The sequence below is a fragment of the Bos indicus x Bos taurus genome, chromosome 2, assembly GCF_003369695.1.
Source record: "Bos indicus x Bos taurus breed Angus x Brahman F1 hybrid chromosome 2, Bos_hybrid_MaternalHap_v2.0, whole genome shotgun sequence".
Taxonomy (NCBI): domain Eukaryota; kingdom Metazoa; phylum Chordata; class Mammalia; order Artiodactyla; family Bovidae; genus Bos; species Bos indicus x Bos taurus.
The window spans coordinates 130,357,591-130,499,952 of record NC_040077.1 but is presented as its reverse complement, the minus strand read 5'-3'; the positions used below and the strand labels follow the sequence as shown (position 1 = coordinate 130,499,952).

At 44.9% G+C, this 142,362-nt stretch overlaps 4 protein-coding genes, 2 long non-coding RNA genes and 1 other non-coding gene across 8 annotated transcripts; 4 read left to right on the top strand and 3 right to left on the bottom strand.

Moving 5' to 3' along the window:
• Positions 1-5,250: 5,250 nt before the first annotated feature.
• LOC113879533 lies at positions 5,251-11,000 on the bottom strand. Its single transcript, XM_027521121.1, has 2 exons — positions 8,145-11,000; positions 5,251-6,225 (listed from the first exon to the last, which is right to left on the bottom strand). The coding sequence occupies exon 2, from the start codon at positions 6,150-6,152 to the stop codon at positions 5,325-5,327; it is 828 nt and encodes a 275-aa protein (XP_027376922.1). The 5' UTR covers positions 6,153-6,225; positions 8,145-11,000; the 3' UTR covers positions 5,251-5,324.
• Positions 11,001-30,787: 19,787 nt separating this feature from the next.
• LOC113879530 lies at positions 30,788-32,914 on the bottom strand. Its single transcript, XR_003507366.1, has 3 exons — positions 32,283-32,914; positions 31,738-32,157; positions 30,788-31,335 (listed from the first exon to the last, which is right to left on the bottom strand). It is a non-coding gene; the product is annotated as an uncharacterized LOC113879530 (long non-coding RNA).
• Positions 32,915-36,513: 3,599 nt separating this feature from the next.
• Positions 36,514-43,946, top strand: LOC113900484 (proproteinase E). Its single transcript, XM_027554297.1, has 8 exons — positions 36,514-36,558; positions 37,629-37,739; positions 39,565-39,662; positions 39,784-39,918; positions 41,019-41,155; positions 41,721-41,863; positions 43,023-43,175; positions 43,857-43,946. Exons 1-8 carry the CDS (start codon positions 36,514-36,516, stop codon positions 43,872-43,874), a joined length of 840 nt encoding a protein of 279 aa, XP_027410098.1. The 3' UTR covers positions 43,875-43,946.
• A 10,734-nt stretch (positions 43,947-54,680) lies between these two features.
• Positions 54,681-58,917, top strand: LOC113879525 (SCAN domain-containing protein 1-like). Its single transcript, XM_027521099.1, has 2 exons — positions 54,681-54,838; positions 58,009-58,917. The coding sequence occupies exon 2, from the start codon at positions 58,041-58,043 to the stop codon at positions 58,470-58,472; it is 432 nt and encodes a 143-aa protein (XP_027376900.1). The 5' UTR covers positions 54,681-54,838; positions 58,009-58,040; the 3' UTR covers positions 58,473-58,917.
• Positions 58,918-60,097: 1,180 nt separating this feature from the next.
• LOC113881360 lies at positions 60,098-62,431 on the bottom strand. Its single transcript, XR_003508007.1, has 2 exons — positions 61,995-62,431; positions 60,098-60,417 (listed from the first exon to the last, which is right to left on the bottom strand). It is a non-coding gene; the product is annotated as an uncharacterized LOC113881360 (long non-coding RNA).
• Positions 62,432-72,825: 10,394 nt separating this feature from the next.
• On the top strand, positions 72,826-127,272 carry CDC42 (cell division cycle 42). 2 transcript variants are annotated; one of them, XM_027521081.1, is made up of 6 exons: positions 72,826-72,934; positions 106,298-106,452; positions 108,932-109,004; positions 120,652-120,761; positions 120,894-121,091; positions 125,754-127,272. In XM_027521081.1, the coding sequence occupies exons 2-6, from the start codon at positions 106,348-106,350 to the stop codon at positions 125,841-125,843; spliced, it is 576 nt and encodes a 191-aa protein (XP_027376882.1). In that variant the 5' UTR covers positions 72,826-72,934; positions 106,298-106,347; the 3' UTR covers positions 125,844-127,272. The 2 variants fall into 2 exon arrangements, with proteins under 2 accessions (XP_027376882.1, XP_027376888.1); XM_027521087.1 differs by lacking the exon at positions 125,754-127,272 and adding an exon at positions 124,260-125,125 and having other exon boundaries at positions 72,869-72,934.
• A 5,625-nt stretch (positions 127,273-132,897) lies between these two features.
• On the top strand, positions 132,898-133,004 carry LOC113881960. The gene has a single exon (XR_003508232.1). It is a non-coding gene; the product is annotated as a U6 spliceosomal RNA (small nuclear RNA).
• Positions 133,005-142,362: the final 9,358 nt, after the last annotated feature.

The window sequence follows — 142,362 nt, the reverse complement described above, 5'->3', positions numbered from 1 at the left end:
GGTCTCCGTGATTCATAAAGTGTTGCTATGAGCAGATACGTACACGTCTGTGGGTTTGCTTTTTGCAGTTCCTTCGGGAGCTTAGGGACCACAGATCTGAGGCCAGAGAGGTGGGGCAGCCTGCGCAGGGTCACGAGTGGCAGCAGCCGGCCTCCCGCTCAGGCCTCCGGACCCCGGCCCCTCGCCCCCTCCCCCGGCCTGCACTGCCCTTCCCACTGGGCAGATTTCCGTCCCTTTCACGCTTTTCTTTGCTGGGCTCTGTGCCCTCTGCAGTGTTCCCACATGTTGTCTTTGGGAGCTTGAGAGAAATCCTTTTGGAATGTCCTGTGCCTTCTCCCTGAGTTCCCGGCTTTGTTCAATTGTTGATGAGAAATTCCTGCCTTGTTGGGAGGGGCCCAGGAGGCTGTTAAAAGAGTTTGCCAAAAATGGTGGTACCAATTCGGGCAGAACACACATTGGGGGCTCTGCCTCTCCCCATATTTCAACTTAAAAAAGGACCATGTGGTGGGGAGGGTGTTGCCCACTCCTATTTCCTCTGTAGAGCAAGCAGCAGTAGAGCAATGCTCAGACAGAAGAGATAGGGAGGGATAAAGTGGGCCTCAGGAATGAGGGCTGGGTGGGCCAAGGCTTAGAGGGTTAGCGTCAGAGATGAGGAAAGATAAGGGTGGGGTGAGGTTAGGAGTAGGATGAGTGTGTCTCTCCAACACGCATCATGGTAACACAATGCATTTATTTTCTAGAAGCATAGCATCGTTCTATCAAATGATCTGTTTGAAAAGGGCCACATTGGATTGTTTTAAATAAACAAAAGGAATTCTAATATCATGCAACTATACTTGGTGTTACCAAAGGATGCAGGGACCAGTGGATTAGGCAATTGAGACCACAGGTGGGCTTTCAGGAAATTTCTCCCTTTACTATTTCCTGGGAAGAGCAAGTTTCGGGTGAATGCTCCCCCTGTTCAGAACACTGGTGCTGGGAGCAGCCCAAACCTCCGGGGTTAAATACCATCTTTGCTTTGTCTAAATTTCTACATACTCTGAAGGCTATGATTTCCCCCTCTTTCTCCTGGAATCTGTTCAATAAATACTAAGAAAGAAATTGTACTTTGGATGGAAAGGGCATTATGTTGAGGGACTGAGCCCTGGGGTGGAATCCCAGCTCTGCTATTTACCAGTTGCTGGGGTTTGGGCATGTCATTTCTCTCTCTGAGCCTCAGTTTCCCCCTCTGTCAAATGGGTACTAACCTAGGCTCGCAAGGAAAAGAGTTCTGTGAGTCTATGTTTTAGGTCTTGGCGGCATGTCTGACAGACGGTGTGGGTGCTCAATGATAGTGACATACGTCTGTAGGTGTGAAGAACTTTCCTGGGCCACCCTCAGCCTCGGAGACACTTGCGCTGCTCCGTACACAGCCTGGACGGCACGGCAGGCTCCTGCGTTGTTCTGCAACTGGTATGTGACTTCCTGTTTACATGGTTCCTACAGAGGCGTGGCTTGAGCAGTGGGCCTGGGGGACTCTCTGTGGCCTCTGCATGGCCACACAGAGCAGAGGGCCTTCTCTAACTAAGAGCCTTCTTTTCTCCGGACTTGGGCTGAGTGACTGCTGGGATAGAACCCTGAGTACTGAGTTTCTACCCTGAGTAACAGTAAGGCCAGCACAGAGATCCTGTCCCTTTCGGGTACCATCCAATGCTGAACCTTCAAACTTGAGCACCCACTATGTACTGAGCTCTGCACTGACATCTCTCGTTCATTGATCACCTGTTGTATACATTTGCAGAGCACCTCGTTCTTGCAAGATGCTGTAATCCTGAAGATAATTACTGGGTTGGACACAAAGTTAGTTTGGTTTTTTTCTATTAAGATGTTATGGAAAAAAACCTGAATGAATTTTTGTGGCCAACCTAATATTATTATTGAGTGCCTGCTTGGCACATAGTACTCTCTAATCAAAATGATCATTCTTTTAAGAGCCCCTGTGTTCTATGCCTATAACCATCTTCATCATAATCATTTGTACCTGACCACTCTGCGCCTCAGCTTCCTCATCTATATAATAGGGGCAATTCTTCCTTGAATGATCGATGAGATGATTGAGTTAATACACACAGAGCATTTGAAACGATGCCTGGAGTATATTGAAGAGCTTAATAAATGTTGGCTGTCATGATTAATATTATCAGTTATTGAACATCAATTATATGTGGGACACTGTCATTATTCTGAAAGTAATAATAGTTAAGGTTTTCAGTTTCAGTTCAGTTGCTCAATCGTGTCCGACTCTTTGTGACCCCATGGACTGCAGCATGCCAGGCTTCCCTGTCCATCACCAACTCCTGGAGCTTACTCAAACTCACGTCCATCAAGTCAGTGATGCCATCCAGCCATCTCATCCTCTGTTGTCCCCTTCTCCTCCTGCCTTCAATCTTTCCCAGCATCAGGGTCTTTTCTCGTGAGTCAGTAGTACTAATAGGCTCCTCCATCCATGGGATTTTCCAGGCAAGAGCACTGGAGTGGGGTGCCATTACCTTCTCTGATAGTTAAGGGTACTGGACACCTATTGGGCATGAGGCCTTGTTGTTGTTGTTCGGTTGCTCAGTCGTGTCTGACTCTTTGCCACCCCACGGACTGCAGGATGCCAGGCTTCCCTGTCCTTCACTATCTCCTAGAGTTTGCTCAGACTCATGTCCATTGAGTTGGTGATGCCATCCAACCATCTCGTCCTCTGTCGTCCCCTTCTTCTCCTGCCCTCAATCTTTCCCAGCATCAGGGTCTTTTCCAATGCCTTTTCAATTACGAGGCCTTATAATCCACATCAATATAATAACTGAGGCCCACCTGTGAGCCAGAACTGGACTAGATACTGGAGACCCCAAAAACAGAGTCCTGGGCAAAGGCATTATAATCTGACAGGGTGAAATTGGACAGTGTTGAAGGTGGGCATCTCTGGGAGAATCAGAGGTGACTCTTAGGCAAATATGGGCTTAGACCAAGAAGGGGAAGCCTTGGAGTGGCCAGACATATGGTTTAGGAATCAGGACACCCGAACTATCTCTTGAGCTGGACCTAAATGGAACCCAATGAGCTATATTCCTGTGAATGTTCACCTGGGGAATGGGTTACTGGGGGCCTGAGAACCCACCAGACAAAGGCCAAAGTCTTCTTCCTGGGGAGAGAAGGGATGCAAGAGCAGAGGAAAGAGTGGCTGCCCTGCTGAGCTTTGGAGCCCAGGGGGATCTTCCTGGTCCTCCAGAGATGGAACAAAAGTGGAGGTGAAGTCAATGGGCTAGGGGTTCGGTGCCTCCTTGCTTCCTCTGCCCTGGGACCACTGTGTCAGTCTCATGGAGATTCATACTTGCCGCCTTGTCTGCCTGGCCACAGGGCTCAGGCACAGCAAGCACCTCCTCTAAGAGCCATGGAACCTGGTCAATCTCTGGGTTCTGCATTATTTCAAGGTTAGCCCACTCCATATTCTTAGTTGCTTTTATTGGCCCTCAACTCCTGCAAGAAGGGACTGGGCCTGAAATTCAGAGTCACAAAGAAATGGGGCCTGAACAGCCCCTGGGCAGCCTGGGAAGATGGTCAGGACTGAGGAATTCTCGGGTGGAGGCACCCTCAATTCTCAGCTCAGGAAGCTCCAGGCCTGGCTTGGGCCTAGGACGAGAGAGTCAGAAATATCTAAGTCTGAGGTCCCTTAAGAGACCATCAGAACAACCCCACTCATGTTACAGAAGGGGAAACAGAAGCCTGGAGAGGGGAAGTGATGTCCCCAAGGTCTCAGGGCAGGCGGGTGGCCAAAAGAGTCTGGAATCCAGTCTCTAGAGTGCTTTATGCAGGAAGATGGTGAATAACTGGGCGCCTTGTGGGGCCTGATTCTTCAGCACCCAAATCAACTGAGTCTCTGAAGGTTTAGAGCCCTGAGTGGCCCAGAGAACGTTTTCCCAGACAGTGCCACCAAGAAATTTGGGACTACCTCATTCTGACCCTTCCAGCCCTTACCTGGCCTTACAGACCGCTCTCTGCAGAGTATCCCAGGAGGGGGACGCCCATTCACCAGCAACCGTCCCTGCTTGACTGTTCCAGTGCATCTCACATTCGCCATCAAGGTTTCCTCTACATCCACCCTGGACCCTGGTCGTTAAAACCTCATCTTTAAAAGAACAAAAATAGAGGCTTCTCTGGCAGTCCAGTGGTTAAGATCCATGCTTCCATGGCAAGGGGCAGGGATGTTAGCCCTGGTCAGGGAACCAAGATTTCTCATCCCGCATGCCTCAGTCCAAAAAAAAAGACACAAAAGAACAAAAAGACAGAAAGCACTTAGAACAGCGCCTGCCACGTTGTAAGTGCTCTGTGAGGGTTTGCTATCATCGTCCTCATCTCATCCTTACTACTGCTTCTACCTTTCTGCTCACGGAGCTGTGCTAAAATCAATGACAATCCTGAAAGAAAAAGAATATGAATAGGGAATCAGCAACAATCCTTTAAACAAACAAACAAAAAAAGAATGTGAATAGTGGTTGGGAATGAACAGCCTCAGCCAAGGCTAGGAAGCTTCCTGGCCTCACTTCAAGTGATTCATTCAAGATATGAACTAGAGATCCCAAACTCAGATCTGTGGGCCTCACACATTCAGCCTGCAAACGCTCTTGTTCAGCCCTCAGAACACTATATTTTTGTTTTCGTTTTGTTGTGTTTTGGCCATGCCACATGGCATATGGGATCTTAGTTCCCCAATTAGGGATTGAATCTGTGCCCTCTGCAATCTTAACCACGGGTGAAAGTCACTCAGTCGTGTCTGACTCTTTATGACCCCACAGACTACAGAGTCGATGGGATTCTCCAGGTCAGAATAAGAGTGGGTAGGTGTTCCCTTCTCCAGGGGATCTTCCCAACCCAGGGATTGAACCCAGGTCTCCTGCATTGCAGGCGAATTCTTTACCAACGGAGCTATCAGGGAAGCCCCTTAACCACTGGACCACCAGGGAAATCCCGGCACCGTGATATTTTCAAATCTGTTGCTAACATATAGAAAACCAGATTCCTGGGTTCTCTTGAAAAGGCAACCACCTGTTTGAGAGCTGGGTTTAGATGAGGTATCCCCCTCTCCACCTAGTGGGTGGTCTCCACCACTGCCTACCACCCGCCCCCTTCACCCATTCACCTTGACCTTCCCAATCTTGTAGGTCCTTAAGTGTATATCCCCTCCATCTAAATGGCTTCCCCTCACCCCAGTGGAGGCTTGGAGGAGCATTTTGCCACAGACAATTTATTTTCCGCAACCGCGACCGGATGGACATGTGCCCTCTTCGCGGTTGGTGTCGATGTCACCACCAGCTGGAGGGCTTAGAGATGGGCTCCGGGGCTCTGCAGCCCGAGCGGATTGCTTCCCAGAACTTGGGCAGGCGACCTAAGGAAAAGATCCCGTTGCCGAACAGAGGCAGCTCAGGCAGCTTTATCCCCGGCCTCTGGGGCAGGATGGGAGTGAGGTTCCGGTTCTGAAACCCGCGAAAGCAGCTCGTGTTGGCGGAGTTATCCACGTACTGCACAGCGTTGACAGCCCTTCCGGGCGGCACCACGGTGGTGCTGCCGCAGGGGTAGTCGAAGGCCGCCGCTCTGCTGCTGTGGTTACAGTAACTGCGCGGGCAGGCGTGGTCCAGATGGTCCAGGTGGATGGAGTTGGCGGCGCGTTCCAGATAGTTGGCTGCAAGCCTCGGCAGGTTCAGGGACTTAGGGGAGTTGCTGTAGAAGGCATTGGTGGATCTGTCGAGGTAGCTGATACCTTTGATGAGCTGATCCAGGAAGGTGGGGTTAGAGGGACCCAAGGGACGATCTGTACAGAGCAGGCAGTGGGGATTGCTGCGACACATGGGCTTTCTGGCCACCTTGGGGCCCTTGGCCAGGTGGCTTGTCTCCACGCACTTGGAGTTGTAGGGCCGGCCCATGCAGATTCTCCTCAACGGCAGTCTGGGGGAGCCCGGGGTGTCGGTGGGCTCTGAAGGGTTGCTGCTGGCCTCCGAGCCGCTCGGGGTCCGAGAGCACTTGAGGTTGCTTGCCCCGGTCATGCTGGGGCCGTGGGGCCAGCCTGGAGTCTGGGCCATGAAGGACACATTGCGGTTGCCGGTGCTGGGACGGCCCGCTTGGTGTCCAGACATTGTCGCGGGCAGGCGGACGAAGCTTCGTGGTACAGAACTGCTGAAATCTCACCTAGAGGCTGGTTCCCTGGGCCTGACGGGGAGAGAGCTGGGTCAGCTCTCCTCGGCTCAGGTGTTCCTCTCCCCATCTTCCTCCCAGGCCCAGGGATTTTTCAAACGAGAAAGCAGGCCCCATGTTCTTCAGAAAGCACAAAGGGCAAGAGATGGGGAGGAAGGCAAGACACTGAGAACAATGGAAATCAGAGGACCCCCTAGAAAAAGTGGGGCAGTCTGCTTTTTCCTTTCTCTGTAGCCCACATTCTGAAATTCCCATTCACCTTTTAAGCAGGGACTCCAGAAGACCACAGAGTCAAAGGACTAAGTCTCTAATGGTGAAATTCGAGGCACCAAGACACACATTCTTTGGAGTAACATCAGTTAATCACCCACTACACCGCACACCCTGCTACTGAACAATATGTCTTAGAAGCAATACGGTATATGTGCTTTTTCTTTGCCAGCCCTTTGCTTGTTCCTTACTTGTGAGTCTTAACTACAAACCCAGAAGGCAGTCATTATTCTATTCCTATCTGACAGATGGGGGAAACTGAGGCTCAGAGGGTTGACGTGGCTTGCCTCAGATCACATAGCTTGTGAGTGGTGGGGGCCAAGGTACTATCTCGAGTGTATCTGATGACCCCTAAAAGATGATGCCGTGTTGTTGGGGGTGACTTTGTCCTCACCAGCAGTCTACTGAGGAAGAGTTCTCATCTCACCTGTTGGATAGGGGCACCGATCGGGAAAACCAGATGGGGAGGGGTGCTTGCTAACCCTGTAACTAAGTTGATCTTGACTTCACGAACCCCAAGGGGAGAGGCAAGGAGATGCTGTAAGTCTACAGTGGGACTTGTGGGACAGAAGTTTCCAGAGTACAGTGTTTGGTCTTCATCTTCTCTGATGAAGGGAGATGATCTCATCCACCCCACAAAAGAAGGGTTCTTGGGGTTCCTCCCGGTCTGAAAGTGGACACTTCACAGGGACTAGGGCCTGACCAGGCTCTGGCCCAGGTCACCCTGCTTCCTGTCCTGGGGCCTGCCCAGGTGGCAGGAGCCCCAGCCCCATTCCGTTTGTCCCCCAGGTCCCCAGTACCCCCCCCTTTCCAGAAGGAAGGCTCTGATTTCTGTCCCCCAGACTGCCAGCTTGATGCTAATTTTCCACTTCTGCCTGGTGAGAACGGAGCAGTATTTGAACCTGTCCCACCCAGGAAACAGCTGCCCGCTCCTCTCCCAGCCCACAGCCCCTCAGCTGCCCTTGTCCTTTGGGTCTGAATCGCGTGGAATGCCCAGACTCTCGCTTCTTCCATCCCAGGTCGAGCCCCACCCCAGCTCGTCCTCCGGATGTAGGGGAGACGCCAGCGGGCTGCCCCCCATGGGCCCTCCCTTCTGGGCGGGCTGGGCCCTCTCCCCAGCTCCCTCTACCTTCAGGAGGTAGATGACTTAGCCCTCCTCTTGCTCTTCACTGGGGAATACCCTGATGCCGCCATTCCAGACTCCTGGCCATGTCATAGAATCACAGAACCCTGGAGCGAGGAGGGCCTCCAGGGGTCAACCTGGTCAGGCTCCTGCCTTAGAGCTAGTGCTGTGTTAAGCTCTCCAGGACAGATGGGCCCTATTTTTAAAGTGAGGCTGGGGTGGACGTTTTCTAGTGTCCCCTGTTGTTTTTCTAGCGTTTAATTATGCTGAGAGTCAGGGAGTTCTTTGCCGGGTCTGATATAACTCTCGTTGGCTGTGGTCAGCATCAATTTTCTTTTCTCGTTGGGTCAGCAAACATTCGCTGAGTCTCCCTAAAGAGCTGTCCCTTTGAATGACCCAGAACATGGCAGCACTTGCTTTTCTCCCTTCTAGCCTGGTCCTCATACAGTCAGCCCTTCTGGGTTGAGTCCCTACTATGCAGTGGGCTACAGCCTAAAGATTCCTTTCAGAGCTCCTGTGACCTCCCCTCCCTGGTGCATACCGGGCATCTTGTACATATCTGTCGGATGCATCGCCAAGATCCCCCTTTGAGAGCTCCTGGTGCTCGGCCTCCATTGTTTCCTTCCTGCAAGTAACGAAAATACCCTCTTACTTTCTATTTTGAAAAACATTCAAAAATATTCACTTACTGAAAACTTACAAGATAATGAAGTCCCATAGACTCTTCATTCCAATCTACTAATTATTAATTTTCGTCACATTTAGCACCATACACACGTGTGTGTGTGGATTATTATTATTTTGAGAGTCAGTTGCAGACAACAGCAGCCTTTACTCTTGAATACTTCAGCATGTATCTCCTACAAGCTGAGAGAACAAGGACATCTTACATATCCAGTTATCAAAATGTATCCAGTTATCCAGTTATCTCACGTATCCAGGATAATTAACATTGATACAGAGCTATTAGCTAATACACAGTCCACAATTTACCAATTATTTCCTCCGATGGTCTCTATGGCAGCTATGTCCACAGTCCAGAAGCCAATACGTGATCAGACATTGACTTTAGTTTTCAGATCTCTTTGGTTTCCTTCAGCCTGGAAGTCCCTCAGTCTTGATCTTTTATGACATGAATAGCTTTGAAGAGCGCAGGCAAATTGTTTAGGAGAATGTTCTCCCATTTGGGTTTAGCTGCAAGATCGCAAAGCACATACACACAAAAGCCTCCCTGGGACAGTCCCGGCTCATAACCTCTGAGAGTGAAGGGCCTTTTGCTCTGGGGCGGGATGGTTATAGCCACGGCAACAGGGAGCTGGGGGGAGGGCTCAGAGGGACCCCCCAGAAGGAGGAAGAGGGGTGTAGGGAAACTCAGGGGCAGAGAAGCGATGGCAACCGTTCCCTTGTGGGGCCTCAGCCAGATCTGATCCTGCCCTGGGCCGGGGGCTGGGCAGGCGGGCAGACGGCCAGTAAGCGGGCTGGGCCTCTGCGTATTTGTCCTGAAGGTACCCAGGCGCCGAGATCACTGGCCATTTCTGGCCTGGGCACTAAGAGCCTCTGGAAATAGCTCCAGGACAATTATTTCAGGAGGAATGTGCTATTCCCCCATCTTCTCAGAAAGCCAGGCTGGGTCCCATAAGATCAAGAATGTCCGCCTCTGGCCTCCCCGAACTCCAGGGGATCCTGAGGTCCCCTGGGGGCCACAGTGGTCTTCAGAGCTGGGGAGGCTGGGAGGCCAGGATGGGGTTGAGCAGACGAAAAGCGCCCTTCCCCATGCGGGGAGGGGTGGTTCTGTCCTCAGATCCTGGGCTCTCAGGGCCCAGCCTGGAGTCAGGCTTGGCCAGTGGGAGTCCAGCTGACTCTAAGCCCTGGGACACAGGAAGGGGAGGGGAGGGGAGCTGCCCACCCCATCTTCTGCCCAGACCCACCCCTGAGAAACTGATGTGGTAGAGCGCTCAGAATGTGCCAACGAACCCGACGTTGTCAGATCCCGGTCATCGCATCCACCCTGTCATCTACTCCTCGTACCACCCCTGGGAGGCAGGGGTTTTGCTTTCCAGATGACGTCCTTGAGGCTCAGAGAGAGCAACAGGCTTACCCAAGCTCACCCAGCAGCCAGAATTAAGACCCAGTGTTTGGACCCCAAAGCCGACAGGTTTGAGCACTAAACAAAGATGAGGGTGGGCCACCCACTCAGTGAGGACTCAGTAAGTGACCCTGAGAGCTGAGAGGTGTTGGGAGGGGTCCAGCCTGAATTCCCAGGCTGGAGGGACGCTTAGCCCTGTCTCTCAGTGAGCCTCCGACGTCCACCCCCCAGCCAAGGCCAGCTGCCTCTCTCTCCCTAGCACTGCGGGATGGATGCCAGGGTCTCAGAATATCCCGCCCCTCCCTGCACCGTCTCTAGACACAGTGGCCCTTACCTTTGCCCTATCTGGGCCATCTCCAACCTTGGCTCCTTAGCTGCATTGCCAAATCGACTGCAAATCATGAACTTTTCACAAGCCCCTGCCCCTCCCACTCTGTCCTCTTTCACCTGAACGCCCCTCTCCGCATCCCTACTCTCTCTCCTCCGGGTCCCACCAAGACCATCGGAGGCCCTTCCCCCACCCCATGTTCAAAGAGTTCAAAGGCATCTCCTTTCCCTGGACTCCCCAAGAGTGGATGGAACAGCCCCCTTCTCCAGAGACCATAGGACCCTGCCCCGTTACTGCATAGGTGGCTTAATAGCCCCTCACCTGTCACCCAGAGTTCCCCCTCCACCCCCGACCCCCAGACAGTGGGAGGAGGATCTCCTTATTGTTTCAGGCACTTGGCAAGGAGGAGGCACCACAGACATGGAGGAGTCCATCTCAGTCCAGGGGAACAGCTAGAAGCAAGAGCCAGGGCTCTATTGCCACTGTCTCACCCTGCCTGGAGGACACTTCTCCCAGCTTCTGGCAACCCTGAGCACAGTGACTCACCTGAGCCTTTATCTGGCTTGGGGCCAACACGCCCACAGGGCTGAAAATCCCTCCTGGGCCGGGCTCTGGCCCTCTCCCAGCAGCAGTCTTCCATCCACCCAAGCATAATGAGTCACAACCCTGCCTCATCCCCTAACGCCCTCAAAGATACCAGCCCTCTGCTCACCAGCCGCCAAAACAGCATTTCCCCAGGCCCACGTGCGGCAGGTACAAGACGGGACAGATCTGTGCTCAGGAGCACTGGGGCAGGTGTGGCTTGGCAGGAGCCCCGACTGCAAGAACTGCCCTCTTGCCAAGCCACCTCAGGGTTTTCAAGGAGAAGCAGCCAGTGTGGGAGTGGACAGGAATCTCATCTTTATGAGCCCTGGGAAATTCCCTCCAAGAAGGGATGGGGATGATGGTCATGTATAAACTTATATTGTTGTTGTTGTTCAGTTGCTAAGTTGTCTTTTTCCAAAAGTGGTGCACTCAATATGCCAGCAAATTTGGGAAACTCATGAGTGGCCACAAGACTGGAAAAGGTCAGTTTTCATTCCAATCCCAAAGAAAGGTAATGCCAAAGAATGTTCAAACTACCGCACAATTGCACTCATCTCACACGCTAGTAAAGTAATGCTCAAAATTCTCCAAGCCAGGCTTCAACAATATATGAACCATGAACTTCCAGATGTTCAAGCTGGATTTAGAAAAGGCAGAGGAACCAGAGATCAAATTGCCAACATCTGTTGGCTCATCGAAAAAGCAAGAGAGTTCTAGAAAACACGTACTTCAGCTTTATTGACTACACCAAAACCTTTGACTGTGTGGATCAAAACAAGCTGTGGAAAATTCTGAAACAGATAGGAATACCAGACCATCTGATCTGCCTCTTGAGAAACCTATATGCAGGTCAAGAAACGACAGTTAGAACTGGACATGAAACAACAGACTAGTTCCAAATAAGAAAAGGAGTATGTCAAGGCTGTATATTGTCACCCTGCTTATTTAACATATATGCAGAGTACATCATGAGAAACGCTGGGCTGGATGAAGCACAAGCCAGAATCAAGATTGCAGAGAGAAATATCAATAACCTCAGATATGCAGATAATACCACCCTATGGCAGAAAGTGAAGAAGAACTAAAGAACCTCTTGATGAAAGTGAAAGAGGAGAGTGAAAAAGTTGGCTTAAAACTCAACATTCAGAAAACAAAAATCATGGCATCCGGTCCCATCACTTCATGGCAAATAGATGGGGAAACAGTGGAAACAGTGTCAGACTTTATTTTTTTGGGCTCCAAAATCACTGCAGATGGTGAGTGCAGTCATGAAATTAAAAGATGCTTGCTCCTTGGAAGAAAAGTTATGACCAACCTAGACAGCATATTAAAAAGCAGAGACATTACTTTGCCAACAAAGGTCCATCTAGTCAAGGCTATGGTTTTTCCAGTAGTCATGTATGGATGTGAGAGTTGGACTATAAAGAAAGCTGAGTGCCGAAGAATTGATGCTTTTGAACTGTGGTGTTGGAGAAGACTCTTGAGAGTCCCTTGGACTGCAAGGAGATCCAACCAGTTCATCCTAAAGAAAATCAGTCCTAAATATTCATTGGAGGGACTAATGCTGAAGCTGAAACTCCAATACTTTGGCCACCCGATGTGAAGAGCTGACTCATTGGAAAAGACCCTGATGCTGGGAGGGATTGGGGGCAGGAAGAGAAGGGGATGACAGAGAATGAGATGGTTGGATGGCATCACCAACTCGATGGGCATGAATTTGGGTAAACTCCGGGAGTTGGTGATAGACAGGGAGGCCTGGTGTGCTGCAGTCCATGGGGTCACAAAGAGTCGGACACGACTGAGTGATTGAACTGAACTGAACTTTTTCCAAATTTGCTGGCATATTGAGTGCAACACTTTCACAACATCATCTTTTAGGATTTGAAACAGTTCAGCTGGAATTCCATACCTCTCCTAGCTTTGTTTGTAGTAATGCTTCCTTAGACCCACTTGACTTCACACTCCAGGATGTCTGGCTCATGTGAGTGATCACACCATCATGGTTATCTGGGTCATTAAGACCTTTTTTGACACCTCTTATTAATCTCCTCTGCTTCTGTTAGGTCCTTGCTGTTTCTGTCCTTTGTTGTGTTCATCTTTGCATGGTATCTCCATTTTTCCCTTGGCATTTCCCTTGGTATCTCCAGTTTTCTTGAAAAGATCTCTAGCCTTTTCCATTCTATTGTTTTCCTCTATTTATACATCCTTATATACACTTCTACTGGGAGGAGGACAGCAAGTAACTGTTTATGCTGTGACCTTGGATAAGTATTGAACTTCTCCTAACCTCTGCCTCCTGTTCTGTAAACTAGGAGTAAGGAAGGTGCCCAGTGAACACTGCTGGCTCAGCTGACTTGCAATAATCGCTAATGTTTATGAAATATCCCCATGCGGCAGGCACAGTGTGCTGTAGTGGTACATGGGAGCCAGCTCATGCTGGCTCTCAAAAGCCATTTTCGAAATATTCTAGAATCTGGTGAACTTGTTATTAAACCACTACTAGCTTGACATCAGCCATTTATACTACAGTTCAGTTTAGTTGCTCAGTCGTGTCCAACTCTTTGCCACCCCATGGATTGCATTACGCCAGGCCTCCCTGTCCATCACCAACTCCTGGAGATTACTCAAACTCATGTCCATTGAGTCCATGTCCAGTGAGATCCAACCATCTCATCCTCTGTCATCCCCTTCTCCTCCCTCCCTCATTCTTTCCCAGTATCACGGTCTTTTCCAATGAGTCAGCTCTTCACATCGGGTGGCCAAAGTACTGGAGTTTCAGATTCAGCATCAGTCCTTCCAATGAACAGTCAGGACTGATTTCATTTAGGATGGACTGGTTGTATCTCCTCGCTGTCCAGGGGAGTCTCAAGAGTCTTCTCCAACAACACAGTTCAAAAGCAGTTCTTCCAAGCTCAGCTTTCTTTATAGTCCAATTCTCACATGCATACATGACCACTGGAAAAACCATAGCCTTGACTAGATGGACCTTTGTTGGCAAAGTAATGTCTCTGCTTTTTAATATGCTGTCTAGGTTGGTCATAACTTTTCTTCCAAGGAGCAAGCATCTTTTACTTTCATGACTGCACTCACCATCTGCAGTGATTTTGGAGCCCAAAAAAATAAAGTCTGACACTGTTTCCACTGTTTCCCCATCTATTTGCCATGAAGTGATGGGACCAAATGCCATAATCTTTGTTTTCTGAGTTTTGAGTTTTAAGCCAACTTTTTCATTCTTCTCTTTCACTTTCATCAAGAAGCTCTTTAGTTCTTCACTTTCTGCCATAAGGGTGGTGTCATAAGCATATCTGAAGTTATTGATATTTCTCCCAGCAATCTTGATTCCAGCTTGTGCTTCATCCAATCCAGCATTCTCATGATGTACTCTGCATATAAGTTAAATAAGCAGGGTGACAATATACAGCCTTACGTACTCCTTTTCTTATTTGGAACCAGTCTGTTGTTCCATGCCCAGTTCTAATTGTTGCTCCTTGATCTACATACTGATTTCTCAAGAGGCAGCTCAGGTATTCTGGTATTCCCATCTCTTTACGAATTTTCCACAGCTTGTTGTGATCCATACAGTCAAAGGCTTTGGTGTAGTCAACAAAGCAGAAGTAGATGTTTTTCTAGAACTCGCTTGCTTTTTCCGACAGAAGATGATCCAATAGATGTTGGCAATTTGATCTCTGGTTCCTCTGCCTTTTCTAAAACCAGCTTGAACATTTGGAAGTTCACAGTTCACATACTGTTGAAGGCTGGCTTGGATAATTTTGAGCATTACTTTACTAGCGTGTGAGATGAGTGCAATTGTGTGGTAGTTTGTTTGGCATTGCTGTTCTTTGGGATTGGAATGAAAATTGACCTTTTCCAGTCCTGTGGCCACTGCTGAGTTTTCCAAATTTGCTGGCATATTGAGTGCAGCACTTTCACGGCATCATTTTTCAGGATTTGAAATAGCTCAACTGGAATTCCATCACCTCCACTAGCTTTGTTTGTAGTGATGCTTCCTAAGGCCCAGTTGACTTTGCATTCCAGGATGTCTGGCTCTAGGTGAGTGATTACACCATTGTAGTTATATCTGGGTCATGAAGATCTTTTTTGTGTAGTTCTTCTGTGTATTCTTGCCACCTCTTCTTAATATCTTCTGCTTCTGTTAGGTCCCTACCATTTCTGTCCTTTATTGAGCCGATGTTTGCATGAAATGTTCCCTTGGTATCTCTAATTTTCTTGAAGAGATCTCTAGTCTTTCCCTTTCTGTTGTTTTCTTCTATTTCTTTGCATTGATCACCTAGGAAGGCTTTCTTATCTCTCCTTGCTATTCTTTGGAACTCTGCATTCAAATGGTATATCTTTCCTTTTCTTCTTTGCTTTAGCTTCTCTTCTTTTCATAGCTATTTGTAAGGCCTCCTCAGATAGCCATTTTGCCTTTTTACATTTCTTTTCCATGGGGATGGTCTTGATCCCTGTCTCCTGTACAATGTCACGAACCTCTGTCCATAGTTCATCAGGCACTCTGTCTATCAGATCTAATCCTTTGAACCTATTTGTCATTTCTAATATATAATCGTAAGGGATTGGGTTTAGGTCATACCTGAGTGGTCCAGTGGTTTTCCCTACTTTCTTCAATTTAAGTCTGAATTTGGCAATAAGGAGTTCCTGATCTGAGCCACAGTCAGCTCCCAGTCTTGTTTTTGATGACTATATAGATCTTCTCCATCTTTGTCTGCAAAGAATATAATCAATCTGATTTCAGTATTGACCATCTGGTGATGTCCACGTGTAGAGTCATCTCTTGTGTTGTTGGAAGAGGGTGTTTGCTATGATCAGTGCATTCTCTTGGCAAAACTCTGTTAGCTTTTGCCCTGCTTCATTCTGTACTCCAAGGCCAAATTTGCCTGTTACTCCATGTATTTCTTGACTTCCTACTTTTGCATTCTTGTCCTCTATAATGAAAAGGACATTTTTTTTGGGTGTTAGTTCTAGAAGGTCTTGTAGGTCTTCATAGAACCATTCACCTTCAGCTTCTTCAGCATTACTGATTGGGGCATAGACTTGGATTACTGTGATATTGAATGATTTGCCTTGGAAATGAACAGAGATCATTCTGTTATTTTCGAGATTTCACCTAAGTACTGCATTTTGGACTCTTTTGTTGACTATGAGGCCTACTCCATTTCTTCTAAGGGATTCTTGCCCATGGTAGTAGGTATAATTGTCATCTGAGTTAAATTCACCAATTCCCATCCATTTGAGTTCACTGATTCCTAAAATGTCAGTGTTCACTCTTGCCATCTCCTGTTTGACCACTTCCAATTTACCTTGTTTCATGGACCTAACATTCCAGGTTCCTATGCAATATTGTTCTTTACAGCATTGGACTTTACTTCCATCACCAGTCACTTTAAGAACAGGGCATTGGTTTTGCTTTGGCTCCATCCCTTCATTCTTTCTGGAGTTATTTCTCCATTCATCTCCAGTAGCATATTGGGCACCTATTGACCAGGGGAGTTCATCTTTCAGTGTCCTATCTTTTTGCCTTTTCATACTGTTCATGGGGTTCTCAAGGCAAGAATACTGAAGTGGTTTGCCATTCCCTGCTCCAATGGACCACGTTTTGTCAGAACTCTCCACCATGACCCATCCGTCTTGGGTGGCCCTACACAGCATGGCTCATAGTTTCATTGAGTTAGACAAGGCTGTGGTCCATGTGATCAGTTTGATTAGTTTTCTGTGATTGTGGTTTTCAGTCTGTCTGCCCTCTAAGGGAGAAGGATAAGAGGCTTATGGAAGCTTCCTGATGGGAGAGACTGATTGTGGGGGAAACTGGGTCTTGTTCTGATGGTCGGGCCATACTCAGTAAATCTTTAATCCAATTTTCTGTTGATGGGCAGGACTGTGTTCCTTCCCTGTTGTTTGACCTGAGACCAAACTATGGTGGAGACAATGAAGATAATGGCGACCTCCTTCAAAAGGTCCCATGCAGGCACTGATGCACTCAGTGCCCCCAGCCTGCAGCACGGCACCACCAACCCACGCCTCCACCAGAGACTCCTGGATGCTCACGGGCAAGTCTGGGTCAGTCTCCTGTGGGGTCACTGCTCCTTTCTCCTGGGTCCTGATGCACATGAGGTTTTGTTTGTGCTCTCCAAGAGTCTGTTTCCCCCGTCCTGTGTAAGTTCTGGCGGCTCTATGGTGGGTTAATGGAGACCTCCTCCAAGAGGTCTTATGCCACACCCAGGCCTGCTGCACCCAGAGCCCCTGCCCCTGAGGCAGGCCACTATTGACCCATCCGCAGGAAACACTCAAACACTCAAAGGCAGGCCTGGCTCAGTCTCTGTGGTGTCTCCTGGGGTGCACAAGGTTTTGTTTGAGCCCTCTAAGCACCTCTGGTGGGTATGGGATTTGATTCTAATCTCAGTTTCACCCTTCCTACCATATTTCTGGGACTTCTCCTTTGCCCTTGGACATGGCTGTCTGTTTTTGGTGGGACCCAACATTCTCTGGTTGATGATTGTTCAGCAGCGAGTTGTAATTTTGGAGTTCTCACAGATGAGCACACGTCCTTCTACTCCGCCATCTTGGCACTAACTTGTTCTTTATCCAGACTTAACCTCTGTTAAGTTTGTTTTGAACCTCTGTTTCCTTGTCCATAAAACCATAATGATGATCTGGATAAATTGAAATTTTCCTGGGTTCCAGCAACTGTGTGTGAAATTTTATGCATCCACTAGACTGGGCCATGAGATGCCCAGGTACCTGGTGTGTCTATAAGGATGCATCTGGATGAGAGAAGCATGTGAATTGGTGGATTGAGTAAAGCAAACTGGCCTCCCCTTGTGTCTGGGCATCCTCTGATCCGTTGAGGGCCTGAATAGAAGAAAAAGGCAGAAAAAGGTTGAATTCACTCTCTGCCTGACCAGTTGAGCTGGGACATCCATCTTCTGCCCTTGATGCTCCTGGTGCTCAGAGCATCAGACCTGGGTTGGAATCTATACCATCAGCTGCCTGGTCCTTAGACCTTTGAACCACCAGCTTTTCTGGAGTTCCAACTTGAGGACAGGAGATTATGTGACTTCTCAGCCTTTGTAACAGCATGAGACAACAGCTAATAATCAATAGTAAATAAACATGTGTGTATATATAAATATAAAAATAATACAGTATATATACATATATGTACACAACATATATTATAGCATATAGTATTATATATATTGCTATATGTGTGTGAGTGTGTATGTGTATAGAAGTTTGTGCCCCCCCAAAAATTTGTATATTGAAACCTCATCCCCAGATGGGATTTAGAGGTGGGAAGTGATTAGGCTTAACTCCAAAGAATTGATGCTTTTGAACTGTGGTGTTGGAGAAGACTCTTGAGAGTCTCTTGAACTACAAGGAGATCCAACAAGTCCATCCTAAAGGAAATCAGTCCCAAATATTCATTGGGAGGACTGATGCTGAAGCTGAAACTTTAATACTTTGGCCACTTGATGATGGGAAAGATTGAAGGCAGGAGGAGAAGGGGACAACAGAGGATGAGATGGTTGGATGGCATCACCGACACGATGGACTTGAGTTTGAGTGAACTCCAGAAGTTGGCTATGGACAGGGAGGTCTGGTGTGCTGCAGTCCATGGGATGGAGAGTCGGACACAACTGAGCGACTGAACTGAACTGAACTGAAGTGATTAGGCCACTGAGGGTAAAGACCTCATGAATGGGATTAGTGCCCTCATAAAGGAGACCCCAGAGCATCCTTGCCTCTTGCCTTCTTTGGGAATGCAGTGAAGAGACAGCCATCTCTCACCCAGGGAGTGAGCTTTCACTAGATACTGAGTCTAAAGGTGTCTTGATCTTAGACTTCCCGGCCTTCATAACTCTGAGAAAGAAATGTTTTTTTAAGTCAGTCTATCAGTTTATGGTATTTTGTAATAGTAGCTCAAACACGAAGATATAGAAGACTCAGAAATATGTATATATCATTTCTTATTGATTCCGTTTCTCTGGGGAACCCTGACTACTACTCCGTACTGAGTGCTTTACATATATTCACTCCTTTGCTCCCCACTACAACCTTACAAGGGAGATGTTAATAGCATCTCCATTTTTTTAGACAAGAACTTGAAAGGCAGAGGTGAGTGAACTCACCTGAAAAAGCATGGCCAAGACATGAACTCGAGCAGCGTGGCTCAGGCCTGCCCCCTGCCCCCTGCCCTACTGCCTCCAGGGCCATACTCACAGGTTCAGCATCTCCTGAGTGGAGCCACTTGGCTAAGGGTTTTCCATATGCAACAGGTGGACCTGAAGCCCTCCAGTCTTCTGTGACTAGCTTTTCCTTTAATAATCAAATCAAAAGCTCAACCCTCCATTCCACGTGCCATGCGAAGTCCAGAGCCTGCCCCACTATTCCCGAGGAAGGCCAGGGGGCTGCTGCGGTCTCTGGTTCCTCCCCACTCTGAGTCCCTGCTTCTGGGCCGACTCTCAGCCCCCTCTTCGTGACCGCCTCTTGGTTTGTCCTCGGCCACACAGTGCAGCTTGCAGGATCTCAGCTCCTCTACCAGGGATCGAACCCACTCCCCCTACAGGGGAAGAGCAGAGTCGTGACCACTGGCCTCCAGAGAAGTCCGGGACTGTCATCTTCCGTCAGCAAAGCTGTGCCCTTCTCCCACCCCAGTGACCTCTACTGCCTCCTCATCCGTGCCCCAAGCTACCTGTGACAGACTTGGCCCGAGGAGCTGGCTGACAGAGGGTGACAACACCCAGCACAGGACAGAAAGGCCTGACGTGGAATAGACGGCCATCACCCCGTCCTTCACGTCTCCTGGTCTCCTTCCTCCTCAGGCCTGAGCCGCCCACTCCCACCATGATGCTCTCAGGAGGTCCTTTTCCATCTTAGCTCCTCCCCCTGCCTCGCTCTGGGGCACCCCACCCCAACCCAGGCCTCCCCGTCGGGGGCTGCTGAGGCCGAAGTCGACATTTCCGGTTCCAGGTTGACCCTTCAAAGTGGCTCCCGTGATTCTCCCCTGGGGTGGGTGGGGGATGTCACCTTCTACATGACGCTGCTTTGACTTCCCTGGTGGCTCAGGTGGTAAAGCATCTGCTTACAATGCAGGAGACCTGGGTTCGATCCCTGGGTGGGGAAGATCTTCTGGAGAAAGGACATGGCAAGGCACTCGAGTACTCTTGCCGGGAAAATCCCATGGATGGAGGAGCGTGGTAGCTTACAGTCCATGGGGTCGCAAAGAGTTGGACACGACTGAGCGACTTCACCTCACTTCACTTCCTCCCGCCACCCCCACTAGGGTGTGGAGCAGCCGCTGACAACGATTCCCTTCCTGTAAATATGCTTTAGGTGACCAGATCCTTTCAGTAACATTGTGAGGTAGATCCTTTGTCTTCCCAGAGAGGAACTTGGCCCTGAGATTCTGCTTTGTGCTTTTTTTTTTTTTTTTTGGGTGGGGGGGCAGGTTTACTTCCCTTATCTGAGTCTCAGCTGCCTTCTCTGGAAACTGGGATAGGAAGAATACTTGCACCCAAGCTTGATCCCTGGCGTGTTGTAAACTCTCAGTGTTGTTGTTTAGTCGCTAAGTCGTGTCTGACTCTTTGGCGACCCCACGGACTGTAGCCCACCAGGCTCTCTGTCCACGGGATTTCCCAGGCAAGAATACTGGGGTGAGCTTCCGTTTCCTTCTTCAGGGGGGTCTTCCTAACCCAAGGATCAAACCTGAGTCTCCTGCATTGACGGGTGAATTCTTTACCACGGAGCCACCAGGGAAGCCATAAATCCTGGCTGTTCAGTGTTTGACAGATGAGGAAATTAGATTCTGGGCCCAGCTGTGTTCTTTCATTTTATTTATTTTTTGGTTGCAGAGCTTATGGGATCTTAGTTCCCCAACCAGGGATTGAACCAGGGGCCACAGCAGTAAAAGCACCAAACCCTAACCGCCAGATTGCCAGGACATTCCCCCAGCTGTGTTCTTCACACGCTGAACGACGTGGGCCTCAGTTTGCCTAACTGGAGAGGAGATGGTGGCACTGAATTGTCCCTGAAGACTGTCCCAGTCCTGTCCTTCTGAATAATGGCATCCGTGAGTCTTCACCAGGCACGCTTACAGCCTTCTGGACCTCGCCCTGTGCATGTCTTCGCCTCTGAGCTCGCTGAACTCCTTTCTAATATTTTAAATTAACTTTTCTGGGAGTAGTGATTTACAAGCAATGCTTGATTTACAATGTTGTGCTACGTTCCGGGGCACAGCAAAGCGAGTTAGTTACATATATGCTCATATCCACTCTTTTTAAAAATACTCTTTCCGCGTATAGGCCATTACAGAACGCTGAGTACAATTCCCTGTGCTGTGCGGGAGGTCCTTATCGGTTATCTGTTACACAGTAGTATGAATATGTCAGTCTCCCAATTGCCCCCAGACATCCCCTGAAGGCCCCAAGGACCATAAATTTGTTCTCTATGTCTAAAACTCTATTTGGACTCCATTAACTGGTAATCCCTTATGATTTTACAGTGGAAGTGAGAAATAGATTTAAGGGCCTAGATCTGACAGACAGAGTGCCTGATGAACTATGGAATGAGGTTCGTGACATTGTACAGGAGACAGGGATCAAGACCATCCCCATGGAAAAGAAATGCAAAAAAGCAAAATGGCTGTCTGGGGAGGCCTTACAAATAGCTATGAAAAAAAGAGAAGCAAAAAGCAAAGGAGAAAAGGAAAGATATAAGCATCTGAATGCACAGTTCCAAAGAATAGCAAGAAGAGATAAGAAAGCCTTCCTCAGCGATCAATGCAAAGAAATAGAGGAGAACAACAGAATGGGAAAGACTAGAGATTTCTTCAAGAAAATTAGAGATACCACGGGGACATTTCATGCAAAGATGGCTTCGATAAAGGACAGAAATGGTAGGGACCTAACAGAAGCAGAAGATATTAAGAAGAGGTGGCAAGAATACACAGAAGAACTGTACAAAAAAGATCTTCACGACCCAGATAATCACGATGGTGTGATCACTCACCTAGAGCCAGACATCCTGGAATGTGAAGTCAAGTGCACCTTAGAAAGCATCACTATGAACAAAGCTGGTGGAGGTGATGGAATTCCAGTTGAGCTATTTCAAATCCTGAAAGATGATGCTGTGAAAGTGCTGCACTCAATATGCCAGCAAATTTGGAAAACTCAGCAGTGGCCACAGGACTGGAAAAGGTCAGTTTTCATTCCAATCCCAAAGAAAGGCAATGCCAAAGAATGTTCAAACTACCGCACAATTGCACTCATCTCACATGCTAGTAAAGTAATGCTCAAAATTCTCCAAGCCAGGCTTCAGCAATACGTGAACCGTGAACTTCCTGATGTTCAAGCTGGTTTTAGAAAAGGCAGAGGAACCAGAGATCAAATTGCCAACATCCGCTGGATCATGGAAAAAGCAAGAGAGTTCCAGAAAAACATCTATTTCTGCTTTATTGACTATGCCAAAGCCTTTGACTGTGTGGATCACAATCAACTGTGGAAAATTCTGAAAGAGATGGGAATACAAGACCACCCGACCTGCCTCTTGAGAAATCTGTATGCAGGTCAGAAAGCAACAGAACTGGACATGGAACAACAGACTGGTTCCAAATAGGAAAAGGAGTACGTCAAGGCTGTATATTGTCACCCTGCTTATTTAACTATATGCAGAGGACATCATGAGAAACGCTGGACTGGAAGAAACACAAGCTGGAATCAAGATTGCTGGGAGAAATATCAATAACCTCAGATATGCAGATGACACCACCCTTATGGCAGAAAATGAAGAGGAACTCAAAAGCCTCTTGATGAAAGTGAAAGTGGAGAGTAGAAAAGTTGGCTTAAAGCTCAACATTCAGAAAACGAAGATCATGGCATCCGGTCCCACCACTTCATGGGAAATAGATGGGGAAACAGTGGAAACAGTGTCAGACTTTATTTTTGGGGGCTCCAAAATCACTGCAGATGGTGACTGCAGCCATGAAATTAAAAGACGCTTACTCCTTGGAAGGAAAGTTATGACCAACCTAGATAGCATATTCAAAAGCAGAGACATTACTTTGCCAACAAAGGTCCATCTAGTCAAGGCTATGGTTTTTCCTGTGGTCATGTATGGATGTGAGAGTTGGACTGTGAAGAAGGCTGAGCGCGGAAGAATTGGTGCTTTTGAACTGTGGTGTTGGAGAAGACTCTTGAGAGTCCCTTGGACTGCAAGGAGGTCCAACCAGTCCATTCTGAAGGAGATCAGCCCTGGGATTTCTTTGGAGGGAATGATGCTGAAGCTGAAACTCCAGTACTTTGGCCACCTCATGTGAAGAGTTGATTCATTGGAAAAGACTCTGATGCTGGGAGGGATTGGGGGCAGGAGGAGAAGGGGATGACAGAGGATGAGATGGCTGGATGGCATCACTGACTCGATGGACGTGAGTCTGAGTGAACTCTGGGAGTTGGTGATGGACAGGGAGGCCTGGAGTGCTGGGATTCATGGGGTCGCAAAGAGTCGGACACGACTGAAGTGACTCAGCAGCAGCAGCAGCAGGTCAGAAGTAGGAGAAGGCAATGGTAACACACTCCAGTACTCTTGCCTGGAAAATCCCACTGACAGAGGAGCCTGGTAGGCTGCAGTCCATGGGGTCACTAATAGTCGGATACGACTGAGAGACTTCACTTTCACTTTTCACTTTCATGGGTTGGAGAAGGAAATGGCAACCCACTCCAGTGTTCTTGCCTGGAGAATCCCAGGGACGGGGGAGCCTGGTGGGCTGCTGTCTATGGGGTCGCACAGGGTCAGACACGACTGAAGCGACTTAGCAGCAGCAGCAGCAGCAGGTCAGAAATACAGGGGTAGGAAATTCCCTGGCAGTTCTGTTCAGTGGCTATGACTCTGTGCTTCCACTGCCAGAGGCCTGAGTTTGATCCCTGGTGAGAATTAAGATCCTGAAAGCTGAGCAGCCAAAAAACAAAAAAAAATTGTACTAGGGTAGCCCCAGCCACTGGTGTCTGAAGTGGGGACAGTCTTACGGAACTAAGCTCTTATCACTTATGGGAGATACCCGGGAGACAGTGCTAGAAATGAACTGTTGGGCACCCAGTGGGTGTCAGAGAATTGCAGAGTTGGTGGGTGTCAGAAAACAACTCACAGCTCCTTTTTTAAAAAAGCTCTCACTGGAAGCCCATGAAAGAAACATGTCCCAAGAGACAAGGAGAGGCTCTGATTGATTCAGGCTGGGAAGGGAGGTGCCAGAGACCACTGGGAAGATGTGACAAAGCTTGGTGATGTGTTCCCAAGGGGAAAAGTACTAGTCTTTAAACTTTTCTGTATGCTTGAAATATTTCACAACTATCAAGTTTAAAAAAAAAAAAAGGCAGGGATGGGATGCAGCAGAAAGAGGATGGAGTCCGGGGTCCTGGGGGCTGGCTTCAGTTACGCCCTCGGACTACTCTCTGATGTGAGCAAGTGAAGGCCCCGCTCCAGGCCACAAGGGCCAGTCTCCAGCAGCCCCGCCAGTGCTGGCATTTTATTAGATGTTTTCATTTTGTTGTTGCTGTTCAGTCACCAAGTAGTGTCCGACTCTTTGCAACCCCATGGGCTGTAGCCCCCCAGGCTCTTCTGTCCATGGAATTTCCCAGGCAAGAATACTAGAGTGGGTTTCCATTTCCTTCTCCAGGGGATCTTCCCGGGCCAGGGATCGAACCCACGTCTCCTGTCTTAGTCCAGACATGTACTGAATGTCTGTTGGGTGCTTGCCTATTTTCATGTCTGACCTCCCGAGCAGACGCTGGGGCCCGGGAGGGTAGGGGCTGTCTCCTCACCCCTGTGTCCTTTGGGCCCAGCACGGCCCCCAGTACCTACTGAGTTATTTGAAGGAAGGAAGAACAGACTGAATGACCCCCAGGCCAAGTTCTAGGACACCTCCACCCCTAAAGTGTTTGGAGCCTGCAGTTGGGGCGGAGCTCACTGGGTGTCCATCCACGTGCGTGTACCCCTGGGCGCCTGCCCTGGGGTGGGAGTTAGGTGGGAGTTGAGTGTGGCCGTGGGAACAGGAGATGAGCCAGCTTGGAGGTTTGGAGGCCTCCACTTCCTACAGCAGACCCTGCCCAAGACTGGCTCCAGCCCTAACCTCTGACCCCACTGGGAAAGCACCAGGAAACAGGCCGGAAGGCAGGAAACTTCCCCTGGGCCTGGTCTGGGCCCAAGCTGCTACCAGGCCTGGGGCTGAGCCCTGAGTCCGGTGAGCCAGAGCCCACCTCCTAGCCCAACCTGCAGAGCTCAGCTGCTCTGATTGCGAGCTCCGCAGCACCTCCTGTGTCCCTGGGGCCACCGCCAGCCACTCGATAAACACGAAGCAGCCTATGTGTGCAGGGAAGACAGCTGGGGTCAGCAGACCTGGGTTCAGTTCCCAGCTCTGCCTCTCAGGCTGGGTGAGTACAGGCACTTTACCTGCCTCCCTGAGCCCCAGTTTCTTCATCATATTTGTTGTGGAGATCAAAGCAAAGATGGTCTGCTTTTTTCGAGGAACTCCAAAACAAGTCCAGCTCAGGGCTTCCCTGGTGGTCCAGTGGCTAAGACGCCGTGCGTCCACTGCGGAGACCCTGGCTGGGGAGCTGAGATCCCCAGTGCCACATGGAGCGACCAAAAAATCAATAAGTAAAATACAAAGCAAGTCCAGTTCACAAACACCGTTGAAGCTACCTGAAGCCCTGGTCAATCCTACTCCCTCCCTGCTCGGGGGGTGTCACCAGCCTGATCGCGTTGATCCTCACCATCAGTTTATCCCGTCCCCACACATTTCTATCCCACACATGACTGATATCCCTGGATCCGAATGCTATCTATATTACGGTATATTGAATATATTATTCTGTAATTTGCCTTCTTACTGTATGAAATGCTTTTGAGAACTAGCCATGTTGACACATGGAGACTGAGTTACTGTTCATTCTCTAGTGCTGCTTTCTACAAATATGCCATGATTTATCCACGCTCCCGTCGATATACATTTGTTTCCAATTATGTTTGGCTATTTCAAGCAACACTGAAATAGGTATTCTTTTATGTATAAAAAATGATTTATGGGACTTCCTTGGTAGCACAGTGGATAAGAATCCTCCTATCAATGCAGGGGACACAGGTTCAACCCCTGGTCCGGGAAGACTCCACGTGCTGCACAGCAACTAGGCCATAGCCACAACTGCTGAGTCCATGCTCCAGAGCCTGCCTGCTGCAGCTCCCGAAGCAAGCGCGCCCAGAGCCTGTGCTCAGCAAGAGAAACCCCTGCACAGAGACGTCCACGCCGCAACGCAGAGTAGCCCCCACTCGCCGCAACTAGAGAAAGCCCTCACATAGCAACGAAGACCCAGTGCAGCCAAAAATAAATAAGCAAAATTATTTAAAAAATGATTCATGCAAAGATGAATGTTCTCGAGGAGCTTACATGGACTCCAGTAGTGTTTGACTGTCATTTAAATGACACACTCTCCTGAACCCCAAATCAAGGCAAACAACTTAACCATGAAAGAACATTTGAGGTTGGGACTTTCTGGAATGCAAGGGCAGTGACTGTCACCTTCTCTTCAGTGCTCCTCCCTAAGCGCCAAGCCCCATGCTAAATGCCCTACCTGCCCAGATGATCAAAAAAAAAACCTGTGAGGGAGCTACTGGTATAACCCCAGCTGAGGGAACCAAGGCGCAGAGAGGTCAGGTATCTTAGTTAATGGTTAAATGAACTGGTTTGAATTCAAACCAACCCTGTGTCTGTCTGACTCCACTGCCCCTGTGTAGCCCAACAGACCAGGGGTCCCAGATGCGGCAGCAAAAAGGCAAGAAGGACCGATCCCAACCACGGGCTCAGGGAGCCCTTCCCAAGGAAGGTGCCAGTCCCTCCTGGCCTAGAAAAAAGGGGAGCGTGGCAGTGTCAGCAGTGGACAGCACGCAGGAAGGTGGCACTTCAGGCCCAGGCGCCAGGACTAGCAGGGTAAGCTCTGCCTTCGCCCCTCGCCTCTCCTGCCACACAGCTTGCTAGCCTTTCTCTCGCTCTTCCCATTCTTTCCCAGTCTATCTTCTGTCCAACTTTCTCTTTCCAACTCTCCTCTTTTTACCTTTTATTCTTCTCTATTTACCCTTTTTTTTCTCTCTTTTTTTAATCTTTCCTTCGTGGGTCATCTCGCTCTCATTCCCCTAATCATCCATCCATCCATCCATCCACCCACCTATCCATTCATCTGACAGGAACTGGGTACCAATGCCGTGTCTGGGCCTTAGAACTTGTGTGATGCTGGCCCTAGAACTGCTGATGAGCATATTCGTGTCTCTCATCAAACTTCCATGAGGAAACTCTGAGACCCATCCTCTCCCTCAAACAACCAGAGACAAACACATTTTTACACAAACCTGGCAACCAACTAGGAAAAAAAAAAAAAAAAAACCTGGAGATACAGTCATGGCTCTCGGGCACCCCCTGCTGGTAACTGGAGAGATTACTTCCTGGGCTAGAGAGTTCCTTCATGACTCCAGGTGGGGCTGGTTGGTCTCTCCGACTTCCCTCCACCTGCCCTGCAGCTTCTGCCAGTTCCACTTTAGGAGCTCCTCGGGGTGGGGTTCTTTTCCGACATGTTTAATTCCACAGCCATTGAAAGGCTCAAGCCAAAGACCAGAGGATGAAGCAGTGAGAGAGGTTGCTACGGATTGAATGTGTCTCCCTAAATTCTTACACTGAAGTCTAACCCCCAGTGTGATGATAGAGAAGGCGGGGTCTTTGAGAGGTAACAGGTCAAGAGAGACTAGGGCTCTCATGAAAGGTATCGATGCCCTTGTAAGAAGAGACATGAGAGCTGGGTTTCTTGCTCTCTGCCCTCCACCATGAGAGGAGACTATTGTTGAATCACTAAGTTGTGTCCGATCTTTGTGAGCAGATGGCCATCAGCAAACCAGGACACGGGATCTGCCAGCAGCTCGTTCTTGGACTTCCCAGCCTCCAAAACCGTCAGATATAAATGTCTGTTGTTTAAGCCACTGTGTCTATGGCATTATGTCACAACAGCCCAAGCAGACTAAGACAAGTGCTTGTTTTAACCAGGAGAAGCATGCACTCCCCAGTGTATATGGAATCAAGCATGTGTGTGCCCTGCTGTGTGTCTACTCAGCGGTGCGGGCATCGGGGAGCCAAGGTGCCCGTTCCAAGCAGGTGCTTGCACACCATGCCGTAGGCACGATGGAGACATGCGTGTGAGTGATCCTACCCTGTACACACACACACCACAGTCCTCAGGAAATGGGCGTCGGAAGATACGCTCACAGCCTCCTCACACAGAAGTGGAACAACCCAGAGGCTTTGGCCCCCAGAGTTCCCGGTGGCTTGGACCCCAGCTGTCCGCTAACGCATGCCATGCTAACTTCCTTACCTTCTCGGTCTCGCATCTCTGCTCCCCTACACGGGCTTCTTGGGATCACCTCCAGAATAAACTGCCTGCATTCAAACCCTTGTCTTGCTCCTGCGACAGTGAAGGAGGCAGCCCAGAGGAGAGAGCACCTCGCAGAGGCTGGCAGAGCACGAAGATGGCAAGAGTCCCCAGGGGCGTCACAGTGCCTCTGAGTTTACTGAATGGCAACTGGCCTGCCTCTCCATCCCCACCCCTGCCTCCTGGTTAGGTGCTGCTGCTGCTACTAAGTCACTTCAGTCGTGTCTGACTCTGTGCGACCCCATAGACGGCAGCCCACCAGGCTCCCCCGTCCCTGGGATTCTCCAGGCAAGAACACTGGAGTGGGTTGCCATTTCCTTCTCCAATGCATGAAAGTGAAAACTGAAAGTGAAGTCTCTCAGTCGTGTCCGACTCTTAGTGACCCCGTGGACTGCAGCCCACCAGGCTCCTCTGTCCGTGGTATTCTCCAGGCAAGAGTACTGGAGTGGGCTGTCATCGCCTTCTCCACCTGGTTAGATGAGAAAACCATCGTCATTTCAGCCTCTTTTCACGGCGTCTTCTGTTCCTGGTAGCCGAAAGCCTTCCAGTAAGATGCACTCTTCCATGTAGAGGGCAGGTTGGCAGCCAGCTGAGGACGAGCCGCAGTGGGTCCAGCACGGCGGAGTGTGTGTGTGTGGCTGCCTGTGTGTATACCCACGAGGGGCGCGGAGTGAGTGCCTGCTGTGTGCCAGGCCCCGTGGCGTGGCTGTGTACCTGGGACACAGAGCTGGGCTGGCCTGGCATGTCTGTGCCTGTCCCTGTGGCCCCGTCAGTTCCAGGCTTTGTCTCTCTTGAGCGCTCACCTTTGTCCTCTGCCCACCTGCTTCTCTCTGCCCTCACCCTGGCTACCCGGACAACCTCTATGGAAGCCCAGCTATCTCCCCAATGGTATTCTTGCTCAGAGACAGAGTCTAAAAACATGTTGGATCGTGTTTTTCCCTTGGGAGTTCTTTTGGGCACTCCACGTGGCTTGCAGAATCTTAATTCCCCTGACCCGGGATCAAACGCGGGCCCCTACAGTGAGAGTGCCAAGTGCTGACCACTGTACGCAGGGGACTCCCATGTTGTTCCCCTGTTACAGGCCCTTCAAAGGGCCCCACGGCTCTAGGGCACCTGCCCGTAGAGGTCTCCAGTCCCATCTCTCCTCTCCCTTCCCATTCCCTCCCACAAAGGCTCCAGACTCAGGTTGATTTCTCCCCGTATCAGGGTTGGGCCAGGGACTGGGGGACCACCCTTCGGGCTTGACTTCCCAGGCACACAGCTGGGTTCAGCCAGTGGGAGGCGTCGGTGGGAGGTGGGGAGGAAGAGAGAACCCAGGGTCTTTCTCCACGGCACGTGCTCCACGGCTCCCACTGGACGGACCTGGGCCGGGCCCCGCTCCTGCTGAGCAAGCCCAGCTCACCTCACTCCTCCGTCCCCCATCCTGGAAGGTAGTCGTGACCACACTCCAAGCCCTGTTGTCTTCTTAGCATTCCCCTCACCCGCAGAACCAGTTCCCTTCGCTTCAGATACTTGAGATTCCTGTTTTCTGGCTTGACCCGGACTGAACTGACACCCGCAGCCATCTAACTTTCCAGCCAGAGGAGGAAACCAGTGGCCTGTATAGGGCTGAGCCCTGGGAACAGGAGAGGATGGACCCCTAACCTGGGTGGACCTCCCCCGCACTCCCCCTTGCAGACTTGAAGTCAAGTCCTGAGAGATGGTAGAGCTCCTGTTTATCTTAGGCAGGGTTTCCTGCTGCCGCCGTCTGAAAACATTCGTGGTACTCGGTGCCCCCATGTCTCTTCTCCCTTTCTTCCCCGGTAAGAGGCATTTTCCCTGTGCCAGGACGTTTCCCAGTCTCCCAGGCAGCCGGGGGGGACCACAGGCTGGTTTCTGAGCATGATCAGAGGAGACGGACACAAATTCCAGGCTGGGTGCTTAAAGATAATGCGTCAGCTTGCCCCTTCCTGTTTCTCCGTCTGGAATGTGGTGTGGTGTAGAGGCCATTGCAGGCTGTGTTAGTCTCCTGGGGCCACAAACTGGGTCATTTAAACACCAGAAATGTATTCTCCCAAGGGTCTAGAGGCTAGAAGTCTAAAATCAAGGGGTCGGGAAGGTAAGTTCCTTCTGAGGGTTTTTCCAGGTTGTAAAAACCTGGCTTGTAGGGGGCTGTTTTTCTTCTGTGTGGGTCTCTCTGTGTCCAAATTTCAGCTTTTTATAAAGATCCAAGTCATCTTAGATTAGGGCCCACCCAAATGACCTCATCTTAACTAATTACATCTGCAATGACCCTATGCCCAAATATGGTTACTTTCTGAGTTACCAGGGAATTCAGACAGGGGAATACACAACAGAACCCATGCCTTGAGGATGAGGCACATTCCTAGGGATGGACTGAGAAATAGAAAGAGCAGATGACTTCCCAGAGCAACACCGCAACGCCAGCCTGGGACTCTGAAGCTGCATGTACACGTTCTCAGTTGCAAAGTCGTATCCGATTCTTTGCGACACCGTGGGCTGTAGCCCGCCAGGCCCCTCTGTCCCTGGTGTTTCCCAGGTAAGAATATTGGAGTGTGTTGCCATTTCCTCCTCCACGAGGTCCTCTTGATCCAGGGATCGAACCTACGTCTTCTGCTTTGGCAGGCAGGTTCTTTACCACGGAGCCACCTTGGAAGCCCAGACTTTGAGGTTAGAGGAAACTACGTTTCTGTCTTATTCACGCACCATTATTTGGGTTCTCTGTTATATTCAAACAAAAGTGTATCCCGGTCAGGGTCCGGGAAGGGAACAGGTGTCAAGCCCAGGAGGTAACTGAGGGACATTTAATAAAAGTGCAGGTGGGGCTGGAGAAACTAACAAGGAAGGGTGGGGGCATTTCAAGACCACCCCCAGGCCTGAAGGGGCAGAGGGAGAAGGCAGCTATGGAGCCCTGAGGAAGGAGCTGTGGGGAAAGGAGGCAGACCCCTGACAGGCGCCAAGGCCTTTGATGGAGGGACGCAGGCCCTGGAATAGACACCCCGACCGCTCCATCTTCCTGTCCTCCAGTTTCTTGCTGGCACCTTCCACTGACTGAACCAAACCCAGAGGACCAGGGAGCCCATGGATGCTTCCAGCAGGCTGGCCAGCAGGGCAGGAGACAGCCGGTGAGGAGCAGAGACGGTCCAGAAGAACGGCTGACACCCGGTTCTTGCGGCCGCACTCCGCCTGCTGGCTGTGGGCTCAGGAGGCTGTGTCTCCTTTGCAGGAGCGTCCCTGGTGACGGGTCAGTGCCTGGAATCTAGTAGGTGTTTGACAAATATTTGTGGATGTGTACGTGCCAGGAGGGCAGTGGAATGAGAGTGGGGAGGGAGGGGGCTGCCTGCCTCCCGCCCCTCGGTCAGCACCGTCCCCCAGAGCACTGCGGGTGGCAAGGGGTGCCGCTCCTGCCCACCAGGAAGACAGGCCCCGGCCCGCACCCCATCCCAGTGCCGCTGTCCAGCAACCTCCCCGGGTCCCAGCTGAGACAACGACTTCCTCGGACAAGAGCCGCCTGCATGGCAGCCCAGCCCTGGGTCCCCTCAGCGGCTTCTTGGTGCCGTCGCAGGGCCGATGGGGCCCCTGCCTCATCTCAGAGGCTGAGCCGTCCCACCCGAGAGGGACGCTGGGCAACGAGGCATCAGAGTCTGGGATTTAAGATCACCTGTGTCTGACTCTCCATGAACGCTGGCACCTTCCAGATTCCAAGAAGTCCTACAGGAGACACCCGTGTGAACTTTGTTTAATCTCCCATTTCCCAGTCCCACTGACCCTCTGATTCTTTATTGCGTGCCCACGGGGTTCTGGGTGGGAGCTGAGCTCCCAGCAGAGAACACAGCAGGGGCTCCATTCTCATGGCTTGTTTGCCACAGGATATGGATGAGCATCCTCCAAACACTGCCCTTCAGAACCACCATTCAAGGGACCAGGCGCAGAGGGGCCGGCCTCCAGCGGTGCCCCTCCTGAGAGTCAGGGGAGGAAGAGTCCGCAGGCATTGACGCATCTTCAGCTTCATTCATTCTTTCGTTCCCTCTTTTAACATATTGTGCATTTCATTGAGTAAGCTGCCAGGCTCCTCCTGGCACTGGGAATTCAAAGATAAATCAGAAAGTTTTGCCCTCCTGAAGTTTCCCACCTGGTGGGAAACTAGAAATAATGAAAATGCCCCCCCCACCCCAACTAAGAAAAGGCTCCCCAGCTCCCTCGTACCGTCTCCAGACGCACCTCCGAATTCTCTGTTAGCTCTGCGCCTCCCATTCAGGATGCTGCTTGCTCGGCTTTAGGCTGAGCCCTGCTGTGGACCTGGGCCCTGCAGCCTCCCTGCCAGTTCCCTCTTCCCAGGGGAAAAGCTCCAGCTGCTCCCAGGCCGGAAAATCCCAGAGGATTAATCAGCAGCACCCTGGCAGCGTGTCCGCTAGGCCTTGAGGCTAAGGTGACCTGACAGGGTTAGTGGTGGGGCGGTCCTGGAGGTCCATCTCCCTGGGGGCAGAGCAGAGGGCCAGGGTGGCCACACACCCACCTGCAGAGCCAGCAGAGAGGCTGGGACCCACTCAAGGCCACCCGGATAAAGGCTGGGGTGGCTTATCATGTGACCCTGCAGGGAGCAGGCAGTGATAAACTGGGGGGGGCACCTGAGCCAGTCCTCACTGTTCCCTGGGTCTTCATTTCCCATCTGTCAAAAGAGATGGATTAGATCATCTTTGAGGTTGTGTCTGTTTCAGACGCTCTACAGTGGGATCCGGGAAGCTCTGACCTGCCTCTCTTCCTCCCCAGCCACGTCTTCAGTTTCTCCCCCTTTCTTCCTCTGCTCAGGGTCTGGGAAATGGCTCTGAGCTTCAAAGCTGAGCAAACAAACACGTCCAGGCCCATTGGGAACAGGGGTAAGGGAGGGCACGGCTATTTTTATCACGCTTTGAAGGATTTTCACAGCTGCTTCTGTTGTTGTCCACACACTTGCTGCAGGCTCAGTCTGTTGGCGTCGCAGACGTCACTGTAGGGGGTGCTCGGAGGGGCTGCACCCTTGAAAGAAACCCTGCCTGCTGATGCCTGGCATTCCATCACAAGGGATCCGTTTAAAGCAGCCAAGCGTTGCCCTCCTCCCACGCTTCCAAAATGTAGCAGCCCCCAAAGAATGGCTCTATGATCTATGACACCAGCAGGAAGGAATCTGGCCATCCTTAGAGTGCTGGGTGTGGAGGACAGGCGAGTGTTGCTCAGTCAAGTCTGCAGAGCTCCTTTGCCTTATTCTGCAAACGTGCATTGAGACCCTGCAAAATGTCGGCCCTGGGCTGGGAGGCTGTTTCCAGCAGCCAACAAGGATGTGCCAAGTCTTTTCTACAATTAGAATAATGTGAACTGAGTTCACAGATTTAGTGCCAGACTCAGTGCTTCACAGGCTTCCCTGGTGGCTCAGATGGTAAAGAATCTGCCTGCAGTGCAGGAGACCCAGGCTCAATCCCTGGGTCAGGAAGATCCCCTGGAGAAGGCAATGGCTATCCACTCCAGTATTCTTGCCTGGAGAATCCCATGGACGGAGGAGCCTAGCGGGCTACAGTCCATGGGGTCAGACACAAAGAGTCAGACACGACCGAGCAACTAATGCTTTCATTTTCTGTGCTTCACACTTCACTGAAATGGTCTCAGATATCGCTCTGTCTCAAAAATACCTCCTGATCCCACCCAAATCTCTCCATCTCTGTCTCTACCACCCAACCCCCACCTCCCATACCCCAACTTCGCCCAAGCAACTGAAATAGCTCCAGCTGGTTCCCTTCACTCTCACCCCACAACCCTTCATACAGTACCCAGGAAAGAGATTTTTTGAAAGTGTGAGATCCCAGGTCCTTCTCCTACTTAATCACCACTCCTGCCCCCATGGCTTTCTCCTTATGCTTGGAATTAAAGACCCAACTCCTTATTAGCCTGACCTGCAAAGAGACCTCATGGGGTCTGGCCTTCACCCACCTCTTTTTCTCTCTTTCTCTTTTTCTCTCTCTCTACATCTGGATTTCAGGTAACAGAATTAGTTCAATCAAATAGCGTGAGTCCACTCATGGGCCACTTTTACTTATTAGACACATAGTTGTTTTAAATAAGATAGTTGCTGCTTGCAAAACCACATCTAACATAACGACACATGTGATTCACAGAAGCATTATGCTAACTGAAAGATGCCCAGACACATAAGATATATATTATATGCTTCCATTTATATGTAAAGGTTCTAGAAAAGGCCGGACTAGAGAGACAGAAAGCAGATCACAGGTTGCCAGGAGGGCCAGGTGTGGAGGTGGGAGGGTAGGGGCGGGGGCTAGAAAGTGACTAGGTGGGAGGAAAATTTCTTTTTGTGTGTGTGTGTATTTATTTTTTTGCCTAGGGCTTCCATGGTGGCTTAGACGGTTAAGAGGCTGCTTGCAGTGCAGGAGACCTGGGTTCGATCACTGGGTCGGGAAGATCCCCTGGAGAAGGAAATGGCAACTCACTTCAGTATCCTTGCCTGGAAAATTCCATGGACAGAGGAGTCTGCTGGGCTACAGTCCAAGGGGTCATAAACAGTCAGACACAACAGAGTGACTTCACTTTCTTTCTTAGTGGCTGCTGCTGCTGCTGCTAAGTCACTTCAGTCGTGTCTGACCCTGTGCGACCCCATAGATGGCAGCCCACCAGGCTCCCCCATCCCTGGGATTCTCCAGGCAAGAACACTGGAGTGGGTTGCCATTTCCGTCTCCAATGCATGAAAGTGAAAAGTGAAAGTGAAGTCGCTCAGTCGCATCCGACTCTTCGCGACCCCAGGGACTGCAGCCTACCAGGCTCCTCCGTCCATGGGATTTTCCAGGCAAGAGTACTAGAGTGGGTCGCCAGTGTCTTCTCCATTCTTAGGGGCAGACACACCATCTTTGATGCGTCATGCAAGATCTTTCGTTGGGTGCGTGGGCTCTCTAGTTGGGTAATGAAAATGTTCCAGGTCATGATGGTGGCGGTGGTTACCTGCCTGTATGTGTGCTTGTAAAAAACTAAATTTTACAATTAAAACTGGTGAATTTTATTGTATGTAAATTAATCTTCAATAAAAATATAAAACTAAAGCAAAAACTACCAAAACAAAGCTAGAAGCTCTCAAAACATCTGACCTATCTTCTTTGCCTTCACCCCAGACTTGAAATGCACATAATCCCAAACCGTAGGTTCATTGTGCCTTTGCTTGCCTTTTTATGCAATTTTATTCACTTATCTATATTTTTTAAAAGGTATGTTTTTTAATTTCAGTAGTTTTTAATTCTCCAAAAAGAGTATTAAACAATATTTCATTTTCTGGGGCCTTCTTTTCCTTCTTGCTTTTTACTCCTAGGGATTATCTACAGTGTGGCATGTCATGGTGATTCATTCTTTTTGACTGCTGCTTAATATTCCATTGTATACATAGACTACACATATTCATCCACTTGCCTTCATGGACATTTCTGTTGTTCCTAGGCTTTCGTTACTGAGGAGAGAGGACAGGGATACCAGGAAAATTCTTGGGGCATGCCTCCTGGAGCGCATGTGCATGATTTTTTTGAGAGGTCAGAGGAGTGGGATTGCTGGATCAGGTGTGAAATCAGCTTTAGGCTTTGACACTTCAGCCTTACTGACCTCCTATCTTTGGACAAGCCTCCAGACCTCTGCACTTGTCCTTCCACCCTTGGGGAGCTTTTCCTTCAGGGCTTCCCATGGCTGGCTTACTTGCCCTTTAGGACTCAAATCAAACACTATCTCTTCAGCCCAAATGTCACTCTCCCTGGCCCCCATCTAAATGAGTCACTCCCATCCCCACCTCAGTCCCCTACATCTTATTCTTTTCATAGCATCTTCCAGCACAAACAGAAACAGCCTTTCTATATTTTTGCTGATTTGTCATTGTCTTCCCTAGTAAGCAGACTTGCCTGGAGAATTCCATGGACAGAGGAGCCTGGTGGGCTACATGTCGCAGAGTCAGACACAACTGAACAACTAACATCCTCCAAATCCCCTAGTAGACTAAAGCAGCCCCCAAAAAGCTGGGACCGTTCTTGTTCATGGCTGCATCCCCAAGAACATCCTGATATGCAGAGAGTGCTCAAAAAAAAATATTTTTAATTGAGGTGGAGAGTAATATTAATCCCACATTAGAGATGAGAAAGCTGAAGAGATGAAGCTCAGAGAGGGTAAGCCATGTGCCCAAGGATGCAGAGCTTGGGAGTGGCAGAGCCAGGATTTGAACCCAGGTGTGAGCTGTCCCAGAGCCTGTGTTTGCTCCTGGAGGAGGCTGTCTTATTCTGACGTGAACTTTCCTCCCCCCTCCCCTGTTATCAGCTTGCCATTCCGGGCCACCTGTGCAGCCACACTTTGGAGAGCACAATCTGGACCCTGTTGTTGGCTGTCACCGCCCCATCTGCGGTGGGTGGGGATGTGGCCTTGGACCATGGGAGACCTGGTGTTCCACCACCTGTTCCGGGAATGGGGCACAGTAGGGCCCCCCCCCCATCTTCTGCCCTATATTAAAGCCTTGGGCTATGCATCCCTTTCTTATCGTCTCAAAAGTCATGATGATCCAGCTGCTGAGTTTTCTCCTACTTGTGGCCCTTGGTAAGACTCCAGCCTGTGCTGCCCTGGACCAGGATCCCTTGAAATCTACCACCCACCCTGAGTCTCTCGAACTCAATGCCTCTCATAGGAGAGGGCTCAGCTTGGAGCTGAGGATGGCTGTGGGTGGAGGTTTTCAGCTCAGTGCTGGAGCAGGAGAATCGAGGGGAAGCTGTGGGTGATGGACCAGCTCAGGGGGAGGACTGGGGGACCCAAACCCCTGGGTGGGAGTCCTTGACAGAGCCTGTGGTAAACAAAGTGTAATGGTAAAGAGTCTGGGCTCTGTGGTTAGACTGCTTGGGTTTGGAATTTCTGTTCCTCGGCTTAACCCTCCAACTCTCCTCTCACACTCCCCTTACATATCCTATGATCTAGCCTTTTCCTGGTACCTCTGCCATATTACAGCACAGCTCAGGACCACCTTCTCCAGGCAGCCTCCCTAGACTAGCAGTAATGAATGGTAACAGGTCACGTTTACTGAATGCTTACTATATGCCCGGCAGAATGCTTGGGGTTTTTTTCTTACATTATCTTCTGCAATCCTCGCAGCAGCCCCGTGAGGTCTGTACTATTATCATTCCCATTTCGCAGATAGAGAAACTGACCCTCAGAGAAGTAAAGTGGCCCATCCTAGAACCAGGGGCAGAGCTGCACTTTGAATCCAGACAGCCTACTCCAAAGCTGCCCCTCTTCATGACAATAGCTGTCGCCCTCGAGCCCGCTTTGGGCACCAGGCGCTGTTCTAAGTGCATCAGGTTTACTCCTGCCCTGAAAGGAAGCCACGTGTTCATCACCATCCCAGACTCCCAGGACTCCAGAAATCCCTGCTCTTGTCCAAACGCTCACTGTTGATACGCGGCTACCGGGGTCAGAGAGCGGAAGGAGTTGTGTGGGATATCACAGCCTGTCTGGGGCCCAGACCTCCTCTTTGCTTTGGGGGAACCTTGGGACTGACTGACACTTCTCCTGTCCCCTCTAGCCTCGGGCTTCAGCCAGCCTTTCTCCCGCCCCTCCTCCAGAGTTGTCAACGGCGAGGACGCGGTCCCCTACAGCTGGTCCTGGCAGGTAAGAGCAATACCCGCTGCACTGTTTCCCACCATGGGCTCTGCGCCCCGTGCTCTGATTGCAGGGCATCCAGTCCGGACCCCACTGCATGCTTCCGGTATCCACTTCAGTTTCCCAAAGGCCAGGAAACCCTTGGATAATCACCTTCATACAGAAGTTTTGCCCATTTAACCTGTAATTCTCACTGGGCTGTTTGTAAGTTAACAGTAGACGCTGGGGAAAGAGAAATGTTTAACCCAAGGGTCAGTGCATTAATGGTGGAAGTTCAGCGCTATGTTTAGGGAGGGATGTGAGGTCTTATTTCCCAGGCCAGGGACCAAAGCCTCGCTCTCTGCTTTGGAAGCACAGAGTCTTAACCCCTGGACTGCCAAGGAAGGCCTGCCACCATTTTCTTCAAACTGATACACTTTTAAAAGCTGAAATGCCTACATCAGCCTCATTTCAGTAATACTGGTCAAGAAATCATGGATTTGATGAGCTGATTATACATTTTTTCCCCTGATACACATTATGCTGCTGCTAAGTTGCTTGAGTCGTGTCCGACTCTGTGCGACCCCATAGATGGCAGCCCACCAGGCTCCCCCATCCCTGGGATTCTCCAGGCAAGAACACTGGAGTGGGTTGCCATTTCCTTCTCCAGTGCATGAAAGTGAAGTCACTCAGTCGTGTCCAACTCTTAGCAACCCCATGGACTGCAGCCCACCAGGCTCCTCCGTCCATGGGATTTTCCAGGCAAGAGCACTGAAGTGGGGTGCCATTGGCTTCTCCATATACACATTATACAACAGGGCTATAAAGTCTGAGAGCAATAAAGGGATGAAGGGCTTTTATGGAGGTCAGTGGAGGGAGGCAGAGAGGACTAGACTCATGGCAGTGACACAGTAGCCACTTGTCACACGCGGCTATTTAAATTTATGTGCTTATTTTAATTTTTATTGGAGTGGAGTTGATTTACAAAGTGGTGTTAGCTTCAGGTATACAGAGAGTGCATCAGTTATACAGAAACATGTCCACTCTTTTTTATAGACTCTTTTCCTGTATCGGCCTAAATTTAAATTCATTAAAACTAAGTCACATTTGAAATTCAGTTGCTCAATGCTGACCACATTTTATTGATTGATTGATTATGCTGGGTCTTTGTTGCTGCACGCAGGCTTTCTCGAGTTGCGGCTAGTAGGGCTACTCTTCACTGCTATGCATGGGCTTCTCACGGCAGTGGCATCTTTTGTTGCAGAGCACAAGGTCTAGGGTGCCCAGGCTTGTTGCCGCTCTTAGGTTCAGTAGTTGTGACTCAAGAGCCCCAGAGCACAGCCTTAGTACTTGTATGGCTTTAGTTGCTCCAAGACACGTGGAATCTTCCTGGACCAGGGATCAAACCTGTGTCCCCTTCGTCGGCAGGCGGATTCTTATTCACTGCGCCACCAGGGAAGCCCACTAACCACAGTTTAAATTCTCCATAACCACACGTGGCCAGTGGCTGCCACGCTGAGTCCTACCAAACACTTCCATCACAGAAAGTTCCGTGGGATGCCATTGGCCTGTATCAGGTGTCCTCTGGCTCGTTCTGCAAAGGCTGAGAGAGGAAAGTTTTAGCCTCTCTCGGCCCTGTGGTTTCCATTGCGGCGACTTAATTCCACCGTTGTAGCTCGAAAGCAGCCATGGAAGGTCCAGTTGTGTGTGGGATGGGCACTGCCCCTTTCCAGAGGATGCCATTCTGTGTGACTACTGCCCTCTAGAGTTGTGTAGGGCACAACCTATACAGCAATGGGTAGCAACCCCCACTGTGGGGCCCAGACCACTCAGAAGCCCCCTCCCTTGCCGCCAGGTCTCCCTGCAGTATGAAAAGGACGGAGCGTTTCACCACACCTGCGGCGGCAGCCTCATTGCCCCTGACTGGGTCGTAACCGCGGGCCACTGCATCTCGTGAGTTCTCTTGCTTGCCCCTGTCCCTGCGTGAGACCCAGGCGGGCTGGGGCCGTGGAGGACAGTGGGAGGGGACGAGGGAGGCCGCTCAGGCCTGGGCTGACGTCACCTCCGCCGGCAGGACCTCCCGGACCTACCAGGTGGTGCTGGGCGAGTATGACCGCTCTGTGCTGGAGGGCTCCGAGCAGGTGATACCCATCAACGCCGGGGACCTCTTCGTGCACCCTCTCTGGAACTCCAACTGCGTGGCCTGCGGGTGAGTGATCTCTCAGGCCGGGTACCCAGGGGCTCCTCTGCGGGCCCCTCTAGGACCCGACACTGATGCAGAGAAGACTCCCAGGGGCAATGCACCTGAAGGTCGGAGCCAGGAGAGCCTCTGGGGATCACCCCCCCCCCAAACCTCTCTCCCTACAGAGGGGACAGCAGGGCCCAGGCAGGGGCAGGAACTCCCCCAAGGCCACTTGGCTCCTTGGCTTCAGAAGAGGAGTGCCTTAGGAACCCCAAATCCAAAGGTTCCTCCATTCAGTGGACGCTCCTCCAGAGCCTCCTGGGTTCCCGGCATTGTGGGCCAAGGGAGGAGCACTGGATTGAGAGTCAGGCTCCAGCACTAAGTCGCTGTGTGGCTTGGGCAAGTCATCAACGTTCTCTGGACCCGAGTGTGACCATATGTCAGAGGTGACCTTCTGGGCTTCCTGGGCGGTCATGACGGTCAAGAAGGCCATCACTGGGTGAGAACACGGAGTAGGCTTCCATGCGTATGCAGAACTGTATGTCTGGGTGGCTTTGCTCAGCATTTTTCCGGGGAGAGGATCAAAGGAGGGTGCAGAACCCCTGTGAGTGCACGAGTGAGGGACCGTGAGGATCAAGACCTGGACCCATCTCCACGGGGCTCCTGGGGTAAGCGCAGAGAAAGTCAGATCCAGATGCAATGACCTGAGTGACAAACAGGCAGATGAAAAGACAGCGCTGGTTCTCCGAGTGTGGTCCCCAGGCCAGCAGCACCTGGGAACTCACTAGGAAGGCCAGTCTTCGGGGCCTCCCAAACCCACTGCATCCGAAACTCTGGAACTAGCTCCGACAACCTGTATATTAACAAGCCCTCCTCTGATTCTGACACGGATGACGTGTGCAAACCCCTGGTATAAAAGCCGAGCACAGTTACTGAGGCCAAGGGTCATTGTGGGCTGAAAAGGCCAGGGGAGCTTCCAGAAGTTGCTCAGCAGTAAGAATGCATGGGATCCAGAGGGAAGCATCGGGGGCATCCCGGAGGTGAAATATCCTGAACAAAGCTAGGGGCTGGCGCTTAGTCTGGCTGGAGGGCCAGGCTCCTCCCAGTGACTCTTCCCTCCTCCCCAGCAACGACATCGCCCTCGTCAAGCTCTCGCGCAGCGCCCAGCTGGGAGACAAGGTCCAGCTCGCCAACCTCCCTCCCGCCGGCGACATCCTGCCCAATGAAGCCCCCTGCTACATCAGCGGCTGGGGCCGTCTCTACAGTGCGTGCTGAGTCCTCCAACTGGCCATAGGGACGGTGGGCAGGAAGACAGAGCCTGGGGCGAGGGCTGAGGGCAACACCCAGAGCATCCTTGCACTTTTCTTCCACTCCTCCTCCAGCGGCCGCCTTCTCCCCTCATCCTCCCAAACACGAACGTGTGCAGCGGGACGGTTTGTAGTGTCTCCTTTGTGCCCGTTGCCGGGATGTTCTGATGGACAAAGCAGGCAGGACCACACGACCTGGTGGGAGGAGACTTCCCCTCACACTGGAGGAGCAGGCTTTCCTCGTAGCCCCTCACCATTCTGGGGCTCCCAGCTCTGACTCAGACCCCGGCCTGGGCTCGGCCCCCGGCCCCGGCTCACTGCTCTCTGTCTGCACAGCTGGGGGGCCGGCCTGGGCTCGGCCCCCCACGGCCCCTGCTCACTGCTCTCTGTCTGCACAGCTGGCGGGCCGGCCTGGGCTCGGCCCCCCACGGCCCCGGCTCACTGCTCTCTGTCTGCACAGCTGGCGGGCCGGCCTGGGCTCGGCCCCCCACGGCCCCGGCTCACTGCTCTCTGTCTGCACAGCTGGCGGGCCGCTGCCGGACAAGCTACAGGAGGCGCTGCTGCCCGTGGTGGACTATGAGCACTGCTCCCAGTGGGACTGGTGGGGCATCACTGTGAAGAAAACCATGGTGTGCGCCGGCGGGGACACCCGCTCCGGCTGCAACGTGAGTCAGCTCTCACCCGCCCGTGGCGGTTCGGGGCTGCAGCCCCTCTGCTGGGTGTGCAGGGCCTGGGAGCCGGAGGAGGAATCTTGCCCATTCAGCCTCCAGGCCAGGCGGGACTTGGAGGAAGTCAGCGCAGCCCAGACACACAGCCCTGGTCTGTCACGCTGACTTGATCTGGAGCAAATCACTGTGCCTTCCTGGTCCTCGGGAGTCCCCTTCAGTACATCAAGGAATGGGGCTTCCCTGAGAGCTCAGTTGGTAAAGAATCCATCTGCGATGCAGGAGACCCCAGTTTGATTCCTGGGTTGGGAAGACCTGCTGGAGAAGGGATAGGATACCCGTTCCAATATTCTTGGGCTTCCCTTGTAGCTCAGCTGGTAAAGAATCTGCCTGCAGTGCAGGAGACTTGGGCTCGATCCCTGGGTTGGGAAGATTACCCTGGAGAAGGGAAAGGCTACCCACTCCAGTATTCTGGCCTGGCGAATTCCATGGACTGCATAGTCCATGGGGTTGCAAAGAGCTGGACACCACTTTCACTTTACTTCACTTCACACCAAGGAAAATAGGCATCGTGATCTCTAAAGTCACCTTCAGCTCTCGGGTCCTGAAGTCATAATTAAGCAATATTCTCATTGTACTATAAGTGAATATGAATGATACTAACTGTGGGAATAATAATCAGAACTACTACTAGCTTGCTTCCTCTCTACCAGGCATTGTGCTAAGACTGTAGGCTTGTCATTTAACTGTCACCGTATCTTATAAGATAGGCATAATTGGTATCATTCCCCATCACAAAGGGCTTCCCAGGTGGTACTAGTGGTAAAGAACCCGCCTACCAATGCAGGAGACATAAAGAGAGGCGGGTGGGATCCCTGGGTCAGGAAGAGCCCCTGGAGAAGGAAATGGCAACCCACTCCAGTACTCTTGCCTGGAGAATCCCTTGGACAGAGGAGCCTGGTGGGCCACAGTCCATAGCGTCACAGAGTCGGACACGACTGAAGGAACTTAGCGTGCACTCACGAACCCATCACAAAGGAGCAAACTGAGGCCCAGAGAAGTCAGGCCATGTCAGGCTTTCTCGAGCTCCCCAGAGTCAGAACCAATTCCTTGGAGCTCAGATGGGGCTCAGTCCCCCATGGCTCTCTGACTGTTCCAGGGTGACTCTGGAGGACCCCTCAACTGCCCAGCAGCAGATGGCTCCTGGCAGGTCCATGGCGTGACCAGCTTCGTTTCTGCCTTTGGCTGCAACACCATCAAGAAGCCCACGGTGTTCACACGAGTCTCAGCCTTCATTGATTGGATTGACGAGGTGAGCGGGGCAGGGTGAGCGGAGAGGGCTCTGGGGGCTTGGTCGTCTGAGAGGTGCTGGGGGGATGGGTGAGAACAGCAGATCCTGATCCCAGGAGATCAGTAGTTGGGGCTGGGGGTTGGGGACCTTCCAGAGGGGCTTGAGGATGTTTTCTGCAGCCTCAAGGGCTTCTGGGTAGAGTTCTGAACACTACTGAACTTCCTTATTTCAACAAGTGTTTAGGAAATGCCTCCTCTGGTCCAGGTCTTTTCTTGTCATGAGAATAGAGTGATGTGTGGTTTGTGGGAAACAGATGACTAAATGAGCAAACTGATGAAATGGGATGGACACTGTGATAGGTGAAGCTCAGGCCCCAGTGACAGTGCCAGCTTCACCTGGGAATGAGTGATCAGGGAGGATTAATATTGTTCATGACAAGAGTATTAGTCACCATCTATGGACTCTTAAACATATGCCAGGAACCGTGATGACACCTTATGTGTTTAATTTAAAACCCACATGAAGTAAGTATTATGATCACTCCCATTATACAGATGAGAAAGTTGAGGCTAGAGAGGTCAGTCACTCTCCCAGGGTCATACAGTTAACGAGTGACATGGCTGGGAGTTGAACTCAGTTCCATATGGCATTAGAAGCTGTTCTCCTGACTACATTCTGGCTTTCCCCCTCTTTTTTTTTCAGACCATTGCAAGCAACTAAGAACCAAGGCCAAGGTGGCAGTGCCCATCCACACTCTTTGTGAAAAATAAAAGATCTCTCAGAAAATTCCAACTTGAGTCTTTCTTCTTTGACTCACCTCTCTCTTTCCAGCCCACTTCTAGAATCTTAGATGTTATATGTAGAAATAAGACTCAACCCTCTCATATTAGAATGAGAGAAAAATGAGGCTCAGATAGAAGGGAGTTGTTGTCAAGTGGCCAAGCATCCCCGTTTGCCTGGGAGTGAGGGGATAGGAAAGGACGTGGCATGGTTAAAACCAGTTGAGGGACTTGCTTGGTGGTCCAGCAGTTAGACTTCGTGCTTCCACAGCAGGGAGCATGGGTTCAATCCCTGGTCAGGGAACTAAGATCTTGCATGCCACGAGGTGTGACAGAAAAACAAACAAAAACAAACGGAGTGAGTTCTGGGAAGCTGGACGCCTTGCATAGCCACATGCGCAATGACTGGCTTTTCAGTGCAGGCCTAAAAGCATGGTAGAGGCTGCAGAAATACCGTCCTCACCAGCCCCTTGGGAAGCTCATGGTGGAGGGGGCATGGGCCGTGTATTTTCTGCTTCCACTGATGGGCTGGGGAAGGAGGACCGCAGTCATTCATTCATTCAACAAGCATTCATTCCTTCAACCTGAGGATGCCCACAGGGAGAAGACAACAGGGTTCCTGCCCTGAAATGGCTCAACATTTAGAAAGAAATGAGCAGAGCATATCAGAGTCACTCAGTAAACATTTACTGGGCAACTTCTCTGTTGACAGTTCAGGGCTGAGAGAACAGAGGTGAGCCGGACAAGCTCAGGGAGAGCTCTGGCTGCAGTGGGGGGCGGATGCAAACACAGATGGACATGCGAGGTGGAAGCCGAGGTCAGGGCCCAGAGAGCCACTGCTGACGTCCAGAGGACACAAAAACAACTCAACTCTTTGACTCCTATTTCTCCTGAATACCTTGAAACATGGTTCCCAAAAAGACACACAAATATAATTTTCAATATTAACATTGCTCCCTTGCCCCTTCACTTGAAAAATTACACTTCTAAAGACTAAAAAATAAAACAAAAAAACTACACTTCTAGTGTTTAAAAGACACAACATGATGAAGGTGAAGTCGCTCAGTCGTGTCCGACTCTTTGTGACTCCATGGACTGTATCCTGCCAGGCTCCCCAGTCCATGGAATTTTCCAGGCAAGAACATTGGAGTGGGTTGCCATTTCCTTCTCCAGGGGATCTTCCCAACGAATAATATATAAAACACCCACATGGCTTCTCTCCACAATAAACAAATTTCACGTTTTTGCTTCATATTTTCTAAGATAATAATTGTAGTTCAGGTGGAGGCCCTTCTGTACTCTATCCAAGGGTCTTCATCTTCACACTTGCGGGGTTGCCCACCCAGTATTACTGGTTTTCCCTTGGGGCTAGCAGAGTTTTGTGCAGCAGAGCCTCTCCGCTGCCCCCTGAGGGACATGTAGTAAGTGTTAGTTGCTCAGTTCAGTTCAGTCACTCAGTCGTGTCTGACTCTTTGTGACCCCATGAATCGCAGCACGCCAGGCCTCCCTGTCCATCACCAACTCCCGGAGTTCACCCAGACTCACGTCCATCGAGTCAGTGATGCCATCCAGCCATCTCATCCTCTGTCATCCCCTTCTCTTCCTGCTCCCAATCCCTCCCAGCATCAGAGTCTTTTCCAATGAGTCAACGCTTCGCATAAGGTGGCCAAAGTACTGGAGTTTCAGCTTTAGCATTATTTCTTCCAAAGATATCCCAGGGCTGATCTCCTTCAGAACGGACTGGCTGGATCTCCTTGCAGTCCAAGGGACTCTCAAGAGTCTTCTCCAACACCACAGTTCAAAAGCATCAATTCTTCCGCGCTCAGCCTTCTTCACAGTCCAACTCTCACATCCATACATGACCACAGGAAAAACCATAGCCTTGACTAGACGGACCTTTGTTGGCAAAATAATGTCTCTGCTTTTGAATAGGCTATCTAGGTTGGTCATAACTGTCTTTCCAAGGAGTGTCTTTTAATTTCATGGCTGCAGTCACCATCTGCAGTGATTTTGGAGCCCAAAAAAATTAAGTCTGACACTGTTTCCACTGTTTCCCCATCTATTTCCCATGACGTGATGGGACCAGATGCAATGATCTTCGTTTTCTCAATGTTGAGCTTTAAGCCAACTTTTTCACTCTCCATTTTCACTTTCATCAAGAGGCTTTTGAGTTCCTCTTCATTTTCTGCCATAAGGGTGGTGTCATCTGCATATCTAAGGTTATTGATATTTCTCCCGGCAATCTTGATTCCAGCTTGTGCTTCTTCCAGTCCAGCGTTTCTCATGATGTACTCTGCATATAAGTTAAATAAGCAGGGTGACAATATACAGCCTTGACGTACTCCTTTTCCTATTTGGAACCAGTCTGTTGTTCCATGTCCAGTTCTAACTGTTGTTTTCTGACCTGCATACAGATTTCTCAAGAGGCAGGTCAGGTGGTCTTGTATTCCCATCTCTTTCAGAATTTTCCACAGTTTATTGTGATCCACACAGTCAAAGGCTTTGGCATAGTCCATAAAGCAGAAATAGATGTTTTTCTGGAACTCTCTTGCTTTTTCCATGATCCAGCGGATGTTGGCAATTTGATCTCTGGTTCCTCTGCCTTTTCTAAAACCAGCTTGAACATCAGGAAGTTCACGGTTCACGTATTGCTGAAGCCTGGCTTGGAGAATTTTGAGCATTATTTTACTAGCATGTGAGATGAGTGCAATGGTGCGATAGTTTGAGCATTCTTTGGCATTGCCTTTCTTTGGGATTGGAGTGAAAACTGACCTTTTCAAGTCCCGTGGTCATTGCTGAGTTTTCCAAATTTGCTGGCATATTGAGTGCAGCACTTTCACAGCATCATCTTTCAGGATTTGAAATAGCTCAACTGGAATTCTATCACCTCCACTAGCTTTGTTCGTAGTGATGCTTTCTAAGGCCCACTTGACTTCACATTCCAGGATGTCTGGCTCTAGGTCAGTGATCACATCATCGTGATTATCTGGGTTCTGAAGATCTTTTTTGTAGAGTTCTTCTGTGTATTCTTGTCACCTCTTCTTAATATCTTCTGCTTCTGTTAGGTCCATACCATTTCTGTCCTTTATCGAGCCCATCTTTGCATGAAACGTTCCCTTGGTATCTCTAATTTTCTTGAAGAGATCTCTAGTCTTTCCCATTCTATTGTTTTCCTCTATTTCTTTGCATTGATTGCTGAGGAAGGCTTTCTTATCTCTTCTTGCTATTCTTTGGAACTCTGCATTCAGAGTCATGTCCAACTCTGCGACCCCAGGCACTGTAGCCTGCCAGGCTCCTCTGTCCATGGGATTCTCCAGGCAAGAACACTGGAGTGGGTTGCCATTTCCTTCTCCAGGGGATCTTCCAGACCCAGGGATTGAACCCGGGTCTTCCACGTTGCAGGCAGATTCTTTACCATCTGAGCCACCAGGGAAGTCCAATGCAAGAAACTTACTCTTGGGACGTCCCTGGCAGACCAGTGGGCAAGTCTCCCAGTTTCTACTGCAGGGGGCATGGGGTTCGATCCCTGGTGGGGGAACTAAGATCCTACATGCCAAGGTGTGCGGCCCCTCACAAAAAAAAAAGAAAGAAAGAAAAAAGAAATATACTCTTGTTATAAGTATATATTATAAGCTGCTTGAGATTTTGGGTGGTTGTTACAGTGACATGGACCTAACCTATCCCCTCTCCTGACTGATAAATGGAGTTTGGTGCTTATCCTTCTACTCCTTATTGTTATATTTAGATCATAAGTATCCATAAACCATATATTACCTTATTTAGTTTTAAAAAAAATACATGCATGGCATCTTGCCATACTGATTTTCCATAACTTGCTTCCTTCACCAAATATTTTCACCCAGTGGTTTTGAGGTCTAATCTATGCTAGTTTATCTCTCTCCAGTTCATTGCTGCAAGATTTGTAGAGTATGCTATTGCCCAACAGCAGCAGGTATTTATCCTTCCCCCCTCCTGATGGATGTTTAGAACAGGGCCAGTTTCTCCTATTTCAAACAGTGCTTCAGTGAACATCCTTGGACATATCTCCAGGCACGCACGAGAGTGGTCCTAGGGCATATTCCAAGAAATGGGATGGCTAAGTGGGAGAGTGTGCTCGTTTTCAGCTTTTCAGTTCAGTTCAGTGCAGTCGCTCAGTTGCATCCGACTCTTTGCGACCCCATGGACTGCAGCACGCCAGGCTTCCCTGTCCATCAAATTGTTCTCCAAAGTGATTGCATCAACAGTATCTGTTAACATTCTTGTTTTCCTTTTCCCATCTACTGGCTCCACATATTACAACTGCCCCACATTTTTCTCCTAAAACCACCCCTGGAATCTCAACCATTCCTCCTGAAACCCTCTCCTCCAGTCACTGTCCCCACTCCATGTCCTACAAAAGCTCAGGAACTGGTCTGGGGAGGCCAGAGTGAGGGCAAGGGAGGAACTGAGTCCTCCCTTGGACTCAAAGACCTCCACAACCCAGGGGAGTGGGGAGGATGGGAGATATTCTAGAACCAGGATATGATTATCATCTGTATGGAGACAATGCTGGATGATATATGCAACTGTCAAATGTTCCCAGGGCCACTGTAGTATCTCTTCTTCCCAGTGGATCAGGGAAGGCCCTCAGACAATTTTCCAAAAATAGTTTTAGGACAAAAAGTAGTCAAACATGTAAAATTCCATCCTGCGGCTGGGCAATGAGCCCTCAAGGGCCCTCCACCCAGCTTCAGGAGGAGGCTGAGGGCTATGACAGCCTTCTCAGGTATGTGACCAACAGGGAGTTAGGACATCCTGCTAACTATACCTTTCAACCATACGGAACTAAATGTTTTTGTTAATTCAAAAAGAAAAAAAAAAAAAACAGCTTAAAAAATTCACTTTTTAAATCTTCAGTTCAGTTCAGTCACTCAGTCGTGTCCGACTCTTTTCGACCCCATGAATTGCAGCACGCCCGGAGTTCACTCAGACTCACTTCCATCGAGTCAGTGATACCATCCAGCCATCTCATCCTCTGTCGTCCCCTTCTCCTCCTGCCCCCAATCCCTCCCAGCATCAGAGTCTTTTCCAATGAGTCAACTCTTTGCATGAGGTGGCCAAAGTACTGGAGTTTCAGCTTTAGCATCATTCCTTCCAAAGAAATCCCAGGGCTGATCTCCTTCAGAATGGACTGGTTGGAAGAGTCAACAATTCCATTATCTTTTCCTTTTTCAGAATATTCATATCAGCTCAGGTTTAGAAACTTCCACTTTGGGAAAGATTTGTAAAAATCACCTACATTCCCATCTCTCTTACACAACTGCTTCCATCATTTTGATATGCTTTCCTCCACTTTTTTTCCCCCCTCATCCACTTCTTTTTCTTCCCATTTAGAAAACCTATCAACAGGTAGATTTGATGGGCATGGACTGAGCGCCTACTGGTATTCTGTGCCAGGCATGAGCAGAGGAGAATGAACCTAACTTGGGTCAGGTCCTCTCAAGCCCACAGTCTGGACGGGAAGCCAGGGTGGAGACTTGGCCTGGTGTTCTAATGGAGGCCCAGAGGGGTGCAGGGCCCGGGGAGCTGGGGTCACACTGCAGGAGGGAGCCTGGAGTGCTTGACAGCCCTCAGATCCCAGTGCTGAGGCAGCAAGGCATTCCTATCAAACATGAAGCTGTCAAGTCTTCTGTTGCCAATTATCACCAGAGACGGTGTTGAGAAACCCTATTCTCTAAAAGCAGAGACGGGCAGAAACTTTGAGAACAGAGCATCCCTCTCTGGTCTGGAGGGTTGAAGCCAGACTTTTTGTGGAGAAGCAGCGGGGATTACCAACCTCAGTACAGAGCTTCAGATAAGGGGTTTCTGGACGCAATAGTCTATATCGATCTTAACTTTCTGCTGTCCAAGGAAACAAGACCAGGGATTTGCTTCTCAGTCCAAGTCAAATGTTAACCCTTCTCCACACAATGCGGTTTGCTCTGAGCCCGTCAATAGGGCTTCAGTTCATTTTCACCGAAATTCCACTCTTCTCCCTAATCTTATGATAAGCCAGTCTCTTCCTTTGTTTGGATCCTCTGGGTGTTGTCTCCCTTGCTGCATCAGGTTAATAAACCAACCTAATTTTGTTAAATGTTCCCACTGGTCTTTATCAGATTAGCTTGATCATAGAATCTAAGACTTCTCTGTACATTCAGTTACGCATTGATTCATCCAGTCAATGTTTAGCCAGCCTATTCAGTGGACGTGCTGGAGGCATGGTGAGAGAACAGTCAAGGTCCTTGGCCTTGTGGACCCTGCTTTTAGTGGAGGAGGTAGAAAAATGAACAGGTAATAAAAACAGGGTAACAGGGCTTCCCTGGTGGTCCCGTGGTTAAGAATCTGCCTGCCAATGCAGGGGACATAGGTTTGCTCCCTGGTCTGGGAAGATTCCATAGGCATCGGGACAACTAAGCCCGAGTTCCAGAACTACTGAGCCTGCACTCTAGAGCATGAATTCCACAAGAGGAGCACTGCAGTGAGAAGCCCGCTTGCTGCAACTAAAGAGTGGCCGGAGAACAGCAGTGAAGACCTAGCACGGCTATAAATCAATAAAAAGCAATAAAACCAAAACGACAACAACAATGAAAACAGGGTGTCGGCTATAAAGGAACTGGATGGGTGCCTTCGGAAGGGCAGGGAATTCCAGTGGTTAGGGCTCCACCCTTCCACTGCATGGGGCATGGGTTTGATCTCTGGTTGGGGAACTAAGACCCCACATGTCGAGAGAAAAAAAAAAAAAAATAAGAGGAAGAAGAATGGCAGGGCAGTGAAGGCTGCTTTAGAGAGGCTACGTTTGAGCTAGAACCTGGATGAGCAGATCTCCAAAGAAAGCGCTACAGGCAGAGATCAGCAAAAGAGGTGAAGATGAGCTCGTGTGAAGATGAGATTGTCAGGTGCACAGAATAACAAGAAGGTCAGTGTGTCCTACCTTTTTATCCTTTTGTACAGTTCGGGAGGTTCTCACGGCAAGTATACTGGCGTGATTTGCCATTCCCTCCTCCAGTGGACCACGTTTTGTCGGAACCCTTCACTATCACCCGTCCATCTTCAATGGCCCTACATGGCATGGCTCATAGCTTCACTGAGTTATGCAAGCCCCTTCGCCACGACAAGGCAGTGATCCATGAAGGGGTAAAGGAAGCAGAAGAGATCAAGAAAAGAGAGCGATAATACACAGAACAATTGAACAAAAAAGATCTTAATGACCCAGATAACCATGAGGCTGTGGTCACTCATCCAGAGACAGACATTCTGGAGTGTGAAGTCAAGTGAGCCTCAGGAAGCACTGCTGACAATAAAACTAGTGGAGGTGATGAAATTCCAGCAGGGCTATTTAAAATTCTAAAAGATGATGCTATTAAAGTGCTGCACTCAATATGTCAGCAAATTTAGAAAACCCAGCAGTGGCCACAAGACTGGAAAAGGTCAATCCTCATCCCAGTTCCCAAGAAGGTCAGTACTCAAGATTATTCAAACCACCAGACAATTGCACTCATCTCCCATGCTAGTAAGGTTATGCTCCAAATCCTTCAAGCTAGGCGTCAGCATTATGTAAACCAAGAACATCCAGATGTTCAATCTGGGTTTAGAAAAGGCAGAACCAGGGATCAAATTGCCAACATCCACTGGATCATAAAGCAAGAGAATTCCAGAAAAACATCTACCGCTGTTTCATTAACTAGGCTAATGCCTTTGACTGTGTGGATCATAACAAACTGTGAAAAATTCTTAAAGAGATGGGAATACCAGACCATCTTACCTGTCTCCTGAGAAACCTGTATGCAGATCAAGAAGCAACGGCTAGAGCCTTGTATGGAACAACTGACTTGTTCAAGATTGAGAAAGGAATACAAGGCTGTTTATTGCACCACGCTTATTTAACTTATACACAGAACATATCATGCAAAATGCAGGGCTGTATGAATTACAAGCTGAAATCAAGACTGCCAGGAGAAATATCAACAATATCAGATATGCAGATGATACCACTCTGATGGTAGAAAGTAAAGAGGAACTAAAGAGCCTCTTGATGAGGGTGAAGGAGAAGAGTGAGAAAAGCTGGCTTAAAACTCAGTATTAAAAAAACTAAGATCATGGCAACTGGTTCCATCACTTCATGACAAATAGAAAGAGAAAAGGAGGAAGCAGCGACAGATTTCCTCTTCCTGGGCTATAGAATCACTGTGGACGGTGACTGCAGCCATTAAGTCAGAAGATGACTGCTTCTTGGCAGGAAAGCTATGACAGACCCAGACAGTGTGTTAAAAAGCAAAGACATCATTTTGCCAACAAAGGTCCATATAGTCAAGGCTATGGTCCTTCCGATAGTCATGTATGGATGTGAGAGCTGGACCATAAAGAAGGCAGAGTGCCAAAGAACTGATGCTTTTGAATTGCAGTGCTTGAGAAGACTCTTGGACAGCAAGGAGATCAAACCAGTCAATCTTAAAGGAAATCAATCCTGAATACTCATTGGAAAGACTGATGCTGAAGTTGAAGCTTGAATAGTTTGCCCGTTTGATGCGAACAGCAGACTCATTTGAAACAATCCTGATGCTGGGAATGATTGAAGGCAGAAGAAGAGGGCAATAGAGGATGAGATGGTTGGATGGCATCACCGATTTAATGAGCATGAACTTGGGCAAACTTTGGGAGATGGTGAGGAACAGGGAAGCCTGGCATGCTGCAGTCTATGGGGTCATGAAGAGTTGGACACGACTTGGTGACTGAACATCAGTGTGTCAGCTGATGGAGTGAACAGGAGGGTGGGGAGAGATGAGGGAATAGGGTAAAATACAGTTTAAACTTTTCTCTCAATGACACAATAATTGTATGCAGAACCACAATGTACATACTTTTCTTATAAACCTATAGAATTGGAGCTGCTCTGGGACCCAAAAGGGCTGTCCCCCTTCCCCCTCGTCCCTCTTACCTGAGAAGTTTTCTGAAGCATTCTCAAAGAACCTAAGAACTGAAGCGGGGAATGACAATTGGAAGTTTCTAATGCAGATGGTGATTGCAGCCATGAAATTAAAAGATGCTTACTCCTCGGAAGGAAAGTTACGACCAACCTAGACAGCATATTAAAAAGCAGTGATATTACTTTGCCATCTAGTCAAGGCTATGGTTTTTCCAGTGGTCATGTATGGATGTGAGAGTTGGACTGTGAAGAAAGCTGAGTGCCGAAGAATTGATGCTTTTGAACTGTGGTGTTGAAGAAGACTCTTGAGAGTCCCTTGGACTGCAAGGAGATCCAACCAGTCCATCCTAAAGATCACTCCTGGGTGTTCATTGGAAGGACTGATGCTGAAGCTGAAACTCCAATACTTTGGCCACCTGATGCGAAGAGTTGACTCATTGGAAAAGACTCTGATGCTGGGAGGGATTGGGGGCAGGAGGAGAAGGGGACGTCAGAGGATGAGATGGCTGGATGGCATCACCGACTTGATGGACATGAATTTGAGTGAACTACGGGAGTTGGTGATGGACAGGGAGACCTGGCGTGCTATGGTTCATGAGGTTGCAAAGAGTCGGACACGACTGAGCAACTGAACTAAACTGAACTGAACTGAATCTGGTTCAACCCCGTCATTTTGCAGATGGGAAAACCAAGGCAAAGAGGAGGTACATGTGGAAACTGTAGGACCGCAGTCACTAGGGGAGGTAAGGGTAGGGCCATGGCAAGGAGCCCTGGTTCTCCAACCTACTTGAGTACCTAGCCATCTAGGAGTTTACGGAAGACAATAGGTGTATCTTCCCTTCCCCAGGGACATTGGGTCCGGGGTGATAACCCAGCAGGAGGCACTGAGGCGCCCCTCTTAATTTCCTAGCTCATGCCATCTAGATAGGAGAATGCAAAGCCCAAGTTCCTTCCCTACAGGATTAAGAGAGAACTGGGAAGGCTGCCTTGGTTAGCATCTCTGCACTTACTCTTACAGGCTGTGCTATTTAACCTCTGTGCCCAGACTCAAAAACCGCCTTAGTAAAAATCTGAAATTTCAGTTCCTACGGCATTACCAACTCAACGGACATGAGCTTGAATAAACTCCGGGAGTTGGTGCCGGACAGGGAGGCCTGGCGTGCAGCAGTCCATAGGGTCGCAAAGAGTCTGACACGACTGAGCGACTGAACTGTACCACTGCAACTGGGAAGGTCTTGAGGAAGAGACACACAGGACTAAGATTTAGCCTCCTACGCACAAGGGGTCTCCCCCAAGAGGGACTGCCAAAGCCCCACGGGCACATGCCGCACTCTCTGGGTGGGTCTAAGCGGGTACATGGAGACACCTAGTAGACTGCGCCCTCTGTCCATCTGGAGGGACTCCACGGGAAGCCATACCGACCACTGTCTCCCAGCAGCAGCCAGCCAGCCCTCTAATTTGGTTTCTTTGCTCTGGGTGGTGCAAAGGATCAAGGGTGTAACCTCAGGGTGGGGCGCTGACTCAGCCGCGGGCAGGCTCGAGGAGTGTCTCAATTCCTGCTGCATCCTCTTTCCATTCTGTTGGGCAAAAAACTGCTGGTCAGAAAGGCAAAGGCCTCCCCTGCACTGGAAGAGCTCCTAGGCCGGACGCACCTCTTCGCTCAGTCGGGAGGACTGGGGACCGGGGGAGGCCAAGAAACCAGCAGGGGTTAAGACCATGGAGCTGCAGGACACCGCCAAGGCCTAGAGAGACCCCGCCTCCCCCCCCCCCCCCCAACGCCTTGGAACCCTATTTCCCCTTCCGTTTCCAGCTTCCGGGCGGGGCGCGACTTCCGGTTCCGGTGGTGGGCTACAAAGCTCGGCGCCGAGCAGCTGATTTCCCTTTCCCGGAGCCGGTGGCGGGGCTTGGCGTCTCGCTCCTCTCTTTTCCCCGTTCACCCGGCCTTCCGAGGGGCACCTGCGCAGGTGAACGCCCCTCCCCGCCCCCTGCACCTCCCTCCTCCGCCGCGCACCGCTGGGTGGGAGCGGGCGGCCGGGGCGGCGGCCCTGGGAGTGGGGAGGCCTTTGCCTGTAGGGTGTGCCGTCTGGTCTGCCTGGCGTGGCCTTGGGGCTCAGCTAAATGTCCCAGGAAGGAGGACGTCCAGTTCTGGATTCCCCAGATGCGCCTTTTCCGGCCGGATATCGGCCGTCTGAACCGCGCCCAGGTAGTGGGAGGAGTCGGACCCAGGTTCCTGCAGAGACGCCGGGGATTTTTGTACTGGGCTGGGTGGTCCCGCCACTTCCTAGCCTTGTGACCTTGGGCAAGTCCCCTTTCCCTGAGCCTCAGTTTGTTTATCTGTGAAATGGAAATGACAGTAACGGCCCTACTGGGTTCTCGGGCAGGACTCGATGACGGAAAGCTACTAATTTTACAGGACCCTGTGGCCTGTAAAAGTCAAAAAATGGAGCGGTGGAAGCTGCTTGTTAAAATGGAGACAACTGGGGCGGTAGAGAATCTTATCGAGAGTTTAACCTGAGTCGCTAAGAGAATCACGTACAGAATGTGAAACGCACAATATCAGATAGGAGATAAGAGTTCCCTAAGCTGGAGTTATTGACTGGTGAGGATAAGCATTCTGTATGGCAGGTGGCCTTCTCAAACTGATTGGGTTTGGAAGCTGGGTAAATCATGGAGCTGATCACCATCTTCCAAAGCCAGCTTTGAAAACTGGCCTGTTGACAGTTGAGTTTGGGAATGAGAAGAATTAGTAAAAGGGTATTTTTCTAAGTGGATTAGGGGTTTTCTCTCAGAACAGTTTTGAGCTGGAGGGGAAAGCCTGAAATGTTTTCTCCCTCTTGAGTTGTCATGAAAGTAGCATGCTGCTGCTAAGTCACTTCAGTCTTGTCTGACTCTGCGACCCCATAGACGGCAGCCTGGGATTCTCCAGGCAAGAACACCGGAGTGGGTTTCCATTTCCTTAGATGTAGTAAAAAAGAAGACAGTACAGAAAGGTATAAGAAAAATGTTTCCCACTTTTACTGTTCTGCTCCTCAGAGGTAAAAAGAATTTCTTTGATAACCTTCCCGGTACCTTTATAGATACATCAGGTCGTATATGCTTACCTGTATGTGTTTTTAGTTTCCCCAGATGAGATTACATTATACCTATTGATCTGCAGCTGGGGGAGGGGTGCTATATTATGGAAAACTTTACACATCGGCTCTCATAGGCCTCTTTCATTTCTTCCAAGGCTGCATAGTATTCTGCTTAGTGGCTGACAGTACTTTAATCACTTCCCTGTTGATAAGGGCTTCCCTATGGCTCAGTGGTACAGAATCTGCCTGCAATGCAGGGGACACAAGAGACACAGGTTCAGTCTCTGGGTGGGGAAAATCCCATGGAGAAGGAAATGGCAACCCACGCCAGTATCTTGCCTGGGAAATCGCTTGGACAGAGTAGCCTGGTGGGCTACAGTCCATGGGGTCTTGAAAGAGGTGGACACAACTTAGCGACTAAACAACAGCATCTTAACCACATTCCTGTTGATGGCTTAAGTTGTTCCCAAGATTTTGCTATCGAACAGTGTTTCATCCAACCTTTCCTTGACTATTTCCCTTTTATTCAAGGCACCCCTGAGTTTGGGGGGGTATTCTGCTTTTGTCCTTCTTATCACCCTGGGATAACTTATTTTGAGGCATGAGCAACACCCTGTTGATTGAACAGAAACCCAGATAATAAGGGAAGTGATATATTCCAAAAATACCTGCTACCGGGTCTAGAATCAATCCAGAGCTCCTAGATGGACTTTTCCTGGTGGTCCTGTGGCTAAGACTACTCCCAGTGCAGGAGGCCTGGGTTCAATCCCTGGTCAGGGAAATGGGTTCTACTTGCCATAACTAAGAGTTCCCATGCTGCAACTAAAGATCCTACATGCCTCAAGTAAGACCTGGTGCAGCCAAATAAATAAATATTTTTTAAAAAGTTCTAGAAAATAAATCAGTGAACGTTTAGAGACCAGGTGTTAGGAGCCAAGAACAATTTAATTCAGGGCAGCTGGTCAGTGTTAACAATTGTCGGCTTCTATAAGTTGTTACCTAGGGAACAGATTTGAGACTCTCTGATGTAGGGAGGATTTTAAATCTCAACACTTCTGCAGTGTTGATACAGTAGGAAAGAACTGATCCTTGGGGGAGGTGGTAATAACAAAAAAAAGGTGATCTTTGTAAAGTGACTTCATAGGGATTATAATCTTTGATTGGACATCCCTGCTGTGACAATATAGTCGTTGCTATACTGTTATCTTAAGTCTTTTTTTTCTTTTAAATTAACATAGAATGTGGTTTTCCTGTAAATAATTCCTCTTTGGACTGGGCCCTAGCCTAAATGAAGCAAAACCTTTTTTGCCCCAGCCTTTCCTATCAGACCCCCCAATCTCCCTTCTTCCCACTACAGCTGGTTTGCTAATCCTGGAGCTCTCAAACATCTAACGAGTCAGAAATCCATGCTGCAAGGATTCTTACAAATTCAGTTCCTCATACTTTGAGGGAACTTAGGATCTTGATCTTAATAGAAAAGCTTTTTTCCTTTTTTTTTAATTGCCATAGACTCCACCCTGATGGTAGCTCCTAAAGTACTTTTTTAACACTTGCTATTCTTTCATCATAAAAGACCGGAGGAGATAGAAAAGACGACAGAGTATATGAAAATGAACAGACTTTCCCCCCCTCTGTTTTAGCATTTCTTCATAATTTGCTTTTAAGTATAGCAAATACTCCATAAAAGTGGTTGGAGGAAGCAACCATGATTTTAAAGACTTCCCCTCCCCCCCACACAAGTCATGTGCATGTATGTTTGTATTGGGCGGGGGGTGGCTGGATGAAAGGTTTTTCCAGCTAGCAAGGCCAACATTCTTGACTCTGCTTTGAGAATCTACTACATCTTACATTTTGGTAAACTGTTGACAAACTTTCTCAACTGTGTCCATTGATCCAACAAGAGGAAACAAAAGCGGAATTTCTCATAACTTTATTAAGATTGAAAAGTTGTTGGAACCTAGGTCTCTCCTAGTTGGTGGACCAGATCCTTCAGATCAGGGAGGTTTTAACATCCTTTAAGGTTTGTTTTTGTTGAGCCTGACTTTTCTCTTTGTGCCTAGGAGTCTGAAAAATCCTTTTGCAGAGTTCTAGGATGGAGACTGAAGGGTATCCAGAGATGCAAAGAGATGTAGAAGTCCAGAATGATGAAATAAGGTCACCACCAAATGAGAGGATGGCTGAGGAGCCAGAAGGCATCCTGATAGCACCGCCCCAGGTCCAGGTTCCGCCAGAGAGCCTGGATGAAGACTCTGAAGATGACCTGGAGACCGTGCCCCGAAGGAGTCCTCTCAACCCTGCAGCCTCCAGGCAGAGGTTCCGGCAGTTCCGCTATGAAGATGCGGCTGGGCCCAGGGATGTCCTGAGACATCTCCAGGAGCTTGCTGGACAGTGGCTGCGACCTGATATTCACACGAAGGAGCAGATTGTGGAAATGCTGGTGCAGGAGCAGTTCCAGGCCGTCCTCCCTGAGGAGCTCAGAGCTTGGGCACTGAGGTGTCAGCCTGGGGTCAGAATCACCGGCTAAAATCTCACTGCTGCTTTTTCAGCCTACATATGAGAAGTGACCAAAGGCTCTCTTTGTTGCAAATCCAACTACAGTCATGAGAAATCTGAACCTTGATTTTCTTTGAGCTTGCCTTTGCTAGCTATAATAAGAATCAAATGAAAACCCCCTTTTTTTTTTTGCCTGAAGCAGCTCTATTTCCTGGCACTGTGAACTCCAAAATGAGTTTCCCTGCCCTCTTGTAAGGACAATCAGTCTGCTGCTTGTTTTTGCTCTGCTGAATGCCTCCCTTTTTGCACTTTGTGACACGCTTTAATATATAGTTTTTATGTATCCAAAGAGATGATTGCTTCAACTTTAATATTCTTGATTCTCACTGTGGTGGCTTGAATGGAAGCTTCTGTAACCCCACCAGTAACTCATTTGGGGTGTCCTTGAAATATTAAAGTTTGATTCTTAATAAAAATGTCCTGTGGTGATTTGCCAGTCGGCTCTTAGTTGTCAGCATTTGAGAAAGGTGGGATAATTATCAGGAGTAGATGTGAGCTGCAGGTAAGAACTATGTGGCATTTGCTGAGCTGGCAAATGGGAACAAGCCTGGCCTTTGTTTCAGAGTCAGCATCTAAATTGGGCAAAACTGAGAAGGGGGAAAGGGGTCAGAAGAGGTAAGTAACTCAGGTGGGGCTGTTTGATTTGCTCTTTGTCCATTTCCTTATCTTCCTCAGCTCATCTTCCTGCAAGAGGACTAAACCATCTGAGATTCTGTTCTTCCTGGAACAGAGGTCATCCTGGCTTTTTGTGTGTAAAATCCTGTACTTTGGTTTGCAGCTGAAATAGCAGTAGCTGTGGCTGTGACAGGTAGAGGAAACAGCAGCTCCTTCCCCAGCATGACCCAGTCTTGAGGAACCTTTCTGCCTCTGCAGCCTGGCTTTTGGGGTAGGGGTGGGGCTTGAGTTCGATTCTGCTGATGTTTATTGAGTACTTCTGTGCCTTTGGGACTCTTCTTGATGCTAGAATCCCAAGTGGCGCAGCAGTAAAGAATCTGCCTGCCAGTGCTGGAGACACAGGTTCAGTCCCTGGGTGGGGAAGATCCCTTGGAGAATCCCATGGACCGAGGAGCCTGGCAGGCTACAGTCCATAGGGTTGCAAAGAGTCAGAAATGACTGAGCACACACAAATGTAAAACCCAATTTCAGGGAATCGCCTGGTGGCACAGTGAATAGGAATCTGCCTGCCAGTGCAGTTCGATCCCTGATCGGGGAAGATCCCACATACCTGAGAGCAACTAAGCCCCTGTGTCGTAACTGCTGAGCTCATGTGCTGCAACTGCTGAAACCTATATGCTCTAGAGCCTGTGCTCTGCAACACGAGAAGCCACTGCAAAGAAATCTGCACAGCAGCAAAGAGCAGCCCTCACTTGCCACAGCTAGAGAAGGCCCTCAAAGCAATGGAACCCCAGTGCAGCCATAAATTAAAAATATAAAGCCCAACTTTAAGGAAATGTGTTGTTTCTAAGGAGAGGAAGAAGCCATCGAAATACATTGTTAGAAATGCTGGAGTAAAACTAGTCTTTTTTGGCATACAATTTTGAGTCAGCACTAAGAAAACACATTTTGTGGGTTTTTTTTTTTTTTTAAAGAGCTGAGTCAGGGAAGTGACATTTTTATTGAACTTCAGTAGGAGTCAGAGATCACTGGACAGAAGGGACACCTTTTGTAAAGGCCTTTACAATGGGAATGGGAGGGCGTACAGTACAGTATTTGGGAAATAACTTTCGTTGACTGGGTTAAGCTCTCAAGTAAAATTTAACGTTGGCAACGGAGTAACAGTGATAGTGTCGTAGTATCTTCAGTACTCCATTTGCTCAAAACATTCCGAAGGTATTTCCTTTAGTCTGCAGGGATTAGGAACTCCTGGTGTTAAAGAATTTCCTGACCTGCTCCAGTTTCTCAGGTGCTTTGATAGCCTAGAATTTAGGATGCAAGTAAAGGACCAGAGTTACAAGTGGACTGAAATGTCTTCATCTGTGGCATTTTAAAACAGCTGAGATTTCCTGAATCCCTTAGCACAGATTTTTCAACCTTGGCAATTTGGGTCCAGGTAATTCCTTTTTGTGGGGGCTTGTCCTGTGGATTCTAGGGTATTTAACAGCATCTTTATCCTCTGCTCACTAGATTAACACAAGCTAGGTGTGACAACCAAAAATGTCTCCTTTGCCCCTGGTTGAGAACCACTGACTTTCGGTAAGAGACTTTATCCAGACATGTCCCAGATTATACTTTGGTCCACGGTCTCTTAAGCTTAACGTTGGATTGAGAAGCTGTTGGAAGACTGGTGTTACTGGGCTTTATTGGTTCCTTTTTTTTTTTTTTCGCTTCAAATTTTCTATTGGAGGATAATTGTAAAGCACTCTCCTGTGTGTGAGGTATCTCTTTGGCTTTTTTCATCTTTATCTTGAAAGTGAAAGTCGCTCAGTTGTGTCCCACTTTTTGCGACCCCGTGGACTACACAGTCCACGGAATTTTCCAGGCCACAATACTGGAGTGGGTAGCCTTTCCCTTCTCCAGGGGATCTTCCCAACCCAGGGATTGAACCCAGGTCTCTTGCATTGCAGGCGGATTCTTTACCAGCTGAACCACACAGAAAGCCCAATCTAAAATAACATGTCTTAGATTCATTTGACAAAAAGTATGAAAAAAACAAGCCTGGTCCATACTCTCACTTCCTAGGTAACTCCTGTTGACATTTTTAACGTTATACAGTTGCGTCCTGTGCTGCCTGCCAGTCTCTTTCTGCCTCCCCATAAAATGGTAAGCTCTGTGAAAGCAGGGTTGGCATCTGCTTTGCCCTCTACCCAAGGAGTTCCCAGCCTTCAGGATCTAATGCCTGACAATCTGAGGTGGAGTTGATGTAATAATAATAGAGATTAAGTATACAGTTAGTGTAAAAAAAAATTAATTTGCATGTGTATAGAAAAGTCCAAGGATATAAGAGGAAAATGTAAAGGCTGTCTTCACATTAACAGTTTTGCAGATAGACATGTATGTGCCCACATAGGCATATATCACCCTGCCTTTTTTTTTTGACCATGCTGTGTGGCATATGGGATCTTAGTTCCCCGACCAGGGATTGAACCCATGGCTCCTGCAGTGGAGGTACAGAGTCTTAGCCACTGGACTGCCGAATTGCCAGAGAAATCCTTTTTTATTTACACAAAATACATTATGAATGTTTAATATATTTTTCTTGCACAGTAAGCCTTAGCAGTCTTTTGGTATCAACATAAAAAGGTTTATTAAAAAAATTTTTTTAGCAGTTGCATAGTATTCTGTATGGCTAATACCTAGCCTTACACTTTCAATAAAAAATGCAAGGTAGGGGGTTTAGATACGGAGGTGAACCTCCAAAGCACAAGTGAGGCTTACAGAGGTAAGTTAGCCAGAACTCAAACCGAAACTGGTAAAATGCCCAGCAGTATCTCCCAGCAACCTGTTAGTACCAACACTTTTTCACGGACGTGAACTTGTAGATGCAAATCCTTACCCCAAACAAATCCAGTAAGAGGAGAAGCTCGAGTTGATCTCCATTCCGTCTGGCCCTAGTCCCATGCCCTTGCCAAGAGGTCACGCTGCCTGGTTACTAAAAAATAAACCAAGGATTTCACGGGCCCTGTGGAGATTTGGGAAGACAGTCACTCCCCGTCTCTAGTGCCACTCCTCCAGAGGTGGTTCCCATGCTTTCTCCACCCCGTAGAGTAGTTCTCACCACTGCCAGTCACTGTCATTTCTGCAGTCGATCTAGATGCCAATTCTAAAGAACCCTGTTCATTTCTAACGTTTATCTGTTGGCTGCTCTGGGTCTTCGTTGCTGCCTGTGGCCTTGCTCTAGTTGTAGCAAGCAGGGGTTGCTCTTCGTTGAGGTGCCGACTTTTCATCGCCGTGGCTTCGCTTTGCAGAGCACAGGCCCTCAGTGCACAGGCTCAGTAGTTACGGCGCATGGGCTTAGTTGCTCCAAGGGAAGGTGGAATCTTCCTGGATCAGGGATCAAACCAGCGTTCCCTGCATAGGTAGGCGGATTCTTAACCGCCAGACCAGCAGGGACGTCCAAGAATGCTTTGACTTCTGCGAATGATGGGGCAAGAGGAGGGACAGTGTAGCGGAGCTGGAGGGGAGCGTTTCTAACATGTCTCGTGTCTGACTTGCCCTCTGTGATTATTTTGACTCCAGTTCCACAGTTTCATCTAGTCACTGAAAAGTGCTCCTGCCAGATGGCTGCTGGTGAAAAGCAGTGTACGGACCACAAAGTAATATGAGATTCCTAGCAACTGGCTGGAGCCATGGAAAAATGTGTCATCTGTTGGGCAACTACACCCTGAGCAGTGAGTGGGTGCCAGGCCCTGGTTGCTGGAAAGGAGGCCAACTCCAGGGGCTGGCGGGGGCAGAGTCCTCCACTCGTGGTGGTGAGAATTCAAGCGCATCTGGCCTTCCTCAGAGCACCCCGTGTGGTCAGTCTCCAAAGGCAGCTCACTACAACGCTCTTGACAATGAGTTGACTATTTTGCTAAACATTTTCCACCCACCACCATGCATTTATTGGCCATTTTCCCTTGGCCTGAAATGTCCCACCCTCTGCCTCCCCCGTCTTTGCCAGCCTACTCCCGTTCATTGTTTATGATGCAGGTAGCCATGGTCACCTTCACGAAGCCTTCTTTGCTTTCTGCCTGGAGTCAGCATTTGAATCCCTCTTGTGAGCTCCTGTAACACCTTCCCTCTAGTTCTGCATCCCTGCTCATTCAGCAATATGCACTGTGTACCTGCTATGCCAAGGCCTGTGCCCAGGATCACATGCAGTGTCTAGTTTGTATCCCCAGCGGATTGTGAACCCCACGTAGAGGGAATCTGTTCATGGCCTCCAACACGCGACCTGCACATGACGTCCTCTGGAAATAGTTCATTTTGTAGAAGACACATGGTTGCTGCCTAATTTAAAGTGCTTCCTTCTTAGTGAACACAAATGACTGGAATTCATGGGAAACAAGGCAGTGAGATTATTAATTCCTGTTTAGTTGGAGATTAAATTGTTTAATTGGAGATTATTATTGTCCCTGTTTAAAATGGAGATGATGGTGAAAATAAACCCCTGAAGAAAAGAGGAAGGTTTCACTCAGTCTTCACTGGGGTGGCTGGCTTCCCTCTCCGTTTTGCACCTGATGTTGCAGTGAGGTGAAGTTAAAACAGCCCTTGGCTGGCTCTGTTTGAAAGCTCCAGGGTCCTCTGGGTGCCTAGCAACAAGCTGACTGCCCAGAATAGTGATTTTGAAGCTGGGTGTGTCTTCTGGGCAGGAAGCCACCACCACCACCAAAGCAGCCAGGGCCTCCCCTTCACTTCCTCTGGGCCAAAGCTCCGCCTTCACTCGGGGGCCAGAGCTAAGTGTTTTGGAGCCCTGTCTTAGCACAAATGGGATGTTCCTAGCAAAGGTAACTCCCGCCCTTTCAAGGTGTGTGATCTCAGACAAGTTTTGTCACCTCTCTGAGGTCCAGTTCCCACACCTGTCTTGTTTCATATTCCCAGCTAGGGTCGCCCTCGCGTGGCACAGAGACATTCTGTATATGCTATGTTCTATGCTAGCCTATATTGTAGCTGAATCTACTTGGTAAAGGGAAGGTTCATCGAGTGATTCCTTCTCAGCTGTCTCTTTGATCTTTTCCTTCCTCCTGAGCCCATTTCTCAAACAGCTCCATCTCTGCATTCCTCATTTCTCTACCTAAAATTCTGTTTTTATCTTCTCACTCCTCCCCATCCCTCTCCTCATTTCTTATCTTATCCTCAGGCATTAAACCTCAGCGTTGAAAAAAGCCTACACTTCTTTAAAAAAAAGCACAAGTGTGTTAGTTTATAGGCCAATGCTAGTGTGTCGTGACCTTTAATTTTTAAGATTTAGATATAACAGGCATCCTGTAAAACACACAGATCTTAATTGCATGACTCAATGAATTTATCCAAAGTGTGCATACTCCTCTCACCACCTTCCAGATGAAGACACAGGATTTAACCAGCTCCCCTGGAAGTCTCCCTCATGCTGTTCTCTAGTTATCAACCCCCTGAAAGGTAACTGTTATGCTTTCTATCGCCCTGGAGCAGTGTTGCTGAAGCTAGTGGGCAAAGACAGTGTATACTCTTTTGTGTCTGGTTTCTCACATTCGACATCATGTCTCTATAATTTGTCTGTCCCCCGAGCATCCTGCTTTTCTGTGCCTGTGAACCTGGACACGCCTGTTCTTTCTGCCAGGAAGCTTCTGTTCTGTTGATACGCCCTATCCTGGCCTGACCAGTCTGTGCAAGTCCTCTAGACTCAGAGCAAATCTCCCTCCTTTGGGAAGTCTGTGGTCAGCTCTGGATTTGAATCCCAGAGCTTCCATCTACCGGCTGCATGATTTTGGCCATGGGTTACTGACCTCTTCACTCCTCACTTCTGTTGAAGATCATGGTTTCTAGAGTTCTTATGAATTTCAAGTGAGGTAATACATATTAAATATTTAGAACAATAGCTGGAACTTAGGAAATACTTGGTAAATATTACATATAACTATTGTGAATACTCTTCTTGTGTCCGCAGATTCTTGTATGCCGCCCATCTTAACACTTACCTTGATTGTTGCTTGTTCCACTGTGTGACCTTAGTTCTTTAAGTGGGAATTGTATCTTCATTCACGGTGTTTTCTGCAACAGTCATTTATGAGTACGCCCTACATTCTAGCGCTGAGGGTACAGTGGTGAAGGAAATCTTTGCATTTACTTTTTAATGGGAAGAGACGGACTACAAGAAAAATAAAGAGGTGAGATCATTCTGGATAGTGATCAGCTCTAGGAAGGAAGTAAAACCGTGTGGTGTGAGAGTGGGTGTGAGGTGCCACTGAAGCTGCAGGGGTGGGGGGAAGGGAGGAGGTCTTGAAGAGGCGAGATTGGAACGGAGCAGGTACATGCAGAGCAGGAGCGAGAGTAGCAAGTGCAAGCTTCAGAGGGTTTCACAGGAAGCTCAGATGTGTCTGAGGAACAACAAAGACAGCAACATAGCTGGAGCCCAGTGAGTGAATGCGTGGTCCGTAGAAGGCCAGAGGATGGGCAGGAGCCAGGAGAAGCTACTGAAGTTAAGTGGGGGGACGGTGTTCACCTTTGCCGCCAAGGTACCTGGTACATAACGGACTCGACTACTTGCTGAATACGGGTAGCAATGTGCCCATGACCAGTTAGGCCGCACAAGCAATTCTTGCATCATTTTCAAGTTAAAATCTCATCTTTGTGCCGTATGCTTCTGAGCTCTTACCAAAACCGACCAGATGGGGAAGGAGATGCTCAGGTGTTGACAGATTCTTCTCTTCCCTATCCCATCTCATCCACTCTTCTTCAGTGACCCAGAATATCTTCACCAGAGATGTGTAACAGAGATGAGGGTGGCAAGCCTGGGCCAGTTAGAGAAAAGGCAGGTAGGAAACAGGTTCGGTCAGTTTCTCTCCTTTCTCTGACTCCAAGAGGGGTCCAGGTCCCTGGACAAGCGTAAGGATGTGGCACAAAGTGGAGGAGAGAGGCTGAGCAGCGCGGGGACCGCATAAAGGGTGGGAGGAGGGTGGTGGCCCTTGGAGGTGCCTGCCGCTGCGGCAGCTCTGGCCCCTTAAGGTGCGGCAGTCCCAGCAATAAAATGGGGCTGCCGGCAGGGCCTGGGGCCGCGACCAGTCTGAGGAAGGAAAGACCGGTCAGCGAACCAGAATGGAAGGAAAGGTCTGAGTCTCAGTGATAGGAATTTATTTATTTACTTGGCTGCACCAGGTCTTCCCTGCAGCATGCGGGCTCTAGTTGCGCCATGTGGGATCTAGTCCCCCGCCCAGGGATCGAACTTTTGCCTCCTGCTTTGGAAGTGCAGAGTCTTAGCCACTGGACCACTGGGGAAATCCTTCCATAATAGGAATTTGTACAACAACATCAACCTTCTAGTAACAACAGTGAGAGTTTGTTTTATTTAATTATTTCTAATTTTAATTTTTATGAAATATTAAACGTGAGAAAAAGCACAGAAAACAAGTATACAGTACAATGAATACGTATAAAGCAAATATCCAAGTAATCATCACCCAGGTCATGAACCAGAGCATTGTCAACATCATCCCCCAAGCCCAGCACACCCCGATCCTTTCCAGATTACTATCTCAGTTAGAGGCAGCCAGTAGCTGGATTTTTGCAATAATCACTTCCTTGATTTTCTTAATAGTTTTATAACCTATGAATCACACGGAGAGTCTTAAATTAGGACTTTCTCACGTAAATCCTAAGGCTGAGGAATGCAAAGGAGAGCCTCTTTAATATAGATCCTTCTCCAGTGAATCTTGACAGGCTCTGGGGAGATGGTAGCGGATTGGAGGCTTCGGTATTTGTCAGGGAAAGTGGTGTTGAGGCTTCTCTCATTCAACCAGTGTTTGAGTGCTCACCACATCTGAAGCTCCTGAAGAGCACTCTCAGGGGCATAAGATGCACCCCAAGCTGATCCTGCACCTGGGAGCTTACAGTCAGGCAGGGAAAGTGTGGATAAGCACGACAGGACAGGGTGAGGCCTGGGGAAATCCTCAGATAAGAGCTGCGGGAATTTAGAAGAGGCAGGGACCACTTTGGGTGGCAGGGGCCAGAGCAAGCCTCATGGAAGAGGTGGATGACGCTCATTCATGCATTGTTTATCAAACATTTCTGAAGGTCGGCAGAGTGCCAGGAAATTAGGTAAAAGGAAACAAAAATGAATACGTTAAGGTCCCTGCCTGCTCATGGCCGAATGGCATTTTAGCAGATACAAATATGGCATGCTTTAAATAGAGCATAATAGGAATAATTGGTTGTGTGGAGTTGTCAGGGAAGCATTCACAGCTGAGATCTAGGTTAGTCCTTGAAGAAAAGAACAAGAGTTTGCCAGACTAAGAAGGGAACCACTGAATCTGCCTAGTTACAGAAGTGGGAAAGGACACAAGGTCCATGTTGGCAAAAGGAGCAGTTCAGAATGGGAAGGAGAGTGGGACTTGAGAGGTAGGAGAGATGAACAGGATGGGTGTTGTTGGTAAGTGGAACAGCATTAGCAGGACATAGAGACCAGAAATCACGGTACCTGCGTGCACAATACTAAGTAACTTACTCTAACTGCAGCATAAGGGGGTGGAATGAAAGCTGTGATGGTTAATTTTATGTGTCAACTTGACTGGGCCCTGTGGTGCTGAGATATTTGGTCAAACATTATTTTGGATGTGTCTGTGAGAGTTTCTGGATGATATTAACATTTGAGTAAAGCAGATTGCCCTCCCTGATGTGGTGGGCCTCATCCAACCAGTTGAAGGTCTGAGCAAAAAGGCTAACCCTCCCTTGAGTAAGAAAGAAGTAAGTCCTGGCTTTGGACTCAAACTGAAATGTTGACTTTTCTTGGGTCTTGAGAGGCTGGCTATTGGACTGCAATGGAAACATTGGCTCTTCTGGTTCTCAGGCCATCAGACTTGGATGGGAACTGTACCAGTTCCTGCATCTCTACTTGCCAACTCACCTTGCAGATCTTGGGGCGTACCAGCCTCCGTAATCGTGTGAATCAATTCCTTATAATAAATCTCTTTAGGTAGAATTGGAAATATAGATACATATAAATATATTAATAAATAGATGTAGATTCATCTATCCATCCATTGAATCTCCTATTGGTTCTGTTCCTCTGTAGAACTAATACAGAAGGGAAGGGGAAATAACTTTGGAAAGGCAAGTTGGTGCCTGATTATGGCGGACAGAGAATACCTGGCTAAAGGACTTAGAATTTTATTTTGAAGACAGAGAAGAAAGCACTGGGATTTCCTGAACTGGGCAGTGTCTTAATCAGAACTAACACCTAGGAAGATGAAGGCTGTGCTGTATAAAATGAATTCAAACAGAGCTTCTTCTTGATTTCTTAAATTTTTTAGCTGCACCACATGGCATGTGGGACCTTAGTTTCTTGACCAAGGATTGATCCAGCACCCTTTGCAGTGGAAGCACAGAATCTTAACCACTGAACCATCAGGGAAGTCCTAAAAGAGAGATTCTTAAAGGAAACCTCTAGAAGCTGGGTATTAATTTGTGGGCATAGGATCTACAATGCAAAAAAGTTTGGGATCCCTGGATATATGAAGGTTCAGGGACCCGAAGCCGATCTAGGCACCGCAGAACCTGAAGCACGGGGGAACTGGAAGATGATTTCTGTGGTGCTGATGAGATTTGTGAGTAGCTGGAAATTTGGAAAAGGGGGTGAGAAGGGGTTAGAGAGGGTAGAGATTTGGGAATCATCTACATAGAGGGTGGTGGCAAGTACCACAAGGGGCAGACACTGGGGTCAGGAGTGTCAGAGTGATGGTGCATCAAGAGCCTTGAAGTTGCAAGTAACAGAAACCTACTCCACCTGGCCCAGGCAGCAGAGGGAATTTATTGGCTAATGTGATTGCAAATTGAAGCAAGACTGGATCCAAGGGCTCAGTCATGCTCCTGAGACTTGGTTTCACTGTCCTGTCTCTCTGCTCTGTTCTCCCCTCTGTCTGGGTCTCATTCTCAGGCCGTCGCTCGCCTGATGGTGAGAAGAGGGCTGCCAGCAGTGCCGTGATTCCATGCTGCTCTCAGAAGGTGGATTCATTCAACTGGAAAGTTCTGACCAAAGGCCCGGAATCGGCTCTCCTGGCTCTCGTTGTGTCACGTGCCCACTGCTGGCATGCTGTGGCCAGAGGGCCCTCTAAAATGCTCTGATAGGCCAAGCATGGGCCACGTGTCTAGCCCTGCAACTTGGGCAGAGACTCATTTCCTCTCAAGCCACAGGGGTTGAGAACTGGGGGAAGAGCTGCCCAGGAGAAATGGAAATGCTGTTACTAGAGGAAGAAGGAATAGACACTGGGCTGGTAATCACAGGGGAAGGAGAAGTGGAAACCCACAGGCTGGCCCTCCTGCAAAGGTGAAGCAGCTGCCGCCAGTGAGGCAGTGGGGAGGGGCCACCAGGAGGTGGAGGTCTGGGCTGATGGCAAGGGAAGGGCTAGACTGGGTCAAATAGTAACACTGTTGCCTTTGCTGCTCCTGCTGCTAAATCGCTTCAGTCCTGTCGGACTCTGTGCCACCCCATAGATGGCAGCCCACCAGGCTCCCCCGTCCCTGGGATTCTCCAGGCTAGAACACTGGAGTGGGTTGCCATTTCCTTCTCCAATGCAGGAAAGTGATAAGTGAAGTCGCTCAGTCTTGTCCGACTTAGTGACCCCATGGACTGCAGCCCACCAGGCTCCTCCGTCCATGGGATTTTCCAGGCAAGAGTACTGGAGTGGGGTGCCATTGCCTTCTCCACTGTTGCCTTTGGGGCGATGTAAATGTTGGGAAGGTTCTTCTGACAAAGCCCTGACAACATAACAGACAAAGTGCTAAGTGAGTTCTTGTCCTCAGGATAAAGGCAGGAAAAATCGAGTGGGCTGGGTGACACCCCATCAGGATTTTGCTGCTGATGAAAAGGGCAGACATTGTCTGGGGACACTGATGGGAACTGTGAGACGGGATGGAGGAAAAGTCACTGCCAACTGGTCTTGGCGGAGGGAGAAAACAACCAGTTTTCCTTCCAGTTTAAGAAACTAAGCTCATGCATTTTTCCAACAGTCAAAAATTTACAGTAACCAAAAATAACCTAAATTCCAACAGTAGGCGATTGATTGGATAAATATAGAAATGCCTGAATAATGAAATGCAGCCTTTAAAAATGACGCGTGGGGACTTCCCTGGTTGTCTAGACCTCGGCCTTCCAGTGCAGGGGGTGTGGATTTGATCCCTGGTTGGGGGGTTGGTTTCCCTGGTGGCTCAGAGGGTAAAGCGTCTGCCTGCAATGAGGGAGACCCGGGTTCGATCACTGGGTCAGGAAGATCCCCTGGAGAAGGAAATGGCAACCCACTTCAGTATTTTTGCCTGGAAAATCCCATGGACTGAGGAGCCTGGTAGGCTACAGACCATTCGTTCGCAGAGTCGGACACAACTGAGCGACTTCATTTTCACTTTGGGCAGTTAAGATCCTACATACCTTGAGGCAGAAAAAAAAAATAAAACAAAACATAAAACAAGCAATATGGTAACAAACTCAATAAAGACTTTAAAAACGGTCCACATTAAAAAAATACTTTATATTTTTTAGTATATGATGCTTTACTTGCCATGGAAAGATGTTTGCAATGTAGTTTTGAGAGAGAAATGCGGAGTACAATCTGTTTTTGTGCAATAAATGTGTATACAATATATTCATAGATATACATCAGATCAGATCAGATCAGTCGCTCAGTCGTGTCCGACTCTTTGCGACCCCATGAATCGCAGCACGCCAGGCCTCCCTGTCCATCACCAACTCCTGGAGTTCACTCAGACTCACGTCCATCGAGTCAATGATGCCATCCAGCCATCTCATCCTCTGTCGTCCTCTTCTCCTCTTGCCTCCAATCCCTCCCAGCATCAGAGTCTTTTCCAATGAGTCAACTCTTCGCATGAGGTAGCCAAAGTAATACACACATATATCTATGAATATCTGGAAAGGTGTACACCAAAATGTTAATAGTTGGTATCACTAGGGGTAGGACTAACAGCTAAAGCTTATCTTCTGATTTCATTTTAATAAATCTGCTAGGTAGTATGTAGGTACTACCTACTACCAACATACTACCTACAACTACCTATATACTATCTGCAATTAGGTAGTATGTAGGTCAACTGGCCTCTTGGGTTTAAGTGCTAGTTCTGCCACTGCCTGGCTTGGTGACCTTGGGTAAGTCCCTTAACACATCTGAGCCTCTGTTCATGCATCAGTAAGTGGGGGTAAACTTTGTGCAGTGGCAGTATCCTAGCCTATGAAGTTTATCCCAGATGTGATTATGGCTGATTGAAAAAAAAAATAAGTGGGGGTAGTAGTTCTTAACTTCTAGGGTGGTTGTGAATTTTACATTAGCTACTATTACATGCAAACCTGTCCAGTTCAGTTCAGTCGCTTAATCGTGTCCAACTTTGCAACCCCATGAACCGTAGCACGCCAGGCCTCCTGTCCATCACCAACTCCCGGAGTTTACTCAAACTCAGGTCCATTGAGTCGGTGATGCCATCCAACCATCTCATCCTCTATTGTCCCCTTCTCCTCCTGCCACCTATAGTAAACACTCAAAAATGTATTTTTCTTGTGTAATTAAAAAGTCCAAAAGAAACTCTTAACTATTAAATATATTGGAAACAAATGTTTTTCTTGGCCAACTAACTGGTGGTCATCAACAAAGGAGCTATTACTAAGATAAGCTATTTTCCTGGAACACTGGGAAACATCTGAACAAGACGGAAGGTTCCTATTCTCCTGAAGTTTGCACACTAGCCAGGAAGACAGATGATAAACGGGTGCTGTGAGGATAGCAAGATCAGGAAGTCGGTGACATTGAAAGGCTGAGAGCCAGCAGAAGGGCTGAAGAGGAGGCAGTGAGCGCAGGTGGTGGGGAGGAAGTCTCTAAACCAAGAGATGTGGTTTGAGCGAGGGACAGAAGGGGTCTAAACAGAGATGAGAAGCGACCTCAGCCCTTAAGCCAGTTCAGTTCAGTCACTCAGTCGTGTCCGACTCTTTGCGACCCCATGGACTGCAGCATGCCAGGCCTCTCTGTCCATCACCAACTCCCAGAGTTTACTCAAACTCATGTCCATTGAGTCAGTGATGCCATCCAACCTTCTCATCTTCTGTCGTCCCCTTCTCCTCCCGCCTTCAATCTATGGTCTTTTCCAGTGAGTCAGTTCTTCGCATCAGGTGGCCAAAGTATTGGAGTTTCAGCTTCAGCATCAGTCCTTCCAATGAATATTCAGGACTGATTTCAGGACTGGCATGGACTGGTTGGATCTCCTTGCAGTCCAAGGGACTCTCAAGAGTCTTCTCCAACACCACAGTTCAAAAGCATCAATTCTTAGGCGCTCAGTTTAAGGCGGACTGAATACAGGCCAGGGGGAGTCAGGAGGCCGTCCCACTTGTAGTGTGGTCTTGGGCAAGTCACTGTCCATTTGAGTAACCACTGTCTTCTCTCTGCAAAATCGGGATGCTAACGCTTTGTAAGGATGCAAGGATCAAAAGACATGTTAGGGGTAGCGCTTTGCAAGCGATCGTTTGTGGCATAAATTACAAATCCAGGAAAAGAACTGCAGAAAGAAGTGCAGAGAGCAGCCACCAACTAGCGACCGCGGTGACGCGCGTGCGCATTAGGCGGCCCGAACCAGGGGCCTGGCGGGAGGCGGGGGAGGAGTTCAGGCCCCGCCCGGAACCGCTCGGCCTCTTTTCGCCTCCCGTCCCCTCCCATTTCCGCGGATAACCCAACCGTGCGTCGCCTGCGTGCTGACGTCAGGCGCGTGCCCCTGTCCGGCAGCCGAGGAGACCCCGCGCAGTGCTGCCAACGCCCCGGCGGAGGAGCTGAGGTGAGTGTGGGGCCCGAGGTTGCCCCGCGGGAGCGGCTCCCCCCTCACACTGTCCCCTTGCCCCCGCCGCGCCGCCCCTGGCGTCTCCCCGTCCGCGGGGACCTCCCGCTCTGGGACCCCCGGGGGGCGGGCGCGGGGCGCCGCGGGGGGAGGGGTGCCGGGCTCGCGCGTCGCGGGTCCGGGTTCTGTCAGGGGGCCTGAGGGGAGGGGGTCGCGGAGGGCCCGGCGGCGGCGGCGGCGGCGGCGGGGGGCGCGGGTTCGCCCCGGAGCGCGCGGCCGGGGCGTGAGGTGCCGGGGCGAGGGCGCGGCCAGGCTGTCACCGGGCAGCGGCGGAAGGAAAGGGTCACACCCATCCCGGCCGCCCGGCTCCCCTCCCCCGCGGCCCCGCGGACGCCCACCCCCCCATTCGCCGGGGCGGGCGGCTGGGCCGGGGCGGCGAGGGCCGCAGACCCTCTCCCAGACGCCCGCGGGCTGGCGGGGCCGGGGCTCCCCGGCTGGCCGGCAGGCCCCCAGCGCGCGCCCCGGCTTCGACTTCCTGCTTCGCCGCGGACATTTTGCGGCCGGCGGCGGGGGAGGGGAGCGGATCGCGAGCGCGGTCGGGGAAGCGGGCGGCCCGCAGGGGCTCGGCCCTGCCGCGCGCCTCCCTCGCTCTGCGGCGCGGCCGCCCGACGCCTCGTCCCGGGCCGGGAGGGTGGGCTGGGGGGCGGCTCGGTCGCCGCTTCTCTGGTCTCCTTGATTCCTGCCTTAGGTCGAGTTCCTCCCAATACCGTTTCCATTTGGCTTCTCCCAACTCTTCTCCCTCCCCGCCTCTTCAGTTGAAGCTTCCCTTGCTGGGAGTTAACCTAAACACCTCCCGAAACTGTCGTTCTGCTTTTTGCCTGATTCCTCTCTTGAGGGGGAAATTTTTCTTTGTTCATTTGCTTCCCACCCTCCCCCCCTTTCCCTTTAAGTCCTAGAGAAATGCAGTGGGGAAGATTACGTCATTGCAATATAAGGGGTGAGAGTTTTTAACTCCTGCAAGTCAGGGGCTCGCTAAATTAAGACAGCATTTGGTAGCCTCTGTTGGGTCCACCCAGTGGCATATCTTGCCTGTTTCCCAACTACTGGTATTCAGAGATGATCTTTTGAAATCCTGGCTGTCTCATACACGTCTGAAAGCCAGGGAGGTTTAAAATCTCAAGATGATCTTAATGCCAGGGGAATAAAACGTAAGACAACACTTTTCTTTAGCCACTTGGCGTGGGCTGTAACTTTAAAGATCCCTGTGGCTGTATTGGAATGAAGTTAATTTATTTGTGGAAGCCTTTCTTTGTTCCAAAATAACATTCTTAGATTATTTAACTTTAATAAGTGTGTCTTACTGATTCAGAGTAGGTACCTGAGTCGACTCACGTGCTCTTTTGTGGCAAGGGTATGGTGAAAAGAGAATCAGGTCATTTTACACCTGTTCTTTGCTTACTGGTTAGTTTTGTTAAAATGAGTTTTGGATTTTTAACCAAAAAAAAAAAAAAAAAAAAAAAACCACCTTACGTGAATAACATTTTCAGACTTTGGAGATCTCAGTATTCATTCTTCAGAATCTTAGGCACATCTTGAATTGTATATCCTTCACTGACTACAGGGTACAGTAGCACAGAAAAATATTAGCATTGTAAAGCGAATGAGACCCAATTGTGTAATGCATTGTTATAAGGGTAGTTCATGTTGGAACAAGTACTTTCTCATTGTTTCTCGTTTCTATAGAGAGAACAGATTGCTTGTTAAACACTTAATAGAAGTGGTCGATTTAAAGCAGCTTTTGGGAGTTTGTAGGTGTTGGTAGATGATTATATAGGTGTGGAGCTTGGATCTTCTGAAATACATTTGCCATAATGTATCTCTTTTTAAGAATATAAAATTGAAGTACTTACCTGCCATATTTCTCGACTCTTCTGTACATAAGAGCTTTAAATACACACATATCAATTGTCTTCCCTTTTAAAAGTATGGCAGAATAGTTTGGATTTACAGCTTTTATGGGTCAGGAAGATCCCCTGGAGAAGGAAATGGCAACTCACTCCAGTATTCTTGCCTGGAGAATCCCATGGACCGAGGAGCCTGGTGTGGGCTACAGTCCACGGGGTGGCAAAGAGTCTGACACGACTGAGCGACTTCACTTTCATTTTCACAGCTTTTATACTGAGGCAAGGAGATTGGTGATTGAGTATTAAAAATGAGCACTTTCTCAGTAATTTTTTCAAGACCCCAAAGGTATCACAACCTCTTAAAATGTTTGTATATAATAACACCTGTACTCAGTTGAACTTAATTTTGGGGGCACCCAAGGCAGGTATTACAGCCTAGGGTGGTGGTGGTTCAGTTGCTAAGTTGTGTCCCACTCTTTGTAACCCTGTGGCCAGGCTCCCCTGTCCTCCACTGTCTCCTAAGGTAGTCAGGGGCTGAAATGAAACATCAGTGAGATTCTTTTAAAGCCCACCAAACCCACATCTTGACTTTTTTGTAACTTAAAGATTTTTTTTATTCGGGTACTTTTTCCACTTTTAATTTTATGATTTATTAGAGAAGCATTCCTAGTTACTTTAAAAATGGTTCACTTACTGTGCCTGTCTGGGAGTAGTATTTATAGCCATTCTTGGAAATAAAAGTCAAATTGTACTTTTTATTTTAAATGCATTTATCGTTTTAGGGTCTGTTTTGAGAGGACAAGGAATGCTTAATGAGAAACACTTAAGGCCACAGAGCTTCCTCTGCTGGGGGAAGGAGGGTTGATATTTTGTTAACTTCTGTCCCATAAAGACCTATATATTTTCTATTAAAGGTTGCATTCTAGGTTTTCAATATTTGGTAGTCTCTTCCAAGTCTATTAATTTCACCCACTAGAATGTAAGTCTGTGAAGGCAGGACTTTTGACCTAGTATGGTCACCCTGATCCCTGGCACCTAGAATAGTAGCAAACCATGATGTATCTCAAGAAATGTTTGTCAAATGAATGAATGTGATGTCGGAGGGTTAACATTTTCTCTTTCTGCATATTCTACAGGCGTATGTACTTTGTTTCCTGAGATGACTTTTGTGCTTGGTCAACCATATGCATATTTGGGCTCATTGAAGTGATGATTACTAATCTTTTGCTTGAACATATTCATCTGTTTACTCCTATATTTGCTGCAGGTGTACTATCTGAACAATTAATAGTTGCTTAGAAAATCTTTCCTGATGACTGGTTTTTATTCTCCTAAAAATTATTCAGACTTTAATGTGTTTCCTTCCCCAGTTTCTTTTTTGAAATAGCTTAATTATGCGACTTCTTTCCCTCAATTTAATGGCATAAAATTGTTGGTCATGTTATGTTTTTTCCCTTACGTTTCTACTTTTAGTTACTCATCCCTTCAGTCCAAAATATTTTTGCTAAAGCAAATCAATTTTCATTACTTGTTTTGGCCTTCACTTCTGTTATAAGTCCTGGATGTCAGAACTCTTCACTAGTTGCCCATGGGACATTGGTCTCAAATTGCTCATTCCATGAAGTGAAACCCCAGTTTCGCTACTAAAATGGTGTCCTATTAAAAAAATTAGAAACATTTTTTTGTTAAAGTATTTAGCTCTTATGCTGAAATCCAGAACAGTTTCTAACAGCAAAAATCTACATATTAAGTTATAGTGTTTACCAAGCGTCAGTGGTCAGTCACCTGAAGAGAACCTCGGTTGCTCACTCTGTTCTTTAACACTTGACACTTGCATCATTTTCTGTAAGAGTGAGCCATTTTGATTTGCTATTGCTGTGTGTTTTGAGAGAGACACTGTGAGTATAGTGATTAATAGTGTAGACTCTGGGATCAGACTGCTTGGATTCAAATCCTGGCTTTGGCATTTATTAGCTCCATGAGCCCGAGTAACGTCTATGTGACTGGATTAACCCATAGCAAAGGACTAGCAATAGTCTCTACCTCACAGTGGTGGTGGTGGTTGGTCGCTAAGTCGTGTCCAACTCTTGCGACCCCATGGTATGCTCCTCTGTCCATAGGATTCCCCAGTCAGAAATACTGGAGTGGGTTGCCATTTCCTTCTCCAGGGAATCTTCCCAATTCAGGACCCAGGAATTGAACCTGTTTCCCGGGCTCTGCTGGTGGATTCTTCACTGCTGAGCCGTTAGGGAAGCCCCACAGTGTTGTTAGGAGTATTCTAAATGAAATACTTAAAGCAATTAACTGGGGCACAGCAGTGCTTTGTAGGTGTTTGCTCTTGCTATTATTACAGCCTTGCTTAATGCCCCTATTTTTGAGAAGTTATATGCATTTCTTTCAAACATCAACAGTTTAATAACAATCCCTCCCTCAGATTAATCTCATGAAATCATAAAAATTAAATGAAGTGAGAATTGGTGTCTGCTTTAAGTTTATATTCATTATCTTAAGCAGTGTCATAGAGCTAAGGGTGTAAGTTCTCAAGTGTGAAGTATGTAGTCCTGTGGACTAGCAGCATAAGCTTCACCTTGGAGCTCCTTAGGTATCTCAGGCTCCATTCCAGTCCTACTGAATCAGTATCTGCATTTTAATTCGATCTCCAAGTGATTTTCATGCACATTGAAGTTTGAAGCACCCTCTGAGTTATAGTTTCCTGCCTATTGTGTAGAATCACCTCATGTCTGTGCTCATCATCAGGAACTAATATGTTTAGTTTCTAAAGAGTCATTTCCCACTTAGTAATAACTAATCTTAAATTCTAGTTTTAGAACTGCTTGAACTTGAGTTCGGTTACACATTTGAACTCAGTGACTTTTTATGGAAAACTAATTGCTGTTATGAAGAGCATATGATTAGGATCATTCACATAATTGTTGGTTATGAAAACAGGTTAAATACAAAGCTGGCATTTAGCTGATCAGATGTAAAAAATGTTTTATGCTTTTTTGGTACTAAACCATATCTCCAGTCTCAGGGGAAAATGTTAATAACTAAAATCTAGTTTTATTTAACTACCATCGTGAAAAAATTATTGCTATTTTTAAAGGACTTGATTAAATATTCTCTGGTTTTTCTTAATACTGATTGATGTAGAAGAGATTCACCAGTAATATCCCTTTGCAGTGTGTGCTCTGGAGCAGTGTTGCGTGACCTTTTTCAAATCAATGGAGACATAAAAAAAGTATGGTATCCCCCCCACTGGAGTAAAAGGATAAAACTACTCTTGGCTGGCTGGAGGTGCTGCAGCCCTAGGAGAGCTGGGAATCAATGTCTCAGGCAAACCTGTGTCCGTTTTGTGTGTCCCAAGGGGCATTTTGAAGCCATCTGCTGTTAGATATTAAGCCACAGCCATCATTTTCAGCTAAAAAGATTATCACTTTTTGTTACTCCTTGTGTAAACAGAAGAGATTGAAGATAACAGGTCAAATGAGGAGTAGGTGAAACCAGGGGGAGAAATGAAGGTGGAATTAAAGAATATTGTAATTAGTGTTAAAGACTGTGAGATGATAAGTTTTGTAGAAGAAAGCATAAGCAAGATTTGAGCTACAATCCATTTACTTTGTTGGTAGGCAATTTTAGGATATTTGTAATTTTTTTGTTTTCATTGGGTTTACTTTAAATCTGTCTAAAAGCAGATGAAGAGGAGTAGGATGCGAGAGTCAAGTTTCTTAAGAAAGATATCTTTGTTATATGTGATTTCAAGGATTTTCATCCTAATACAGCTTCATGGTAGCTTCTAGTGTTTGTAAAACAGCTGAAGGCTATTTGAGAGGAGCTCAATTTTAGAATCTTTTGAAGTGGAGTTAAACCATCTATATTATTTATTACTTTGCCAGAAAACCATATTTTTATTGTGAGGTTTAAGAATAACAGTACAACTTACTTAGATTTTAAATATAAAATTTTCATTTTTCAGTTAACTAGGAATGAATGGATAGTTCCTGTGAATATTGAGTGCTGGGGCTTTAAATGAGAGTGCTAGGGCTTTAAATCAGTATCTAATACTCTAATTTGTTTCAGAAAGTGTATAAATAGTATACATAGTATAAAATATAAGCTATGAAAATGTATGAATCATTTTAGGTTGTATGATTTATTTGTTTAAAGGGCCAAAGGAAATGTTAGTTCATCCTGCTGCTGCTGCTAAGTCGCTTCAGTTGTGTCCAACTCTGTGCAACCCCATAGACGGCAGCCCACCAGGCCCCGCCGTCCCTGGGATCCTCCAGGCAAGAACACTGGAGTGGGTTGCCATTTCTTTCTCCAATGCATGAAAGTGAAAAGTGAAAGTGAAGTCGCTCAGTCGTGTCCGACTCCTGGTGACCCCATGGACTCTTGGTGACCCCATGGACTGCAGCCCACCAGGCTCCTCCGTCCATGGGATTTTCCAGGCAAGAGTATTGGAGTGGGGTACCATTGTCTTCTCCCTAAGCATTTATAAATCAGTGGAAATGGGGATAAGGAATACTTTAAATTTTTTTTTTTAAATTTTATTTTATTTTTAAACTTTACAATATTGTATTAGTTTTGCCAAATATCGAAATGAATCCGCCACATGTATACCCGCGCTCCCCATCCTGAACCCTCCTCCCTCCTCCTCCGGGTCGTCCCAGTGCACCAGCCCCAAGCATCCAGTACCTTGCTTCGAGCCTGGACTGGCGACTCGTTTCATACATGATATTATACATGTTTCACTGCTATTCTGCCAAATCTTCCCACCCTCTCCCTCTCCCACAGAGTCCATAAGACTGATCTATACATCGGTGTCTCTTTTGCAGTCTCGTACACAGGGTTATTGTTACCATCTTTCTAAATTCCATATATATGTGTTAGTATACTGTATTGGTGTTTTTCTTTCTGGCTTACTTCAAAGAGGGATACTTTAAATTTTTAAGAGTGGGAATTTTTCTGGTGGTCCAGTGGTTAGAACTCTGCCCTTAGAATACTGGGGGCATGGGTTCAATCCTTGGTTAGGGAGCTAAGATTCCCCCGTGGCATGCTGTGTAGCCAATAAATAAATTAAAAAAAATATTTTTTTAAGAGTAATGCCTATGTTAATTCTCTAGTGTGTTTCAGAATAGCTGGAAGAGGTTTCCATGGGGATGGGTTGGAACCCCTACTTAATATATCCCCAGTTTGGAAATTTATGATATGTAAGTTTGTTAAGGGTTCATAGAAGTTTTTTACATTTGATCACAGATTGTCAGAATCTGTTTAATTCAGTGTTGTTTAAACTTGTTTGGTGATGGCCCTATCTCCCCAACCCATGGAACACCCAGTTCCACCTTTGAGATAGTAGACTGGGAGATTGTGGTGGTTGGTGGCTCCATTAGGTTCAGGGGCTGTTGGTGTGGCTTTGCTATGGGTAGAAAAATGGAAAAAACTTTAAGTTCCTGAGGCAAGTGAAAGGTAGAGGCTTTAGCAGAGGTCACAGATTATCTATTCTTGCTGTAGCCTAACGCTGCTCAAGATCTTTGTACAGAAATTGCTAATATGCACTTCCTTAGGATGGAACTTGGCATGTTATGTATAAAACACATCTTTGGGGTATCGATGGGGCAGTTAAGTATTCATTGGAAGGACTGATGCTGAAGCTCCAATACTTGGGCCATCTGATGTGAAGAGCTGACTCACTGGAAAAGACCTTAATGCTGGGAAAGATTGAAGCCAAAAGGAGAAGGGGACAGCAGAGGATGAGATAGTTAGATAGCATCACCCACTCAATGGACATGAGTTTGAGCAAACTCGGAGAGAGATTGGAGGACAGAGGAACCTGGTGTGTTGCAGTCCGGGGTTGCAAAGAGTTGGACACAACTTGGCAGCTTAACAGTAACAACATGGGGGTGTAGCTCCATCTCAATTTAAAAATCAGGCAAGGTATTGGAAGGGTTGCAATCCATTATTAGGGACTGGGAAAGTGATTCTCTAGTGGCTGCAAAGGGAATCTCTGAAATGGAGTCTCTCTCCAGTTTTCTTTGTTCTTGGATCAGTGATCCTAGTTTGAGTATTATTTTCCAATATTCTGAAAAGCTTGCAGCAATTTCAAAGCCATTTTTTAAAAACTCTGAAAGTCATGTAATTTTAAAAACTACTTTATTTGAGATCCAAAGAAGTTTTATGTTTAAAAAATAATTGTAAACTTACACAAATTTTTAAGGAGTTTGTGGCAGTAATCTGTAAGTTCTTCATATTTTATAATTTGACATCTTTCTTTTGCTTTTTCTTGTCATACATACTGCCCAATCCACTTCTCCTTTCCAACAAAAACAAAAGCCCGGCCCAGATACCATCTTTTACGTTGATTTTTTTTTTCCCCCTAGTTTCATATATTACATGGAAATGAAGATATATTCTCCTAAAAAATTGTCCTTGGTTCTAGTTCAGAGCCAGGAATAGAAAAAATCATTTTACTTACTGTTGGATAGTTGACCAAGAGAGGTGGGCTCTTTTAGTTTTTTTTAAAAAATTACTATTTTTTGGTAGTGGGGTAATTTTTCTTTAGGATCACAATTCATGTCTTGGATGTGATATATGTTGAAGATAACAAAAGTTATTTTCTGTTGACATCAGATTTTTTACCTCTGCTACTTTCAGTTTGAGAAATTGGTATCATTTCTGCTTTTATAAAACATAGATCTCTCATGCTCTTTTTTAACAATACAAAGATGAGGTGATTCTTTGCAAATATTAACACACACTCTAAAAGAAACGTAAGACTTAGAAATGGCTTTTAAAATAGAGCTAATCAATAGCAAAGATTTTTGTGAAAACCTAGATTCTGGAAATAATTTTTTGGCAGTTCTGTGTTTCCTTAAGTATACTATTTTAATTGATGTTAAATCTGAGTGAATTGTTCGAAAATTAGAAGCACATTTTAATTATAAAGCTAAGGAGTGTAAGATTGGCTACATAAACTATTTCACTGTGATACAGTTAGAAACATCATGTGGTATGCATTCTTTATAGGGATCTTGTTTTTTTATAGAAAAGTATCCTTTTTTGCTAGTTTAAAACTCAGTAGAGTTTCCCTGCTGGTCCAGTGTTTAAGACTCCGGGCTTCCAATGCAAGGTGGGGGGATCCCTGGCCAGGGAATTAAGATCCCCCATGCCACATGCCACAAAAAGAAAAAAAGCAGAATTGTGCATTCCTAGACTACAGTTGCTCATGATGATTCAGGGTGTTTATTCCCCAAAATGATACTGGGTGGCTTTTAAACACTTAGATGTTAACTACTATAGCTAGTTTGGGCTGTGGCCTTGACTTAAGCTTTAGGAATAGGATTCTTGTCTTTCAGAGGGAGTTAAAAAAAATTTTTTTTTTCTTCCTCCCTCCCTTCTTTTCTCCAGATAGTAATAGATGAGGGTTAAGAGCTTAGAGGATCGACTAATGGGTATATTCTGAGTTCAGAGAACAAGTGTTTTTTGTTTTTGTTTTTTTTTGACTCGCTTCATCTCTAATGCATACTGTTTTATTAATTAGTGATTTCAGCAATCCTTTGTGTGCTCTCTGGAAATGACAGTTCTAGGTGTTGGCGATAGAAGTGAATGCAATAGACCAAAACAGATCTCTGGCCCCATGAAATTGACACACTAGTGTGTGGGTTGGAGATAAGTGGCTGAAAATGAAGAAGGGGAGGTAGGGTACAGTGGAGTGTTTCGGGGTTTGTAGAACTTGTGGTGCAGTTTAAGATAAGGCAGTCAGAGGAGTTCTCACTCCAGAATGACATTTGAGCAAAGACCTGTAGGGGATATGACTGAATGAGTCATCCAGGCCAGAGCATTCTAAGTAGAGGGAACTACTATAGTCAGTCTTAAATCAGTGACCAGTGCTGTTGCACCTAATTTTATAGAAGTGTTTAAAAATAGACATTAAACAAATTAATTTTTTTCTTTATTTAGAAGTTTATTTTTTAATAGAAGGATAATTGCTTTAAAAGAAGTGTATTATTAATGCATCTTGAATACTATTATAGGAGCTTAGCTTCTCAAAATGTGGTATGTGTATATAATTTCCATAGAAGGAATTCATAATCAGAGTAGAAGTTTGTGCTTTAATGGTGTTATCTTTGGTTGCAAAGTGTGCTCTAAAAGGCATATTTGTTGCCCGCACATACTGGTTGTTTTTCAGTCTTTGTAACTCTTATTTTTGTCGTTTTTGTTTCTCTTGATCTCTTAGTGGATAGAACTATACTGTTACCTCTGTGCAGCCAGGCTGAAACATCTGCAGTCAAGCCAGCTGTACTGCCTTGACATAGAATTTAGTGCAAGTGTTACAACGTCTTTATTCTTTGTTGAATTATTTCTTCAAGTGCATAGCTGAGTGCTTCTGTAGAAGTTCACCCTGTTAATTTTGCATCAAAATTGGTAGACTGCTTTGATTCAGAATCTTGGTAATGTTATTAAAAAAAAAAAAAAAGGCTTGTAGTTTGTAAAATAGATTGTTGAGTATCTGCATGTAGGTACCTCTGCCTCATTAGCTGTAACAAAATTTAAATGATCATGGTTGGCTTCGTAACCATGGTGGCCTCTCACCTGATAACCTGTTCAGAGAAAGGCTTTCAGTTTGTCGCTCATTTTATGGTGTGTGTTTAGGTTATATAGTAACATTTCTTTTCTTTTTTTTTTTGCTTCAGACTTTTTTGCTGCAAATGTATGCTTGTATGTGGGACTTCTGATACAGACTGGCACATGATTTCATCCTTGATGGACTTAGGACCAAATTATTGTGTTCTGATTCTGAAAAGGCTATTCTTTTTCGTGTTTTCTTAAAAATGAACATAATAGCTTGACCTTAAGATTTCTTTTCCAACTTCTCCATTTGTCTGTGTTACACATCTCTCCTGTAATTTCCCGAACTAAAAAATTTCCTCATAATTTACCATCTCCTTAAATAAACCCATCCTCCACCCCCAAACTGGTCAGCTGTTTCTTTACTGGCATACAGCCACTTCCCTAGTTCAGGCCCTTGGATTATTAAAGTACTTTCTTAGCTGAGTTCCTGTATTTTATCTGGTTACCTTTGACAGTTCACCTTGGAGTACAGATACAAGATTAATATGCCTAAAAAAAAAAAAACAAAACCTGGTTCATGGATCAGAAAGAAATGGCACCCATGTTAAATGAAAGTTCCTGTCCTTAGCTTTCAGAGTCTTTGTGACATGAACTCAGCTGTGTGTGTGTGTTTCTTTCACTTGATAGGCTAGCGCTTCTTGTGCCCTTTCTCCTGACATTGATTCTCATTCTTGACCACTCCCATGTTTTATTACTTTTGAAAATCTTTGGAAGTTATAGTAGACTATTGCAATTGTATTAGTCTCTTCTGCTTATAACCAGTAAAGTATACAAGGTGATGTATGTCAAGCTCTCTAGCATAGTGTTTGACACAGAGCAGGCATTGAGGAAATTACTAAATTTGTTTTGAAGTCAGGATTTCTGCCTTACCCAATGTACTGCTATAATAAGCACTTAAATATCTTGCTGACTTTTACAAAATGTAGAGTTGTTTCTTGGAAGAACGGAAGTGTAACATGTTCTAGATTCTAACTTGTGTCCCGATGCAGTGAAGATTGAAGAAGCTCTGTTAGGCACTTGGTTCTTGTTCATTAAGTAATATACACACACACTCACTCACTCTAGCATAGCTGTTATTTTCTTCATTGTTTGCTCTGTTGGTATTCTTCATAACTATTTTTAATATGTATTGCATGTCATTCTCTGGTGTGTTGTTACTTAATCGTTTTTTTCTGTTGTAACGTTAAGGTATTTCATTGTTTCTTAATAAAGTATTTTCTTTATTTTGGATAAATTATCTGAAGTGGAATTATTTTTTTAAAAACAAGAATAAAAGTATTTTAATTGTTGAAATACATTGGTACATTTTAGTGCTAAGTGGATGAAGGGGGTTATTGAGGCAAATGAGTGAATATTTATTGGCTCTTAGAATACAGTACGTTAAAAAAATGCCTATGCTCATGAAGTAGATCACAGATTTTTATGGGTTTGGTTTATTGGTACTTGATATCTTGTAGACCAGGTTTGCTCATAATGTTTTCCTTACTTGTTGAATGTCTTATGGAGATCTTTTCATTTTAATAGATAGTTTTGTTTTTAAAATACTATGCACACGATGAGAGCTTCAGTAGAAAAGAGAATATGATGAAAAATATGTCTGCCCATTGCAGACACACCTGTATCCTCTTCCCAGAAGCAGTCACTTGTCCAGCAGATGCATTTTTGTAGAGAGTCTCTGGACCTGTCAGTATATATATATCCTCTCCATTAAAAAAATTGTTTTTTTTTAAAATTTTTTTAGCCCAAAAAAATAAAGTCTGACACTGTTTCCACTGTTTCCCCATCTATTTCCCATGAAGTGATGGGACCAGATGCCATGATCTTCGTTTTCTGAATGTTGAGCTTTTTTTTTTTTTTTTAAATTTTTTATTCCTTTATTTCTCATGTGTTCCCCATCCTGAACCCTCCTCCCTCCTCCCTCCCCCTACCATCCCTCTGGGTCGTCCCAGTGCACCAGCCCCAAGCATCCAGCATCGTGCATTGAACCTGGACTGGCATCTCGTTTTATACATGACATTTCACATGTTTCAATGCCCTTCTCCCAAATCTTCCCACCCTCTCCATTAAAAAATTCACTTGCGTCAATTGCTATATTATGCACACTCTCTGCACTTTTCTTTTCAAAAACAATAAATTTTGGAGATCTTCCACATGCACTGTATTGGTAGTGTTTGCTAGGGTTACTGTAACAAAGTACCATACTCTGGGTGATTTAAACAGCAGAAGTTTATTTCTTTACAGTCCCTGAAGGCTGGGAGTTTAAAATCAGGGTCTGGGCAGGGTTGGTTTCTTCCGAGGGCCTCTCTTAGTTTATAGACGGCCGACTTCTAGTGTCTGCACTTGGCCTTCCCTCTAAGTGTCCCAGTCTTGCTATAAGGACACCACGTTAGATTAGGGCCCACCAATATGATCTCATTTTACCTTCATTATTTCTTTAAAAGCTCTGTCTCTAAATATAGTTGTATTATTTAAAAAATTTTTAATTTAAATTTTTAATTGGGGTATAATTGCTTTACAATGTTGTGTTAGTTTCTGCTGTACAACAGTGTAAATCAGCTATAAAGTAAAGTAAAAAATCACTCAGTCGTGTCCGACTCTTTGTGACCCGTGGACTGTAGCCTATCAGGCTCCCCCGTCCCTGGGATTCTCCAGGCAAGAACACTGGAGTGGGTTGCCATTTCCTTCTCCAATGCATGAAAGTGAAAAGTGAAAGTGAAGTTGCTCAGTTGTGTCTGACTCTTAGCGACCCCATGGACTGCAGCCTACTAGGCTCCTCCATCCATGGGATTTTCCAGGCAAGAGTACTGGAGTGGGGTGCCATTGCCTTCTCCAGTAAATCAGCTATATGTATACATATATCCCCTCCCTCTTGAGCCTCCCTCCCAACCCCCTCCATCCCCCCCTCCAGGTCATCATAGAGCACCGAGTGCATCTCCCTGTGCTCTACAGCAGCTTCCCGACAGCTGTCTGTTTTACAAGTGGTGTATATACATGTCAGTGCTACGCTCTCAATTCACCCCAGCTTCCCCTTGTGTCCAGAAGTCCATTCTCTACATCTGTCTCTTTTCCTGCCCTACAGATAGATTCATCAGTACCATTTTTCTAGATCCCATATGTATGCATTAATAGACAATATTTCTTTTTCTGACTTCACTCTGTATGACAGACTCGAGGTCCATCCACATCAACAGATGACCCAATTGTGTTCCTTTTTATGGATGAGTAATACTCCACATATGTTCAGTTCAGTTCGGTTCAGTTCAGTGTCTCAGTCGTGTCTGACGCTTTGCAACCCCATGAACTGCAGCACGCCAGGCCTCCCTGTCCATCACCAACTCCCGGAGTTTACTCAAATTCATGTCCATTGAGTCAATGATGCCATCCAACCATCTCATCCTCTGTCGTCCTCTTCTCCTCCTGCCCTCAATCTTTCCCAGCATCAGGGTCTTTGCACATGAGTCAGCTCTTTGCATCAGGTGGTGAAAGTATTGGAGTTTCAGCTTCAACATCAGCCCTTCCAATGAACACCCAGGGCTGATCTCCTTTAGGATGGACTGGTTGGATCTCCTTGCAGTCCAAGAGACTCTCAGGAGTCTTCTCCAACACCACAGCTCAAAAGCATCAATTCTTTGGCACTCAGTTTTCTTTATAGTCCAACTCTCACATCCATACATGACCACTGGAAAAAACATAGTCTTGACTAGTAGCCTTGACCTTTGGTGACAGAGTAATGTCAAGTCAGCCACTGTTTCCCCATCTATTTGCCATGAAGTGATGGGACCGGATGCCATGATTGTAGTTATCTGAATGTTGAGCTTTAAGCCAACTTTCTCACTCTTTCACTTTCACCAAGAGGCTTTTTAGTTCCTCTTCACTTTCTGCCATAAGGGTGGTGTCATCTGCATATCTGAGGTTATTGATATTTCTCCCAACAGTCTTGGTTCCAGCTTGTGCTTCTTCTAGTCCAGCCTTTCTCATGATGTACTCTGCATATAAGTTAAATAAGCAGGGTGACAATATACAGCCTTGACGTACTCCTTTTCCTATTTGGAACCAGTCTGTTGTTCCATGTCCAGTTCTAACTGTTGCTTCCTGACCTGCATACAGGTTTTTCAAGAGGCAGGTCAAGTGTTCTGGTATTCCCATTTCTTTCAGAATTTTCCACAGTTTATTGTGATCCACACAGTCAAAGGCTTTGGCATAGTCAATAAAGCAGAAATAGATGTTTTTCTGGAACTCTCTTGCTTTTTTGATGATCCAGCATATGTACCACATCTTTTATTCATTCATTTGTCAAGGATGTTTAGGTTGCTTCCATATCATGGCTTTTGTAAATAGTGCTGTAGTGAACACTGGAGTATACATGTTGATTGTGTCAATTTACATTCCCACCAGCAGTGCAAGAGAGTTCCCTTGTCTCCATGTCTGGTGCAGCATTTATTGTTTGTACATTTTTTGACGATGGCCTTTCTGACCAGTGTGAGGTGATACTTCCTTGTAGTTTTGATTTGTATTTTTCTAATAATGAGTGACATTGAGCATCTTTTCTTGTGCCTCTTGGCCATCTGTATATATTCTTTGGAAAAATGTCTGTTTAGGTCTTCTGCTATTTTTGATTGGATTATTTGTTTTTTGATGTTGAGTTGTGTGAGCTGCTTGTATATTTTGGAGATTAATCCTTTGTCAGTTGCTTCATTTGCAGATATTTTTTCCCATTCTGAGGGTTGCCTTTCATCTTGTTGACAGTTATATTCTGAGTTACTGGTGTTTATGATTTCAGCATATCAGTTTGTGGGGTGGGCACAATTTAGTCCATAACATTCACTATAGGTCATTCTTTTTAAATAGTTGCATGATATTCCCTTGTAATATAACCTGTTTTACCATTTCCCTGTTGGTGTGCATTTTGCTCCTGCAAGCAAGGCTGTGGTAAATATGTTTGTGCCTTCCTCTTTGCATACGTGGAGAACGTTTTAGAAATGGAACTGCCAGATCAAAGAATGTATATATTAAATTTTGGTAGGTACTGGCCTAGATGTGGGAGTCTTGTTCCTTATTGTTACTGATATTTTTTGAAAACAAATATTTGCTTTGTGTATTATGTCATAATGTAAAAACCACATTTTATTTTCAAGGGTATATCATTGACTTTCACTTTACATTTTGATGGGGTATAAACACAACCCCCTATAGAAGACTGCTTAATCAGATTCTGAATTAACTGCTTATCTGGGTCATTTCAGGGCTTCCCAGGTGGTGCTAATGGTAAAGAACCTGCCTGCCAATGTAGGAGACAAGAGATGTGGTCGATCCCTGGGTTGGGAAGATCCCCTGGAGGAGGGCATGGCAACCCACTCCAGTATTCTTGCCTGGAGAATCCCCATGGACAGAGGAGCCAGGTGGGCTACAGCCCATGGGGTCACAAAGAACTAGACACCACTGAAGCGACTTTTGCACACAGCACACTGGGTCACTTCACAATGATAAAAAACATTCATATAAGTGCTGTACAGAGGAGTAACTCAGTTAATTATTACAACCTGTGGTGTAAGTACTATTTCTGTTTTTAATGGAGAAACAAGATCTTGAAAAGAGGTTAAGCTTGCCCAAAGTCACACAGGAAGGGAAATGTAAAATTCAGACTGAAAGTGAAAGTGTTAGTCACTCAGTTGTGTCCACTCTTTGCAACCCCATGGACTGTGGTCTACCAGACTCGTTTGTCCATGGAGTTTCCAAGGTAATAATACTGAAGTGGGTTGCCATTCCCTTCTCGGGGGGAATTTTCCTGACCCAGGTATGACACTCAGGTCTCCTGCATTGCAGGCGGTTTCTTTACCAGCTGAACCACCAGGGAAGCCCCCCAGATCCCTAGTGGGCTGCTTGACTTGAAAGATTTGGTGCCTGCCTCCTCTGTATTGCTTTCCTGGCTATGTTAGAGTCTTGCTAAATATTTGCTGCATGATTAATTGTTACTTTGCCAACAAAGGTTCGTCTAGTCAAGGCTATGGTTTTTCCTGTAGTCATGTATGGATGTGAGAGTTGGACTGTGAAGAAGGCTGAGCGCCGAAGAATTGATGCTTTTGAACTGTGGTGTTGGAGAAGACTCTTGAGAGTCCCTTGGACTGCAAGGAGATCCAACCAGTCCATTCTGAAGGAGATCAGCCCTGGGATTTCTTTGGAAGGACTGATGCAACAGCTGAAACTCCAGTACTTTGGCCACCTCATGCGAAGAGTTGACTCATTGGAAAAGACTCTGATGCTGGGAGGGATTGGGGGCAGGAGGAGAAGGGGACGACAGAGGATGAGATGACTGGATGGCATCACTGACTCGATGGACGTGAGTCTTGAGTGAACTCAGGGAGTTGGTGATGGACAGGGAGGCCTGGCGTGCTGCGATTCATGGGGTCGCAAAGAGTCGGACAGGACTGAGCGACTGATCTGATCTGATCTGATCTGTCTCTTCTTTAAGAAAAGGCTGATTGCAGCCCTTTCTATAACATTCAAAAGCTCTTGCTACAAATGTGACATTGGAATTTAAGGTACAAATGTGGCATTTAGTTTAAGATGTTCTTTGAGATCAGAGTGAGGGGATTTCAGAAAGGAAATCCTAACCTTGTCAAGTAGAAGCAAGGATTTTTCTTATATATAGTATTTAGATGGTTTCATTTCACAACAGTCGTTTCGATCTTTTTCATATGGCCATTTTGGTTTTTGCAGATTATAATTGGGGATAAAAGTAAGGTGCCAGATTAGGTGTTTACTCTGTACCAGGTGATAATCAATAGTTTTATACACATTGCTTTGTTTCTCTTGGTGGCAGTTTTATGAGTTAGATGTTATTGTAGAGAAAAGATATAGAAGTGAAGTAACTTGCTGGGATTACATACATTAAAATTTTGAATTCTAGCTCAGTACTGTATTAAGTGCCTTGGGAAGGAGATAAAAAAGTATAAGCCTAGGTTTTCCTCTCAGAGAGCTTAAGCTCTTTTAGAATAAACACAAACTTATGTGAATAAAAACAACATAATTAAGTGCTCAGTTGTGTTTTACATTTGTTCAGTGAGTATCTACTGTGTCCAGTATTGATCTGTGTTCTGGGAATACAGCAGAGTCCCTGCCTTCACAGAGATTTCCTTATTTTTTACCTGTCTTCCTTTACTGCAATATAACATAAACAAGATAATGATAGATTATGACTATACTATAATGGAAATAAACAGGATAATACAATAGAAGTAAGGAGGGAGAGGGCTGGATAGTACTCTACATAGTGTATTTCGGGGAGAATTTTCTGAAGAGATGATTTGAGCTGAGATGTGAAGGATGAGAAGTCAAATGGTGTTGTGAACAGGGGAAGGACTATTTGGCAAGTATAAAGCCCTGTAGGCAGGACAGGACTTGACATGTTTGAGGAATATAGGGAGACATGTATAGCTAGAGCATGAAGAGTGAAAGGGATAGAGTATGAGATAGGAAACTTAAGAGCTAAGAAGGGCCTTGCCATGGAAGTTCAGAGACTTCGGGCAGTTTCTGATAGCTGCAATAGTTAGGGACTGTGTTTCAGATAAGGTGGGAATTGGGGATGGGAAATTAGGATAGAAACAGGATGAGTTGTAAGGCTAGACATCCAAGATTTGGAGAGATTTTATGGATAAAAACATAGACATTGAAATAAGCACCAAACTGTATTAGATAATTTAAATAATATCAGGCAACACGCAATTGATTAGATGGGCCGAGTAAGACGCAAACTTAGGTGAACAATTTCAGTCCTGTTTTGCTTAGGTTGCCAGACCTCAGAGCTGTAGCAAATTTAGACTTGAGATTTGGGATCTGTGAAATGCTGTCTTTTGTTATCTGATCTTTTGCAGGAAACTGAGGGGAGATTTGAGTGTGTTTTAATATCTCCTTAATTAAGAGGAACAGAATGCTGCTGCTGCTGCTAAGTCACTTCAGTCGTGTCCGAGTCTGTGCGGCCCCATAGACGGCAGCCCACCAGGCCCCGCCGTCCCTGGGATCCTCCAGGCAAGAACATTGGAGTGGGTTGCCATTTCCTTCTCCAATGCATGAAAGTGAAAAGTGAAAGTGAAGTCGCTCAGTCATGTCTGACTCTTAGTCACCCCATGGACTGCAGCCTACCAGGCTCCTCTGTCCATGGGATTTTCCAGGCAAGAGTGCTGGAGTGGGGTGCCATTATAGGAAACTGCATTTAAGGGTGTCCGTACTAGTAATATTGTGAGGGAGGCTGTGCGGTGTCGGTGCTGATTTCCTTACTGTCTGTGTGTGCCACTAGGGTTATTGTCCCAAGCGGATGTGAACTTCGTTCCAGGCATGGGGGGCATGGCTATGTATAGGACAGTGCTCAGCACTTATTAAGTGTTTGTTGAATGAGTGAATAAATCTACAAGTCTTGAATATTTTGAGGGAAAATCTTACTGTAATTTCCCTTCTTTTCTAATCAGATTCTTAGTACTCTTATACATTTTTGCATACTCTTCAAATTTTCCGAAGTGTTTTGAAATATATTACACTCAGAAATTATATAGCTTAGTAGATACTTACTAATTGGACTACATTTTTTTTTTTTTTTTTTTGAGTCACAAAGACAGTAAAAAATGATTACTTTGGCTAGCATCCCTTAATTTTTGGTAGTTTGAGGAAGGAAAACTCAGCAAGGTTCTAAAAATAAGGACTCCTGTTCTTACTGGATCAGACATTTCTGAATGAAGTCATTTTCAGAAACGAAGCTGACACAGCAGACTTGGAGCCCTGCTGAAAACATCCTTTTACCACACAGGATCATCATCTTTCATTGTATGAGTGCTGCTGTCAGCACTTTCCCCTGACAGTTGGTTTATTTGTTTGTTGTCTCAAGGACCCAGAGAACCTTAATTTGGCACCCGCTTCTCTACTGTCTCATGTAGGTTGTAGTTTCACAATATATATCAATTTCTTTCACAACTGGTAGAGAATGGAAGAATTGAGTAATTGCCTTAATGAATGCCTAATGTTTGCTTTTCAATACTTTGCATATGCTAATGCATCTAATTGTCAGCTGGAGAGATTAGAAATTTTGCAGCCATTTTGTGGGGGAGAGATACATGAAGAATTTGAGATGTTTTTGCCCAAAGATTCTTTTGTTTTATGTAACATCTGGAAAGTACATTTAGGAGAGGGGAGAAAAACCCATTATCTTTTCCAGCAATCAAAGGCTTTTGTAGTGTTACCACATTCTGTCCAAGTCTGTTTCCCTGATTTCTTTGACTAATTTTGGTGCGAATTTTACATATATCTGCCAATATCAAGTTAAACATTTGAGAGGAAAAAAGCAACAACAGGGCTCTCAGACATGTACCAGGAGACTTCATCCTTTAATTTATGGACTTAATTTTAGAGGTGAATAAGTAGAATTTGGGGGGAAAATAAGCGTACTCACAGCTATTTAGGGGCTTCCTTGGTGGTTCAGACTGTAAAGAATCTGCCTGCAATGTAGGATACCTGGGTTTAATCCCTGGGTCGGAAGATCTTCTGGAGAAGGGAATGGCAACCCACTCCAGTATTCTTGCCTGGAGAACTCCATAGACAGAGGAGCCTGGCGGACTACAATCCATAGGGTTGCACAGAGTCCGACATGACTGAGTGACTAATACTTTGACTTTCACAGCTATTTAAGGATAGGAGAACAAAATAAAGTTTGGTTTTTGCAAAAATAGCAGATTTATTAGCTTTATTTAAAGCAAAACAAATACGTTCTTATTTTTATTTTACCACCTTTCTTGATAAAGGATTCTGGCCTTCACTCATTTCTTCCTATTAGAACAGACACCTGGAAGATGGAACATAAACAATTGAAACAACCAGTCAGCTTTTAGGGAACATGTACTGGCTTGAGTGAGGAGATCAAGGTGTAAAAAATTTTGATTATTTCAGGAGGGTTTTCTGTAAAGAAAACTTTTGGATACTGCATAAGATATGAGACCTGGTAACCTAGCCTCTACTCTGTTAATTATTCTAAAAAATCATCTAATTGCTCTGTTATTTACTTCCACGACTTAAGTGCACAACAAAATCATTCTCATAGAGCTCAGTCAATTAAGTAAACAGGGTTGGGGATTTTATTTTACTCCCCTTAAAAGCTAACATGTTAGCCTTTTATTGTTTTACAGACGCTGGCAGAAAACATGGGTCAGAGACAACGAATATAATTAAGCCATAGCCAGCAGCAGGAGATGAGAGTGTTGTGTGCCACATCGTTTACCCCTAAGACTTACAGATGGGCTGTGCAGTGGGTTTGAGTCATAGCTGAGGAGCACTGAGCTTGGGGAACCTACTATCCAGTAGTATGCAGAAGGCCACCTTGCTCTTTGTCCCCGAGGGAGACTTTTCTGTACCCTTCAAGGTTGTTGGCTGCAAACATAACCCTGTGACATGGTCTGGATAGAGTGATCAGGGCCTTGCATCCTTAGCATACCTAGAAGATGCTTCGGACCACAAGAGACCTGTGAGGACTGTCTCTCCCTACACAGGGTTGTCTGCTTTTTACTAACAGAAAGTTACTTTATAGAATTCTGCTTTTAATTTATTGTTCAAATTGGAATGCACACATTTATTATTGAAAACTGAAGCAAACCATGTGATCATATTAAGCTTCTTTTGGATTTTGTTAGAGCAGATAAGTTTGAGCAGTAGTTGAATCATTTTGACCTTTTGAATGAGCACCAACGTTTTCTAAGATGATTCCTTGTTTACTTAGGACACTGAAAACAGATTATCAAGTTCAAAAAGAACTGTATTTATGTGACTTGTTATGTATTTGCCTGAATTCTGAAGAGTTGGGAAAGACAATCAGGCTACATGAGTGTTAACTGTCTGGCACTGGGGCAAGTCCTTTGCGTTTAGGCCAGAATTATCTGCAAAATGATGGGAGATTCAGTTCATTAAGGAATATTCCAATTTTGAAGGAAAATCATATTCTTTATTTGGGTTCTTTTAAGTAATATTGGATGAATTCCTAAATTTAGTTTGAAGCTAAGTGTCCCTTTCAAGGTCTTACAGTATATTGCTTGTTTTGGGGGAGAAAGGCATCTAGGGCGGAGGTGCAGTAGAGTTTCTGGGCAGATCTGCGAAAGGCTGTATGCACCATATTCTCCAAAAGCGACTGGATGTGACAGGAGAGACAAGTGGCACCAATTTATTTATTCTGTCTAATCCTGTAACCAGAGCAGCTGTGTCATCAGATATGTAAGGAAGGCTTGTTATTCAGGATTCTTATTCTCTTGATTCTTGATGCCTCTTTCCTGTATCTTAAGTATGAAAATGGGTTGCTTCAGGGAGAACTGTATTTCAGATGAAGAGTATTACTTTGGGTGTATTTTGTGTTAGTGTGAATGTAGTATTTTTTTCTGATATCACTTCTCTCAATTCCATTCTAACACTTAACTCCCAGAATTAGTGTAGACCCCACAGCTTAAGGGCTCAGCCCCACAAGACTGCCTCAGCTTCAGGCAGCAGCTGCAGATGGGGTGTCGAGGCTATCCACCCTGCTGCCTGGCTGATGGCAAATTTGGGATATGGGATACAGGTCCTCTCCAGACAGGCACTCTCCAGCACAATGTGGTGACTAACTTGGAAGCTCTCTTAAATCTTCTTGTTCAACAGTTTTCACAGATCTCAGTTTCTAGTGCCCTCCTCCCCATCCCCTATTGCTGAGGTTGACAGGTAGGGCTGAAAATTCTAACCCTCTCATTGCATGGCCTTTCTGATGAGCAGTCCCATCCCAAGGCTATCCAGGGGCCCCTTCCTAGTCAGTATTAGGAAGGAGCTTATTATGAATGACAAAAGATAGTGCTATCATTTAGGGGAACTTCAAGGGTTTAGGAGTTCTGTGACAGGAATCCTGCACAAAGACTATTTTTACCACAGTGAATAGCAAAAATTAGACGTGGGTTTTATTCACACTGTTTACTGTTAATATTTCACATCGTTTTATAAGGGATATAATAATCTGATTGAGAATACGTATTTTTTGCAAAGCATGCTTATTAGCAAATGCTCTTTGTGCCTTATGCCTTATGCCTAGAATGAACGATGGTGCATGGGAAGACAAGGCATCTGTGGCTCGGAGCTTTGTTCCCTTCCCCTGTGTGAATTCTTTTCCTCTGGGATTGCATTGTCTGGTGGAGTTTAGTTGGCATCTAGCTAATAATGGGAGAAGGCAATGGCACCCTACTCCAGTATTCTTGCCTGGAAAATCCCCTGGACGGAGGAGCCTGGTAGGCTGCAGTCCATGGGGTCTCGAAGAGTCGGACACGACTGAGCGACTTCACTTTTACTTTTCACTGTCCTGCATTGGAGAAGGAAATGGCAACCCACGCCAGTGTTCTTGCCTGGAGAATCCCAGGGACGGAGGAGCCTGGTGGGCTGCTGTCTATGGGGTCACACAGAGTCGGACACGACTGAAGTGACTTAGCAGCAGCAGCAGCAGCTAATAATGATGCTAAAGAGAGAGTTCCAAAGTCTCTTTATTTTTATTTAAATATTTATTGATTTGGCTGTGCTGGGTCTTAGTTGCAGCATGTGGGATCTAGTTCCCTGACCAGGCATCAAACCCAGAATCCCTGCACTGGGAGCTCAGAGTCTTAGTCACTGGACCACCAGGGAAGTCCCCCATTGTCTCTTTAAGTCTAGATAGAGCCCAGGAATCCCAGAAAACTAAAGGGACTTTAGTTTAGAGATTCTTGAAGGGTAATTTGAACTGCCAAAGCATTTAAGAACCTAAGAGAAGGGTTTTGGTGTGGCTGTCAGGAAGAGTGATAGATACTGGGAAGGAATGTAGATCACCTTATTTCACAATTTTTCTTCCTTAGGATTGGCAGTCATTTTTTGTGCCTAAGGTTGCTCAACGCCAACCAATTCCAAGTTGTGGTACAAATGAACTTCATTATTAAAAAGAAAATAGTATTTAGCTGTTGGTGCAAAATGACTTCTAGCCACTCTGGATAGCAGAATGGTAAATTGGTACTACATAGCCTCTTTGGTGTTACAGTGATTTGACATGGCTTAAATAGAGAGTTAGCATAAGATCTACCAACATGTCTGGCCGAGTTTGCTCCATGTTGTTGAAGCTGCCATTATGTATGTTGCAAAAACAGTCTCTCCCCTGGTCCCTTACTTCCTTCCCATCTGTGGGTCATCTGGTGACATTTTAATACATGATAATATTAATATTACATGTCAAATGCTTTGCAGAATAGTCCTAATTAAGTTGGAACTTGACTCTGAAATGACCACCTTTGTAATGATAACTCTAAATTTGACTACATTTGTAGTAAAAACTTCACTCATTTAAGACTAGGTGTAAACATTTACTAAGCATTTATTGGAGGCCAGGCACTTTTACTTCTTTACATATATTATCTTCTTCATTCAACTTTATGAGAGTGGTATTATTATTTTCATTTTTTAGATAAGTGAAAACAGCAGTTAAATAGCTTGCCTAAGGTAACATAAGCTAGAGTGGTAGAGCCAGTCTGACTTCTCAACCAGTGCTCTTAGCTGGGGTCGCACAACCGGTTTCTGATAGATTGCTGAACTGTCAGGTTAGGAAGCCTAAGAAAAGGAAGATTTGTGAGTATAGAGATAGAAAGGGGAAGAGCGAACTCGATCTTACAAATTCTCGCTTCCTTTCTCCCCAGTCAAGATTGAGTGGTTGTCTGCAGGGTGAAGAAATAGGAAATGAACTTAACCCCGCTTCCTTGCTCCTCCTCTAGCTTCCTCTGCCTAATGCTGGCAACTGTCATATACGTGCCACTTCATTTGTAGTGATCATGTTTGTTTTTATTAATGTCACCTCTCAGGAGAAATTGGTAGAGTGTATAGAGTTTTAGAGCAGAACCTTGACAGGCTGCTTGGGCTTAAATTCCAGTTCTGCCATTTACTCAGAGAAGGCGATGGCACCCCACTCCAGTACTCTTGACTGGAAAATCCCATAGATGGAGGAGCCTGGTAGGCTGCAGTCCATGGGGTCTCGAAGAGTCGGACACGACTGAGCGACTTCACTTTCACTTTTCACTTTCATGCATTGGAGAAGGAAATGGCAACCCACTCCAGTGTTCTTGCCTGGAGGATCCCAGGGACGGCGGGGCCTGGTGGGCTGCCGTCTATGGGGCCGCACAGACTCGGACACGACTGAAGCGACTTAGCAGCAGCAGCAACCATTTACTGGCTCAGTCATCTTGATCTAGTTACTTAACTTCACTGAACCCTCCTTTTCTTACCTGTGAAACAGTGATGTATAGTACATACCTCAGAGTTGTTGAGAGGATGGCATGTACAGATATGTGTAATATGTTTAGAACAGTATGTGACGCAGAGTAAGTGCTATATAAGTGTTGGCACTGGCACTGTTATTTGAGAACACTTAGGTTGAACCAGTATTAAAGCACCTCTGAAGTATCTTGGTTCATGATCTCTCAGTATCCAACATGAGTTTTGTGTTACTAAATACCTGGTTGATACAGATAATTTACAGTGATTAATTTGGATTCTACTTTTAAGAAACTCACTTCTTGGAGATTTAAATGCCTGTAGTGTTTATTTTAGTTTGCATTCTTTTGTTACTGGTAGTTTTTGTCTGGTTATCATATGTGGTTGTGGTTCTCGGACTTCTCTGTATATGAGAGTTAAATAGGGAGGATTGAGATCTGGTTTATAAGATTTGAGGTGATGGTCCAGGAATCTGAATTGATAACAAATTCATTTTGGGTAATCCTGACTGTGATTGCTTGAGGTAATAGTTTTGGAATTGCTGATTTAGAGGCTGAATTCAAGTATAACAGTAAAAAGAGATTATATAAAACATATTAACAGTGTGAACATTGATAAACAGAAACCTCATTTAAGCTGGAGTCAGGCTTCCCAGGTGGTGCTGAATTGAAGTGGAAGTCACCTCTTTGTGACCCCATGGACTCTACAGTCCATGGAATTCTCCAGGTCAGGATACTGGAGCAGGTGGCCTTTCCCTTCTCCAGGGGATCTTCCCACCCACCCCAGGGATCAAACCCAGGTCTCCCATATTGTAGGGGGATTCTTTACCAACTGAGCTTTCAGGGAAATCCCAGGTGGCACTAGTGATAAAGAATCCACCTGCCAGTGCAGGAGATGCAAGAGACACAAGTTCGAGCCCTGGGTCAGGAAGATTCCCTGGAGTAGGAAATGGCAGTCTACTCCAATATTCTTGCCTGGACAATTCCACGGGTAGGGGAGCCTGGTGGGATACACTCCGTAGGGTCTCAGGCTACAGTCCATGGGATCGCAAAGAGTTGAACACGACAGCACGTACTGCAAGGAGATCCAACCAGTCCATCCTAAAGGAAGTCAGTCCTGAATATTCATTGGAAGGACTGAAGCTGAAGCTGAAACTCCAATACTTTGGCCACCTGACATGAAGAACTAATTCATTTGAAAAAACCCTGATGCTGGGAAAGATTGTAGGCAGGAGGAGAAGGGGACGACAGAGGATGAGATGGTTGGATGGCATCACCGACTCAATCGACATAAGTTTGAGTAAACTCCAGGAGTTGGTGATGGACAGGGAGGCCTGGCGTGCCGCAGTCCATGGGGTCGCAAAGAGTCTGACACGACTGAGTTACTGAACTGAACTGAGCACAGCAGCAGGTGAGCAGAAGGGGGAGCTCTCACACCCTACCACTAGATTTTAATTGTCCACCTGGAAATTACTTTTGTATCTCCAGCAGGGAGAAGGTAAAATAACTGGCTGTTTTATTGTTTTAGATGAACAGTTGTCAGATTTTCATCAGTTTGCATGTGGGCAATGATGATGTGTAATCCCAGGGGATCTTCCTGACCCAGGGGTGGAACCCAGGTCTGCTGCATTGCAGGCAGATTCTTCACCATCTGAGCCAGGAGGGAAACCTGACTGGGTCTGTTCCCATACCAAAATTATATTGTTTTGTTTTAAAACTCCATTAAAAAAATTATATCTATTTGTGTGACTGTGCCAAGCCTTGCCTGTGGCATGTGGGATTGTGTGATCTTTCATTGTGGCATGCAGGATCTAGTTCCTCGACCAGGGATCAAACCCAGGCCCCCTGCATTTGAAGTATGGAATGTTAGCTGCTGGATCACCAGGGAAGTCCCCTAAAATATATTGTTAACACCTGTTAAGTAACTTGGTTTTAAGGACTGCTCTGTAAATAGAGAAAAGTGCAGGAAATACAGAAAGAAATAATATGGGAGTCTTCAGGAGAAGAAGAAATATTTGGGTGGATTTCCTGTTGTTTTGTGTGTCATTCGCTATTAATAAATAGCAGCAAATATAATCAGTTTATTTTAGCCTGTTTTTGATGTGTGTGTTTTGGGTAAAGTGTGAAAAGTTTTGGTTAGGTAAGGCAATGCCAAAAAATGCTCAAACTACCGCACAATTGCACTCATCTCACATGCTAGTAAGTCAGTTCAGTCGCTCAGTCACGTCTGACTCTTTGCGACCCCATGAATCGCAGCACGCCAGGCGTCCCTGTCCATCACCAACTTCCGGAGTTCACTCAGACTCACGTCCATCGAGTCAGTGATGCCATCCAGCCATCTCATCCTCTGTCGTCCCCTTCTCCTCCTGCCCCCAATCCCTCCCAGCATCAGAGTCTTTTCCAATGAGTCAACTCTTCGCATGAGGTGGCCAAAGTACTGGAGTTTCAGCTTCAGCATCATTCCTTCTAAAGAAATCCCAGGGCTGATCTCCTTCAGAATGGACTGGTTGGATCTCCTTGCAGTCCAAGGGACTCTCATGCTAGTAAAGTAATGCTCAAAATTCTCCAAGCCAGGCTTTAGCAATATGTGAACCGTGAACTTCCTGAGGTTCAAGCTGGTTTTAGAAAAGGCAGAGGAACCAGAGATCAAATTGCCAACATCCAATGGATCATGGAAAAAGCAAGAGAGTTCCAGAAAAACATCTATTTCTGCTTTATTGACTATGCTAAAGCCTTTGACTGTGTGGATCACAATAAACTGTGGAAAATTCTGAAAGAGATGGGAATACCAGACCACCTGACCTGCCTCTTGAGAAATCTATATGCAGGTCAGGTAGCAACAGTTAGAACTGGACATGGAACAACAGACTGGTTCCAAATAGGAAAAGGAGTACGTCAAGGCTGTATATTGTCACCCTGCTTATTTAACTTATATGCAGAGTACATCATGAGAAACGCTGGACTGGAAGAAACACAAGCTGGAATCAAGATTTTCAGGAGAAATGTCAATAACCTCAGATATGCAGATGATACCACCCTTATGGCAGAAAGTGAAGAGGAAGTAAAAAGCCTCTTGATGAAAGTGAAAGAGGAGAGTGAAAAAGTTGGCTTAAAGCTCAACATTGAGAAAACGAAGATCATTGCATCTGGTCCCATCACTTCATGGGAAATAGATGGGGAAACAGTGTCAGACTTTATTTTTTTGGGCTCCAAAATCACTGCAGATGGTGACTTCAGCCATGGAATTAAAAGACGCTTACTCCTTGGAAGGACAGTTATGACCAACCTAGATAGCCTATTCAAAAGCAGAGACATTATTTTGCCAACAAAGGTTCGTCTAGTCAAGGCTATGGTTTTTCCTGTGGTCATGTATGGATGTGAGAGTGGGACTGTGAAGAAGGCTGAGCGCCGAAGAATTGATGCTTTTGAACTGTGGTGTTGGAGAAGACTCTTGAGAGTCCCTTGGACTGCAAGGAGATCCAACCAGTCCATTCTGAAGGAGATCAGCCCTGGGATTTCTTTGGAAGGAATGATGCTAAAGCTGAAACTCCAGTACTCCAGTACTTTGCAAAGAGTTGACTCATTGGAAAAGACTCTGACGCTGGGAGGGATTGAGGGCAGGAGGAGAAGGGGACGACAGAGGATGAGATGGCTGGATGGCATTACTGACTCGATGGACATGAGTCTGAGTGAACTCAGGGAGTTGGTGATGGACAGGGAGGCCTGGCGTGCTGCGATTCATGGGGTCGCAAAGAGTCGGACACGACTGAGCAACTGAACTGAATTGAACAGTCTACTAAAAAGAGAAGAAAGTGCAGTGCTAGTTTTGCGCCTTTGGATGAAAACAGGTGTGATGGGATTGATTTAACTGGCATACTTGGTAGAGGAATTCATATATATTGAGTATGTGCTAGGAGCCAGGTTCTTTAATATTACTTAATCTTTATAACTTTGCAAGGTGTTGGTTTAAATTATAATTAGTTCTGTTTTTAAATGTGAAAATTGAGGCAAAAAGAGATTTAAGAAATTTGCCCAGGTCACTAGTAAGTGCTGAGCAGAGATTAAAACCGAAGGTTTTTCTGATTTCAGAGTTAGGAAAATTATTGTCATTCTATGTATTAAGTTTATGTAGCTTGGAAATTCTTTCTAGCTTACTAAGCAGGACACGAAAGAAGGGCCTGATTGGTTTGGGGGCTGTTTTTCCTGCTCAAAAAAGATCCAGACTTCTACAAGTTCTCAAAGCAGTAATGTTTAGTGATCTGGCCAAACTATTTGTGATCCCATTTCTCTCACATGAATTCCAGTCTCCATTATCTTTCAGTGGAAAAGCTTAAAGATCTTTCTCAGATAGTGATTTTGTTCTTAACAATGCAGAGGTATTTTTAAAAATTATATTCAGAGGATAAGCCTAATTAGCCAATTTGAAATGTTGTTACCTTGTTTCTAAACTTACACTGTAGACTTACTCTAATACAACTTGTGTTGTATGTTTTGCTCAACACTTACGTTTCCTGGTGGGCATTTTTAGCATTTTCTTACACTTAATGGTATCAGAGACAGCGGTACCACAATTTAGGTTTTCACCATACAAAGAAGGCTTCCCAGATGGTGCTTGTGGTAAAGAAGCTGCCTGTCAGTGCAGGAGACATAAGAGACACCGGTTTGATCCCTGGGTTGGGAAGATCCCCTGGAGTAGGAAGTGGCAACCCTCTCCAGTATCCTTGCCTGGAGAATCCCATGGACAGAGGAGCCTGGTGGGCTAAAGTCCATAGGGTTGTAAAGAGTTAGACACAACTGAAATGACTTAGCATGCATGCAGTATATAAGAACCAGTATCCTAAATCTGTTATTTGTGAAATGTCTGTCCTGAAGACAGTTCATTTTGATAAATTTCCTGATATACCTATAATAAAAAAAGAGGAATTCATCTTGAATTAGATTTAAATGTTTCTCTTTTAATACATTTATTAATGATAGCTTCTTTTTTCTTTGGAATATTGTAGGCCAGCTTTAACCTTCTCCATCATAGCTTGTGATAGTTTGTGACTTAGCAATGTGGCAGTGGTATTTGTGTCTTTAGTCATGGAAACTTTTTGTTTTAAACTTTTTCTTTATTTCTAGAGAATTTTAGTGAAAATTTTAAGAAATGTTAGCTCTTCCTTTACGAGAAGTTTCAAGTTTAGAAATGGCCTGATGATTTTGTATTTGCTAGGTTGTATGAGTTATAAGTCTTAAAAGTGAATACCATAGGTAGACTGAAGATAAGGATCATCATATTTAAGGATGACAGTTTTAACCACAGTTAAAATTTAACCGTAACATTTATATTAACAATAGTATTTATCTTAGCTGTTTTTAAGACAAAGTTCAAAAGTGGTCAAGTTTACTATAAAGTTACTTGATAAATCCAAATATTACTATTTTAGTAATTGTAAGACTATATTGTCTACACTTAACATCTCTAATTTAGGATGTATTTTAAAAATTGTTGTCTTAGGGTCTGTGAAATACGGAGTTTAAGATTTCAGTTCTGCTGCTGTAACTGAGAAGTCCAAAATACTAGGGACTTAATGAAGGCAAAGTTTCTTTCTCCTGTAAAAGTCCTGGAAGGTAAAGTCCTGGAAGGTAATGCAGGGCTGGCCTCTCCTATGGTGTTACTTATCCTTAGCTATAATTTCTGTCTTCTGGTTCACTGTGACTGCTTTCACATCTGTTATGATGTATTCTAGCCTACAGGCCAGGTGGGACAGAGAAACTATTTCCCTTGTTTTTAAGGCTGGTCTTGAAAATTACATGCTTTGCTTCCATCCCCATTTGCTTGAACTTTGTCACATCTAACTGCACAAGAATTTAGGAAATGTTGTCTTTACTAGGAGCCATGTGCGCCAGTAAAATTCTTTTACTAGAGAAGAGAAGAGCAGTTGCTAGCAGTCTCTGCCACCTTGCTCAAACCTTACTTTCTGGCCTGTGTTTATGATTAAACTCTATGTAAAATGAAATTACCCATAATGGTCATGAGACATGGAAGATGCAAGAACTGAACTGAAATTTATTTTTAGGAAGATAATTCTGTAGGATGATCAGAAGTCTCTGCTTACCTTTTTTTCCTTCACTCTGAATTGGAAATAAATTTTACAGAAGACCTTGTGTTTTAGCAGTCCCTGGTAGCTCAGCTGGTAAAGAATCTGCTTGCCATGCAGGTAGACCCCAGTGTGATCCCTGGGTTGGGAAGATCCCCTGGAGGAGAGCATGGCAACTCACTCCAGTGTTCTTGCCTGGAGAATCCCCATGGACAGAGGAGCTTGGTGGGCTACAGTCCATGGGGTTGCAAAAGAGTCAGACATGACTGAGCAACTAAGCACAGCACATCCTATTTTTCAGAGGCGGATTGAGGAACCATGAGAAGACAGCTATTCCTGTTTTCTCTTCTTGCTTTTATTAATCAGTAGAAGACATTCTTCTAGAATAATTCTCTAGAATTAATTTAGTACTTGGTGTAGTGTGATTATTTCGATAAATAATTTGATTTAGTTTAGGAGTCAAGATCCTTAACCTAGTATGAGTATGCTAGTGCATTGTTCTCTAGTGCATTACAGGGAAGAGAGAAAGATAAAAAAGGAGGTTAAATACAGAGAAGTGCAGTCAAGATGATTTTGGTGAAGAAAGGAAGAAGGTATATTTCCTGTATGTTACCCATTCCTCATATATATACAGAGATACTAACAGGCAGAAAGTGAAGAGGAACTAAAAAGCCTCTTGATGAAAGTGAAAGAGGAGAGTGAAGAAGTTGGCTTAAAGCTCAACATTGAGAAAACGAAGATCATGGCATCCGGTCCCATCACTTCATGGAAAATAGATGGGGAAACAGTGGAAACAGTGTCAGACTTTATTTTTCTGGGCTCCAAAATCACTGCAGATGGTGACTTCAACCATGAAATTAAAAGACGCTTACTTCTTGGAAGGACAGTTATGACCAACCTAGATAGCCTATTCAAAAGCAGAGACATTATTTTGCCAACAAAGGTCCGTCTAGTCAAGGCTACGGTTTTTCCTGTGGTCATGTATGGATGTGAGAGTTGGACTGTGAAGAAGGCTGAGCGCCGAAGAATTGATGCTTTTGAACTGTGGTGTTGGAGAAGACTCTTGAGAGTCCCTTGGACTGCAAGGAGATCCATTCTGAAGGAGGTCAGCCCTGGGATTTCTTTGGAGGGAATGATGCTAAAGCTGAAACTCCAGTACTTTGGTCACTTCATGCGAAGACTTGACTCATTGGAAAAGACTCTGATGCTGGGAGGGATTGGGGGCAGGAGGAGAAGGGGACGACAGAGGATGAGATGGCTGGATGGCATCACTGACTCGATGGACGTGAGTCTGAGTGAACTCAGGGAGTTGGTGATGGACAGGGAGGCCTGGCGTGCTGCGATTCATAGGGTCACAGAGAGTCGGACATGACTGAGCGACTGAACTGAACTGAACTGAAAGTCATGCTTAAGAGTTGTGGAGGTTACTATAGGAGCATATAGGCCTGGCATCTAATTCTGTTGACATTTTTATGTTAATAAGGTGGCATCTCTAGCTAACAAGAAATTGTAATCCCTTCAGATTTATAAGAAAAAGAATTTAATCTTAAAAATAGATACATAGGTAGTGCTGTTCTTTATTCTTTCAGAAAAACTTAAGATTTTCACTAAGATGTCATATATCCCAGTTTCATAGATGTCAACATGTTGGGGTAAAATGGCTGGTAACAAGTGTAAGGAACCTTTGGTAAAGATATGTTCTGATTTTAGAAATGCTTAAGTTTAAAAACAAGCATCTCAGAATTGATAAAATTAATAAATCTTGGTGTATTTGTAATTATTAGTGTCTTAGAATGGAGGACTATAGTAAAAGAAGCTATAGTAATTCTATCTGTTTATAAGTTAGAATGCTTTAGAGTGATCATTTTAAAAGTCTAGATTTTGATCTCTTTATGCCATAAATATTGAATTAGTAGCTTGACAGCTTGGTGCTGAAACAGCCACTGAGACCAGGGATCACCCTGATCTTTGTCCAGTTCTTCATGCCTATCTATCATGTGGGGCAGGTGATGGTGCTCTGCTGCTTATTGGTTATGCCTGAGTAACCATCTTAGATGGGGTAAAGGGACCATTCTTTGAAGCAGTGGCCTTTTTTTTGCAGTCTAGTACACATATATGTGTATTCACGCATGTGGGGGCACATACAACTGAAGGAAAAGTTGCACAAAATAACACTTGACATATTAAGTGGGATTCATTCTGAAATAGCATCTTCTCTTTCATTATAAAAAGAACTGTGCTGCTGTTTATATTCTTTTTGATTTTTTAAGAAAAACACTTAAGTCAAAACAACCAAGGATCAGAAACTTAAGAAAATTGACTCCTATTTGCAAAATCACTGTTTCTCTTCTTTGGTTCTCCTAACGCTGGTAGTTGAGGTGCTGATTCTGTTATTGCTCTGAATGTGTGAGTCTGTTGCTAATTGAAGTAAAACAGTATATATGTAAGTACAAATAATTGAGAGAAGTATTTTTAATCTTTTTGTAGGTCATCATCAAATTTGAAATATTTAAAGTGGATACAAAACTGTTTCAGCGATGCAGACAATTAAGTGCGTTGTTGTGGGTGATGGTGCCGTTGGTAAAACATGTCTCCTGATATCCTACACAACAAACAAATTTCCATCTGAGTATGTACCAACTGTAAGTATAAGGCTTCCATCTGTTAGTGAAATGTATTATAATTTGATATCCTTTTGAAAACTTTCTCTGTGTGTACTGAAATTTTTCTGTTGTCTGCCTTTGTTTCCTGTTTTTAAAGATCTTGACTTCTCATGGGTAAATTATGTACAATTTAAAATTAAACAGCTGAAAAATCAGTGGAAAGTCAGAAGGGGTGACAGAAGGGTTTGCAAGAAGTGCTGGGAGGCAAAACTCCAGTAGACAAGCTTCTAAAGAGTGGTGGTCTCAGTTTGGAGAAGTATGCACTACATCTTGGAATGAGGTGACTTTTTTTTTTTGATATCTTGGCCAATGATTAATCAGTGCTTGGAGTTCTTTGGGATGATTTTGGGGGGGGCCTTGTGACTTCAGGGAAGGTAGTATGTGTCTGAGTATTCTCCTTAGGGAACAGAAGGAAAGCTTATGGCGCTGTTGTCCTTGCAGTAGTGGTGCTCTAGATTGGCTTTTAGAGGTAGAGAAGACCTGTTTTTCTTATGAGAACATCAACAGAAGCCTATGGAGGTTCTCTCGCACATAATGCTTTTTATCAGCTCCTTAGAAGAGTAGAAGGAAAATGGGGATAACAAAGATCATGAAGTTGGAGAGAGTGAGTTATTTAGAGTAACACTCACTGTGAATATGTTTGGGGATCCAGTTTTATCCCAGGTTGGTTGACCAATCTAGTTGTATAATTATGTTAAAGATAGATGTCCATTCTGTGATGAGAGAGGAGCTAGTGTTGGTTTGGCCTGGCAGCAACCACCTCTGTTAAGTGAGCTATTTTAGAGGTTATAGAGCACCTATGTATGATTAATATGGGATTAGTATTGTTTGGAAGTGAAAAGGAAGAAAATGTACGATTACTTCAGATTAATCTTCAGAGATGAGAGTATTTTTAAGAGGGTGGTGACAGGTTAAAGGTTTGGTAATTATATTTGATTGTAATTGACAGTCTGTAATGTCCCAGGGCAGATAGTGATTGAAGTAGGCCCAGGTTATAGGAGGAAAAACTAGGGTTTCTTGAAGGGGGAGAAATCATATTTATAAACATGAATATTTTTGAGTTGGCCCATGTGGAGATATCTGGAAGTAAAAGAAGTTCTGAGGCTGAAAGGGACTCTTAGGGACCTTTAGAGATAGATCAATTTTGTGGATCTTGAGTGAAGGCTATCAGAATGTTTGTGTTCCAGTTTCCATTTAAAGTTATTTTCATACAAACGTGATTTCTGAGTCTAAGTGTTTAAGGAGAGCTTGTGGGTGTTTATGTGTTTGTGTGTAGATCTCTGGAAAAGGATTAGGTATGACTTAACCTAAATGAGAGCTTAACCATATTCTTTTTACTTCCTTGTTCTTGTTGTCAAGAACTGAGTTTCCTTTTAACTGCTACCTCTCCCAAGCCCTTTTTTCCAGTCTATTCTTTTTTTTTTTTTTTAACATTTAAACAAGCTCCCAACAATCCAGTCCGCTAAAACGTGAATCAGAGAATTGGTGTTAAGCAGAGCTGATATTAAAATGTACCATCCTTCTCTTGGCTGGAAAGCCTTGCTTTTCAATTGTAAATTATTAATAATTCAGAGGAGTCCATGAATTAGTGTTGGGTCTTTTTTCATTTCATTCATTTTTTCATTTTTCATTTGTTGGAACTTTCATTTAGTTACCTCTCATTTTTACAAATTACTTAGTACAGCCTATATATATATATTTGTATATACTGAGTTTGTTTGTTATGGCTTTTGCAGTCTATTTACAAGAGGTATACCCTATTCAGTTTCCTTAAGTGTATACACACACACACACACACACACACACACACACACACACCTGTATACTATCCTTAAGTATACTCAGTTCAGAGAAGGTATCTCAGGTCATGTGGTGTGTACCCAGTAATGTGAGTTTTATTCGTGAAGTCCCAACAAAAGACCTGCCAGCCTTTTTGGACACTTTCCTTGAGTAACTTGAGGGGACCTATATTTTTCTCTAACTGGGCATATTTGCAACAAGGCTGCTCTTGTCTTGAACCCTGAAAGGAAAAAGATTATCATGGATCTAGGAGATTTTAATTCTATATTAAAAGGAAATGGCCTGTGAAGAATAATTTCTTAGAAATTAGATTGAAAATTTAGGTAAACTTTAAATTACTGTCTGGAAAGTTTCAAACTTGAATTGTATCATTTCGTATAGCCAGGGGACTCCACTCCTGTCATACCGCTAACCCTTTTGTGGCTTTTTATCTGGGCAGTTGGGGTAGAGCAGACATACCAGAATGCATCTTCTGTCACTTTTTTTTTGAAGAAATGTTAGGTCATGCAAGGGCTTAGTTGGCACGATTGGTCATAGAAGAAACATGGACTGAGAGAGGATTGAGTCTTGGGAAGGAAACTTTGTTTTAGCTTGAGTTGTCCTGTCCTGTTTTGACCATCCCCTTGCACACTAACAATGTCATATTTTTCTGTTTTAGGTTTTTGACAACTATGCTGTCACAGTTATGATTGGTGGGGAGCCATATACTCTTGGACTTTTTGATACTGCAGGTGAAAAATTGATGTCTTTTATAATGTTTTTGTCTGTAACTGTAACACTTGGTGGTTGTCTTTTTTCAGACATTTTGGGAAACTAGAGTATTAGCAAACCATTTCCTTTTGTTGATAGCAGGATTGAATATTATGGTGGTCAATGCTTGTCCAAGAAGCAGTCCCAGACCTGGAATGGCAAATAGGTGTCTGGAGTACCCTGACTGGATGGTGTGGAAGGAGGCCAAGTGGGATGAGAGCAGAGTCCATTAGACGGGCTCTGCTATCACTCTCATATTTGAAGACTTACTTAGTCTTTAGTATATGTGTCTGTATATTATATATATAGGTAGCTTCTATATTATCATATTATAGCTTGTTTTATATTACATTTGAAAAATTTTTGGGGGCAAACCGGTGTCTAGCTCACAGTATTGATATTTGCAGTCAGCTTTTCAAATTTAAGGAATAAATTTCTACTTTATTTACAGTTTCTCAGTGTTTTTTCCTTATTTTAACAGTAACTGCACATCTAAATCTCTGACTTGTATTATTTCTGTTATCAGTTCAGTTAGGCGAAAGAAACATTCAGAAATTTGTTTTGGTATGTAGGAATTCTAGCCTCTTGGCTTTTTATGAGTTATCCTCTCACTGCCTGCTAGATGACATATTGCTCTTACAGAGTATATCATACTGCCCACTTTCAGGAACTGTCTAGATTTAATTGGGAGGGTGAAATGGAGAGACAGTAGTAAACAGTTAAGTTTAGAGACTTTCTAATGGTGTGTTAGACCTTGAAAATTTTTATGAATTAAAAATTCGAAGAGTAATGGTATATTAGAGGAGACTTGGAAGATGGACAGAGTAAGATAATGACCTACATCTCATGGTTGGTGAAGGATTTTTTTGTTTTTGTGTGCTTTCGGAGGCAATCTGTATACAGAGAAAAGACAATTTATGGCTATCTGAGGTTGAAAATTAATTTTAAACTTTATTTTCAAATTTCAAAACTTATTTTTTATAAACCTTTATGTCTTAATCATTTTTTAAAAATCTTTTTTGAGGTATAGTACAATAGAATTCACTCATTTTAAGTGTTCAGTTTGGTTATTTTTGCTGACTATAGTTGTGGTGGTGGTGTTTTTGCTCAGTCTTGCCCGACTCTCTTGCAACCCTATGCACTGTGGCCTGCCAGCCTCCTCTGCCCATGAGATTTTTCCAGGCAAGAATACTGAAGTGGGTTGCCATTTCCTTCTCCAGAGGATTTTCCTGACCCAAGGATTGAACCTGCCCACGACTCCTGCATTGGGAGGCAGACTCTTCACTGCTGAGCCACCTGGGAAGCCCATCTAGTTGTGTAACTGCCACAATAATGAAGATATGTCATTCTAGGGTTTCCTGTGCCTTTACAGGCAGTCCCTTCCTTACAGGCAGTCCCTTCCTTTGACCTGGCCCCAGGCAACTGCAGATCTGCTTTCTGTCAGTGTGGTTTCTCTTTTCTAGAATTTCATATCATTGGAACCATATGATCCGTAGCCTTTTGTGTTTTACTTCTTTCACATAGCATACTTTTTTTGAGATTCATCTGTTATGTTTATCAATAGTTTGTTTCTTTTGTATTCAGTTTATAAATATAGCACAGTTTGTTTTATCCATTTATCCACCAATAACAAGTTGATGGTTTGGGTTCCGTTTTTAAGCTATAATGGATAATGGTGCTGTGAACATTTATATATATATGTCTTTGTATGGTCACAGCTTGGAAGTGAGTAAGCCTTTACATTTATTAATAGTTGCACAACTTATTACTTCTTTTTATTAAAACATCTATTTTAACAAATCATTCTCACAGTTGCCCAGGGTCCTTTGATTAATATTGGTTTATTTAACTTGGGTTGGTCAGACTTTAATCCTAGTCAGCCTCATTTACAACTGTTAAGTTTCTTCTAGCACTTTAGATTGCATGTATAAACTTAAAATACTCAGCTTTTGTTTTAAGTGATTCAGTTTGCTTGACATGACAAGTGAAACATTCCCAAGTGTTTACGTACATAACTGGAATAAACCTGATAACTTATGATTTTCTGTATTTGTTTTAATTTATCTTTTAAACAGTATTATTTACAACTTTCATAAAGTTCTTAACATTTTCAACGAAAACTCAAGATCACTTACGCTGTAACACATTTTAAATTGGAACCAGAAAACTAATCTATCATGTTCTTTAACATGGTGATTATTTTAAATATTATAGACACTGAGTGTTAAGTAAGAATAGGTTATTCCCAAATGTAATTGAAAATTAACAATAATAATGTTTGATTTATTTCATTTCTATATTAGATTCTGAATCTTTATACGGGTTGAAAGACATTTATTAAGGAAATTATTTTACTGTACTGGGCAAGTTGCAGAGTCTTCACCTCAACTGGTTAAGGACACTGTAAGCCTAAGATATTTTTTGACAGGTGCTGGAGACCTGGGATATTTGGCATCCAGACTGAGTCTCCTGTCTTTGATACACTTAAGAGGAGACTCTGTATCCTTCTCCAGAGGCCTTAATCTCAGAATCCTGGTTGGAGTCACTCATTAACTCAGTGTTCTTTCTGCTAAAGCTTTCCTCCATGCCCAGATAGCCTCTGATTTCGTTTATTTGTTTGGTTACTTTTAACCTGTCGACTATGTTATTTTGTTTTGAATTCTTTAATTCATTTATTCTTTTTTTTTAGACTTTTTAGAATTGAAGTATAATTAATTTTTAATTATTAATGTTAGTCATTGCACCCCACTCCAGTACTCTTGCCTGGAAAATCCCATGGACGGAGGAGCCTGGTAGGCTGCAGTCCATGGGGTCGCTCAAAGTCGGACACGACTGAGCGACACTTTTCACTTTCATGCATTGGAGAAGGAAACGGCAACCCACTCCAGTATTCTTGCCTGGAGGATCCCAGGGACGGGGGAGCCTGGTGGGCTCCTGTCTATGGGGTCGCACAGAGTCGGACACGACTGAAGCGACTTAGCAGCAGCAGCAGCAGCAGCATGTTAAGTGTCAGGTGTACTACAGAGTGATTCAGTTATTTTCACATATATATATATATGTATTTCCTTTTTCAGATTCTTTTCCATTTTAAGTATTACAAGGTATTGAATATAGTTGTTTTGAATTCTTCTTATACTATTCCTATCTTTGGCTACATCTCTTACAGCTGTTTTAAAATAATACTGTTTAAGACCAGAGATAGGGCTCTTCCTCTGTCTCATAGCTTTATTTCTGCTTCAGTGGTCACAACACCAAATTCTTGTTTAATGAGTTTCCAGTTATTTTGTTCTTTCTTTCTTTTTTTTTTAATGCTTTTTACTCTTGTGTTTATAGTTCTATTTTAGCTTTTTTCACTTAACATATTTTATCATAGTCTGTTTTCCATATTAAATAATTCCAATTCCACCACCAATTCTTTTCTATGTCAGAATTTAAAATGTTATTCTTTATTTAGAGATACAGGTTTTTCCTTATTACAGGAAAAACAGAATATAGATAAGCAAAAGGAGAATATGAAAAACCATCTATATATGGAGACAATCACATCTTAGTGCATGTTCAAAACAGAGCTCTTCCTGTACCTTCACTGTATTTATACAGAGGGAAAAGAGAAGGGTGCTCTCCCCTCTACCCCTTTCTCTGTACCTGCCTTTATCTCTTTGTAGAGAAGTGTGATGATCTCTCTCAGGGTTGTGTTTGTGTGTCACAGTCTTCTTGGTTACTCAGTAGTCTGTTGTATGGCAGCTCACACCACAGTGTAACATCTTCTGTTAACATAGGAGTCCGTTTGTAGTTTTATGTTTCCTATAGAAACACTTTAGTATTTGGATGCACATTGTCTTTTATCACTTTCTATCCTGATTTAACTTCAGGTTTATAGATAAGTTACTAGTACAAAGAACTCCTGACCAGATTCACCAGTTATTAACCTTTTGGGACATTCTCCAGCTCTGTGTGCATATTGCTTTTATTTCTAAGCCATTAGTAGAGTAGGTTGCATACCTCATGCCCTTTTGTTTCTAATGTTTCAGTATGCAGTTCTGAAGAGCAAGGGTATTCTCTTACAGTGCACTTAACCAAATTTAGGAAATTTAGCATTGTGTGTGTGTATAATATTTTAAACTTTGACCTGTTGTCAACTTTCTGATTTTGTCAGTTGTCTTAATATTGTTCCTTATAGCAATTTTTCTTCTACAAGTTCTGACCTAGGGTCACACATTGCATGTAGTTGTCACTCTCTTTGGTTAATATCTTTTAGTATAGAGTCTCAGTCTTTAATACCATCGCCTTTTTTTTTTTTTTTTTTAAGAAAACTGGCCATTTATTTTATGGAATGTTTCTCAGTTTGAGTTTGTCCATTTCCTCATGAGTAGATTCAAGATACGCGTATTTGGTTAGTAAACCAGGTTGGTAAGTATGTCCATCTCAGGGTATCACCATTTGGTAAAAGTAATTTTGATCACTGGATTATGGTGGTGTCCAGTTTTCCTACTATATATTTAGAATATTTCCTTTTATAATTGTCACTTTGTGAGGAGATACTTTAAAATGGTATAAACATTCTCTTGTCTTTAGCACTCCATCTATTTCTGCTTTATTGACTATGCCAAAGCCTTTGACTGTGTGGATCACAATAAACTGTGGAAAATTCTGAAAGAGATGGGAATACAAGACCACCTGACCTGCCTCTTGAGAAACCTGTATGCAGGTCAGGAAGCAACAGTTAGAACTGGACATGGAACAACAGACTGGTTCCAAATAGGAAAAGGAGTACGTCAAGGCTGTATATTGTCACCCTGCTTATTTAACTTATATGCAGAATACAAAATGAGAAATGGTGGGCTGGAATAAGCACAAGCTGGAATCAAGATTGCCGGGAGAAATCTCAATAACCTCAGATATGCAGATGACACCACCCTTATGGCAGAAAGTGAAGAGGAAGTAAAAAGCCTCTTGATGAAAGTGAAAGAGGAGAGTGAAAAAGTTGGCTTAAAGCTCAACATTGAGAAAACTAAGATCATGGCATCTGGTCCCATCACTTCATGGAAAATAGATGGGGAAACAGTGGAAACAGTGTCAGACTTAATTTTTTTGGGCTCCAAAATCACTGCAGATGGTGACTGCAGCCATGAAATTAAAAGACGCTTACTCCTTGGAAGGAAAGTTATGACCAACCTAGACAGCTTATTCAAAAGCAGAGACATTACTTTGCCAACAAAGGTTCGTCTAGTCAAGGCTATGGTTTTTCCAGTGATCATGTATGAATGTGAGAGTTGGACTATGAAGAAGGCTGAGTGCCAAAGAATTGATGCTTTTGAACTGTGGTGTTGGAGAAGACTCTTGAGAGTCCCTTGGACTGCAAGGAGGTCCAACCAGTCCATTCTGAAGGAGATCAGCCCTGGGATTTCTTTGGAAGGAATGATGCTAAAGCTGAAACTCCAGTACTTTGGCCACCTCATGCGAAGACTTGACTCATTGGAAAAGACTGATGCTGGGAGGGATTGGGGGCAGGAGGAGAAGGGGACAACAGAGGATGAGATGGCTGGATGGCATCACCGACTCGATGGACGTGAGTCTGGGTGAACTCCGGGAGTTGGTGATGGACAGGGAGGCCTGGCATGCTGCGATTCATGGGGTCACAAAGAGTCGGACACGACTGAGTGACTGAACTGAACTAGATTTAATAATCACTGATAATTTTTGCCTGAATCAATTTTTCCTACAATGTTGCAAAATGGGAATCTAAGTCCTAGATGTACTTATTGTTATAGAGCTCTGGACATAGATAAGAAAGTAGAACAGCTATAACATGGTAGCAACTTGTTTTGCACCAAAATGACTTGTCCTGAACCACAATGACTTGTCTTGAATATATTCTTCCAGCTAGGGAGGGAAATATTAGCATGTTTAATTTGGATAGTGAGTTTTTGTTGATAACTCCAAATTCAGTCCAATTCAAGCTGTTGTCTTTGCCTTCACCAATTCCATATTTTCATCTCCATGTCTTCTATAGGTAGATGCTAAGTCCCCAAAAGATGAGTAAAATGTTTTCATTTTCACTTCTGTAACACACATAAAACAATTTCAGAATTTTATACCATACCACTGTGAAAAGCAAATATGTAATAAGAGTTCAAGATTGGTTTGCAGTACCTTTTTCCTTTGGTCTAATAGCATACAAAATTCCTTGGATTTTGTCCCCCCCGCCCCCGTGTGGCTATGTTATTTGGAAGACAGTTCAGTTCACTTATGTTCACATTAAATTTGTTTCCCTCCATTCTCATTTGTTTTATTTATGTATTCTTTATTTATGCATTCTCAATTTTCAGAAGATAGCTTCATTTTTGAATTCTAATAATTGTAATTAGTCATTTCAGGCACTACCATAGCAATAAACAAGAGAAAGATTGGACTTTGATGCTAGATAGACCAGTTAGCTAGATAGTTGGGAAGTTACTTAACTATGTGGAGCTTAATTACCTTGGTGTGTAAAATGTTTAAAATATTTTCCTCAGAGGTGGTGTGAAGATTCAGTGATAGTTTAATGAATACATATGTAAAAACTGAGGAGCTGTGCATTTATGGTTCATTGTTGTTTATCACTAAGTCCTGTACGACTCTCTGTGACCCTGTGGACTGTAGCTCGCCAGGCTTCCTGTAACTTCACTGTCTCCTGGAATTTGCTCAAATTTATGCCCAAATTTGGTGGTTCAGCCATCTCAGCCTCTGTTGCCCCTTTCTCCTCCTGCCTTCAGTCTTTCCCAGCATCAGGGTCTTTTCCAATGAATCGGTGCTTCACATCAGGTGGCCAAAGTATTGGAGCTTCAGCTTCAACATTAGTACTTCTAATGAATATTCAGGGTTGTTTTCCTTTATTGACTGGTTTGATCTCCTTGTAGTCCAAGGGACGTAAGAGTCTTCTCTAGCACCACAATTCAAAAGCATCAGTTCTTCTGCACTCAGCCTTCTTTATGGTTTAACTCTCACATCCCTACATGACTCACTTTACTATTAAAAAAAACCCAGCACAATGACTGGAATGTGTTTGGTGCACAGCTAATATTATTCTCTTTCTTAGCAAAAGAATAATATTCAGAACAAGCCATAGTGATGTACTTTGACCTGGTTTAGCTGTTGGTGTTCTTGATTCATGTTGTTGTACAGCAGAAGCTAACACAACATTATGAAGCAATTATATTCCAATTAAAAAAAAAACTTTCATTGAGGTGTTTTCTAGTATCTGGCTGTCTTCTGTAGTTATCGATCAATTACTTTGTCAGGAATGGCAATAGTGTCCACAGAGATATTTATAGCCACTTTGGTCTCTGGTGTTACTGTAGAATCTTTCTTTGAGTCTTCAGTAAGTTCTGCATTAGCATGCAATGTTATATATAAGCTGGTAGGAATCTCAGGTTCCAGTGTCCCCATTTATTTTTGGATTTGTTTTATCTCATGATGTAAAAGTTATGAAATTATTTAGGAATAATCTCCGTAACAGGCTTCCCAGGTGGGGCACAGTGGTAAAGAATGTAATGCAGGAGATGTGGATTTGATCCCTGGGTTGGGAAGATCCCCTAGAGGAGGAAATGGCAGCCTGCTCAGAGGAGCCTAGTGGGCTCCAGTCCGTAGGGTTGCAGAGAGTCAGACATGATTGAGTGACTGCACACTACACACACACACACACACACACGCTCCACAGCATGGATGGAGCAGGGATCACTAAATGCTGTTGAATTTTGAGAAATTGTGTGTAGAAAAAATGTTTAAGTTTTAATTTGTAGTTGTATATTCTCTGAAATGTTTAATTTGTCTTTATTTGTAATGTCTTCCTGGAATTCTCTGAAAATTGTTTTTTAGCCATATTCTTATTTTTCATACCATGAGAACATTTCAGATTTTTCATGTGGACCAGAGTCCTCAGTTCAAGCTGACGTAATTCCACTTGAATTCAAATTTTGAATATGAGATTGTGAGCAAGGAACAAAACCAGCAACCCATGAGATGTACCCTAGCTTTTTGTCAAGTGTTAAAAATTAAGTGGTGAGCTGGTGTGCTGCTAAATATAATTTTAAGACTTGTAGTCAAAACCTGTCTTATACAGTAGAGGGAAATTTGATTATGTTGTGTACCTTAAAGGATGTTAAATGATACTGCTACCTCTATCTTGAGTGAATAATGGCTGTTTGTGACAAACTCAGAAAATAGATTTTAGCTGGATAAATTATGCTTGGATATTGAAGAGACTTGCTCATCTAAGGGATCATACTCACTCTTTTTCCTTAAATGTAGCACTTGAAGCAAATGTAGATGTAAGGTAGCCTACATTTTGTTTATTGAACAATTTTACTTTTGAATTTTTTTTCTCCTTAGCAAAGGAAAAGAAAGATTTATAGCTTTGAGGGCTTGTTATTACAAGTAAATGGACAGACCAATACCTCTTTGGGTCTTGTGTTAAAAAACAGTGACTGTTACTTGTTTTCTGCGTCCAGTCCATCTGAATTGAAGGTTGGTTGCATGTAAAACATTGGGCATTTATTTAGATGCTCCTGGTGGTGCTTTGGAGTCTCTTTTTGATGCAGGGGCTGGATGACTAAAAATGTAGCCTTTTCTAGTCTGTGTCAGCCTTAATTTTCATGAAATATATTCCATTTGAATAGGGACTAGGGCTAAGAAAAGGTGTGTGAACATCTGTACTTTTTATACAGTTTGGTTAACTGTATCATCCTCTTATTTTCTAAATTTAGTTTTTGTTTTATTGTTCTTTTGGAGCTTTGGTTGTGATGCCTCAGAGCTCCAGCTAGTGTAGAGCTCAGGCAGTTAAGATTGAGAGAATTAAAGAGTTTGGCTGATATTTTTTCCCCCCATTCTTTCCTTTTTAATCCCTTCTGTGTCTACAATTATATTATATAGTTACACACCTTAGTGCATACCTTTGAATTGTTTTGATTCTAATCCTAGCATATTGCTCTAGTAAGTATTTAGGTTGCATAGTGGCTTGCTATAGTATTTAAGTATTAGGTTGAACACTTTAGTGCATACCTTTGACTTTCTTTGATTCTAAACGTCAGTAATTGCTAGAGGTACTGAAAGTGATTTTATTGTTTTGTAATTGTTGTTTTGTAGTCTTTATTTTGACTTCTTAAACCTTATTCACTTGCTTGCTGTATTCTCCTGACAATACGTTTATTGTCTACTTATGTATTAGTTCAGTTCAGTTCAGTCTCTCAGTCATGTCCGACTTTGTGAACCCATAGACTGCAGCATGCCAGGCTTATTACCATGTTTTGATAGCTACCCTAAATTCTTATATTCTTTCTCATTGGTGGCAAAAAAAAAAAAAAAAAAAAAATTTCACTGGCATAGAAAATATTTAGGGTTCCCAGGTGGCAGGACATGACTGAGCAACTGAACAACAACAACAAAATATTTAACTTTTCCTTTTTTTCCCCTAAAATATTTTTTATTGTGGTAAAATGCATATAACATAAAATTTACCATTTTAACCATTTTTTAGCATCCAGTTTAGTGTCATTAAGTACTTTCCTATTCTTTTTTTGGTTTGTTTGTTTTGTGGCTGCATGATATGTGGGATCCTAGTCTCCCCTCCACTGGGATTGAACCCTTGCCCTCCACAGTGAAAGTGTGGAGACCCAACCTGGACCGCCAGGGATTCCCTTTTGTTTTTGTTTGTGAACTGTTCTTGTTAATACATAGGATTGTTGTAGTTCAGTTTTGAAATTGGATTATTAAATCCTTCCTCTGTGACTCTTCCCTTTCCTTCACAGTTTTGGAAATGTGTATGGGTATTTTAAGATCACTTTTTATCTGGAAATAATTTCAAGCTTAAAGAACAGTTGCAGAAATAGTGCCAGCAACCCACATATATCCTTAACAAAATTTACCAGTTGTTAATGTTTTATCTGCTTTTTTCCTCTTTCAACATATTTGTACATACTTTTTTTCCCCCCTGAACTGTTTGAGAGTAAGTCATCATTATCCTTGAATTAGGGCTTTCCTGGTGACTCAGATGGTAAAGAATCTGCCTGCAATGCAGGAGACCCAGAATCAGTCCCTGGGTGGGGAAGATACCCTGGAGAAAGGAATCACTACCTCTCCAGTATTCTTGCCTGGAGAACTCCATGGACAGAAGAGCTTGGTGTGGGCTACAGTCCATGGGGTCTCAAAGAGTTGGACACAACTGAGCGACTAACACACACAGCCTTGAATAAGTGAATTTCCTAAGGAGAGAGATATTTTTGTATAATAGTAATCAACTTCAGGAAATTTAGCATTGATACTGTACTCTAACATCTATATTCCAGTTTGTCAATTGATCCAAGTCCAGTTTTTTTTTTGCTTTTAGTACAGGATCATGTATTGCATTTAATTGTTATGTCTCTTTAGTTTCTTGTAATTTGGATCAGTTCTTCTGCCCCCAACCCCTTTTTTGGTGTTTCATGACATTATAATATACTACAGACCCAGGAATCCTCACCCTCCTCCCCTCATTTTGGTTTTGGTCTCTTTTCTCATGATTAGATACAAATTATGCTATTTTGGTTGGAATATTACCTTAGTGATTAGGCATATGACATTCATCTGCCACTCACTGGTGATGGTAATCTTGATCACTCGGTTAAGGTGATGTCATTTCTTCACAGTGTGGTTATGTTTTTTCCCCCTTGTGATTTGTAAATAATCTTTAAGACCATATAAATATTCTCCTTTTCACCAGAGTTTCCTCCATATTAATTTAGCATCGCAGATTTTTGTTGAGTTCTTTTTTTTCTATGTGTTTTCAGCTTCAAGTACTGGTGTCTTACACGTACCCATTAACTAAACATGTGAGCCTGATTTGGTAGTCATGAGCAGTGGATTTTGTCAGCTGGGTTTTACTGAAGTTTTTGTTTGCTTAGGTCAGCAGTCCCTAGCCTTTTTGGCACCAGGGAAGATTTTTCCATGGATTGGGGGTAGGGGGGTGGTTTCAGGATAATTCAAGTGCCTTACATTTATTGTGCACTTCATTTCTAATCTAATGCTGCTGCTGATCTGACAGGAGGTTCTGGCTCATGGCTTGGAGGTTGGGGACCCCTGCCTTACACAGTTTCACTGTCATTGTTTCTTAGATCTGAGTAGATCTTATTTTTAATCATTTTTGGCAGCAGTTTGTTGAAAACTGTAAATTGATAACAAGGGAAATAATACATAACAAATTCATTGCTGTTCTAAAGCAGTGAAAACAGTTTTTTCCATTTTTTTTCTTTATTGATGTATAGTTGACTCACAATATTATATTAGTTTTAGGTGTACAACGTAGTAATTTGATATTTTTATACATATCATGCAAAGTTACTAAAATGTTACTGACAGTATTCCCTGTACTGAGCACTACATTCCTGTGACTTACTTATTTTATCACAGATAGTTTGTACCTCTTAACTAGAATTAGCTGAGTTGAGAGTATTGCTCAAATATTCTATTACAAAGCCATGCATTTTATTAGATAAGTTACGTTCTCATTAGTAAGTGTGCTGTTAACTACATGCTTAATTTGTTGACTGCTTGTGATTTTAATGCTATTAGGCACCAAGATTCACTTGTTGATTTCTCTGATTTTCTTCCCCTTAGGGCAAGAGGATTATGACAGATTACGACCGCTGAGTTATCCACAAACAGATGTATTTCTAGTCTGCTTTTCAGTGGTCTCTCCATCCTCATTCGAAAATGTGAAAGAAAAGGTAAGTTAGTCAGATATTCTGTCCCTGAAAAAAAGGTTATCGTAGAACTTCTGTTAACTTGTAAATCGCTTTGGAGGCTTGTAGATTAATGCAGGTGTACTTTTTTCTTTTTTTAAAATATCTTTTCTCTAGTGGGTGCCTGAGATAACTCACCACTGTCCAAAGACTCCTTTCTTGCTTGTTGGGACCCAAATTGATCTCAGAGATGACCCCTCTACTATTGAGAAGCTTGCTAAGAATAAGCAGAAGCCTATCACTCCAGAGACTGCTGAAAAACTGGCCCGTGACCTGAAGGCTGTCAAGTATGTGGAGTGCTCTGCACTCACACAGGTGAGGACTGTGTGGAGCCCCATGTCTATTAACAGTGGAACGGTTTGAGTAGCATTTAGGACACGGGTTGTTTCTGACAGTGGTCTGTAGCGCTCAAGAAAGCTGCTCAAGGAAGACTGTTAGAAGTCTTGTTAGAGGTCTCCGTTTTTATGAAGAAAATTATTCATCTCTAAATAAAGTGCTTGTGTTGGCGAGCTCCCTGTTTTATGTATCATTTGTAGTGGTCAGGGATTGTGTTTATTTTTTTTTTATAATTAATGGTAAGGTCCAGATTAGCACATATTTATAAGAGTATGTGAATGATTCCCCTCTTCCCCCTGCCCCCAACTTAAAGTTTCATCTAAGTAAATCTCATCTTTTATCAGTACTGACAGCTGATGCTATAGTCTCCTGGGGTAATTCATCTGAAATTGGGAATTGGTCGTAATCATTGAGACTTTCAGAGAAAGCTGCCTTGGCCATTTCTCAAGTTTGCCTTTATATATAGTGTCTCTATTCCTAGATTTTGGGAGGCATTCCTTCCTTACACTGTTCACTTTTCTTTATGAATGATTTAATTGGAACTCTCTTCATAGTTTGATGGGAAAATTCAGATTCTGAGGATAGCAAGCAGTGTTGAGAGTATTTTGGGTGAGAGTTACAACTGACTTGTGTGATTTCACCTTCTTTACCTTCATGGTATCGCCAACCTATTCTCCCGTTTGAGAATTGTTCTGTTGGGGGTTGGAAGGAAGGAAGGATTATGGAAATAATTAGCCCAGAAATTTTTTATTCTTTTTTTTTTGACGTTTGAACAGTGAACATAGGTGCCTAATTAAAATAAGGCAGGACTGAAGGGTAGAGATTTCTTACAGTTATGTGAAATTCACTTATATTTTTCACATTGCTTTTTCAGATAGGTTTTTTTTTATTAAAAAAGTCAGATTCTTGATTAAATGTATATACTAAGGTAAATGGCATATATAGTTACATATTATACATGTACTAGGTATTTAGTATGTAGGGTGTAGGCATAATTTAGTAATCTCCAATTCAGCCCTGGGCTGGATATGTAAAGACAAAATTTTTGTTGGAAGCTGGATATTTCACAGGATAGCTTCAAGGCCTAATTTTATTCTTCCAAGCCCAGTTTTTCTTGGCAGTTCAGTTCTGTTGTATTGATATTGTAGATATTTAAAAGTTGAGATGATTTTATATTTTCTTACATGTACAGCAGAGATTTTAAAAAATGCTTAATTATACAGCTGGCTGAGATTTTAAAAAATGCCTAATGCTTCTGTGTTTTGCTAGCATCCCCAGAAAAATGTGTGTGTGTACTGAAGAAGGATGTGTATGGAACATTTGAGTCAGATAACTGTTGCATATCCACATTCTCTGAATATGGGTTGCCTGTGGGGGAAATGGAGGCAAGTAAGCCGTGTGGACCCACTTTTAGGTCACTAGAGATGCTCATTTTAGAGAACTGGATGCTTCCATATAAGATGTTCTACGTTATGAACAGATTTATTCAGGAAGTCCCTTTTCAGAGAACAGAAATTTGAAAGTCTTAGCAAATATATTTTTCTTATCAGATTTTGAAGTTTGGAGAAATCAAAAGAAGACAGAAAATGGGGTCCCTGGTACAGTTTGGAAGCCGAAGTTTTTAGGACTCCAGAATTTGTTCATTCCTCTAAAACTGAACTCTCTATATAATCAGATAGTGTGATTAAAGCAAAGATTAGGTTTTTCTTGTAGGGGATTAGTTGATCTTTGTCAATAAGCAGGAACATATTTGCTTCTTATTAAGGGATGCCCTAGTTTCTAATTGTTGTCCTCTTTTTTCCCCTTATAAAATTTATTTCCCCTTCATAGCTTCCCTCCTTTCTTTTATGTTTGACAACCAGAATTTGCTCCTAGATATGTAGAAAGAATTTCAGAGGAACCTTTGACTTGTTTAGCGTTTCTAGTTTGTGAAAGACACAGAAGGAAGAAAACTTTTTTTAACCTTTGTTTCTTTTCAAGCGCTTATTGTTATTTCTCATTTATTTTGTACCTAATGGAATATGTGGTGCCAGTCCTCTAAGATAGTAGGTGGGGGCGGTGAGCACAGTGGGGCCTGCGGGGGTGTCTGGGGCTCGCACATTTGCTACCGGAGCTGTGCTCTGGGGCTTTGGGGGGCATGTTTACTTGGGATCCAACTGACCTAAAGGACATGTGAAACTTGTTTGGGTGGTAAATCTGTGGCTTCAGATTTAGGTTGAGTTTAGGTTGAGTCTATAGACCTGGTACCAGTACTGCTGAGTCATACTGTCACGCTGGAGTTCTGGCTGAGGTGTAAGTGTGTTTCTGCATCTTACTCCTTATAGAGCTGAGAATATTCTTTGTTTTCACTCCATGCTTTATGCTCTGATACCCCATGCGGACATTAAAAGCATTGATCTGCTTGCTAAAACTCATTCTAGGACCCCATTCTTTGTTTTCCTATTGGGTGGTGGTTACTTGCTCTAACACATTACTGAATAACTGAAGTGTATGCTGTTTCTAGAGTCTTTTCTTTCAACTTCTCCCAGTTGGTACTGCTGAACAATTAACACTTTTTCTAAATGCCTGAACCTGTTGTTCTGGAAAACTTGTTTAATCTGAAATCCTGATTAATCCTATCTAGATACGTCATTGAATCTAGAAACATGTAGCATGCTTGTTAGTCTGCTATTTGTGTCCTTCAGTTATTCAGGGGATGAATTCACAGAAGCCTGAAATTGTAATAGGTTTAGTTCCAAACTGTGTGTGCCATTCTTGTCATTAGATGTACTTGGGTATTTTACAAGTACTAATCCTAATTATTTAATGCATGTATCTTGTGTTTATATATCCATTTTATTCCTCTGGCACTGTTTTCATTAATATGTTGTAATGTTAGATTTCAAAGTGTGATTGTTCTAGGAATCAACATGGCATTGTCACAAAAATTGTTTTCTTGCTCAGTTAACCTTTTTTGAGGTAAGATGTTTGTTCAGTTATTTACTCTCTTGATAATGGACTTAAGATCCAGCTTTCTGGCAGTTACTTTTCTAAAGGTGCATTGCTTCTGTGAATTCAACCCATTTAATCCGGACTGCTGTTGTATCTGCTAGTCTTTCTAATCCTCTAACCTGGCTGCTATTCTCTCTCCTCCCCTCTGTCTTGTAGAGAGGTCTGAAGAATGTGTTTGATGAGGCTATCCTAGCTGCCCTCGAGCCTCCGGAAACTCAACCCAAAAGGAAGTGCTGTATATTCTAAACTGTTTTCTCCTTCCCCTCTTTGCTGCTGCTTCCTGTCCCACTACTGTAGAAAGATCGTTTAAAAACAAAGGAATAAAACCATCCTGTTTGAAAGCCTCTGCGTCTTTTTACTCACTACCTTAGAGCAACCTCTGTATTAGTTTTTGATCAAGAATGCAATATCTTATAGAATATTTTTTGTGATCAGTAGTCAAGTTGGACTTGTTTAACTTTCTGCTGCTTGAGTTGCCTGATGCTGAGAGCTTTTTGGTTTGGATTACTATTGCAAAAGGGAACTTGGTCTGGCATTAAGAATGTCCTCTTGGAGAAAATTAAGAGTTTTTAACACTTCTAGATCTTAGTTCTTGATGGAGAAAATAACACAAACATCGTTTTAAGCTTGTGACCCATTGTTAATTGTAATTGCATGACAAAATTGATGGGGAGAGGGTGACCTGCTGGTGGAGTGTACTGGGGAAGGGAGGGTTCTTTCCTGGTTTTCCTTTGTGCAGTGAAACTTTGTGTTGCAGTTGCTGTGGCTGTCTGTGCTGTAGTGGAGAGTTTGTCAGTCTGGGTGGGAAAGATACTGATGTACCTGCTACTGCTTTATGAGATCATTTGTTACACTCTTTTAAGAATAGCATCCATTTTAACAGTTGACTGAAGGTTTGTTAATGTTGAGATGTAAAGCTGCCACCTTTATATTTTCCTGCTTCTGATTTTATTGTTGTGAGGGGAAACATACAATTGTGGTTACCTTCAAATTTTGAAATTAAAAATATACAATTGTTTGTATAAATGCCTGATGAAGCTTTTTATTCCTGTTGCACTGACTGGCTCTAGTTTCTCATATGTATAAGGTACCCACATTTCTGCTTCCTTGAACCCCCCTGGCTCTTAATTGGTGGGAAAAAGGGAGTTCAGAGTGAATACCTTTGATGCAGCCACTGTAATCGCTCTCTCCATCTTTGCCTGCGCCTTCCATGTGTTAAGGATGCCTCTGCCCAGTGCCGGACCTCTCACCCCTGTTCCATATTCAGCTGTTTCATTTGAATGCAGAGCTGCTTAGTTGTTTTTATGGAAAATGTTTCAGCAGCACATTGTACAAAACTCATATTGAATGAGCAAATGACACGTGTGCTTGTTTGCTTCTTGTGACATACATTGGTCTGCAGAAAGCTTTCTCAAAGAACTCACTGTCTCACTCATGAATATCTGCTCCTCTACTCCTGAATTGCTGGATCCTTCCAGTGCCCTGCCTGGACAGAACTTGGTGAAGTGAGATAATTGTGTGTAGATTCAGGGTTTTTCAGTGACTCGTTCTTTGCCAACTCTTGGGGGTTTTGAATGTTTTAAATTTGATCTTCAATTTTATTATACTGAATATCAGACTGCAAATTTTTTTCTTTCTACCCCTTTTCAGAAAGGCCTAAAGAATGTATTTGATGAAGCAATATTGGCTGCCCTGGAGCCTCCAGAACCGAAGAAGAGCCGCAGGTGTGTGCTGCTATGAACGTCTCTCCAGAGCCCTTTCTGCACAGCTGGTGTCGGCATCATACTAAAAGCAATGTTTAAATCAAACTAAAGATTAAAAATTAAAATTCGTTTTTGCAATAATGACAAATGCCCTGCACCTACCCACATGCACTTGTGTGAGAAGGCCCATAGGTATGGCCCCCTTCCCCCTCAATACTAGTTAATTTTGAGTAATTGTGTATTGTCAGAAAAGTGATCAGTACTAGTTTTTGTTTTGTCGTTTCAAAAAAACTATTATTATTTTTTTTGTTTGTTTAAAAGCAAGGCATGCTTGTGATGACTCTGTAACAGACTAATTTGGGCTGTTGAAGCTGTTCCCGGGTTCCACTCTGGCGAGTAATCTGGGATATCTAGTGTTTTTTTTTCTTTCTTTTTTTTTTCGTTTGGGCGGGGGAGTGTGTGTGGGATTTGTTTATATTTAGTCTTTTTTTTTTTTAAATCCATTAACCATTGGACAGCCCTTAGGGGAGGAGGACGGATTGATTCCATGTTCCACTTCCTAGATCTAGTTTAGAGAACATGTTCCCCACCTGGTGCTCTTAGGAAGGAGTATAGTAAACGCCTCATTTAATAATATACTCCTTTTTGAAAGTTGCCTTTTCTCTCCACCCTTGAGTAGGTCCAGTATTTGATGAAACTCATGAAAGTGGGTGGAACCTGTCTCGCCCCTCCTCTTTTCTAGGATGCACTATATATGTGACTGTGACTCTCAAGGAAATTTGTTTGCCATTTGCTGATTTTTTTTTTTGAAGTTAATTTCTAACTTCTTTCACTGATAAATGAAGAAAAGTATTGCACCTTTTGAAATACACCAAATGGATTGAGTACATAATTAAAAAAATTTTTTTTTTCCCCTGTCAGTCATTGTCTTAATATGCTTAGGATAGACATGCAGCTTAATAGTGTATGATATGGTGTTCCTAGAACACAGCTGAAGACCTGGTATATAGAGGAAATCCAAGGGGTGGTGCTAGAAGACAGATGCCTGTGGGATGATTCACATCCTCTTCCAAGTCTGAGGATGGAGACCTGCTTCATTAAGAAGCTGAGGGTGGGGTGGGGGTGGGGAGAACCTTTAACAACATGGGGACCAGTCAGGGGAATCCCCTTGTTTCTGTTTTGCATACAAGGAACCCTAGAGCAGCCAGGTGAGGCTCTCTAGTTCAGTAAAAATCCTAGAGAGAGTCTTAGGAAGACTCTTCGTAAGTGTTAATAAGGATTTTATCAGCTTATTTTGGTTGCAGTTTTCAAGTTTTAAAAATGTTAGGTTATCTTCCCCACCTTCCCCAAATCCTAATTCTTGTAGATTTCATTAGTGTTGAACCAATGCTTTCTCATGTCTCAATTCTTTGTATATGCATTCTTTTCAGATGTATTAAACAAACAAAAAAACCCTTCACAAGTCAGCCTGGGGGTTGTTATTTTCCCTCCGCCTCTTAATCTTTAGACATTTAGGAGTGGGAACTTGACTCATTGACATCAATTTCTAACAGATTTCAGGATAAAAATTTAGAACATAAAGATTTAATGTACTTTGTTTTTTGGAATTCAGGTTGAGATATTTTTTCCTCTCGTCATATTCAGGTTTCTGCCTTCTCCCCTAAGTTTGACAGGTAGCCTACAAACTCCTTTTCTTTAATATCAAGTGGGTTCCATAGAGAAGTGCTCTGGCAGCTCACTGCTCATGTTGTTGAAATGACAGCGTACCTCCAATCCATGGATTAGTGGGAAAGCAGCCATTTTTTCTCCCAAGTTTTCTGTATCAGTGGTTTTCAAACTTTGCTGCTTTGTAGAGTGCAGCTTGAGCAGGGGATTATTTAGAAGCTTTCAGGTACTTCCATTACGCAGCCAAGTTTGAGAACCACTGCTCTGAAGGTGTTAACCACAAACTGCTTCTATCAAATTATAGATTCTGTGCCTTGTATCTGAATATAGGGCACATTTTCTGTAGGTGTCAAGAATGATTCATTTATTTTTAAGAGCATTGTACTGATCTGTCTGAGAATCTTAGAAACTAAGGGCTGTTAATTCAGTTAATAAGGCTGATGCAGTGTGTAGCCTCATTTTCATAGTTTTCTATGTGGAGTCATGTTTGACTTGATTCTGTTCTGTGCTAGAACTTAGCTGGGCTGGTTGGGAAGAGGTTAGGAAGAAGCAAATCTAGGCTTTACTGTTTTAACCAATGTGTCTTCTTCCGTGTTGGCCGTACCTGGGAGAGACACATGGATCATGTTATGAGACTGGGGAGCAGGAACTCCGTATCCCTTGTTCTTGGTATAGTGGCATACGGGTCCATCCTGATTCTCACTGGATCCCTGGTCTAGAGCAGTGTTTGACACATAAGAGATAGCTCTGAAAATAGTCATTGGATGAGTACATGGTTTCAAGAATGAATAAATGAAATAGAGCAGGTTACATGGTGGTATTGTTGCATTTTTCACACATCAGAAGAACAGTGGTGCTTAAAGCTAACATTGTTTTCTAGTTAAGCATTTTCAATTTGATTTCCAATATCAGAAGAAATGGATGAAACTGACATTGTTTTCTGTTTAAATATTGTTTTTCTATTTGACTTAACAAACTTGTCTGTTATCTTTGGCTTAGTGATACTACCCAGCGTGTGTGATAATAGAGATTGGAAAAGGGCTATTTAAAAAAGTCCTTAGCAGACTTAGCTTATGGCAAAATTTACAACATTTAGCCTAATACAACACCCAATAAATACATCACTGTATTTCTACAATACTGATGTTACACTGAAGATCTTGGAAGTAGGTTTTGTGCTTTGTTACAGTCGGCGTCCTTGGAGCTGAGTTTTCTCTCTGGCTGCACCACATGGTTTGCAGGGTCTTAGTTCCTGACCAGGGATCAAACCCAGGCCAGCGGTGAGAGCACCTAGTTTTGACCACTGGACCCCCAGGGAATTCCCTTTGAGTTGGATTTTATGCCAATAGAAGGACTATATTCATATATTTTAAGGGAATAGAAGGTTGATCATGGAATCAAAGGAATGATTACAATATTTCCTTTATTCTAAAATGTTATATTTCCTTTTTCTGAGGCAGGGCTTATTTTCGTAGTATTGAATATAATCAGAATACCTCTTAAAGTTTTGTGTTATACATTTAGTGTAGTGGTGCTTTTTTCTGAAAAGCTGTCGTTAGATCATTGGTGTCTTCTAATTATCTTCACAATATCTTCATAGAATGGATAAGATACTACGTTTTCTTCATTGTTAGATTTGGACTATTCTCTTGTTTTCCTCCTCTCATTTTGATGTTGTTAGTGGTTATTGGAGGGTGCTGAATGCTAAGGAACTGGTGTACAGGGACCCTGCTTCTTGAGGTTAGTCTTCTCTGGGTACAGCTAACATACATTGAAAATTTGGATGGTTTTTCACCAAGAAGTAGCAACTCTATTATTTTTCAGGAAAGGCTGAGCTCTGCATGGTTAGGATATCTAATAATCTGTGAGGGGAGTGTCTTTGAATCGCATTCCTGATTGAGCTCTCAGTGTTTTCTGTAAGAGTTACCCAGTTTGCCCTAACGTCAGAGCGTGGTGATTAACTTACAAAGCTCAACAGAAGAGTGCACCGTAATATTTTCTTCTTTCCAGGGCTGTTACAATATTTTGTTTATATATTACTTTTATTTTTTTCTGAAGAGCCCCTCCTCCTTTAAAAAAATTTTTATTAACTATTCCTACAATAATGGTACATTACAAACCACTCTAACTCTCAGCTGGCTTTATCCAACAGCATTTATTTTTCTAGATTGTGGGTCAGTTGGATTTTGCCTCCAAGCTTCAGATTGGGCTCAGGTTGGCTTCATGTTTCTTGTTCTGGAGCCTTCCAGAGAGGACATTAGGTGGTGAGCCAGAGTGGGTGCAGGAGCAAGCACATTGAAAATCCCTCACGTTCCATTGTCCAGAGGGTTCCACATAGCCAAGCCCAAAAGCCTGCCACTCAGATGCTCATTTCCCTCAGATTTAGTAATTAAAAAGTACGGTTTTCTTTCTTTCCTTCTTAATAAGGCTCTTGAGGATATTAGCAGAGAATAAAACAGATGTGAGTTCCTGACTTCTGCTTGGAATTTTCTTTCCTTTACATAAAGTTTTGATACCTGCCTTTTTTTTGAATAACCATTTGAGAGAGTAAAACTTTGCTCTGCATGTGTATGCCCATGACATACATTCATTCGTCAGAGCTCTTGTTCTGTACTAGGCTCTGGAGCCATTGGAGAATGACAGCCCTAACTCCGTGTGCGGGCAGCTTCACTCTCCTGGCCCCTTTGTATATAAAATGAGTCTGTACTTAACTGTCATTGAGGTTTCAAGTGCAAGTCTACATAGGTGTGGGGTAGGACCTGGGAATCAATCTAGTTTTTAGATATTCCCAAGGAAAGTTATGACCAACCTAGATAGCATATTGAAAAGCAGAGACATTACTTTGCCAACAAAGGTCCATCTAGTCAAGGCTATGGTTTTTCCAGCGGTCATGTATGGATGTGAGAGTTGGACTGTGAAGAAAGCTAAGCGCCGAACAATTGATGCTTTTGAACTGTGGTGTTGGAGAAGACTCTTGAGAGTCCCTTGGACTGCAAGGAGATCAGCCCTGGGATTTCTTTGGAAGGAATGATGCTAAAGCTGAAACTCCAGTACTTTGGCCACCTCATGCGAAGAGTTGACTCATTGGAAAAGACCCTGATGCTGGGAGGGATTGGGGGCAGGAGGAGAAGGGGACGACAGAGGATGAGATGGCTGGATGGCATCACCAACTCAATGAATGTGAGTCTGGGTGAACTCTGGGAGATGGTGATGGACAGGGAGGCCTGGCGTGCTGCGATTCATGGGGTCACAAAGAGTTGGACACGACTGAGTGACTGAACTGAAGATAGACCTTGGATTCGTTATGTTTGGGGACCAGTGTGTGCCTCAGTGGTTCTTAACTCTGACTGTGTGAATGGCACCTTTGGAGCTTATTTAAAAGAAAATAATGCCTGCAGCAATTTTAGGCAATCCCTGGAAATAGGGTCTGGGTATCACAATTTTTTTTCAAGTTATTTTTTGTAGGAACATCATGGCTTTAAAGGTCATTTGCTATTTTAATATGCCCCAGGTTTCGGAACTGTGGCATTAGATTGTCTCTTTAAGGTTTCATTTATATCTGACCTGAGTTTTAGAGTAATTTTGGACTACAGTCTTTACAGCTTTTTTCTCCTTTGAGGAAGAGGCTCTCCATACTTGTGGTCCCAAGCTAGCATTCAGTTCTTCGTAAGCCTTAGTCTTAGAAAGTGCGTAGTCGTGGTCTTACTGGTGGACTGACACTGAGATAGTTTAGGCCGTTGTCTCAGTGGTTAGGTTACTTAGGCAGCAGTTTGAGAAGGGGGCAGGTATTTGAGATGTAGAGTTCAGCTAAGGTTTTCTAAGCTAGAATGTAGAGGAAGGCTGTATTTCCCTGATAACTTCAAGACAAGTGTACTGTACAGATTTCATTGAAGATGGAGATCTTTTTCACTCTTCCAGGAATATTCTGATTCATCTGCAGAGAGTACACAGGTCCAGATTCAAAAATATAAGGTAGTGCTATGAGTATAAATTGAAGTTATTCCAACAGAGTACATTGGACTTGTAGGAGATAAAATCTCTTGTTAACTCATGGTCACTTGTTTCCTCTGCTGCAACTCCACCCCAACCCCACACCCACACCGATCCTGGTTATTTGTCAGACCTTTGGGCAGTGTCACTTGGCTTTTATTTCCTCTTTTGTCAGTGAGTATAGTTGCAAATGGGTTGATTTTATTTTATTTATTTATTTTTTTGAGTGGTTAAATAGGTAATGGTTTCCTTCGTATTAGCCTTATTCTGATACATTAATATTTGGTTGTATGGGGTCTTAGTTTCTTGGTTTGTGGTTTAGGTGTAAGTTGATGCAAAGCCCATGTGACCAGTCCTCTCAGAGGCAGCAACTGGAGTGGAGTACCTGGGTGGGTTTACAGACGTTCATTGCTTTTGAGCCATTAAGTCCGAACTGAAAATTCTTAACTACCTGGTAATGGGCCATTGGCTATTTGGGGTATAGCCTCATGTAAGTGGGAAAACTTGTGCCAGTATCCAGCTATCTCTTTCTTTTAAACAATTTGTTGAGCTATTTTTAACTCTGGACCCTCTCTTCTGTAGCCCATGGATTTCTTGGATTGTTGAGATTAACTCCGCCTCGTGGTGAATTTAAGTTAAAACTGACAGTGACTCTAGGTGTCACTGTATGTGGGTGTATGTTTTTCCTCTGGCTCCTGGGCCTGTGGGATCTTCGTTTCCCAATGAGGGATCGTACCCATATCCCCTGCAGTGGAAGTGTGGGGCCCTCACCACTGGTTTTGATGTTGTTTAGTTGCTAAGTCATGTCCAATTCTTCGCGGCCCTGTGAACTGTAACCCTCCCAGGCTCCTCTGGACCGCCAGGGACCTCCAGTGTAGGGTCTTGATGGCAGAAGGTGGGGAGAAGGCGGTGAGGTAGAAAGGAATAGTGACTGAGCCAGTTCCCTGGTGGATGAGGGAAATTTCTGAATTATCTAGGAGAAGTTAGGAGTCAGAATTTGTACCAGTCAGAATGTAAAAATCTAAGGTGGTGTGTGCTGGTGGGAAATAATTGCCCCAAATTATAAGACTGTACTAGCTGTGTGATTTTGTCAGTGAATGTCTGTTGGCTCCATTTGCTTCATCTGTAAATAGGAATAATGATAAATTCTACATATCAGGTGGTGAGTGTGAGAATTAAATTATGTCATATATGTGACTGTGTTCTGTAAACACATAAGTGCAATGCAAATATTAACAGCTACCAGATTTGCTTTGCACTGGGGAGAATTTAGGTTTATGTGAGGGAGTACTTACTAACACCATTGTGACATTGCTCCTGGGTGTATATTGGAGAGTTTGTGTTTGAGTAATTATAGGAGTACAGATTCACTGTTTATATAGAGCTAAGGCGGTAGAGCTCCAGGTAGTTTAGAGCTTTCTTTAAGAAGAATCTAAGTGCTCGCTTCGGCAGCACATACACTAAAATTGGAACAATACAGAAAAGATTAGCATGGCCCCTGCGCAAGGATGACATGCAAATTCGTGACGCGTTCCATATTTTTTGATTTGGGAGAATGGCATTGAAACGTATAATATCATATATGAAACGAATCGCCCAAAAAAAAAAGAATCTAAGATCCAAGCTTCTCAATTTCATAGAAATACTTCATGTTCATAGGGCGTGTATCCCAGGAGCTAGATATGCTTCGTCTCTGAAGTTGCTTTCCTTCTCAGACACTCGGGAGGCAAGAACACGTTAAAAACCCCCTCTGAAGATCAGGTCAGCCATGCAGCTTCCCTCCGTGCCCCAGAATTACCAGGACTCTTGTCCCAGGTTGGCCAGATCCCTGAAGCTAAGCGTGAAGATTTTGCTGGTCCAAGCCATTTTGTGAATATCAAGGGATAGGAAAATGGCAACCCACTCCAGTGTTCTTGCCTGGAGAATCCCAGGGACGGGGGAGCCTGGTGGGCTGCCATCTATGGGGTCGCACAGAGTCGGACACGACTGAAGCGACTTAGCAGCAGCAGCAAGAACTATTCAGGAACATAATTAAGAACTCAAATCTCCCCCATACTTTTGTTTTGTGTGATGTCAGTTTTACATGTTCATTTAGTACTAAGAGGCCCTCTGTTAGTGGGATGGATACGGATGGTTCTAATAAGAATGAAAGTCAGGGAGGGGAACTGAACACACCAAGAAGAAGAGAAATTACATTGAGCTGTGTGGGTGTGTTGTTGGGGAGAGGAAAGGTAGGAGGTAAAAGTAAATCAGGAAAGGCTTCTTGAAAAAGGTGAAAGATGGGTCTGATTTGGACATGCAGAGATACACAAGGCTGGAGGGGTCAGGTGGATGAGTGTGGATTTCTGAGAGGAAGGAAAGGAGACAAAGAAGAGAGGCACCTGGCATGTTGGAGTAGACAGGAGCCCAGGTTAGGGATGGGTGTAGTATGAAGAGAGGTAGCTCTTAGGGGCCCCCACAAACATCTGAGTGTTAGAGAGGGAGCACTAATCACTCCAGGAGGGCTCTAGTTATTGAGGTTCATAAAAGAAATGGAACATACTTTTTGGTAAAAGAATAGCGATGTTTACTGACTACAAGTAGCGATGTTTACTACTACTGTGTGCTTGCACTGTGTTGAACCCACAGTATTATCATATTTAATGCTCAGAACAGCCCTGTGAGATCTGTGCTGCAAGTAACTGCTTTATGGGGCTTCCCAGGTGGCTCAGTAGTAAAGAATCTGCCTGCCAAGCAGGAGACACAGGGCAGATAGGTTCAATCCCTGGGTCAGGAAGAGCCCCTGGAGTAAGAAATGGCAACCCACTCTAATCTTCTTGCCTGGAAGACTTAATGGGCAGAAGAACCTGATGGACTACAGCCTGTGGCTGAGCACACATGCAACTTTGTTTTAAAGATAAGGACTCTGAGACTTCAGTATTAACATCTCCAACCAGAATTAGAACTCAGGTCTATCTGATTCTGGAACCTGTGTGCTTAACCACACATACATTGTGAAAATAAAATGTATGTGACCAATTACAAAGCTGAAAAACTGTAGTTCAAGCATCGTGTAATGCGGAGGGCAAGCATGGCAGTATAAAAGGCTTTATCTGTAATGGCAGGTTATTGGGTAGGACCTTCTGGGGAAGGTGACTTTAGGAACAGTTCTGGCTTGACAGAATGATTCCCTTTTCCTTTGCATAGATTTAGAGGATCTTAAGGTGCCTTCGATTTTGTATAGTCTGCCTGTAGTCCCTGCTCAACTGTAGAGATGTGTTTTTTTTTTTTTTTTTCATCATAGCAGCCCTGTGGGTTGACAGAGCAGGGTCTGTTGATGAGAAAGCTGGACTTTAGAGAGTAACCAAGGCCAGGGAGGTGATGGGGGTACCATGAGACCTGGTGCCGTGCTGTGCTAAGCCACTTCGGTCGTGTTTGACTTTGCAACCATATAGACTATAACCCACCAGGCTCCTCTGTCCATGGCATTCTCCAGGCAAGAATACTGGAGTGGGTTGCTGAGCCCTCCTTCAGGGGATCTTCCTGACCCAGGAATCAAACCCATATCTCTTACATCTCCTGCATTGACAGGCAGGTTGTTAACCATTAGTGCCACATGGGAAGCCCATGCTCTTTTTTTTTTTTTAAACTAACTCAGAGAATGACCTTTAGAATCACACCATTGTTTTCCATATATCTAGCATGGGCCTGATTAGGAGAAAGGAACTCTATTACTAGATTACAAAATTCTCATTAGCTTGACCCAAATAAAGGAAAAGCGATTGGAATTCTGGGGCTGCATCTCTCCAGAGTTCCTCACTCTGTCCTGAGTTTACGTAGTGAGCATAGACTTGGTCTGTGTTTGTATTAGTGCTTTTACTTGGTCTTTAATGGGACCCCCTAAGGGAGGGAAGATAGATGACATCACTTGCCAGATGGCAGGACTGAAGTACACAGCTTCGGCTCTGTCACTGACTTGACCTTTGGCCTTAGACAAGTACCATAAGCCTTCTGAGCTTTGCATGCTCCTCTGTGAAATAAAAGTATTCTGTTACCTGAAAGATGTGAGGGTTAAATAAAATGCTATATGTGAAGCACTTAGCATGGTCCTGGGCAAGTAGTAGATACTCAGGAGTAAATGGGATGAATTGAAGCTCTCATCACCATTGGCTCACTTTGAACCAGGGCCAGGGAACCCTCTTGGCTTCTGGGTCTTGGGCTGCTGTGAAAGAGGGGGCTTCAGCCCCACTGCCAGGAATAGGAAATCCTTGCAGGGAGCTCGGGCGTGTTGTCCCCCCCACCTCACACCTGACCTGCTCTGGGGCAGGGCTGGCTGGCTGTCCTCGGTGCCAGGTCCACAGTGGAGCCTTAGTGCAGCTTCCTGGACCTCCTTTGTAAAAGCTGTATAAGATCTGCACTGGTCTAATGGGGGAGGGATGTTTGGCTTGATTCTGAGTCTCTTACTCATTTAAGAACTGCCACCTCTTGTCTATTGCTTGAGTATTTCACAGCTGTTACTGGTGTCAGGGAGTTCGGTGGATCCCTTGGCAGCTTGTGAGGTGGGCAGGCACCTGCGAGCTCACTTGCCTCATGTGAGAATGACTTCACCCTGGGACGCCATTGATAGTTCTCTTGTCTGCTCCTGTAAAATTCCTCTGTCTTAAAGGCCAATTTCTTTTAAGATCAATCTTTCCTTAACCTGTAAGATTCTTGAACCCTGATAAATGTAATGTTTTGCTTCTAGCTTGCATTATGGTGTTTGATCTTACCTCTTCGTTTCTCTCATGGTAGGTGATATCTCTACTGGGAAAAGCTCTGGATTGGGAGTTGGAAGTGCAGGTTCTAGCTGAGGCATCAGAATTTCCTTGGACAAGTTGCTGTACCTTTTTTGAGCCTCAGTTTCTCCATGTGTAGATAAAATGATGTTCAACTCCTTTTTGGTTTGTATCTTTTTATCAGTAGGCCTCTTTTATTCCAAGTAAAATCTTGCATAGAGCCGTGTTACAGAGACCGAAAATGTATCATGGGGAACAGAGCTGCTGTGACTTAAGCAAGTAATTTTAAAGAGAAACAGTATGGAATAAAAAGAAAAATACATATACTTTGGAGTAGAGGGAACCTAAGTATGAGTTTGACTGTGTCAGTAACTAGCAGTGTTAGAGCAAACTAAGACTTCAGTTTTTCAATAATTACACATTTGTAAGTTGAGCCAATAATACCTGCTGAGTTTTTAGCAGAATTGTCATAAAGATCAAGAATAATGTATCTTCATCCCCCAGTGAATGTTCTGTCAGACAGAAGGACAAAGATTGGTCTGTTACCGAATTACTCTCATAGAAGAGCATCCAATTTTATATTATTCGTGGGTTCAAATGGTAAGTCACCCAGTGTGATTTATTCTTGAGCTTAGGCATTTGTTCACTTCAGGAAACACTTGTTTATATATTGTTCATTTTGCAGGAGGCCATTATAGAGACTCTAGAGCCAGCCTGCCTGGGTTTGAAGCTTGCCTCTACTGTTTACCTGCTGTGTAATCTTGGGCAAGTTATTTGATATTTTCTTGTGGGGATAATAATGCCTACCTCCTCAGGAGTTTTGTTTTTGTTTTTTAAACTATGGTGACAAATTCCTGTCCAGTCCTGTGGAAAGAGAAACGTTAGAGCACAGGTTGGAGGGAGAGTCTGGTGTGTAGCACCAGTGATAATAGCTCAAAATTTAGCAGGTGGCTCGTCTGTCCCCAGTAGCGTATTTCTGCATTCTGGTTGTAGAAATCTTTTCTGCCTCATTCAAACGTGCTGTGTGTTTGTTCAGTTGTTTTTTAAATAAATGTTAGCAGGCGCAGGTTTGGGCGAGGGTCTTGTATACCTAGAAGAAATAGGAAATTAGTCCCTCATTTTACATATGGAGCAGGGGAGGATATAAGCTTCACTAACAAGCCATAGCATATGTGGTGGCAGAACCAACTTGGATCCTATACATCATTCAGGACTTTGTCCCTGTTACACAACAAAGGACTCACTTTTTAGAAAGACCAGATAAACAGTTCTTATTAATGAAAAGTAACAAAACATAGTATTTAATAAATTACAGGGAAACAGGAAGTCTGGGGGTATGGGGTTTTCCCCCAGAGGTTGTGGGCCATTAGATTCTCTTACGTGCTTAAAAGACTGAAAGTGAGGTGGAACTGTCACACAGAACTCAAGTGGTCAGAGTTTTTGAGCCAGGGCTCACAAGGGAGGGGATTTCTGATGTGCAGTGTGCGTGGCTGATGGAATGGTATTCTCAAATGATACACATGCTACTACCTTACCAGAAGTGGGAACTTACTCATCTGACTGGAAATTTAGGCTCAGAGTAGCTAAGTCAGTTGCCCAAGATTCTGCAGCTTCAAAATAATGAAACCATGTTTCAGCTCCAGAGCTGTCTGATTCCAAAAGCCAATGTGTTTCCTACAAGACATGCTTGCCCACTTCAAGTGAGAATGAACATTCTCAGGAGGGTTGAGCTCCAGTTGGAGCCACACCTTTGGAGGACCTCTGTAAAAAGAGAAAGTTCCAGAGCCTGAGGCATGCTGCATTGCCCTGTTTTTCCCCCTAGAGTGAGTGGGTGTGTAGATGTCCACCGTGTGGGTTCCTCAAGGTAGGAAGAGAGTGCATCTACCATTCGGACGCAGAGGCTGCTCCCGAGGGTGGAGCAGAGTTCTTCAGGTGGCTTTTGATGGGACTGGTCTTAATACCAGGTTGCATCTGTTCAGGTCAGGTGATCAGTGCTGGGCTGATAGTGATAGATGACCCTGTCCCCTAAATGACAACTGGAAGGGCCTTTAGAGATTATTTAGACCAACCCTCTCATTGTGTGTGTGCATGTGTGTGTAAATGCAACAATTGAGAGATAATTCACATACTATACAGTTTAAGGTGTACAAATTCGGTGGTTTTTTTTTCCACCTTATTTTGAGATAGAATTAACATATGGCCCTGTATAAATTAGGTGTGCAGTGTATTGCCTTGACTTACATGCAACATGAAATGATCGCAGTAAGTTCAGTGAACATCACCTCATACAGATAGAAAACATTTTATCCTTTGTGATGGGAACTCAGGATGTACTCTCCTAACTTTCATATATAACGTACGGTGGTGGTAGTTTTATTTGTCATGCTGTACATTACATCCCTAGTACTTATAACTGAAAATTTCAATGATTTTTATATATTTGTTCAGTTGTGCTACTGTGACCTTTTTATTTGGTTGTTCTACACGGCATGTGGGATCTTAGTTCCCTTATCAGGAATCAAACCCACATCCCCTTCAGTGGAAGAGTGGAGTCTTTAACTGGACTATCAGGGAGGTCCCGAGGACGTTTTCTTTGCCTCAGAAAGAAACCCTGAACTCTTGCTATCGCCGCCTGAGCCCTCCTCCTGCCCCCAGTGCCTCCATTTCTAAGCAACCACTGATATCACTTCTCTTCCTATAGATTTGCCTATTCTGGACATTTCATATAAATGGAATCGTACAGTTCTGTGTGCTCTTATTTGATTGGTTTCATCAGTTTAATGTAATGTTTCCAAGGTTCACCCGTATTTTAGCATATATCAGAAATTCATTCCCTTTTATGGCTAATATTCCGCTGTATGGACATTTTGTATAATTCATCCATCACTTGATGGACTCTTGTTTCCACCTTTTGGCTATTATATATAATGATTTTGTGTTTGTGTAGATGTTTTGTGTGGCTTCTCAATTTTCAGGCAGAGAGATTGAGTAGGGTGATTTTCTCCATTCCCAGTGCTTTGCCCAATGTGTTCTGTGGCTGGAGGAGGCTGCTGTACCATCCACTTGACCAGGATGGTAATTAATTGTGAGGAAAAAGTCCGTCTAGTCAAGGCTATGGTTTTTCCAGTGGTCATGCATGGATGTGAGAGTTGGACTGTGAGAGTTGGCTGAGTGCCGAAGAATCGATGCTTTTGAACTGTGGTGTTGGAGAAGACTCTTGAGAGTCCCTTGGACTGCAAGGAGATCCAAGCAGTCCATCCTAAAGGAAATCAGTCCTAAATATTCATTGGAATGACTGATGCTGAAGCTGAAACTCCAATACTTCAGCCACTTCATGCAAAGAGTTGACTCATTGGAAAAGACCCTGATGCTGGGAGAGATTGGGGGCAGGAGGAGAAGGGGACGACAGAGGATGAGATGGCTGGATGGCATCACTGACTCGATGGAGATGAGTTTGAGTGAACTCTGGGAGTTGGTGATGGACAGGGAGGCCTGGCGTGCTGCGATTCATGGGGTTGCAAAGAGTCGGACACGACTGAGCGACTGAACTGAACTGGAGCATATAGGGATTTATGGAAGAATTGAGATTATTTTTAGTTTTAGGGCCTTCTGTTCCTCCCTTCAGGTGGACTATAAAGTGGCATGATACTTTCCACTGACCCTTAGCGTAACTCTGGGCAAATGACTTGACTTCTGTAAGCCTGCGTTTTCCTGTTTGAAAAGTAGAATCAATTCCCACCTTGCCGTGTTAAGAACAGCAGTATAGATAAAGTATCAGCATAATTCCTGGGTGTCTTAAGTGGTACCATTATTTGGGAAGATACTGGAGGGGCTAAGGAAAATGGCCACAAGGGGGACCTGTAGTGCTCCAGAGCAGCCACTAGATGGCAGAGAAACAGCAAGAAAAGTTTGGTTGGTGACGCAGCTGAGACTTCGCAAGGTGTCTTGAGTGGAAAGAGTACAAAGTCTCGAGCTGCTGAAAACAGAGCCCACTGCCCACAGTGTCTTGCCACTTGTACCTGCAGTCAGTGCTTCAATTCTAAGACCCCGTACTGCCCTCCAGAGCCAGTGATCTTGCTTCTCATATCTCAAAATAACTGAGTATCTTTCAGTTAACCTTCACCCAAGCATCAGTCTTCTCCACCCACCCACTCCTTTTTTTTTCTTTCTTAAAATTGGATCATGAACCGAGCCTTTATGCAGGCTCTGTCTTTGGGGACCTTGCAGACGTGTGTAGATAGATATGTTCTGTGTAGACGTGCTCTGTCTGTACCTACAGCAGCATCGGATTTGGTCTGCCAGAGAGGAGTGAAACATCTGTGTGGGGCATGGGAGCTGGAGGGAACTGGTTTATTTCAGGCCTTTGGGGCTTGGCAGGAATATGTGTAAGCAGAGAACTCCTTAAGGCTGTGTACTGAGACTATTAGATGAGATGACCTCCACATCCTCTTCGGGTTCTGAGCCTAGATGGCCGGAATGGGTGGGTAATGGGAGTTTTCAACTTTTCCCTGGGGCATTCAGAAAGATTTCCTACTGCTTGTTTTCTCCTAGTGACCTTTTCCTCCCAAGGAAGGAAGTTTATATCTAGCGGAGTTGAGGCTCTTCATTTTGGCAGCGCTCACGAGTAGAAGATGGAAAAATCAAGGAGTTAGTGGCAGGTTGGTGGGATCCTGGGGCTGGAAGTAGTCTTGAAAGGTTATATACATAACCTTGCATACGGGCTTATGAATGTCTGAATTAGAAGGAAGCTGAACTAGTCCTGGGGCCCCTACAGCCAGAGTGAGAGGGTCTTGGGCAGGCCTGAGGCTTAACCAGATCCTGGCCATTTCTCATCAGGCCTGGCCCTTCGGTTCACTGGAAGCCAGTTGGCTCTGTGTCCAATCTTATGTCTCTGTCACCTTTTCTTAACCTGTGTGTGAACCTCTCCTTGTATCCAGCATGGTGTCAAGCACATAGTGAGTTCAGATATTTGAACAGAAGAAAGTCAGGAAGAGGAAGAGGGAGCCAGGAATGCAAAAGAAACCAACAGGGGAAGAAACATGTATGGGGTCATAATATCATCTGTTTGTAAAGCTGTTGATAAAACACTTTCATGTTCATCTTCAGAAAAGCCTGTGAGGCAAGTAGACCAGGTATTTATTTTACAAAAGGAGAAAACTGGCGTAGGGTTGGGCTTCTGTGAGATTGACAGACCGAGTCAGAGTCTTCTGGCTCTGAGTCCGGTGCGCCCTCTCCTCAAGGCCCCACGTCCGCATAGACGATACCCCCTTTCCACTCGGCGGCTCCTGCGGTCAGGAAAGCTAGGGCCGGCGTTCCACTGATGTACGCAGTGGGTGGGGCTCATCCTCAGCACCGCTCACGTCCCTTTTCCCTCGTGAAGCCGCCTTCCCCTGGGATAGGTGGTGGTTGTCACTTGGTCAGACTGAAGTAGAAATGACTCAGGGGAAACCAGGCTGGCAACTGCTGTTTTGGCTTCCAGATTCAGCAGTCTGGGTTTTGCTTCCTTCATGAGTTTTTTCCCTTCAGATGTTAAAGGGTAAACAACCTTGTTTTGAGACTGGGAAACTGGACGATAGGAAAGAAGGAGCATTAAAAGGGTTGCAGGGTGGTTTTAAAATTAGCATGGAGGCTGTAGGCGTTGGAGTAAAACACATCTAGGTTTCAAACCATCTGCTATTGAATACCTGTGACTTTGGACAAGCCCATTAGGCCACTCTCAGCTTCAGTTTCCTCTTAAAATTGACCAACGCCCTTGTTAGAGGGCTGGGGAGGATCGGAGATGGGGCATGGGGAACGGCCTGTGTGCTTCCCCAGGACAGATCCTGGGTTGTCTTCTGCTCTGGGAAGCTGGGAGCAGGAATCCCAGGCCTGGTTCTTGGGAAGCTCACCCCAGAGGTATAGAATCTGTTGCATTTGTCCTTTCCCAGGAGAAGGGGGAGGATGTCTTTAAACTTCTTGCTGGCTGCTGGGCCCTGGGACAAAGGGGAGACAAGCCCCAGGGCTGAGACAATCATGTCTTTATTATCTCAGATGTCTCAGGCCTGTCCCCCGCCTGGAGATATATGGCCAGGAAGGCTAGCTGCATGGCCTCGGCGCGATTCCAGGTTCTCGGAATGTCTGGCTGTTTTATAGCAAACAAGATCACGC

Coding starts and splice junctions, on each gene's coding strand:
- LOC113879533 (XM_027521121.1), bottom strand. CDS start 6,152: ATGTCTGGACACCAAGCGGGCCGTCCCAGCACCGGCAACCGCAATGTG.
- LOC113900484 (XM_027554297.1), top strand. CDS start 36,514: ATGGGAGACCTGGTGTTCCACCACCTGTTCCGGGAATGGGGCACA. Junction 36,559..37,628: donor TGTTCCGGGAATGGGGCACA/GTAGGGCCCCCC, acceptor CCTTGGGACTGA/CTGACACTTCTCCTGTCCCC. Junction 37,740..39,564: donor CCTACAGCTGGTCCTGGCAG/GTAAGAGCAATA, acceptor CCTTGCCGCCAG/GTCTCCCTGCAGTATGAAAA.
- LOC113879525 (XM_027521099.1), top strand. CDS start 58,041: ATGGAGACTGAAGGGTATCCAGAGATGCAAAGAGATGTAGAAGTCCAG.
- CDC42 (XM_027521081.1), top strand. CDS start 106,348: ATGCAGACAATTAAGTGCGTTGTTGTGGGTGATGGTGCCGTTGGTAAA. Junction 106,453..108,931: donor CATCTGAGTATGTACCAACT/GTAAGTATAAGG, acceptor TTTCTGTTTTAG/GTTTTTGACAACTATGCTGT. Junction 121,092..125,753: donor AGTGCTCTGCACTCACACAG/GTGAGGACTGTG, acceptor ACCCCTTTTCAG/AAAGGCCTAAAGAATGTATT.